Source organism: Anomaloglossus baeobatrachus, chromosome 10 (assembly GCF_048569485.1).
Source record: "Anomaloglossus baeobatrachus isolate aAnoBae1 chromosome 10, aAnoBae1.hap1, whole genome shotgun sequence".
Classification (NCBI taxonomy): domain Eukaryota; kingdom Metazoa; phylum Chordata; class Amphibia; order Anura; family Aromobatidae; genus Anomaloglossus; species Anomaloglossus baeobatrachus.
Genome location: NC_134362.1, coordinates 7,631,907 through 7,776,085, shown reverse-complemented (window position 1 = coordinate 7,776,085; position 144,179 = coordinate 7,631,907). Strand labels below are relative to the sequence as shown.

The window sequence follows — 144,179 nt, the reverse complement described above, 5'->3', positions numbered from 1 at the left end:
AATGTTATAGGGCCCTGTATAGATGTAGCAGAGCTCGGCCTGTCTCCACAATGTTATAGGTCCCTGTACAGATGTAGCAGAGCTCGGCCTGTCTCCACACTCTTATAGGTCCCTGTACAGATGTAGCAGAGCTCGGCCTGTCTCCACATTGTTATAGGTCCCTGTACAGATGTAGCAGAGCTCGGCCTGTCTCCACATTGTTATAGGTCCCTGTACAGATGTAGCAGAGCTTGGCCTGTCTCCACATTGTTATAGGTCCCTGTACAGATGTAGCAGAGCTCGGCCTATCTCCACATTGTTATAGGTCCCTGTACAGATGTAGCAGAGCTTGGCCTGTCTCCACATTGTTATAGATCCCTGTACAGATGTAGCAGAGCTCGGCCTGTCTCCACATTGTTATAGGTCCCTGTACAGATGTAGCAGAGCTTGGCCTGTCCCCACATTGTTATAGGTCCCTGTACAGATGTAGCAGAGCTCGGCTTGTCTCCACATTGTTATAGGGCCCTGTACAGATGTAGCAGAGCTCGGCCTGTCCCCACATTGTTATAGGTCCCTGTACAGATGTAGCAGAGCTCGGCCTGTCTCCACATTGTACTAGGTCCCTGTACAGATGTAGCAGAGCTCGGCCTGTCTCCACATTGTTATAGGTCCCTGTACAGATGTAGCAGAGCTTGGCCTGTCTACACATTGTTATAGGTACCTGTACAGATGTAGCAGAGCTCGGCCTGTCCCCACATTGTTATAGGTCCCTGTACAGATGTAGCAGAGCTCGGCCTGTCTCCACATTGTACTAGGTCCCTGTACAGATGTAGCAGAGCTCGGCTTGTCTCCACATTGTTATAGGTCCCTGTACAGATGTAGCAGAGCTCGGCCTGTCCCCACATTGTTATAGGTCCCTGTATAGATGTAGCAGAGCTCGGCCTGTCTCCACATTGTACTAGGTCCCTGTACAGATGTAGCAGAGCTCGGCCTGTCTCCACATTGTTATAGGTCCCTGTACAGATGTAGCAGAGCTCGGCCTGTCTCCATATTGTTATAGGTCCCTGTACAGATGTAGCAGAGCTCGGCCTGTCTCCACATTGTTATAGGTCCCTGTACAGATGTAGCAGAGCTCAGCCTGTCTCCACATTATTATAGGTCCCTGTACAGATGTAGCAGAGCTCGGCCTGTCTCCACATTGTTATAGGTCCCTGTACAGATGTAGCAGAGCTCAGCCTGTCTTCACACTCTTATAGGTCCCTGTACAGATGTAGCAGAGCTCAGCCTGTCTTCACACTCTTATAGGTCCCTGTACAGATGTAGCAGAGCTCGGTATGGCTCCACACTGTTATAGGGCCCTGTACAGATGTAGCAGAGCTCGGCTTGTCTCCACATTGTTATAGGTCCCTGTACAGATGTAGCAGAGCTCGGCCTGTCTACACATTGTACTAGGTCCCTGTACAGATGTAGCAGAGCTCGGCCTGTCTCCACATTGTTATAGGTCCCTGTACAGATGTAGCAGAGCTCGGCCTGTCTCCACATTGTACTAGGTCCCTGTACAGATGTAGCAGAACTCGGCCTGTCTACACATTGTACTAGGTCCCTGTACAGATGTAGCAGAGCTCGGCCTGTCTCCATATTGTTATAGGTCCCTGTACAGATGTAGCAGAGCTCGGCCTGTCTCCACATTGTACTAGGTCCCTGTACAGATGTAGCAGAGCTCGGCCTGTCTCCACATTGTTATAGGTCCCTGTACAGATGTAGCAGAGCTCGGCTTGTCTCCACATTGTACTAGGTCCCTGTACAGATGTAGCAGAGCTCGGCCTGTCTCCACATTGTTATAGGGCCCTGTACAGATGTAGCAGAGTTCGGCCTGTCTCCACATTGTTATAGGTCCCTGTACAGATGTAGCAGAGCTCGGCTTGTCTCCACATTGTTATAGGTCCCTGTACAGATGTAGCAGAGCTCGGCCTGTCTCCACATTGTTATAGGTCCCTGTACAGATGTAGCAGAGTTCGGCCTGTCTCCACATTGTTATAGGTCCCTGTACAGATGTAGCAGAGCTCGGCCTGTCTCCACATTGTACTAGGTCCCTGTACAGATGTAGCAGAGCTCGGCCTGTCTACACATTGTTATAGGGCCCTGTACAGATGTAGCAGAGCTCGGCCTGTCTACACATTGTTATAGGTCCCTGTACAGATGTTGCAGAGCTCGGCCTGTCTCCACATTGTTATAGGTCCCTGTACAGATGTAGCAGAGCTTGGCCTGTCTACACATTGTTATAGGGCCCTGTACAGATGTAGCAGAGCTCGGCCTGTCTCCACATTGTACTAGGTCCCTGTACAGATGTAGCAGAGCTCGGCCTGTCTACACATTGTTATAGGTCCCTGTACAGATGTAGCAGAGCTCGGCCTGTCTCCACATTGTTATAGGTCCCTGTACAGATGTAGCAGAGCTTGGCCTGTCTACACATTGTTATAGGGCCCTGTACAGATGTAGCAGAGCTCGGCCTGTCTCCACATTGTTATAGGTCCCTGTACAGATGTAGCAGAGCTCGGCCTGTCTCCACATTGTTATAGGTCCCTGTACAGATGTAGCAGAGCTTGGCCTGTCTACACATTGTTATAGGGCCCTGTACAGATGTAGCAGAGCTCGGCCTGTCTCCACATTGTTATAGGTCCCTGTACAGATGTAGCAGAGCTTGGCCTGTCTACACATTGTTATAGGTCCCTGTACAGATGTAGCAGAGCTCGGCCTGTCTCCACATTGTTATAGGTCCCTGTACAGATGTAGCAGAGCTCGGCCTGTCTCCACATTGTTATAGGGCCCTGTACAGATGTAGCAGAGCTCGGCCTGTCCCCACATTGTTATAGGTCCCTGTATAGATGTAGCAGAGCTCGGCCTGTCTCCACATTGTACTAGGTCCCTGTACAGATGTAGCAGAGCTCGGCCTGTCTCCACATTGTTATAGGTCCCTGTACAGATGTAGCAGAGCTCGGCCTGTCTCCATATTGTTATAGGTCCCTGTACAGATGTAGCAGAGCTCGGCCTGTCTCCACATTGTTATAGGTCCCTGTACAGATGTAGCAGAGCTCAGCCTGTCTCCACATTATTATAGGTCCCTGTACAGATGTAGCAGAGCTCGGCCTGTCTCCACATTGTTATAGGTCCCTGTACAGATGTAGCAGAGCTCAGCCTGTCTTCACACTCTTATAGGTCCCTGTACAGATGTAGCAGAGCTCAGCCTGTCTTCACACTCTTATAGGTCCCTGTACAGATGTAGCAGAGCTCGGTATGGCTCCACACTGTTATAGGGCCCTGTACAGATGTAGCAGAGCTCGGCTTGTCTCCACATTGTTATAGGTCCCTGTACAGATGTAGCAGAGCTCGGCCTGTCTACACATTGTACTAGGTCCCTGTACAGATGTAGCAGAGCTCGGCCTGTCTCCACATTGTTATAGGTCCCTGTACAGATGTAGCAGAGCTCGGCCTGTCTCCACATTGCTATAGGTCCCTGTACAGATGTAGCAGAGCTCGGCCTGTCTCCACATTGTACTAGGTCCCTGTACAGATGTAGCAGAGCTCGGCCTGTCTACACATTGTACTAGGTCCCTGTACAGATGTAGCAGAGCTCGGCCTGTCTCCATATTGTTATAGGTCCCTGTACAGATGTAGCAGAGCTCGGCCTGTCTCCACATTGTTATAGGTCCCTGTACAGATGTAGCAGAGTTCGGCCTGTCTCCACATTGTTATAGGTCCCTGTACAGATGTAGCAGAGCTCGGCCTGTCTCCACATTGTACTAGGTCCCTGTACAGATGTAGCAGAGCTCGGCCTGTCTACACATTGTTATAGGGCCCTGTACAGATGTAGCAGAGCTCGGCCTGTCTACACATTGTTATAGGTCCCTGTACAGATGTTGCAGAGCTCGGCCTGTCTCCACATTGTTATAGGTCCCTGTACAGATGTAGCAGAGCTCGGCCTGTCTCCACATTGTTATAGGGCCCTGTACAGATGTAGCAGAGCTTGGCCTGTCTACACATTGTTATAGGGCCCTGTACAGATGTAGCAGAGCTCGGCCTGTCTCCACATTGTACTAGGTCCCTGTACAGATGTAGCAGAGCTCGGCCTGTCTACACATTGTTATAGGTCCCTGTACAGATGTAGCAGAGCTCGGCCTGTCTCCACATTGTTATAGGTCCCTGTACAGATGTAGCAGAGCTTGGCCTGTCTACACATTGTTATAGGGCCCTGTACAGATGTAGCAGAGCTTGGCCTGTCTCCACATTGTTATTGGTCCCTGTACAGATGTAGCAGAGCTCGGCCTGTCTCCACATTGTACTAGGTCCCTGTACAGATGTAGCAGAGCTCGGCTTGTCTCCACATTGTTATAGGTCCCTGTACAGATGTAGCAGAGCTCGGCCTGTCTCCACATTGTTATAGGGCCCTGTACAGATGTAGCAGAGCTCGGCCTGTCCCCACATTGTTATAGGTCCCTGTATAGATGTAGCAGAGCTCGGCCTGTCTCCACATTGTACTAGGTCCCTGTACAGATGTAGCAGAGCTCGGCCTGTCTCCACATTGTTATAGGTCCCTGTACAGATGTAGCAGAGCTCGGCCTGTCTCCATATTGTTATAGGTCCCTGTACAGATGTAGCAGAGCTCGGCCTGTCTCCACATTGTTATAGGTCCCTGTACAGATGTAGCAGAGCTCGGCCTGTCTACACATTGTTATAGGTCCCTGTACAGATGTAGCAGAGCTCGGCCTGTCTCCACATTGTTATAGGTCCCTGTACAGATGTAGCAGAGCTTGGCCTGTCTACACATTGTTATAGGGCCCTGTACAGATGTAGCAGAGCTTGGCCTGTCTCCACATTGTTATAGGTCCCTGTACAGATGTAGCAGAGCTCGGCCTGTCTCCACATTGTACTAGGTCCCTGTACAGATGTAGCAGAGCTCGGCTTGTCTCCACATTGTTATAGGTCCCTGTACAGATGTAGCAGAGCTCGGCCTGTCTCCACATTGTTATAGGGCCCTGTACAGATGTAGCAAAGCTCGGCCTGTCCCCACATTGTTATAGGTCCCTGTATAGATGTAGCAGAGCTCGGCCTGTCCCCACATTGTTTTAGGTCCCTGTATAGATGTAGCAGAGCTCGGCCTGTCTCCACATTGTACTAGGTCCCTGTACAGATGTAGCAGAGCTCGGCCTGTCTCCACATTGTTATAGGTCCCTGTACAGATGTAGCAGAGCTCGGCCTGTCTCCATATTGTTATAGGTCCCTGTACAGATGTAGCAGAGCTCGGCCTGTCTCCACATTGTTATAGGTCCCTGTACAGATGTAGCAGAGCTCAGCCTGTCTCCACATTATTATAGGTCCCTGTACAGATGTAGCAGAGCTCGGCCTGTCTCCACATTGTTATAGGTCCCTGTACAGATGTAGCAGAGCTCAGCCTGTCTTCACACTCTTATAGGTCCCTGTACAGATGTAGCAGAGCTCAGCCTGTCTTCACACTCTTATAGGTCCCTGTACAGATGTAGCAGAGCTCGGTATGGCTCCACACTGTTATAGGGCCCTGTACAGATGTAGCAGAGCTCGGCTTGTCTCCACATTGTTATAGGTCCCTGTACAGATGTAGCAGAGCTCGGCCTGTCTACACATTGTACTAGGTCCCTGTACAGATGTAGCAGAGCTCGGCCTGTCTCCATATTGTTATAGGTCCCTGTACAGATGTAGCAGAGCTCGGCCTGTCTCCACATTGTACTAGGTCCCTGTACAGATGTAGCAGAGCTCGGCCTGTCTCCACATTGTTATAGGTCCCTGTACAGATGTAGCAGAGCTCGGCCTGTCTCCACATTGTTATAGGTCCCTGTACAGATGTAGCAGAGTTCGGCCTGTCTCCACATTGTTATAGGTCCCTGTACAGATGTAGCAGAGCTCGGCCTGTCTCCACATTGTACTAGGTCCCTGTACAGATGTAGCAGAGCTCGGCCTGTCTACACATTGTTATAGGGCCCTGTACAGATGTAGCAGAGCTCGGCATGTCTCCACATTGTTATAGGTCCCTGTACAGATGTAGCAGAGCTCGGCCTGTCTACACATTGTTATAGGTCCCTGTACAGATGTTGCAGAGCTCGGCCTGTCTCCACATTGTTATAGGTCCCTGTACAGATGTAGCAGAGCTTGGCCTGTCTACACATTGTTATAGGGCCCTGTACAGATGTAGCAGAGCTTGGCCTGTCTACACATTGTTATAGGTCCCTGTACAGATGTAGCAGAGCTCGGCCTGTCTACACATTGTTATAGGTCCCTGTACAGATGTAGCAGAGCTCGGCCTGTCTCCACATTGTACTAGGTCCCTGTACAGATGTAGCAGAGCTCGGCCTGTCTACACATTGTTATAGGGCCCTGTACAGATGTAGCAGAGCTCGGCATGTCTCCACATTGTTATAGGTCCCTGTACAGATGTAGCAGAGCTCGGCCTGTCTACACATTGTTATAGGTCCCTGTACAGATGTTGCAGAGCTCGGCCTGTCTCCACATTGTTATAGGTCCCTGTACAGATGTAGCAGAGCTTGGCCTGTCTACACATTGTTATAGGGCCCTGTACAGATGTAGCAGAGCTCGGCCTGTCTCCACATTGTACTAGGTCCCTGTACAGATGTAGCAGAGCTCGGCCTGTCTACACATTGTTATAGGTCCCTGTACAGATGTAGCAGAGCTCGGCCTGTCTCCACATTGTTATAGGTCCCTGTACAGATGTAGCAGAGCTTGGCCTGTCTACACATTGTTATAGGGCCCTGTACAGATGTAGCAGAGCTTGGCCTGTCTCCACATTGTTATAGGTCCCTGTACAGATGTAGCAGAGCTCGGCCTGTCTCCACATTGTACTAGGTCCCTGTACAGATGTAGCAGAGCTCGGCTTGTCTCCACATTGTTATAGGTCCCTGTACAGATGTAGCAGAGCTCGGCCTGTCTCCACATTGTTATAGGGCCCTGTACAGATGTAGCAGAGCTCGGCCTGTCCCCACATTGTTATAGGTCCCTGTATAGATGTAGCAGAGCTCGGCCTGTCTCCACATTGTACTAGGTCCCTGTACAGATGTAGCAGAGCTCGGCCTGTCTCCACATTGTTATAGGTCCCTGTACAGATGTAGCAGAGCTCAGCCTGTCTCCACATTATTATAGGTCCCTGTACAGATGTAGCAGAGCTCGGCCTGTCTCCACATTGTTATAGGTCCCTGTACAGATGTAGCAGAGCTCAGCCTGTCTTCACACTCTTATAGGTCCCTGTACAGATGTAGCAGAGCTCAGCCTGTCTTCACACTCTTATAGGTCCCTGTACAGATGTAGCAGAGCTCGGTATGGCTCCACACTGTTATAGGGCCCTGTACAGATGTAGCAGAGCTCGGCTTGTCTCCACATTGTTATAGGTCCCTGTACAGATGTAGCAGAGCTCGGCCTGTCTACACATTGTACTAGGTCCCTGTACAGATGTAGCAGAGCTCGGCCTGTCTCCACATTGTTATAGGTCCCTGTACAGATGTAGCAGAGCTCGGCCTGTCTCCACATTGTACTAGGTCCCTGTACAGATGTAGCAGAGCTCGGCCTCTCTACACATTGTACTAGGTCCCTGTACAGATGTAGCAGAGCTCGGCCTGTCTCCATATTGTTATAGGTCCCTGTACAGATGTAGCAGAGCTCGGCCTGTCTCCACATTGTACTAGGTCCCTGTACAGATGTAGCAGAGCTCGGCCTGTCTCCACATTGTTATAGGTCCCTGTACAGATGTAGCAGAGCTCGGCTTGTCTCCACATTGTACTAGGTCCCTGTACAGATGTAGCAGAGCTCGGCCTGTCTCCACATTGTTATAGGGCCCTGTACAGATGTAGCAGAGTTCGGCCTGTCTCCACATTGTTATAGGTCCCTGTACAGATGTAGCAGAGCTCGGCCTGTCTCCACATTGTTATAGGTCCCTGTACAGATGTAGCAGAGTTCGGCCTGTCTCCACATTGTTATAGGTCCCTGTACAGATGTAGCAGAGCTCGGCCTGTCTCCACATTGTACTAGGTCCCTGTACAGATGTAGCAGAGCTCGGCCTGTCTACACATTGTTATAGGGCCCTGTACAGATGTAGCAGAGCTCGGCCTGTCTACACATTGTTATAGGTCCCTGTACAGATGTTGCAGAGCTCGGCCTGTCTCCACATTGTTATAGGTCCCTGTACAGATGTAGCAGAGCTTGGCCTGTCTACACATTGTTATAGGGCCCTGTACAGATGTAGCAGAGCTCGGCCTGTCTCCACATTGTACTAGGTCCCTGTACAGATGTAGCAGAGCTCGGCCTGTCTACACATTGTTATAGGTCCCTGTACAGATGTAGCAGAGCTCGGCCTGTCTCCACATTGTTATAGGTCCCTGTACAGATGTAGCAGAGCTTGGCCTGTCTACACATTGTTATAGGGCCCTGTACAGATGTAGCAGAGCTCGGCCTGTCTCCACATTGTTATAGGTCCCTGTACAGATGTAGCAGAGCTCGGCCTGTCTCCACATTGTTATAGGTCCCTGTACAGATGTAGCAGAGCTCGGCCTGTCTCCACATTGTACCAGGTCCCTGTACAGATGTAGCAGAGCTTGGCCTGTCTACACATTGTTATAGGGCCCTGTACAGATGTAGCAGAGCTCGGCCTGTCTCCACATTGTTATAGGTCCCTGTACAGATGTAGCAGAGCTTGGCCTGTCTACACATTGTTATAGGTCCCTGTACAGATGTAGCAGAGCTCGGCCTGTCTCCACATTGTTATAGGTCCCTGTACAGATGTAGCAGAGCTCGGCCTGTCTCCACATTGTTATAGGGCCCTGTACAGATGTAGCAGAGCTCGGCCTGTCCCCACATTGTTATAGGTCCCTGTATAGATGTAGCAGAGCTCGGCCTGTCTCCACATTGTACTAGGTCCCTGTACAGATGTAGCAGAGCTCGGCCTGTCTCCACATTGTTATAGGTCCCTGTACAGATGTAGCAGAGCTCGGCCTGTCTCCATATTGTTATAGGTCCCTGTACAGATGTAGCAGAGCTCGGCCTGTCTCCACATTGTTATAGGTCCCTGTACAGATGTAGCAGAGCTCAGCCTGTCTCCACATTATTATAGGTCCCTGTACAGATGTAGCAGAGCTCGGCCTGTCTCCACATTGTTATAGGTCCCTGTACAGATGTAGCAGAGCTCAGCCTGTCTTCACACTCTTATAGGTCCCTGTACAGATGTAGCAGAGCTCAGCCTGTCTTCACACTCTTATAGGTCCCTGTACAGATGTAGCAGAGCTCGGTATGGCTCCACACTGTTATAGGGCCCTGTACAGATGTAGCAGAGCTCGGCTTGTCTCCACATTGTTATAGGTCCCTGTACAGATGTAGCAGAGCTCGGCCTGTCTACACATTGTACTAGGTCCCTGTACAGATGTAGCAGAGCTCGGCCTGTCTCCACATTGTTATAGGTCCCTGTACAGATGTAGCAGAGCTCGGCCTGTCTCCACATTGTTATAGGTCCCTGTACAGATGTAGCAGAGCTCGGCCTGTCTCCACATTGTACTAGGTCCCTGTACAGATGTAGCAGAGCTCGGCCTGTCTACACATTGTACTAGGTCCCTGTACAGATGTAGCAGAGCTCGGCCTGTCTCCATATTGTTATAGGTCCCTGTACAGATGTAGCAGAGCTCGGCCTGTCTCCACATTGTACTAGGTCCCTGTACAGATGTAGCAGAGCTCGGCCTGTCTCCACATTGTTATAGGTCCCTGTACAGATGTAGCAGAGCTCGGCCTGTCTCCACATTGTTATAGGTCCCTGTACAGATGTAGCAGAGTTCGGCCTGTCTCCACATTGTTATAGGTCCCTGTACAGATGTAGCAGAGCTCGGCCTGTCTCCACATTGTACTAGGTCCCTGTACAGATGTAGCAGAGCTCGGCCTGTCTACACATTGTTATAGGGCCCTGTACAGATGTAGCAGAGCTCGGCCTGTCTACACATTGTTATAGGTCCCTGTACAGATGTTGCAGAGCTCGGCCTGTCTCCACATTGTTATAGGTCCCTGTACAGATGTAGCAGAGCTCGGCCTGTCTCCACATTGTTATAGGGCCCTGTACAGATGTAGCAGAGCTTGGCCTGTCTACACATTGTTATAGGGCCCTGTACAGATGTAGCAGAGCTCGGCCTGTCTCCACATTGTACTAGGTCCCTGTACAGATGTAGCAGAGCTCGGCCTGTCTACACATTGTTATAGGTCCCTGTACAGATGTAGCAGAGCTCGGCCTGTCTCCACATTGTTATAGGTCCCTGTACAGATGTAGCAGAGCTTGGCCTGTCTACACATTGTTATAGGGCCCTGTACAGATGTAGCAGAGCTTGGCCTGTCTCCACATTGTTATAGGTCCCTGTACAGATGTAGCAGAGCTCGGCCTGTCTCCACATTGTACTAGGTCCCTGTACAGATGTAGCAGAGCTCGGCTTGTCTCCACATTGTTATAGGTCCCTGTACAGATGTAGCAGAGCTCGGCCTGTCTCCACATTGTTATAGGGCCCTGTACAGATGTAGCAGAGCTCGGCCTGTCCCCACATTGTTATAGGTCCCTGTATAGATGTAGCAGAGCTCGGCCTGTCTCCACATTGTACTAGGTCCCTGTACAGATGTAGCAGAGCTCGGCCTGTCTCCACATTGTTATAGGTCCCTGTACAGATGTAGCAGAGCTCGGCCTGTCTCCACATTGTTATAGGTCCCTGTACAGATGTAGCAGAGCTCGGCCTGTCTACACATTGTTATAGGTCCCTGTACAGATGTAGCAGAGCTCGGCCTGTCTCCACATTGTTATAGGTCCCTGTACAGATGTAGCAGAGCTTGGCCTGTCTACACATTGTTATAGGGCCCTGTACAGATGTAGCAGAGCTTGGCCTGTCTCCACATTGTTATAGGTCCCTGTACAGATGTAGCAGAGCTCGGCCTGTCTCCACATTGTACTAGGTCCCTGTACAGATGTAGCAGAGCTCGGCTTGTCTCCACATTGTTATAGGTCCCTGTACAGATGTAGCAGAGCTCGGCCTGTCTCCACATTGTTATAGGGCCCTGTACAGATGTAGCAAAGCTCGGCCTGTCCCCACATTGTTATAGGTCCCTGTATAGATGTAGCAGAGCTCGGCCTGTCCCCACATTGTTTTAGGTCCCTGTATAGATGTAGCAGAGCTCGGCCTGTCTCCACATTGTACTAGGTCCCTGTACAGATGTAGCAGAGCTCGGCCTGTCTCCACATTGTTATAGGTCCCTGTACAGATGTAGCAGAGCTCGGCCTGTCTCCATATTGTTATAGGTCCCTGTACAGATGTAGCAGAGCTCGGCCTGTCTCCACATTGTTATAGGTCCCTGTACAGATGTAGCAGAGCTCAGCCTGTCTCCACATTATTATAGGTCCCTGTACAGATGTAGCAGAGCTCGGCCTGTCTCCACATTGTTATAGGTTCCTGTACAGATGTAGCAGAGCTCAGCCTGTCTTCACACTCTTATAGGTCCCTGTACAGATGTAGCAGAGCTCAGCCTGTCTTCACACTCTTATAGGTCCCTGTACAGATGTAGCAGAGCTCGGTATGGCTCCACACTGTTATAGGGCCCTGTACAGATGTAGCAGAGCTCGGCTTGTCTCCACATTGTTATAGGTCCCTGTACAGATGTAGCAGAGCTCGGCCTGTCTACACATTGTACTAGGTCCCTGTACAGATGTAGCAGAGCTCGGCCTGTCTCCATATTGTTATAGGTCCCTGTACAGATGTAGCAGAGCTCGGCCTGTCTCCACATTGTACTAGGTCCCTGTACAGATGTAGCAGAGCTCGGCCTGTCTCCACATTGTTATAGGTCCCTGTACAGATGTAGCAGAGCTCGGCCTGTCTCCACATTGTTATAGGTCCCTGTACAGATGTAGCAGAGTTCGACCTGTCTCCACATTGTTATAGGTCCCTGTACAGATGTAGCAGAGCTCGGCCTGTCTCCACATTGTACTAGGTCCCTGTACAGATGTAGCAGAGCTCGGCCTGTCTACACATTGTTATAGGGCCCTGTACAGATGTAGCAGAGCTCGGCCTGTCTACACATTGTTATAGGTCCCTGTACAGATGTAGCAGAGCTCGGCCTGTCTCCACATTGTTATAGGTCCCTGTACAGATGTAGCAGAGTTCGACCTGTCTCCACATTGTTATAGGTCCCTGTACAGATGTAGCAGAGCTCGGCCTGTCTCCACATTGTACTAGGTCCCTGTACAGATGTAGCAGAGCTCGGCCTGTCTACACATTGTTATAGGTCCCTGTACAGATGTAGCAGAGCTTGGCCTGTCTCCACATTGTTATAGGTCCCTGTACAGATGTAGCAGAGCTCGGCCTGTCTCCACATTGTTATAGGTCCCTGTACAGATGTAGCAGAGCTCGGCCTGTCTACACATTGTTATAGGGCCCTGTACAGATGTAGCAGAGCTCGGCCTGTCTCCACATTGTACTAGGTCCCTGTACAGATGTAGCAGAGCTCGGCCTGTCTCCACATTGTTATAGGTCCCTGTACAGATGTAGCAGAGCTCGGCCTGTCTCCACATTGTTATAGGTCCCTGTACAGATGTAGCAGAGCTTGGCCTGTCTACACATTGTTATAGGGCCCTGTACAGATGTAGCAGAGCTTGGCCTGTCTCCACATTGTTATAGGTCCCTGTACAGATGTAGCAGAGCTCGGCCTGTCTCCACATTGTACTAGGTCCCTGTACAGATGTAGCAGAGCTCGGCTTGTCTCCACATTGTTATAGGTCCCTGTACAGATGTAGCAGAGCTCGGCCTGTCTCCACATTGTTATAGGGCCCTGTACAGATGTAGCAGAGCTCGGCCTGTCCCCACATTGTTATAGGTCCCTGTATAGATGTAGCAGAGCTCGGCCTGTCTCCACATTGTACTAGGTCCCTGTACAGATGTAGCAGAGCTCGGCCTGTCTCCACATTGTTATAGGTCCCTGTACAGATGTAGCAGAGCTCAGCCTGTCTCCACATTATTATAGGTCCCTATACAGATGTAGCAGAGCTCGGCCTGTCTCCACATTGTTATAGGTCCCTGTACAGATGTAGCAGAGCTCAGCCTGTCTTCACACTCTTATAGGTCCCTGTACAGATGTAGCAGAGCTCAGCCTGTCTTCACACTCTTATAGGTCCCTGTACAGATGTAGCAGAGCTCGGTATGGCTCCACACTGTTATAGGGCCCTGTACAGATGTAGCAGAGCTCGGCTTGTCTCCACATTGTTATAGGTCCCTGTACAGATGTAGCAGAGCTCGGCCTGTCTACACATTGTACTAGGTCCCTGTACAGATGTAGCAGAGCTCGGCCTGTCTCCACATTGTACTAGGTCCCTGTACAGATGTAGCAGAGCTCGGCCTGTCTCCACATTGTACTAGATCCCTGTACAGATGTAGCAGAGCTCGGCCTGTCTACACATTGTACTAGGTCCCTGTACAGATGTAGCAGAGCTCGGCCTGTCTCCATATTGTTATAGGTCCCTGTACAGATGTAGCAGAGCTCGGCCTGTCTCCACATTGTACTAGGTCCCTGTACAGATGTAGCAGAGCTCGGCCTGTCTCCACATTGTTATAGGTCCCTGTACAGATGTAGCAGAGCTCGGCTTGTCTCCACATTGTACTAGGTCCCTGTACAGATGTAGCAGAGCTCGGCCTGTCTCCACATTGTTATAGGGCCCTGTACAGATGTAGCAGAGTTCGGCCTGTCTCCACATTGTTATAGGTCCCTGTACAGATGTAGCAGAGCTCGGCTTGTCTCCACATTGTTATAGGTCCCTGTACAGATGTAGCAGAGCTCGGCCTGTCTCCACATTGTTATAGGTCCCTGTACAGATGTAGCAGAGTTCGGCCTGTCTCCACATTGTTATAGGTCCCTGTACAGATGTAGCAGAGCTCGGCCTGTCTCCACATTGTACTAGGTCCCTGTACAGATGTAGCAGAGCTCGGCCTGTCTACACATTGTTATAGGGCCCTGTACAGATGTAGCAGAGCTCGGCCTGTCTACACATTGTTATAGGTCCCTGTACAGATGTTGCAGAGCTCGGCCTGTCTCCACATTGTTATAGGTCCCTGTACAGATGTAGCAGAGCTTGGCCTGTCTACACATTGTTATAGGGCCCTGTACAGATGTAGCAGAGCTCGGCCTGTCTCCACATTGTACTAGGTCCCTGTACAGATGTAGCAGAGCTCGGCCTGTCTACACATTGTTATAGGTCCCTGTACAGATGTAGCAGAGCTCGGCCTGTCTCCACATTGTTATAGGTCCCTGTACAGATGTAGCAGAGCTTGGCCTGTCTACACATTGTTATAGGGCCCTGTACAGATGTAGCAGAGCTCGGCCTGTCTCCACATTGTTATAGGTCCCTGTACAGATGTAGCAGAGCTCGGCCTGTCTCCACATTGTTATAGGTCCCTGTACAGATGTAGCAGAGCTCGGCCTGTCTCCACATTGTACCAGGTCCCTGTACAGATGTAGCAGAGCTTGGCCTGTCTACACATTGTTATAGGGCCCTGTACAGATGTAGCAGAGCTCGGCCTGTCTCCACATTGTTATAGGTCCCTGTACAGATGTAGCAGAGCTTGGCCTGTCTACACATTGTTATAGGTCCCTGTACAGATGTAGCAGAGCTCGGCCTGTCTCCACATTGTTATAGGTCCCTGTACAGATGTAGCAGAGCTCGGCCTGTCTCCACATTGTTATAGGGCCCTGTACAGATGTAGCAGAGCTCGGCCTGTCTCCACATTGTTATAGAGCCCTGTACAGATGTAGCAGAGCTCGGCCTGTCTCCACATTGTTATAGGTCCCTGTACAGATGTAGCAGAGCTCGGCCTGTCTCCACATTGTTATAGGTCCCTGTACAGATGTAGCAGAGCTCAGCCTGTCTCCACATTGTACTAGGTCCCTGTACAGATGTAGCAGAGCTCGGCCTGTCTCCACATTGTTATAGGTCCCTGTACAGATGTAGCAGAGCTTGGCCTGTCTCCACATTGTTATAGGGCCCTGTACAGATGTAGCAGAGCTCGGCCTGTCTCCACATTGTTATAGGGCCCTGTACAGATGTAGCAGAGCTTGGCCTGTCTCCACATTGTTATAGGTCCCTGTACAGATGTAGCAGAGCTCGGCCTGTCTCCACATTGTTATAGGTCCCTGTACAGATGTAGCAGAGTTCGGCCTGTCTCCACATTGTTATAGAGCCCTGTACAGATGTAGCAGGGCTCGGCCTGTCTCCACATTGTTATAGGTCCCTGTACAGATGTAGCAGAGCTTGGCTTGTCTCCACATTGTTATAGGTCCCTGTACAGATGTAGCAGAGCTCGGCCTGTCTCCACATTGTTATAGGTCCCTGTACAGATGTAGCAGAGCTCGGCATGTCTCCACATTGTTATAGGGCCCTGTACAGATGTAGCAGAGCTCAGCCTGTCTCCACATTGTTATAGGTCCCGGTACAGATGTAGCAGAGCTCGGCCTGTCTCCACATTGTTATAGGTCCCGGTACAGATGTAGGAGAGCTTGGCTTGTCTCCACATTGTACTAGGTCCCTGTACAGATGTAGCAGAGCTCGGCCTGTCTCCACATTGTTATAGGGCCCTGTACAGATGTAGCAGAGCTCGGCTTGTCTCCACATTGTTATAGGTCCCTGTACAGATGTAGCAGAGCTCGGCCTGTCTCCACATTGTTATAGGTCCCTGTACAGATGTAGCAGAGCTTGGCCTGTCTCCACATTGTTATAGGTCCCTGTACAGATGTAGCAGAGCTCGGCCTGTCTCCACATTGTACCAGGTCCCTGTACAGATGTAGCAGAGCTTGGCCTGTCTACACATTGTTATAGGGCCCTGTACAGATGTAGCAGAGCTCGGCCTGTCTCCACATTGTTATAGGTCCCTGTACAGATGTAGCAGAGCTTGGCCTGTCTACACATTGTTATAGGTCCCTGTACAGATGTAGCAGAGCTCGGCCTGTCTCCACATTGTTATAGGTCCCTGTACAGATGTAGCAGAGCTCGGCCTGTCTCCACATTGTTATAGGGCCCTGTACAGATGTAGCAGAGCTCGGCTTGTCTCCACATTGTACTAGGTCCCTGTACAGATGTAGCAGAGCTCGGCCTGTCTCCACATTGTTATAGGTCCCTGTACAGATGTAGCAGAGCTTGGCCTGTCTCCACATTGTTATAGGGCCCTGTACAGATGTAGCAGAGCTCGGCCTGTCTCCACATTGTTATAGGGCCCTGTACAGATGTAGCAGAGCTTGGCCTGTCTCCACATTGTTATAGGTCCCTGTACAGATGTAGCAGAGTTCGGCCTGTCTCCACATTGTTATAGGTCCCTGTACAGATGTAGCAGGGCTCGGCCTGTCTCCACATTGTTATAGGTCCCTGTACAGATGTAGCAGAGCTTGGCTTGTCTCCACATTGTTATAGGTCCCTGTACAGATGTAGCAGAGCTCGGCCTGTCTCCACATTGTTATAGGTCCCTGTACAGATGTAGCAGAGCTTGGCCTGTCTCCACATTGTTATAGGGCCCTGTACAGATGTAGCAGAGCTCGGCCTGTCTCCACATTGTTATAGGGCCCTGTACAGATGTAGCAGAGCTTGTCCTGTCTCCACATTGTTATAGGTCCCTGTACAGATGTAGCAGAGCTCGGCCTGTCTCCACATTGTTATAGGTCCCTGTACAGATGTAGCAGAGTTCGGCCTGTCTCCACATTGTTATAGAGCCCTGTACAGATGTAGCAGGGCTCGGCCTGTCTCCACATTGTTATAGGTCCCTGTACAGATGTAGCAGAGCTTGGCTTGTCTCCACATTGTTATAGGTCCCTGTACAGATGTAGCAGAGCTCGGCCTGTCTCCACATTGTTATAGGTCCCTGTACAGATGTAGCAGAGCTCGGCATGTCTCCACATTGTTATAGGGCCCTGTACAGATGTAGCAGAGCTCAGCCTGTCTCCACATTGTTATAGGTCCCGGTACAGATGTAGCAGAGCTCGGCCTGTCTCCACATTGTTATAGGTCCCGGTACAGATGTAGCAGAGCTTGGCTTGTCTCCACATTGTACTAGGTCCCTGTACAGATGTAGCAGAGCTCGGCCTGTCTCCACATTGTTATAGGGCCCTGTACAGATGTAGCAGAGCTCGGCTTGTCTCCACATTGTTATAGGTCCCTGTACAGATGTAGCAGAGCTCGGCCTGTCTCCACATTGTTATAGGTCCCTGTACAGATGTAGCAGAGCTTGGCCTGTCTCCACATTGTTATAGGTCCCTGTACAGATGTAGCAGAGCTTGGCCTGTCTCCACATTGTTATAGGTCCCTGTACAGATGTAGCAGAGCTCGGCCTGTCTCCACAATGTTATAGGGCCCTGTATAGATGTAGCAGAGCTCGGCCTGTCTCCACATTGTTATAGGTCCCTGTACAGATGTAGCAGAGCTCGGCTTGTCTCCACATTGTTATAGGTCCCTGTACAGATGTAGCAGAGCTCGGCCTGTCTCCACATTGTTATAGGGCCCTGTACAGATGTAGCAGAGTTTGGCTTGTCTCCACATTGTTATAGGGCCCTGTACAGATGTAGCAGCGCTCGGCTTGTCTCCACATTGTTATAGGGCCCTGTACAGATGTAGCAGAGTTCGGCTTGTCTCCACATTGTTATAGGTCCCTGTACAGATGTAGCAGAGCTCGGCCTGTCTCCACATTGTACTAGGTCCCTGTACAGATGTAGCAGAGCTCGGCCTGTCTCCACATTGTTATAGGTCCCTGTACAGATGTAGCAGAGCTCGGCCTGTCTCCACATTGTTATAGGTCCCTGTACAGATGTAGCAGAGCTCGGCCTGTCTCCATATTGTTATAGGTCCCTGTACAGATGTAGCAGAGCTCGGCCTGTCTCCACATTGTACTAGGTCCCTGTACAGATGTAGCAGAGCTCGGCTTGTCTCCACATTGTTATAGGTCACTGTACAGATGTAGCAGAGCTCGGCCTGTCTCCACATTGTACTGGGTCCCTGTACAGATGTAGCAGAGCTCAGCCTGTCTCCACATTGTTATAGGTCCCTGTACAGATGTAGCAGAGCTCAGCCTGTCTCCACATTGTACTAGGTCCCTGTACAGATGTAGCAGAGCTCGGCTTGTCTCCACACTCTTATAGGTCCCTGTACAGATGTAGCAGAGCTCGGCCTGTCTCCACATTGTTATAGGTCCCTGTACAGATGTAGCAGAGCTCGGCATGTCTCCACATTGTTATAGGTCCCTGTACACATGTAGCAGAGCTCGGCCTGTCTCCACACTCTTATAGGTACTTGTACAGATGTAGCAGAGCTTGGCCTGTCTCCACACTCTTATAGGTCCCTGTACAGATGTAGCAGAGCTCGGCCTGTCTCCACATTGTTATAGGTCCCTGTACAGATGTAGCAGAGCTCGGCCTGTCTCCACACTCTTATAGGTCCCTGTACAGATGTAGCAGAGCTCGGCTTGTCTCCACATTGTTATAGGTCCCTGTACAGATGTAGCAGAGCTCGGCTTGTCTCCACATTGTTATAGGTCCCTGTACAGATGTAGCAGAGCTCGGCCTGTCTCCACATTGTTATAGGTCCCTGTACAGATGTAGCAGAGCTCGGCATGTCTCCACATTGTTATAGGTCCCTGTACAGATGTAGCAGAGCTCGGCATGTCTTCACACTCTTATAGGTCCCTGTACAGATGTAGCAGAGCTTGGCCTGTCTCCACATTGTTATAGGTCCCTTTACAGATGTAGCAGAGCTCGGCTTGTCTCCACATTGTTATAGGTCCCTGTACAGATGTAGCAGAGCTCGGCCTGTCTCCACATTGTTATAGGTCCCTGTACAGATGTAGCAGAGCTCGGCCTGTCTCCACATTGTTATAGGTCCCTGTACAGATGTAGCAGAGCTCGGCATGTCTCCACATTGTTATAGGTCCCTGTACAGATGTAGCAGAGCTCGGCATGTCTCCACACTCTTATAGGTCCCTGTACAGATGTAGCAGAGCTCGGCTTGTCTCCACATTGTTATAGGTCCCTGTACAGATGTAGCAGAGCTCGGCATGTCTCCACATTGTTATAGGTCCCTGTACAGATGTAGCAGAGCTCGGCATGTCTCCACACTCTTATAGGTCCCTGTACAGATGTAGCAGAGCTCGGCCTGTCTCCACATTGTTATAGGTCCCTGTACAGATGTAGCAGAGCTCGGCTTGTCTCCACATTGTTATAGGTCCCTGTACAGATGTAGCAGAGTTTGGTCTGTCTCCACATTGTTATAGGTCCCTGTACAGATGTAGCAGAGCTCGGCCTGTCTCCACACTCTTATAGGTCCCTGTACAGATGTAGCAGAGCTCGGCCTCTCTCCACACTCTTATAGGCCCCTGTACAGATGTAGCAGAGCTCGGCCTGTCTCCACACTCTTATAGGTCCCTGTACAGATGTAGCAGAGCTCAGCCTGTCTCCACATTGTACTAGGTCCCTGTACAGATGTAGCAGAGCTCGGCCTGTCTCCACATTGTTATAGGTCCCTGTACAGATGTAGCAGAGTTCAGCCTGTCTCCACACTCTTATAGGTCCCTGTACAGATGTAGCAGAGTTCAGCCTGTCTCCACACTCTTATAGGTCCCTGTACAGATGTAGCAGAGCTCGGCCTGTCTCCATATTGTTATAGGTCCCTGTACAGATGTAGCAGAGCTCGGCCTGTCTCCACACTCTTATAGGTCCCTGTACACATGTAGCAGAGCTCGGCCTGTCTCCACACTCTTATAGGTCCCTGTACAGATGTAGCAGAGTTCGGCCTGTCTCCACACTCTTATAGGTCCCTGTACACATGTAGCAGAGCTCGGCCTGTCTCCACATTGTTATAGGTCCCTGTACAGATGTAGCAGAGCTCAGCCTGTCTCCACAATGTTATAGGGCCCTGTATAGATGTAGCAGAGCTCGGCCTGTCTCCACATTGTTATAGGTCCCTGTACAGATGTAGCAGAGCTCGGCCTGTCTCCACATTGTTATAGGTCCCTGTACAGATGTAGCAGAGCTCGGCCTGTCTCCACATTGTTATAGGTCCCTGTACAGATGTAGCAGAGCTCGGCCTGTCTCCACATTGTTATAGGTCCCTGTACAGATGTAGCAGAGCTCGGCCTGTCTCCACATTGTTATAGGTCCCTGTACAGATGTAGCAGAGCTCGGCATGTCTCCACATTGTTATAGGTCCCTGTACAGATGTAGAAGAGCTCGGCATGTCTTCACACTCTTATAGGTCCCTGTACAAATGTAGCAGAGCTTGGCCTGTCTCCACATTGTTATAGGTCCCTGTACAGATGTAGCAGAGCTCGGCTTGTCTCCACATTGTTATAGGTCCCTGTACAGATGTAGCAGAGCTCGGCCTGTCTCCACATTGTTATAGGTCCCTGTACAGATGTAGCAGAGCTCGGCCTGTCTCCACATTGTTATAGGTCCCTGTACAGATGTAGCAGAGCTCGGCCTGTCTCCACATTGTTATAGGTCCCTGTACAGATGTAGCAGAGCTCGGCCTGTCTCCACATTGTTATAGGTCCCTGTACAGATGTAGCAGAGCTCGGCATGTCTCCACATTGTTATAGGTCCCTGTACAGATGTAGCAGAGCTCGGCATGTCTCCACACTCTTATAGGTCCCTGTACAGATGTAGCAGAGCTCGGCTTGTCTCCACATTGTTATAGGGCCCTGTACAGATGTAGCAGAGCTCGGCCTGTCTCCACACTCTTATAGGTCCCTGTACAGATGTAGCAGTGCTCGGCCTGTCTCCACACTCTTATAGGTCCCTGTACAGATGTAGCAGAGCTCGGCATGTCTCCACACTCTTATAGGTCCCTGTACAGATGTAGCAGAGCTCGGCATGTCTCCACATTGTTATAGGTCCCTGTACAGATGTAGCAGAGCTCGGCCTGTCTCCACATTGTTATAGGTCCCTGTACAGATGTAGCAGAGCTCGGCATGTCTCCACACTCTTATAGGTCCCTGTACAGATGTAGCAGAGCTCGGCCTGTCTCCACATTGTTATAGGTCCCTGTACAGATGTAGCAGAGCTCGGCATGTCTCCACATTGTTATAGGTCCCTGTACAGATGTAGCAGAGCTCGGCATGTCTCCACACTCTTATAGCTCCCTGTACAGATGTAGCAGAGCTCGGCTTGTCTCCACATTGTTATAGGGCCCTGTACAGATGTAGCAGAGCTCGGCCTGTCTCCACACTCTTATAGGTCCCTGTACAGATGTAGCAGTGCTCGGCCTGTCTCCACACTCTTATAGGTCCCTGTACAGATGTAGCAGAGCTCGGCCTGTCTCCACACTCTTATAGGTCCCTGTACAGATGTAGCAGAGCTCGGCATGTCTCCACATTGTTATAGGTCCCTGTACAGATGTAGCAGAGCTCGGCATGTCTCCACACTCTTATAGGTCCCTGTACAGATGTAGCAGAGCTCGGCTTGTCTCCACATTGTTATAGGGCCCTGTACAGATGTAGCAGAGCTCGGCCTGTCTCCACATTGTTATAGGTCCCTGTACAGATGTAGCAGAGCTCGGCCTGTCTCCACACTCTTATAGGTCCCTGTACAGATGTAGCAGTGCTCGGCCTGTCTCCACACTCTTATAGGTCCCTGTACAGATGTAGCAGAGCTCGGCCTGTCTCCACACTCTTATAGGTCCCTGTACAGATGTAGCAGAGCTCGGCATGTCTCCACATTGTTATAGGTCCCTGTACAGATGTAGCAGAGCTCGGCATGTCTCCACACTCTTATAGGTCCCTGTACAGATGTAGCAGAGCTCGGCTTGTCTCCACATTGTTATAGGGCCCTGTACAGATGTAGCAGAGCTCGGCCTGTCTCCACATTGTTATAGGTCCCTGTACAGATGTAGCAGAGCTCGGCCTGTCTCCACATTGTTATAGGTCCCTGTACAGATGTAGCAGTGCTCGGCTTGTCTCCACACTCTTATAGGTCCCTGTACAGATGTAGCAGAGCTCGGCCTGTCTCCACACTCTTATAGGTCCCTGTACAGATGTAGCAGTGCTCGGCTTGTCTCCACACTCTTATAGGTCCCTGTACAGATGTAGCAGAGCTCGGCTTGTCTCCACACTCTTATAGGTCCCTGTACAGATGTAGCAGAGCTCGGCCTGTCTCCATATTGTTATAGGTCCCTGTACAGATGTAGCAGAGCTCGGCCTGTCTCCACACTCTTATAGGTCCCTGTACAGATGTAGCAGTGCCCGGCTTGTCTCCACACTCTTATAGGTCCCTGTACAGATGTAGCAGAGCTCGGCATGTCTCCACACTCTTATAGGTCCCTGTACAGATGTAGCAGAGCTCGGCCTGTCTCCACATTGTTATAGGTCCCTGTACAGATGTAGCAGAGCTCGGCATGTCTCCACATTGTTATAGGTCCCTGTACAGATGTAGCAGAGCTCGGCATGTCTCCACACTCTTATAGGTCCCTGTACAGATGTAGCAGAGCTCGGCTTGTCTCCACATTGTTATAGGGCCCTGTACAGATGTAGCAGAGCTCGGCCTGTCTCCACACTCTTATAGGTCCCTGTACAGATGTAGCAGTGCTCGGCCTGTCTCCACACTCTTATAGGTCCCTGTACAGATGTAGCAGAGCTCGGCCTGTCTCCACACTCTTATAGGTCCCTGTACAGATGTAGCAGAGCTCGGCATGTCTCCACATTGTTATAGGTCCCTGTACAGATGTAGCAGAGCTCGGCATGTCTCCACACTCTTATAGGTCCCTGTACAGATGTAGCAGAGCTCGGCTTGTCTCCACATTGTTATAGGGCCCTGTACAGATGTAGCAGAGCTCGGCCTGTCTCCACATTGTTATAGGTCCCTGTACAGATGTAGCAGAGCTCGGCCTGTCTCCACACTCTTATAGGTCCCTGTACAGATGTAGCAGTGCTCGGCCTGTCTCCACACTCTTATAGGTCCCTGTACAGATGTAGCAGAGCTCGGCCTGTCTCCACACTCTTATAGGTCCCTGTACAGATGTAGCAGAGCTCGGCATGTCTCCACATTGTTATAGGTCCCTGTACAGATGTAGCAGAGCTCGGCATGTCTCCACACTCTTATAGGTCCCTGTACAGATGTAGCAGAGCTCGGCTTGTCTCCACATTGTTATAGGTCCCTGTACAGATGTAGCAGAGCTCGGCCTGTCTCCACATTGTTATAGGTCCCTGTACAGATGTAGCAGAGCTCGGCCTGTCTCCACATTGTTATAGGTCCCTGTACAGATGTAGCAGTGCTCGGCTTGTCTCCACACTCTTATAGGTCCCTGTACAGATGTAGCAGAGCTCGGCATGTCTCCACACTCTTATAGGTCCCTGTACAGATGTAGCAGAGCTCGGCTTGTCTCCACACTCTTATAGGTCCCTGTACAGATGTAGCAGAGCTCGGCCTGTCTCCACACTCTTATAGGTCCCTGTACAGATGTAGCAGAGCTCGGCCTGTCTCCACACTCTTATAGGTCCCTGTACAGATGTAGCAGAGCTCGGCCTGTCTCCACACTCTTATAGGTCCCTGTACAGATGTAGCAGAGCTCGGCCTGTCTCCACATTGTTATAGGTCCCTGTACAGATGTAGCAGAGCTCGGCCTGTCTCCACATTGTTATAGGTCCCTGTACAGATGTAGCAGAGCTCGGCCTGTCTCCACATTGTTATAGGTCCCTGTACAGATGTAGCAGAGCTCGGCTTGTCTCCACGCTCTTATAGGTCCCTGTACAGATGTAGCAGAGCTCGGCCTGTCTCCACATTGTTATAGGTCCCTGTACAGATGTAGCAGAGTTCAGCCTGTCTCCACACTCTTATAGGTCCCTGTACAGATGTAGCAGAGCTCGGCCTGTCTCCACACTCTTATAGGTCCCTGTACAGATGTAGCAGTGCTCGGCCTGTCTCCACACTCTTATAGGTCCCTGTACAGATGTAGCAGAGCTCGGCCTGTCTCCACACTCTTATAGGTCTCTGTACAGATGTAGCAGAGTTCGGCTTGTCTCCACACTCTTATAGGTCCCTGTACAGATGTAGCAGAGCTCGGCTTGTCTCCACACTCTTATTGGTCCCTGTACAGATGTAGCAGAGCTCGGCCTGTCTCCACACTCTTATAGGTCCCTGTACAGATGTAGCAGAGCTCGGCCTGTCTCCACATTGTTATAGGTCCCTGTACAGATGTAGCAGAGCTCGGCCTGTCTCCACATTGTTATAGGTCCCTGTACAGATGTAGCAGAGCTCGGCCTGTCTCCACACTCTTATAGGTCCCTGTACAGATGTAGCAGAGCTCGGCCTGTCTCCACACTCTTATAGGTCCCTGTACAGATGTAGCAGAGCTCGGCCTGTCTCCACATTGTTATAGGTCCCTGTATAGATGTAGCAGAGCTCAGCCTGTCTCCACACTCTTATTGGTCCCTGTACAGATGTAGCAGAGCTCAGCCCGTCTCCACATTGTTATAGGTCCCTGTATAGATGTAGCAGAGCTCGGCCTGTCTCCACACTCTTATAGGTCCCTGTACAGATGTAGCAGAGCTCGGCCTGTCTCCATACCCGGGTTATCAGTAGTGTAAACAGAAGTGTCGCGTCCTCTTGGAGGGTCTGTCCTCGCACTTTACTTGCGGTCCCTTGGATTTCGGGTCTGTTGCTTGTATTATAAATAGTGACATAATGTTTCTATTGTTTCTCCATAGATCCTGGATGAGGTGGAGCGGAGGAGGGGGATCTCTGCTGCTCTCGTCTACCCATTTATGAGGAGTCTGATGGAGTCTCCTTTTCCGGCTCCTGGGAAGACAATCCGAGTGAAGACGTTCCTCCCGGGCGCAGGGAATGAGGTACTGGGGACAAGTGACATCTTCGGGGCCTCCCTATGGTCATCTGCACATTCATTCATCTCATTGTCACTTTAGGTCATAGAGCTGCGGAGACCGATGGATTCTCGGCTGGAACATGTGGACTTCGAGTGTCTCTTCAGGTTCCTCAGCGTCAGACAGATTATCCGGATATTTGCCTCGCTGCTGCTGGAGAGAAGAGTGATATTTGTGGCAGAGAAGCTGAGGTAAGGCCTGGACCTGACGACACCGCTCTGTGCGCTCCAGCGAGAGAGGAGTGGCTGTGTTTAGTGTCTGTGGTCTGCAGCGCTCCAGATGCTCTGATCCCCAGTATGGCCACACAGAGGGTGGAGAAGGGTGGTGATGTCACAGAGAGGGCGGAGAAGGGTGGTGATGTCACAGAGAGGGCGGAGAAGGGTGGTGATGTCACAGAGAGGGCGGAGAAGGGTGGTGATGTCACAGAGAGGGCGGAGAAGGGTGGTGATGTCACAGAGAGGGCGGAGAAGGGTGGTGATGTCACAGAGAGGGCGGAGAAGGGTGGTGATGTCACAGAGAGGGCGGAGAAGGGTGGTGATGTCACAGAGAGGGTGGAGAAGGGTGGTGATGTCACTGAGAGGGTGGAGAAGGGTGGTGATGTCACAGAGAGGGCGGAGAAGGGTGGTGATGTCACAGAGAGGGCGGAGAAGGGTGGTGATGTCACAGAGAGGGCGGAGAAGGGTGGTGATGTCACAGAGAGGGCGGAGAAGGGTGGTGATGTCACAGAGAGGGTGGAGAAGGGTGGTGATGTCACAGAGAGGGCGGAGAAGGGTGGTGATGTCACAGAGAGGGCGGAGAAGGGTGGTGATGTCACAGAGAGGGTGGAGAAGGGTGGTGATGTCACAGAGAGGGCGGAGAAGGGTGGTGATGTCACAGAGAGGGCGGAGAAGGGTGGTGATGTCACAGAGAGGGCGGAGAAGGGTGGTGATGTCACAGAGAGGGCGGAGAAGGGTGGTGATGTCACAGAGAGGGTGGAGAAGGGTGGTGATGTCACAGAGAGGGCGGAGAAGGGTGGTGATGTCACAGAGAGGGCGGAGAAGGGTGGTGATGTCACTGAGAGGGTGGAGAAGGGTGGTGATGTCACAGAGAGGGTGGAGAAGGGTGGTGATGTCACTGAGAGGGCGGAGAAGGGTGGTGATGTCACAGAGAGGGTGGAGAAGGGTGGTGATGTCACTGAGAGGGCGGAGAAGGGTGGTGATGTCACAGAGGGCGGAGAAGGGTGGTGATGTCACTGAGAGGGCGGAGAAGGGTGGTGATGTCACAGAGGGCGGAGAAGGGTGGTGATGTCACAGAGGGCGGAGAAGGGTGGTGATGTCACTGAGAGTGCGGAGAAGGGTGGTGATGTCACAGAGGGCGGAGAAGGGTGGTGATGTCACTGAGAGGGTGGAGAAGGGTGGTGATGTCACAGAGAGGGTGGAGAAGGTGGGTGATGTCACTGAGAGGGCGGAGAAGGGTGGTGATGTCACTGAGAGGGTGGAGAAGAGTGGTGATGTCACTGAGAGGGCGGAGAAGGGTGGTGATGTCACAGAGAGGGCAGAGAAGGGTGGTGATGTCCCAGAGAGGGTGGAGAAGGGTGGTGATGTCACAGAGAGGGCGGAGAAGGGTGGTGATGTCACTGAGAGGGTGGAGAAGAGTGGTGATGTCACTGAGAGGGCGGAGAAGGGTGGTGATGTCACAGAGGTCGGAGAAGGGTGGTGATGTCACTGAGAGGGCGGAGAAGGGTGGTGATGTCACAGAGAGGGCGGAGAAGAGTAGTGATGTCACAGAGAGGGCGGAGAAGGTTGGTGATGTCACAGAGAGGGCGGAGAAGAGTAGTGATGTCACAGACAGGGATGGAGTAGGGCGGTGATGTCACAGACAGGGATGGGGTAGGGTGGTGATGTCACTGAGAGGGCGGCGAAGGGTGGTGATGTCACTGAGAGGGCGGAGAAGGGCGGTGATGTCACAGACAGGGATGGAGTAGGGCGGTGATGTCACAGACAGGGATGGGGTAGGGTGGTGATGTCACAGACAGGGATGGAGTAGGGCGGTGATGTCACAGACAGGGATGGAGTAGGGCGGTGATGTCACAGATAGGGATGGGGTAGGGTGGTGATGTCACAGACAGGGATGGAGTAGGGCGGTGATGTCACAGATAGGGATGGGGTAGGGTGGTGATGTCACAGACAGGGATGGGGTAGGGTGGTGATGTCACAGACAGGGATGGGGTAGGGTGGTGATGTCACAATAGTCATGTATAGGGGCAGGGTACAGTGTGTGGCGGTGTACACTCCTGACCACAGTCCGGGGTCTTGTCGCTGTCACTTGCTGTAACTGAGCGCTGTCCTGGCTGTACAGATATTTTTGGTCTGGGATAAATAGATGTGTACATTCAGTCTCGCTCTCCCAGCTCAGCGGGGTCCACATTACCCTGGATATATCCAGACATGGAAGCGTGGGAACTGGACCGGACACATCGAAATGTCACCACCCAGGTCACTTCCCCGCAGTGCCGAGCATCGTGGACTGCGCACGGGGTAGACACTGCTGTGCTGGGCACATGGACTCACTACAGCCAAGCAGCGAGGACTGGCAAGGCCCCGTCACACACAGAGATAAATCTTTGGCAGATCTGTGGTTGCAGTGAAATCATGAATATATTGTTCCATTTGTACACAGCCACAAACCTGGCACTGATTGTCCACAATTTCACTGCAACCACAGATCTGCCGCAGATTTATCTCTGTGTGTGACAGGGCCTGCAGAGCCTGGACGCCGGTCATCTGGAGGTCTGACCACTCGGGGAGAGACATAGGGGGGATGTTCCCCAAAATCATGTCATTTCCAAAGACAGTTCCCAAGTCCATCATGACGTTCCATACAGACACCGGATCTACAGCGCTAAAGCCAGTGTGTACCCCAGAGCACTGCCGCCACCTGCAGGGGGAATTAGGAATAGCACATACAGGAAAGCAAGCCTCTAACCCAAACGTATAATAGCACTGGAGCATTATAAGAGGGGCTGATATCAGTCACATGTGTAATGTCTGGGGTTATATCAGCACTGGAGCGTTATAAGAGGGGCTGATATCAGTCACATGTGTAATGTCTGGGGTTATATCAGCACTGGAGCATTATATGAGGGGCTGATATCAGTCACATATGTAATGTCTGGGGTTATATCAGCACTGGAGCATTATAAGAGGGGCTGATATCAGGCACATATGTAATGTCTGGGGTTATATCAGCACTGGAGCATTATAAGAGGGGCTGATATCAGTCACATGTGTAATGTCTGGGGTTATATCAGCACTGGAGCATTATAAGAGGGGCTGATATCAGTCACATGTGTAATGTCTGGGGTTATATCAGCACTGGAGCGTTATAAGAGGGGCTGATATCAGTCACATGTGTAATGTCTGGGGTTATATCAGCACTGGAGCGTTATAAGAGGGGCTGATATCAATCATATATAGGGATGTCTCAGCGCTGTAGATATGTGATATACGCTAGGGATTGTAGCTCGGTTTCTTTCTTCTCTTTCATCCGTCCTCTTGATGATCACTGTGGTCCGCTTCTCCCCAGCCTGAAATGGTTGATAACAGGGAACAGTAGACTGTAGTGGCACCTCCTATGTTTAGCACAGGGCTTGTCACACTATTTGTACCGCGGTTTCACCATTGCTCGTTGTCGTCTGTACTAACAATAATAATGCCCCGGTTTCCTGTGTTGCCGGCAGTATGAGGTTGTCCCTCAGTATATACAGATGTGTCTGTGCATTGTGTGGCTCGTCAGACGGCCCAGTACCGACCCCGTGTCATCTTCTGTCTCCCCAGCACCCTGTCCAGCTGCTCTCACGCCATCGTTGCTCTTCTCTACCCTTTTTCCTGGCAACACACCTTCATCCCTGTGCTGCCCACCTCCATGATCGACATCGTGTGCTGTCCCACACCCTTCCTGGTTGGATTACTCTCCAACTCACTGCCGAAACTGAAGGAGCTGCCCGTAGAAGAGGTGAGAACGCTGCCGCCCCAGCCGGTATACTGCTGCCCCCAATAATGGGGATGTGTGCCGCCCCAGCCGGTATACTGCTGCCCCCAATAATGGGGATGTGTGCCGCCCCAGCCGGTATACTGCTGCCCCCAATAATGGGGATGTGTGCCGCCCCAGCCGGTATAGTGCTGCCCCCAATAATGGGGATGTGTGCCGCCCCAGCCGGTATACTGCTGCCCCCAATAATGGGGATGTGTGCCGCCCCAGCCGGTATACTGCTGCCCCCAATAATGGGGATGTGTGCCGCCCCAGCCGGTATAGTGCTGCCCCCAATAATGGGGATGTGTGCCGCCCCAGCCGGTATACTGCTGCCCCCAATAATGGGGATGTGTGCCGCCCCAGCCGGTATAGTGCTGCCCCCAATAATGGGGATGTGTGCCGCCCCAGCCGGTATACTGCTGCCCCCAATAATGGGGATGTGTGCCGCCCCAGCCGGTATACTGCTGCCCCCAATTGTTTCACCTAATATCCCGCGCTGATCAGACATGAATTACACCACGATTACACGCGGTGATGACGTCGGCGCTCCTCTGCTCAAAGCTGTTGTTTGTTTTTTATTTTTACAAACTTTCTCCTTTCATGGACGCACGGCCATGATGACCTCTTCCCATCATCTGCCTTAATCTGGCGCTGCCCCCCATGCTGTGCCCCTGTAGGAAATCTTTTACACTTGCTGTAAAGAATATCTGCAGCTTAGTAATTGAAATGATCCCTAATGATGCCAGCATTAGTGAATAGCTCCAGAGTGACCCTGTAGTAACATTGCCCCCTGTAGTAACATTGCCCCCTGTAGTAACATTGCCCCCTGTAGTAACATTGCCCCCTGTAGTAACATTGCCCCCTGTAGTAACATTGCCCCCTGTAGTAACATTGCCCCCTGTAGTAACATTGCTCCCTTTTCATATACAATTTGATATGTAAAAGGGGTCAAAAATTATTTCAAAAAAATATATTAACCCCAAATGTATAAAATTGACCTTTATTATAACAAAGCTAAAAATAACTCACAGACATAAACACATTCAATGTCTCAGCTGGGTTCCAGCAGTTAGGAGGGGGTAAATATGTAACAGTGCACAATTCGCTTTTCCTTTTGTCAATCCAACAAACACAGCACAAATTTTTATCCTCCTCCAATAATCAAGAAGTAAATACTTCAGAAGGACAGGAAAGGAAAAAATACAAATATTATATATATCAAAGGGTTTGTGTACAATTCACACTGATACTCATAGTATAAGCCCCCCAAACCCCTACTATACTCACTGCCGATTGATGGTAAAGGAGCTGACCATAGAGACAAAAAGATATTTCGTCTCTATGTCCAGTTCCAAACCCCTACCCAGTTATTGACCAATAAGATATAACCACTGATGTCCAGATATCACCCCTAGTAACCCCTATTGATGTTCTTAATGACCGCTAATCAAACATCCATATCACAGCATTAACCGGTCAAGAAAACAGGGGAAAAACAGGGATATTTATCAAATTTAGGCGCACCATGGAATACCCAAAGGTTATTCCCAACAGAACCAACACCCAACATGCAGTGTAAACCCATCCACTGAGCTGTTGATTTTATATACCGTGCACACCATGGAGTGCCAAAAAGGGTCACTCCCTACAGGACAGAGACTTGATATCGGCACAAAACCATCATCTGAACTGTTAGTTTAGAAAAAATGTCCGTAGTGAAACAAACAAACACATATATGCCATAGATGGTGTAAAGTAAGGAGCCAATAACTATAACTTGTTCCTTAGTAAGGATTCTTGATAGATGAATTAGTTGTCACATATATCCACTGGAGATTATTCTGAAACAAAGTATTTTATAAATATCCTTCTTCACAAAGGCGCTGATCTCAGAAGTGTGGTCCCAGGTTCCTTTTGGTAATGGTTAGACACTCTGTGCTTGATTCACGATCTTAGGATACAGTTTACACCTTACACCTCGACGCGTTTCCCCTCTTGTATGATAAAACCAAAGGGTTCATCAGGAGGTTTTATTGATCCATGAGTTTAATATCAACATTCAATATGGATCCCAAAATCACCTCAGATAAAGCACAGAATGCTGGACAGGACCACTACAGCAATAGTTTACGGGTCCAGATGTCCTAAAACAGTATGGGCTGGCAAAATGCCATGATAACACCCGTCACGGAGAATCCCGGAAAGAGGATACCAGCGCGCCTCGAGGTGTAAGGTGTAAACTGTATCCTAAGATCGTGAATCAAGCACAGAGTGTCTAACCATCACCAAAAGGAACCTGGGACCACACTTCTGAGATCAGCGCCTTTGTGAAGAAGGATATTTATAAAATACTTTGTTTCAGAATAATCTCCAGTGGATATATGTGACAACTAATTCATCTATCAAGAATCCTTACTAAGGAGCAAGTTATAGTTATTGCCTCCTTACTTTACACCATCTATGGCATATATGTGTTTGTTTGTTTCACTACGGACATTTTTTCTAAACTAACAGTTCAGATGATGGTTTTGTGCCGATATCAAGTCTCTGTCCTGTAGGGAGTGACCCTTTTTGGCACTCCATGGTGTGCACGGTATATAAAATCAACAGCTCAGTGGATGGGTTTACACTACATGTTGGGTGTTGGTTCTGTTGGGAATAACCTTTGGGTATTCCATGGTGCGCCTAAATTTGATAAATATCCCTGTTTTTCCCCTGTTTTCTTGACCGGTTAATGCTGTGATATGGATGTTTGATTAGCGGTCATTAAGAACATCAATAGGGGTTACTAGGGGTGATATCTGGACATCAGTGGTTATATCTTATTGGTCAATAACTGGGTAGGGGTTTGGAAAAATATCTTTTTGTCTCTATAGTCAGCTCCTTTACCATCAATCGGCAGTGAGTATAGTAGGGGTTTGGGGGGCTTATACTATGAGTGTCAGTGTGAATTGTACACAAACCCTTTGATATATATAATATGTGTATTTTTCCTTTCCTGTCCTTCTGAAGTATTTACTTCTTGATTATTGGAGGAGGATAAAAATTTGTGCTGTGTTTGTTGGATTGACAAAAGGAAAAGCGAATTGTGCACTGTTACATATTTACCCCCTCCTAACTGGTGGAACCCAGTTGAGACATTGAATGTGTTTATGTCTGTGAGTTATTTTTAGCTTTGTTATAATAAAGGTCAATTTTATAAATTTGGGGTTAAAATATTTTTTTTAAATAACGTTGCCCCCTGTAGTAACGTTTTCTCCTGTAGTAACGGTGCCCCCTGTAGTAACTGTGCCACCGGTAGTAACGTTTCCCCCGGTAGTAACGTTTCCCCCGGTAGTAACGTTTCCTCTGGTAGTAACGTTGCCTCCGGTAGTAACGTTTCCCCCTGTAGTAACATTTCCCCCTGTAGTAACGTTGCCTCCGGTAGTAACGTTGCCTCCGGTAGTAATGGTGCCCCCGGTAGTAACAGTGCACCCTGTAGTAACGTTTCCCCCTGTATTAATGGTTCCCCCTGTATTAACGTTGCCCCCAGTAGTACCGTTGCCCTCGGTAGTAACGTTGCCCCCGGTAGTAACGTTGCCCCCGGTAGTAACGTTGCCCCCGGTAGTAACTGTGCCCCCTGTAGTAACGGTGCCCGCTGTAGTAACTGTGCCCCCTGTAGTAACGTTTCCCCCTGTAGTAACGTTTCCCCCTGTAGTAACATTTCCCCCTGTAGTAACGTTGCCTCCGGTAGTAACGTTGCCTCCGGTAGTAACGGTGCCCCCGGTAGTACCAGCGCTTCTCCATCCCTTCGTCCTGGTGTTTGTTGGGGTCTCAGTGAGCGATGCCCCTGTACTGAGATTTGCCGCCGGTGCTGACCTGCCATGATTCTCCTCCCTCTCTCCACAGGCGCTGATGGTGGATCTCGGCTCTGATCGATTTATAAGACAGGTGAGATTACACGGCAGCTCTGAAAGAGTTAATAATCCATTAATTACCAGCCAGATCCGACTCGAGAATTCTTCTAATCGGGGGAGCGGCATGAAGCGGCCGCGGTCCGGCTCTGGTGCAGAGACCAATTCGCCATGTGGGATTGCTGCGGATGGTGCAGCTTTCCAACAATTGTTAATAGCGGGTCTTGCTTTCTGTTCCCACCCCTGTCTGTCTGTCTGCGCCGGAATTAACGTCCATGAATGCGACAGGGGAAGGAAGGCCAGGTAGACAGGGGGAGGAAGGCCAGGCAGGCAGACGGGGAGGAAGGCCATGCAGGCAGACAGGGGGAGGAAGGCCAGGCAGACAGGGGGAGGAAGGCCAGGCAGGCAGACAGGGGGAGGAAGGGCATGCAGGCAGACAGGGGGAGGAAGGCCAGGCAGACAGGGGGAGGAAGGCCAGGCAGGCAGACGGGGAGGAAGGCCATGCAGGCAGACAGGGGGAGGAAGGCCATGCAGGCAGACAGGGGGAGGAAGGCCATGCAGGCAGACAGGGGGAGGAAGGCCATGCAGGCAGACAGGGGGAGGAAGGCCATGCAGGCAGACAGGGGGAGGAAGGCCAGGCAGGCAGACAGGGGGAGGAAGGCCAGGCAGGCAGGGGGAGGAAGGCCATGCAGGCAGACAGGGGGAGGAAGGCCATGCAGGCAGACAGGGGGAGGAAGGCCATGCAGGCAGACAGGGGGAGGAAGGCCAGGCAGGCAGACAGGGGGAGGAAGGCCAGGCAGGCAGACGGGGAGGAAGGCCAGGCAGGCAGACAGGGGGAGGAAGGCCAGGCAGGCAAACAGGGGGAGGAAGGCCAGGCAGGCAGACAGGGGGAGGAAGGCCAGGCAGGCAGACAGGGGGAGGAAGGCCAGGCAGGCAGACAGGGGGAGGAAGGCCAGGCAGGCAGACAGGGGGAGGAAGGCCAGGCAGGCAGACAGGGGGAGGAAGGCCAGGCAGGTAGACAGGGGGAGGAAGGCCAGGCAGGCAGACAGGGGGAGGAAGGCCAGGCAGGCAGACAGGGGGAGGGAGGCCAGGCAGGCAGACAGGGGGAGGGAGGCCAGGCAGGCAGACAGGGGGAGGGAGGCCAGGCAGGCAGACAGGGGGAGGGAGGCCAGGCAGACAGGGGGAGGAAGGCCAGGCAGGCAGACAGGGGGAGGAAGGCCAGGCAGGCAGGGTGAGGAAGGCCAGGCAGGTAGACAGGGGAGGAAGGCCAGGCAGGCAGACAGGGGGAGGAAGGCCAGGCAGGCAGACAGGGGGAGGAAGGCCAGGCAGGCAGACAGGGGGAGGAAGGCCAGGCAGGCAGACAGGGGGAGGAAGGCCATGCAGGCAGACAGGGGGAGAAAGGCCAGGCAGGCAGACAGGGGGAGGAAGGCCAGGCAGGCAGACAGGGGGAGGAAGGCCAGGCAGGCAGACAGGGGGAGGAAGGCCAGGCAGGCAGACAGGGGGAGGAAGGCCAGGCAGGCAGACAGGGGGAGGAAGGCCAGGCAGACAGGGGGAGGAAGGCCAGGCAGGCAGGGGGAGGAAGGCCAGGCAGGCAGACAGGGGGAGGGAGGCCAGGCAGGCAGACAGGGGGAGGGAGGCCAGGCAGGCAGACAGGGGGAGGAAGGCCAGGCAGGCAGACGGGGAGGAAGGCCAGGCAGACGGGGAGGAAGGCCAGGCAGGCAGACAGGGGGAGGAAGGCCAGGCAGGCAGACAGGGGGAGGAAGGCCAGGCAGGCAGACAGGGGGAGGAAGGCCAGGCAGGCAGACAGGGGGAGGAAGGCCAGGCAGGCAGACAGGGGGAGGAAGGCCAGGCAGGCAGACAGGGGGAGGAAGGCCAGGTAGGCAGGGTGAGGAAGGCCAGGCAGGCAGACAGGGGGAGGAAGGCCAGGCAGGCAGACAGGGGGAGGAAGGCCAGGCAGGCAGACAGGGGGAGGAAGGCCAGGCAGGCAGACAGGGGGAGGAAGGCCAGGCAGGCAGACAGGGTGAGGAAGGCCAGGTAGGCAGACAGGGGGAGGAAGGCCAGGCAGGCAGACAGGGGGAGGGAGGCCAGGCAGGCAGACAGGGGGAGGGAGGCCAGGCAGGCAGACAGGGGGAGGGAGGCCAGGCAGGCAGACAGGGGGAGGGAGGCCAGGCAGGCAGACAGGTGGAGGGAGGCCAGGCAGGCAGACAGGTGGAGGGAGGCCAGGCAGGCAGACAGGGGGAGGAAGGCCAGGCAGGCAGACAGGGGGAGGAGCGGCCAGGCAGGCAGACAGGGGGAGGAAGGCCAGGCAGGCAGACAGGGGGAGGAAGGCCAGGCAGGCAGACAGGGGGAGGAAGGCCATGCAGGCAGACAGGGGGAGAAAGGCCATGCAGGCAGACAGGGGGAGGAAGGCCAGGCAGGCAGACGGGGAGGAAGGCCAGGCAGGCAGACAGGGGGAGGAAGGTCAGGCAGACAGGGGGAGGAAGGCCAGGCAGACAGGGGGAGGGAGGCCAGGCAGGCAGACAGGGGGAGGAAGGCCAGGCAGGCAGACAGGGGGAGGAAGGCCAGGCAGGCAGACGGGGAGGAAGGCCAGGCAGGCAGACAGGGGGAGGGAGGCCAGGCAGGCAGACAGGGGGAGGAAGGCCAGGCAGGGAGACAGGGGGAGGAAGGCCAGGCAGGAAGGCAGGGGGAGGAAGGCCAGGCAGGAAGGCAGGGGGGAGAAGGCCAGGCAGGGAGGCAGGGGTGGGAATAGATAGCAATTTGTATTGTATCAGTCTGATGGCCATAGCCCTCCTCTTATGGGGTCATTCATTATTATGCGACCCCCCATCCGGGTCAATAGACGATATAGCAGGATTGTACAAGGAGTAAGTTGGAAAGGATCCGATCTGTCGCGGTGGAGTGTAGGGAAGAGGAGAGGTTATCACAGGAACATCCAAATCACAACCGTTCACTTACACCAAGCGGAGTGGAGGATTCAATCTGTAGATCCACTTGCTCCCTTTCCGCAATCTATAATAAGGGCCTCCGCATTGATGGCGGATCACAATTGTACGGAGAGGCGTTTCCTCCGTAGTCGGCTGATGTTGGGTACAATGTGTGTTCTGGGGCCGCTGTCCGCAGCTGGTGGGGATCTGGTATTGGCCGTTATTGGGGGCTCCATATCTGTGCTGTGTACTTACAGATGGATGATGAGGACGCGTTGTTACCCCGGAAGCTGCAGGCGGCTCTGGAGCAGGCGCTGGAGAGGAAGGGCGAGCTGATCGGCCAGGACTCGGACAGCGACACTGATGAAGGTGAGAGCGGCCATCATGGGCGGGATGCTTCACTCTTACCACATAAAGCCGCCAGAAATGTCTGGACAGGTGCAGCTCCCCCCGAACAGCAAAGTCTGATCCTGCCAGCGTGCGGCCCCTCTCCAGATACCCGGAATTATGCTGTAATTGTCCATGGAGACATCGCACCTTATACGTGACGTTCTCCGGATGACTCTGGGGTGGAGGACCCCTCTGCGATGTCCCGATAATCTGTGCACAATGAAACGTTCTGCGACTTTCTAGAAGACTTAACCATACAATTCTTCACCATTATAAAGATCTATGCTTGCTTACAGTGAGTAGAAAATCTCTAGTTTACATACAGAGGCTGAAATTACCTCCTAATGAAACTGACATTGGGCGCAGCACGAGCGCTGACACACTGTAACGAGCTCTGCTCCTCTGTCACATCAGTGCACCATGAACCCCGGGGTCAGAGGCAGAAATAGAATCCACATATACACCATATATAGATTCCCAGGACCGCCAGCGAGGCAGTCAGGTGCCGGACTATCGGATGGACCCTGCTGATCTGGTAGCGGCTGCTGTAAAATATTCGTGACTGCTGTTCTCTCCCAATCATTAACCACGTCTCTTTCTGCATCGCAGAGTGTAACACGCTGAACGGTCTCGTGTCTGAGGTCTTCATCCGCTTCTTCGTGGAGACCATCGGCCATTACTCCTTGTTCCTGGCTCAGAACGAGCGTGGAGAGAGGGTCTTCCAGAGAGAAGCTTTCCGCAAATCTGTGGCCTCCAAGAGCATCCGCCGATTTCTGGAGGTTTTCATGGAATCTCAGATGTTTGCCGGATTCATCCAGGACAGAGAGCTCAGAAAATGTCGAGCCAAAGGTGAGTGATGTACGCCCAGCACCCCACATCTGGCGAGTTCCTGGAGTGCGGGGTCCGCACACGGTCATATATCTGACACGTTATCGCTCTTCTCCGCACAGGTCTGTTTGAGCAACGGGTGGAGCAGTATCTGGAGGAGCTGCCCGACCACGAGCAGAGTGGAGTCAACAAGTTCTGGAGAGGACTCGGTGAGATGTATCTGATCTTACTGTGGGGTTGTCAGAAGACCCTCACCCTGAATGGCCGATAACTGAGACTAATAGACTGTATTCACCTGTCCTACAATCTCCTCCCTGTTATAGTCAGGAGACCACAAAAGATCTTGCAAAAATCCCATAAAAGAATGGTAGAAGATAATACACAAGAGTAGTTGGAAACTTAGCTGCCTGCAATCCACTAACTGCACAAACACAACTAGAAGTAGTGGTGGAGCATTCCTAACAAACCTAGATGCCTCGTCACCGCCGGAGAACTAACTAACCGCAAAGATGGAATGAAGAATCCTGACTTGCCTCAAAGCAGCCCCAAAGGAAAGTCAAAGCCCCAACATATAATGACAGTGATATAAATAAAAACAACACACAGATGGTAGATATAGAATTAAGCAAAGTGAGGCCCTGCTAGCTAGATACAAAAGTATAGGATAGATTACTGGTTGCAGCCAGTAAAAACCCTGAATAATACCAACACCTGATAATCAAAAATTCCCTAAAAGATCACACGACCTTCCTCCCACTATATCAGGAACTCTTGTGCAAATACGTTTAAATAGAAAATGCAAATATAATAGAAAAGATCTTAACTACAAAAACACAGGAGATACAAAAATACAAAAACTCCTGAACAAAACAGGGAGTAAACACTGCCTTTCTTGCTGGGAATAAATAGTCCTCCAAAAATAGTGCAGGAAGAGCTCTTATTCACATGCAAGAAAAAAAAGGGAATATTCTCAAACACTGATCTAGAAAAAGACAAAGATTAAGCAGAAAAGCCCTTCAGTGCAAATTCAGCCTATAACCAGGCTCCAAGGGAGCAAAATACTCATCAGATATAGCTGCAGACTCAGAAGGACATGGAAACAAAACCGATGCAAAGTAACGAAAAATTGCTGTAGAAATCATTCCTGGAATATCCAGAAAGAAGAAAAAAGGCAAAATAAAAACCTAAAAGGAAAGGCAAAAGCCTAAAGGCTGGAGGGCAAATTCAGGACATCTTAACATGGAGCATAAACAATTATCACCAGCAAAGGCTAGACAGAGACTGCCCTCCTATATCCCCCCAGGCTGGACTCCATAGGCTTCCTGAAACAGCAATCATCTCCAACACCTGTCTGAGCGACAGATGCAGAATCAGACTCACCACCAGCACTAGCCACCAGACGGAGCCCAGAAACACTGCCGGGAACAGCAGCATCTCTGATGATATTCACAACACCTCCCCCAGTAATGGCTGATAACGAGGAGAAATAGATTGTAGTGACCTGTCCACAATCTCCTCCCCCAGTAATGGCTGATAACAGGGAGTAATAGATTGTACTCATGTGTCCTACAGTCTCCTCCCCAAGTAATGGCTGATAACAGGGAGTAATAGATCGCAGTCACCCGTCCTATGGTCTCCTCCCACTAGTAATGGCTGATAACAGAGACTGTTATTGTACCTTATCAGGAGGGAGAATATTTTGGAGCCGTGCGCCCCTGTTTCTTCCTTTTCTCGGGGAATCTGTCTCTGACATTTTGTGTCTTTATACAGGAAACAAGATGAAGTTTCTCCATAAGAAGAGCTGAGACCTCGGCAGTGGCGGCAGGGACTGTGCGGCTCCGAGTTACAGATAATATACCAGACACCCCCCACGGACTGATATTCGGGGGCGCAGCAACTGATGATTGGGAATCACCACTTATATATTTGTAAATACTGACTTTTTGTTTTTTTAAACTTGTAATTTTTTATGAGGCAAAATAAACTGTGGTAAATGGCGCAGAAGGCGGCGTCCGGTGTGAAAGACTGTACAGATGGAGCTCGCTCTGCCCGCTCACACATTGGCCAATGTCTTATGGTCAATAGACTTGCACTATGACTGCACCAATAAAGAAGAAACGATCCTAGCGGGCAGAGCGGCTGATGAGCGGGACGTAATAAACGCTGAGATTAAAGCCTCGAGTCATGTGATCATTTACTCCTCGTACCTGCAGTCCTATGTAACACCGCAGATACCACAGTAAGGTCATGATGAGTTGGACAAATGAGAACGTCAGCTTGCTACATATGTAAGAGACAGGACCCAAGTGCACCCTGCTGTACATTACTATGGCATTATCTGCAGCCACCACTAGGGGGAGCTCCTGTATACAGATACATAAGATCCTGTCTGCAGACACCACTAGGGGGAGCTCCCTGCAACAGAGATACATTATAAGATCCTGTCTGCAGCCACCACTAGGGGGAGCTCCCTGTATACAGAGATACATGATAAGCTCTTGTCTGCAGCCACCACTAGGGGGAGCTCCCTGTATACAGAGATACATGATAAGATCCTGTCTGCAGCCACCACTAGGGGGAGCTCCCTGCAACAGAGATACATTATAAGATCCTGTCTGCAGCCACCACTAGGGGGAGCTCCCTCTATACAGAGATACATGATAAGATCCTGTCTGCAGCCACCACTAGAGGGAGCTCCCTGTATACAGAGATACATGATAAGATCCTGTCTGCAGTCACCACTAGGTGGAGCTCCCTGTATACAGAGATACATGATAAGATCCTGTCTGCAGTCACCACTAGGGGGAACTCCCTGTATACAGAGATACATGATAAGATACTGTCTGCAGCCTCCACTAGGGGGAGCTCCCTGTAACAGAGATACATGATAAGATCCTGTCTGCAGCCACCACTAGGGGGAGCTCCCTGTATACAGAGATACATGATAAGATCCTGTCTGCAGTCACCACTAGAGGGAGCTCCCTGTATACAGAGATACATGATAAGATCCTGTCTGCAGTCACCACTAGGGGGAGTTCCCTGTATACAGAGATACATTATAAGATCCTGTCTGTAGCCACCACTAGGGGGAGCTCCCTGTATACAGAGATACATGATAAGATCCTGTCTGCAGCCACCACTAGGGGGAGCTCCCTGTATACAGAAATACATAAGATCCTGTCTGTAGCCACCACTAGGGGGAGCTCCCTGTATACAGAGAAACATGATAAGATCCTGTCTGCAGCCACCACTAGGGGAGCTCCCTGTATAAAGAGATACATGATAAGATCCTGTCTGCAGTCACCACTAGGGGGAGCTCCCTGTATAAAGAGATACATGATAAGATCCTGTCTGCAGTCACCACTAGGGGGAGCTCCCTGTATACAGAGATACATGATAATATCCTGTCTGCAGCCACCACTAGGGGGAGCTCCCTGTATACAGAATACATAAGATCCTGTCTGTAGCCACCACTAGGGGGAGCTCCCTGTATACAGAGATACATGATAAGATCCTGTCTGCAGCCACCACTAGGGGGAGCTCCCTGTATACAGAAATACATAAGATCCTGTCTGTAGCCACCACTAGGGGGAGCTCCCTGTATACAGAGATACATGATAAGATCCTGTCTGCAGCCACCACTAGGGGAGCTCCCTGTATACAGAGATACATGATAAGATCCTGTCTGCAGCCACCACTAGGGGGAGCTCCCTGTATACAGAGATACATGATAAGATCCTGTCTGCAGTCACCACTAGGGGGAGCTCCCTGTATACAGAGATACATGATAATATCCTTTCTTTTTCGCTCCTAATTGGGAGACCCAGACAATTGGGTGTATAGCTACTGCCTCCGGAGGCCGCACAAAGTACTACACTTAAAAGTGTAAGGCCCCTCCCCTTCTGGCTATACACCCCCCCGTGGGAGCACGGGTCCTTCAGTTTTTTGCTTTGTGCGAAGGAGGTCAGACACGCACGCATAGCTCCACTGTTTAGTCAGCAGCAGCTGCTGACTATGTCGGATGGAAGAAAAGAGGGCCCATACAGGGCCCCCAGCATGCTCCCTTCTCACCCCACTTTCTGTCGGTGGTGCTTGTTAAGGTTGAGGTACCCATTGCGGGTACGGAGGCTGGAGCCCACATGCTGATTCCTTCCCCATCCCCATTAGGGCTCTGGGCGAAGTGGGATTTTACCGGTCTCCAGGCACTGAGACCGTGCTCCATCCACAGCCCCTGGAGAAGCCGCTGGATATGGAGCTGAGTATCGTCAGGGACATGGCCCTGCTCCGTCAAGGTACTCTGTGTCCCCGTGCATACGCGCGCACACCGCAGCATTGCTGGGTGTGTTAGTGCGCCGGGGACAACAGCGCTGCTGCGCTTGTGCCATTTCCTCACTTCAGCTTAGCTGAGTGGGTAGACTCAGGGAGAACGGTCGCGCCGGCCGCTGGGACTGCGACGCGGCTGGGACTTGTGGTGCGCCGGGGACTTCCGCGCTGACCGTGCATATATCACGGCCGCGCTTATTACTACAGTCCCCGGCTTTTGCGGCCTAGTTCGTTCGTTCCCGCCTCCGCACCTGCCAGTCAGGAGGAGGGCGGGACGCTGTACAGAGCATCAGCGCTGAGGGCTGGAGTCTTTTTTACATACTCCAGCCCTCACACCAGGCACAGTAGGACGCAGTTTCCCGCACTTTGTTTGTGGCACGCCCACGGTCCGCCCCTCTTCACTGAACGCCGGCAGCCATTCCTGCCTGCACGCTGAGCTGCAGAGGGGAGACGGGGAGACCCAGACACGGGATTCTACGGCCTCATACCCGCTGTTCAGCGGGCGGTAAGCAGCCCTCAAGGGCTCACCCCCACTTGTGCCGTTTGTATACTGAGTATTTTGTGTTTGCAAATACTTTGTACTGTACGGTCGCTGGTGATTCTCGGCTATATACCCTCCTAGATTACAAGGAGGCAACAGCATGTCGTCCGCAAAACGCAAGGGTGCTAAGGCACAGACATTATATGCTGCCTGTACCGCATGTGGGGCTGCTCTACAACAGTCCCAGACAACCTAAGCGGGCTCGTTATGAGGGGCCCTCAACTTCGTCTCACTGGTCAGGATCCCAGCGGGACGAATCTATGGGTGATGAGGCGGATGTAACTGATCAAGATTCTGATCCTGGGACCGCTCTCAATCTGGATACACCGGATGGTGACGCCATAGTGAATGATCTTATAGCGTCCATCAATAGGATGTTAGATATTTCCCCGCCAGCTCCTCCTGCGGAGGAGGCAGCTTCACAGCAGGAGAAATTCCATTTTAGATATCCCAAGCGTAAATTAAGCACTTTTCTGGACCACTCTGACTTTAGAGATGCAATCCAGAAACACCACGCTTATCCTGAGAAGCGGTTTTCTAAACGGCTTAAAGATACACGCTATCCTTTTCCCCCTGACGTGGTCAAGGGCTGGACCCTGTGTCCCAAGGTGGACCCTCCAATCTCCAGGCTTGCAGCTAGATCCTTAGTTGCAGTAGAAGATGGAGCGGCACTTAAAGATGCCACTGACAGGCAGATGGAGCTCTGGCTGAAATCCATCTATGAAGCTATTGGAGTGTCGTTGGCGCCAGCTTTTGCAGCCGTATGGGCACTCCAAGCCATTTCAGCTGGGCTTATACAAGTCGACTCGGTCACACGTACATCTGCCCCGCAGGTGGCACCATTGACCTCTCAAATGTCTGCATTCGCGTCTTACGCGATTAATGCTGTCCTGGACTCTACGAGCCGTACGGCGGTGGCGTCAGCCAACTCCGTGGTTTTGCGCAGAGCCCTGTGGTTGAGAGAATGGAAGGCAGATTCTTCTTCCAAGAAGTGCTTAACCAGTTTGCCATTTTCTCGTGACCAATTGTTTGGGGAGCGTTTGGATGAAATCATTAAACACTCCAAGGGTAAGGACTCATCCTTACCTCAACACAGACAAAACAAGCCCCAACAAAGGAGGGGTCAGTCTGGTTTTCAGTCCTTTCGAGGCTCAGGCAGGTCCCAATTCTCCTCGTCCAAAAGGACTCAAAAGGATCAGAGAGGCTCAGATTCTTGGCGGACTCAGTCACGCCCAAAAAAGACAGCAGGAAGAACCGTTACCAAGACGGCTTCCTCATGACTTTCAGCCTCCTCTCTCCGCATCCTCGGTCGGTGGCAGGCTCTCCCGCTTTGGCGACATTTGGCTGTCACAGGTCAAAGACCGTTGGGTGAAGGACATTCTGTCTCACGGGTACAGGATAGAGTTCAGCTCTCGTCCTCCAACTCGTTTCTTCAGGACTTCCCCACCGCCCGACCGAGCCGATGCTCTGCTGCAGGCGGTGGCCGCTCTAAAGGCGGAAGGAGTGGTGACTTCCGTTCCTCTTCAGGAACAAGGTCACGGTTTTTACTCCAATCTGTTTGTGGTGCCAAAGAAGGACGGGTCCTTTCGGCCCGTCCTGGATCTAAAGTTGCTCATCAAACACGTAAAAACCAGGAGGTTCCGGATGGAATCTCTACGCTCCGTCATCGCCTCAATGTCTCAAGGAGATTTCTTAGCATCAATAGACATCAAAGATGCTTATCTTCACGTGCCGATTGCGCCAGAGCATCAGCGTTTTCTACGCTTCGTTATAGAAAGCGAACACCTGCAGTTCGTAGCGTTACCTTTCGGGCTGGCGACAGCCCCTCGGGTCTTCACCAAGGTCATGGCAGCAGTAGTAGCTGTCCTGCACTCGCAGGGTCACTCCATGATCCCGTATTTGTACGATCTACTTATAAAGGCACCCTCTCAAGAGGCATGCCAACACAGTCTGGACGTGGCACTGAAGACTCTCCAGAGTTTCGGGTGGATTATCAACTTTTCAAAGTCAAATCTAACCCCGACCCAATCACTAACATATCTTGGCATGGAGTTTCATACTCTCTCAGCGATAGTGAAGCTTCCACTGGACAAGCAGTGCTCTCTGCAGACAGGGGTGCAATCTCTCCTGCAGAACCAGTCCCACTCCTTGAGGCGCCTCATGCATTTCCTAGGGAAGATGGTGGCAGCAATGGAAGCAGTCCCTTTCGCGCAGTTTCATCTGCGCCCTCTACAATGGGACATTCTCCGCCAATGGGACGGGAAGTCGACGTCCCTCGACAGGGATGTCTCCCTCTCTCAGGCAGCCAAGGACTCTCTCCGATGGTGGCTTCTTCCCACCTCATTGTCAAAAGGAAAGTCGTTCCTACCCCCATCCTGGGCGGTGGTCACGACAGATGCGAGCCTATCAGGGTGGGGAGCAGTGCTTCTTCACCACAGGGCTCAGGGTACGTGGACTCAGAGAGAGTCCACCCTTCAGATCAATGTTCTGGAAATCAGAGCAGTCTATCTTGCTCTGCGAGCCTTCCAACAGTGGCTGGAGGGCAAGCAGATCCGGATTCAGTCGGACAATTCCACAGCGGTGGCGTACATCAACCACCAAGGGGGAACACGCAGTCGGCAAGCCTTTCAAGAAGTCCGGCGGATTCTGACGTGGGTGGAAAACACAGCATCCACCATATCCGCAGTTCACATCCCAGGCGTGGAAAACTGGGAAGCAGACTTTCTCAGTCGCCAGGGCATGGACGCAGGGGAATGGTCCCTTCACCCGGACGTGTTTCAGGAGATCTGTCGCCGCTGGGGGATGCCGGACGTCGACCTGATGGCGTCACGGCACAACAACAAGGTCCCGGTTTTCATGGCACGGTCTCACGATCACCGAGCTCTGGCGGCAGACGCCTTAGTTCAGGATTGGTCGCAGTTCCGACTACCTTATGTGTTTCCACCTCTGGCATTGTTGCCCAGAGTGCTCCGCAAAATCAGGTCCGACTGCCGTTGCGCCATTCTCGTCGCTCCAGACTGGCCAAGGAGGTCGTGGTACCCGGATCTGTGGCATCTTACGGTAGGACAACCGTGGGCGCTACCAGGCCGTCCAGGTTGCTGTCTCAAGGGCCGTTTTTCCATCTAAATTCTGCGGCCCTGAACCTGACTGTGTGGCCATTGAGTCCTGGATCCTAGGGACCTCAGGTTTATCTCATGATGTTGTTGCCACCATGAGACAGGCTAGGAAACCATCCTCCGCCAAGATCTACCACAGAACGTGGAAGATATTCTTATCTTGGTGCTCTGCTCAGGGAGTTTCTCCCTGGCCATTTGCATTGCCTATTTTTCTTTCCTTCCTGCAGTCTGGGTTGGAAAAAGGTTTGTCGCTTAGCTCCCTTAAAGGACAAGTCTCTGCGCTATCCGTATTCTTTCAGAAGCGCCTGGCGCGACTTCCTAAGGTACGCACGTTCCTGCAAGGGGTTTGTCATATCGTTCCCCCTTACAAGCGGCCATTGGAACCCTGGGATCTGAACAAGGTTCTAATTGCTCTCCAGAAGCCACCTTTCGAGCCTATGAAGGAGATTTCCTTTTCTCGGCTTTCACAGAAAGTGGCTTTTCTGGTGGCGGTCACGTCTCTTCGGAGAGTGTCAGAGCTGGCGGCGTTATCTTGCAAATCTCCCTTCCTGGTGTTTCACCAAGACAAGGTAGTACTGCGTCCAATTCCAGAGTTTCTTCCCAAGGTGGTATCTTCCTTTCATCTCAATCAGGATATCACTTTACCATCTTTGTGTCCGCATCCAGTTCACCAATTTGAAAAGGGTTTGCATCTGTTGGACCTGGTGAGAGCACTCAGGATCTACATTTCCCGCACGGCGCCTCTGCGCCGTTCGGATGCACTCTTTATCCTGGTCGCTGGTCAGCATAAAGGGTCGCAAGCTTCCAAATCCACCCTTGCGCGGTGGATCAAGGAACCAATTCTTCACGCCTACCGTTCTGCTGGGCTTCCGACTCCTTCTGGACTGAAGGCCCATTCTACCAGAGCCGTGGATGCGTCCTGGGCATTACGGCATCAGGCTACGGCTCAGCAGGTGTGCCAGGCGGCTACCTGGTCGAGTCTGCACACTTTTACCAAGCATTATCAGGTGCATACCTACGCTTCGGCGGATGCCAGCCTAGGTAGACAAGTCCTGCAGGCGGCGGTGGCCCACCTGTAAGAAAGGGCTGCCTGACAGCCCGATCACGAGGTATTCTTTTACCCACCCAGGGACTGCTTTTGGACGTCCCAATTGTCTGGGTCTCCCAATTAGGAGCGAAAAAGAAGGGAATTTTGTTTACTTACCGTAAATTCCTTTTCTTCTAGCTCCAATTGGGAGACCCAGCACCCGCCCTGTTTTTTCTTAGGGTATTTGTTTTTCGGGTGCACATGTTGTTCATGTTAATAACTTACGTTCTCCGATATTGTTATCGGATTGAATTTGTTTTTGAAACAGTTATTGGCTTTCCTCCTTCTTGCTTTTGCACTAAAACTGAGGGACCCGTACTCCCACGGGGGGGTGTATAGCCAGAAGGGGAGGGGCCTTACACTTTTAAGTGTAGTACTTTGTGCGGCCTCCGGAGGCAGTAGCTATACACCCAATTGTCTGGGTCTCCCAATTGGAGCTAGAAGAAAAGGAATTTACGGTAAGTAAACAAAATTCCCTTCGTCTGCAGTCACCACTAGGGGGAGCTCCCTGTATACAGAGATACATGATAAGATCCTGTCTGCAGTCACCACTAGGGGGAGCTCCCTGTATACAGAGATACATGATAATATCCTGTCTGCAGTCACCACTAGGGGGAGCTCCCTGTATACAGAGATACATGATAAGGTCCTGTCTGCAGTCACCACTAGGGAGAGCTCCCTGTATACAGAGATACATGATAAGATCCCGTCTGCAGCCACCACTAGGGGGAGCTCCCTGTATACAGAGATACATGATAAGATCCTGTCTGCAGCCTCCACTAGGGGGAGCTCCCTGTATACAGAGATACATGATAAGATCCTGTCTGCAGCCACCACTAGGGGGAGCTCCCTGTATACAGAGATACATGATAAGATCCTGTCTGCAGCCACCACTAGGGGGAGCTCCCTGTATACAGAGATACATGATAAGATCCTGTCTGCAGCCAGCCACCACTAGGGGGAGCTCCCTGTATACAGAGATACATGATAAGATCCTGTCTGCAGTCACCACTAGGGGGAGCTCCCTGTATACAGAGATACATGATAAGATCCTGTCTGCAGCCACCACTAGGGGGAGCTCCCTGTATACAGAGATACATGATAAGATCCTGTCTGCAGCCACCACTAGGGGGAGCTCCCTGTATACAGAGATACATGATAAGATCCTGTCTGCAGCCACCACTAGGGGGAGCTCCCTGTATACAGAGATACATGATAAGATCCTGTCTGCAGCCACCACTAGGGGGAGCTCCCTGTATACAGAGATACATGATAAGATCCTGTCTGCAGTCACCACTAGGGGGAGCTCCCTGTATACAGAGATACATGATAAGATCCTGTCTGTAGCCACCACTAGGGGGAGCTCCCTGTATACAGAGATACATGATAAGCTCCTGTCTGTAGCCACCACTAGGGGGAGCTCCCTGTATACAGAGATACATGATAAGATCCTGTCTGCAGCCACCACTAGGGGGAGCTCCCTGTATACAGAGATACATGATAAGATCCTGTCTGCAGCCACCACTAGGGGGAGCTCCCTGTATACAGAGATACATGATAAGATCCTGTCTGCAGCCACCACTAGGGGGAGCTCCCTGTATACAGAGATACATGATAAGATCCTGTCTGCAGCCACCACTAGGGGGAGCTCCCTGTATACAGAGATACATGATAAGATCCTGTCTGTAGCCACCACTAGGGGGAGCTCCCTGTATACAGAGATACATGATAAGCTCCTGTCTGTAGCCACCACTAGGGGGAGCTCCCTGTTTTGTTTTTTTTTTCTTTTCCTACTTTCAGGTTTTGAAAAACGCCAGGTAGAAAAAAAAGGAATACGCAAAAACCTTTAGATAAGAAGATCAAAGTAGATTCACCCTGAAATGAACATGTGACGGGGTATGCGACAGAGCACTAAGGGACACCAGACCGATGAACAATCCAAGAAGATTTAATGAGGCAGGGAGCATAAAACATCCAATATCCAAATGGTTCTTTAGAGTCCACACAAAGGAAACAGATCCGGGGCGTCACACAGAAATCCAATGCCAAGGAAAATGCAACAACAGTCCTTAGATGAGTTCCTTAAATCCGGTAGTGTGACTGGGACAACACAATCCCAAATAGCAGCTGCTCTTCAATGTCCAATCGTCCATACCCGGGCGGCAGGATCTGCCCTCAGCACAGATCCTCGTCCTTCAGCCAGCAAAGCATCAACTAAACTAAAAAACATGTGGCTGAATCTCCCACCTCTCCTTAGATCCACCCCCTTCAAAACAAAACAATCACTGATCTCGGGGAGACCAGCCAGAGAAAACACTGCCGGCAGCCAGCGAGGGCGCTCAAGACAGTGAAATCCTAGGTACATTGCCCCCTGGGAAATATGCAAATCAAAAAGGTCCGTGGAGCCTCTGTTAGGAGTCTCAACACAGAAACCAGCCAGATATTCCTCCGGGAATGGCCCAGCCAAGGGGTGACTCTTTTTAGGAGACCACCATAACCACCATATTAAGTGGCCCTTTTAGTCAATATCCAACTTTGCCTAGGATTGCACCTAGGATTTCACTGTGTTGAGCGCCCTCGCTGGCTGCCGGCAGTGTTTTCTCTGGCTGGTCTCCCCGAGATCAGTGATTGTTTTGTCTTGTTGGTCTACTAGGCATTGCTCCCACCCAGCCAGAATCCTACTCCACACTGATGAGGGGCAATACCCCGAAACAGCTGTCTGTGGATGGATACCTGGCCTTGGTATTTCCCTTGTCATATCTTTAAACTTGTCAAAAAGTTGGATATTGACTAAAAGGGCCACTTAATATGGTGGTTATGGTGGTCTCCTAAATAGAGTCACCCCTTGGCTGGGTCCTTCCCGGAGGGATATCTGGCTGGTTTCTGTGTTGAGACTCCTAACAGAGGCTTCACGGACCTTTTTGATTTGCATAGATCCACCCCCTTAACATTTCTACTTGTAGCTACTAGTTAGAAAGAAGTTCCTAGACACAGTCTCCAGAGATTGTGTACTAGGGAAGCCCCCTGCAGAGGAGAACAATATGTATGCAACCCCCACCTAATCAAGGACAATAGCTACTGCTGAAGCCTGATTGCAATATGATACAGGCTGGGGGGATATAATGTTACAACCCCTTCCCCCTCAATTTGTGCACGGACTAGTGACCTCAACAGGTCGCTTGTCAAGTGCACGTAAACATGGCGGACCTGACTCAGGGCTCTTCTTGTCTGGACAATCCGCTTGCATTTTGGTGTTGGCTCCATCTTCTTTAGTGTATGGTGGAAGTGTAGAGTTGAATGATCGGCTCCAGTTTGTACCCTCCTTGACTTAAACTCTGCTTCCTGCACCCACAAATTGGCATTGTAGATCTCCCACATCATTGCCTAGGAGAATATCCGCAGGCAGGCCGCTCATCACCCCAATCACACATTGCTTGACCCCAAAGTCCAGTTCTACAATTGCTTTTGGGATATTTCTCCTTTGTCCTCCAGCCAATTCAATGGTAAACCCTGGCACTGGCTGTATCGCCTCTGGCCGAACCACTCGGGATCAGCTATTGTGAGAAATCCCCCAGAGTCATAAAACCCAAGAACTCTCTGTCCATCCAGTACAACCTCCTGTAAGTGCTTTCTTGGATGATAAGGAGAACTCGGGGCTGTGGCTCGCACCCCATAAACTCCTAGTGGTCGAACATGAGTGTCTGAGTCATTAGGCAAGTCCACTTGAAGGAGTGACACCTCTTCCCTCATTGTATTTGTTCGCTATCGGTCTCGCGCCAGTATTTAGCCTTAGATGGAGTTTACCACCCGCTTTGGGCTGCATTCACAAACAACCTGACTCCGGGGAGACTGGGTCCCACTGCGCCGGGGGCCGCTACCGGCCTACCACCGTCCGCGGGCTGGGGCCACTATTAGAAGGCTTGAACTCTCTCTTCAAAGTTCTTTTCAACTTTCCCTCACGGTACTTGTCCTCCATTTCTTCTGCTCTGATCCCGCCGCTGCCACCAGTTTGTGACGGGGTATGCAACAGAGCAGTAAAAGACACCAGACCGATGAACAATCCAAGAAGATTTAATGAGGCAGGGAGCAAAAAACATCCAATATCCAAATGGTTCTTTAGAGTTCACACAAAGGAAACAGATCCGGGGCGTCACACAGCAATCCAATGCCAAGGAAAATGCAACAACAGTCCTTAGATGTGTTCCTTAAATCCGGTAGTGTGACTGGGACAACACAATCCCAAATAGCAGCTGCTCTTCAATGTCCCATAGTCCATACCCGGGCACAAGGACCTGCCTCAGCACAGATCCTCGTCCTTCAGCCAGCAGAGCATCAACTAAACTAAAAAACATGTGGCTGAATCTCCCACCTCTCCTTGGATCCACCCCCTTAACATTTCTACTTGTAGCTTCTAGTTAGAAAGAAGTTCCTAGACACAGCCTCCAGAGATTGTGTACTTGTGGCGCCCCTGACCTGGTCAGGCACCACTGAGTACTGCACCCATGCTGGGGACAGTACAATACAGGTAATCCAGAAGGCTGACAGGGGTGTGGAACACAGGCGCATAGTGATCAGGTCTCACACATGTACCCATGAGAGGACCCCTGGGGATCCCAGGAGGGGGAAAAGCCTTGACCTTTACTGGAATAGTGGAGGGGGCCAAAAGCCTCCATCTCCTCTCAAGGGGTGTGGTGGAGAGTCTGGTTGCTAGGTGGCGTAGGCAAGAACAGGAGAGGAGGGGCAGTGAGTCAGTTAGAGCAGAACTCCATAGGGCTCAGTGAGGAGCAGACCTGTGGGGCTGTTGCTGTCTAACAGCGCCCGCGCAGTGGCTACTGACGGGGGAGAACGGTCAACTAGGAGTGCTACCCGAAATCCATCTTCAGCTAGAGAGAGAGCAACGGAGTGGGAAGTAAGGAGACTGCTAGAGAGTACCAGGCCCAAACGGGCGGCAGATCCCGAAGCGGAGATAGATCCAGCTTTCTTTTGCTAAACCTGCCGGTGTGGGGCTCTCAAAGCCCACGCCACAACACCACAAAAGCCGCAGCCACGTAGCCACAGTTAGGGCCCATAGCTCACAGGAGGCAAGAAGCTGGAGTGATCTGGCCCAGGCAACAAGCACACGGCAAACGAAGGGGAGTGAGGCTTCAGCAACTTCCCTGGGTGACCCCCATAGGGACTAAAAGTCGGGGTCACCCCAAACCAAAAAGGGCTAAGGAAGGCGAGTTAGTAGTCACCCTCACAAGTCAGCCTGAAGGACACCTGGTTCCCGCCTGGTTCATCCCAGCTACGCCCGGGTTACTCACCCTGCCACCTGAAGTGAGTAAAAACCCTGAAAGACATTCTGCCTGTGTGGAGTTATTCTGCGCCTTGTGGTACTACGCACCTACATCGGGCCCTGGGGCTTGCCTCACTCTCAGGAGGCTATTCCAACTAACTGCACATACCATCAGCCCCAGGCGACCCTCAACCTGCAGTGGCGGTCCCTACTGGCCGCAATACTGAGAGTGGCGTCACGACAATCCTAAAGAAGGTTCCCTACCTGTGACCAGACAGATCCAGCTGAGTGGAGTCCCTGAAGGTAATGCACCGACACTACACCTGTGGGGCTTCACATCTGGCGTCACGAACAGGATAAGGACTAGACCTGTTCAGACAGGTGACCATGTGCCTGGGCGGTCCGCTTGAAAAATTGGAAGCGCCGCCATATTGCCACCATGAAAAGCGCGCTGAAAAACAACAGCAGCCCGCGCTGGGAGAAGTTACCGCCCACGAAGAGGTGTGGCTACCCAGAGATCCCCTGCAGAGTTCTGACCTCGCTTGTGAAGAGAGCGGAAGCGTCCAGAGACGTCGGGACAGAAAGGGAGCCAGAAGCCTGCTGCTGGGAGAGGAGCTGCTGAAAGAGGCAGAGCGGAAACTGAACAGCTTGCTACTAGAGGCAACGGCGAGTCCACAGCTGGAGAGTCGTGCAGAAGACGACACGGAAGAAATGGCGTCTGACCGCAGAAACCCAGAACCGGGCTCCGCTGCCTGGTGGTATCGGGAGCTGGCCCAGTTCTGCGACCGACTGGAGACCCGGGTCGTGGAGCAGATCCGAGAAGAACGCATGGAACTTCTGGAGATGGCTGCCGCGGTTCAGGCCTATGAGAGGGGAACCGCACGACGAGTGCCAGACCGGACGGCGACGACTCAGACCCCGATGCTGCCACCGATGGGTGAGTCCAGTATTACCCCTGCCGGCCCGGATGCCCCGACCCCTGCTGCCACGCCCGCGGTCCCTGAAGAGGCGCCCGGCGCGGCGACGCTGACCCAGGCCGCAGCCACGCCAGGTGCGGCCCGCCAAGCCCAGGCCGCCGCAGCGATGCCCTGCTCGGCCCGCCAAGCCCCGGCCGCCGCAGCGATGCCCTGCTCGGCCCGCCAAGCCCCGGCCGCCGCAGCGATGCCCTGCTCGGCCCGCCAAGACCCGGCCGCCGCAGCGATGCCCTGCTCGGCCCGCCAAGCCCCGGCCGCCGCAGCGATGCCCTGCTCGGCCCGCCAAGCCCCGGCCGCCGCAGCGATGCCCTGCTCGGCCCACCAAGACCCGGTCCCTGCAGCGACGCCCAGCCCAGCCTGCACAGATCCCATCGCAGCTGCGACGCCGATCCAGGCCGCCGCCAAACAGGGCGCGGCCCGCCAAGACCAGGCCGCCGCCATGCCGGGCGCGGCCCGCCAAGACCAGGCCGCCGCCAAACAGGGCGCGGCCCGCCAAGAGATTGCATCACCGTTTACCCCGGCCTGCAAGGCCAGAGCAGACACCGCTCCCCAGTCCAAAGAGGTCCCTGCTGGAAAGCCCACGCTGGGGGAGGACCCCGAATACTGGCGGCTGAAGGCTGACATGGAGGCCAAGTTTCCACAATGGTTGGTGGACCGGTACATGCTCCCTCCGCATACCCCCAAGAGGATTCCAGCAACCCCTGCAGCAACCACGCCAAAGAGTCCCCTGCCTGAGCCTGCTGAAGAAAGCCCATCCCCAGCACTGCCACCAAAGGAGTGCCAAGAAGAACTAAGGGGGAGAGGAGGCCAGGAAGCTGAGGAGCTGACTCTGGAGCCACCAGCAGTGGATCTATACTCAGAGCCGGAGATGTTGCCCTATTCCCGTTGGGATGAGGAAGACCTGACACCGTCCGCTGACGAAGATCTGCCTAAAAGTCTCACCTGGGAGCTTGCAAGCTGTACCACGCAGAGTTCAGGCCGCAAGACAAGGCGTCGCAACAGAACAACGCTGTCCCCTGCACCGCCATCCCCAGAGCAGAGAGAAGTCACGGCCAGAGATCTACAGGAGAAAAGGTTCCTGAGAAGAGCCAAAGCCCACTTGCCCAGAGGACACCCTGGCAGAAACTTAAAAATGGGAGACACAGTGCAGTTCACCATGCACCAAGGAGAAAGAGGCTGGTATGCCTTAGATGTAGCACCATGTCCCAAAGAAGAAAGAAAAGACAGAGATAAAGAAACAGATGCAGCAAAGGAAACAGATGAAGATCAAGAAAGAAAAGACAAGGAACCTACAGATGAGACTACCTCAGACGACGACAAAGAGCAAGAAAGCAGCAGGTGCCGCAGCCCAACAGGCCCAAGCCCTGGTATGGAGGAGTAAAGGAAAGTAAGAAGTTCAGCAGTTAGAAAGTTAAAGTTTTTGAAAAGTTTGTTTTGCAACGTTTACGTTTAAGCATGTGCCCACAAAAACTATTGTGAGAAAACCATAAACCTTAAGGCTATGAACTGGCTATAGCCACAAACTCTCGCAGTGTAAATAGTTACACCAGAGGGCACCACCGCCACCAGAGTCAGCCTGTTTAGGGGCTTGGCTCGTCTGCAACCAGGAGGAGCCCGTCCGTATATAGGGCCTTGGCTCACCTGCGACCAGAGAGCATGCCTGTTTATGGGGCCTGGCTCTCCACCACCAAGCCAGGTATACCCTGAGACCACCAGCCCATGAAAGCCGCCTCTACATCCTGCCAGAAGTGGCTGAAGGCGCGGCCAACGGGAGAGGCAGATTGGAGGAAAGGTCTGGGGAAACGGATGGCCCAGACCTGGTTACCAAAAGGACCGGTGACCTGCCTCCTGAGAGGGTTTTGGGTGGGTTAACGGACTTGTGGGTGGAGGGTGGTGATGTATGGTACCTGGTGCTTTTAAAAATGTTTTACATGTTTTAATGTTTTATGCATTTTAAAATGTTGTCTTGCAGCCCGAGGACGTGCTGGTGATAACTAAGGGGGAATGTGGCGCCCCTGACCTGGTCAGGCACCACTGAGTACTGCACCCATGCTGGGGACAGTACAATACAGGTAATCCAGAAGGCTGACAGGGGTGTGGTACACAGGCGCATAGTAATCAGCTCTCACACATGTACCCATGAGAGGACCCCTGGGGATCCCAGGAGGGGGAAAAGCCTTGACCTTTACTGGAATAGTGGAGGGGGCCAAAAGCCTCCATCTCCTCTCAAGGGGTGTGGTAAGAGAATCTGGTTGCTAGGTGGCGTAGGCAAGAACAGGAGAGGAGGGGCAGTGAGTCAGTTAGAGCAGAACTCCATAGGGCTCAGTGAGGAGCAGACCTGTGGGGCTGTTGCTGTCTAACAGCGCCCGCGCAGTGGCTACTGACGGGGGAGAACGGTCAACTAGGAGTGCTACCCGAAATCCATCTTCAGCTAGAGAGAGAGCAACGGAGTGGGAAGTAAGGAGACTGCTAGAGAGTACCAGGCCCAAACGGGCGGCAGATCCCGAAGCGGAGATAGATCCAGCTTTCTTTTGCTAAACCTGCCGGTGTGGGGCTCTCAAAGCCCACGCCACAACACCACAAAAGCCGCAGCCACGTAGCCACAGTTAGGGCCCATAGCTCACAGGAGGCAAGAAGCTGGAGTGATCTGGCCCAGGCAACAAGCACACGGCAAACGAAGGGGAGTGAGGCTTCAGCAACTTCCCTGGGTGACCCCCATAGGGACTAAAAGTCGGGGTCACCCCAAACCAAAAAGGGCTAAGGAAGGCGAGTTAGTAGTCACCCTCACAAGTCAGCCTGAAGGACACCTGGTTCCCGCCTGGTTCATCCCAGCTACGCCCGGGTTACTCACCCTGCCACCTGAAGTGAGTAAAAACCCTGAAAGACATTCTGCCTGTGTGGAGTTATTCTGCGCCTTGTGGTACTACGCACCTACATCGGGCCCTGGGGCTTGCCTCACTCTCAGGAGGCTATTCCAACTAACTGCACATACCATCAGCCCCAGGCGACCCTCAACCTGCAGTGGCGGTCCCTACTGGCCGCAATACTGAGAGTGGCGTCACGACAATCCTAAAGAAGGTTCCCTACCTGTGACCAGACAGATCCAGCTGAGTGGAGTCCCTGAAGGTAATGCACCGACACAACACCTGTGGGGCTTCACATACTAGGCAAGCCCCCTGCAGAGGAGAACAATGTATATGCAACCCCACCAAATCAAGGACAATAGCTACTGCTGAAGCCTGATTGCAATATGATACAGGCTGGGGGGATATAATGTTACAGAACAGCAGGAGTCTTTCAGGCGCTTTGGAAGCCGATGCTTTCTGTATCCAGAATTAGGTGAGTGTATGACTCGGACAAGTGCGATGAGAGAAAATCTTGCGTTGCATTCGGACCAATGTTATTCAATGAGGGAGAGCAAATAAACAGCTTTTTTCTAATCCAGATTCTGGATGAGCGTAAAGTCGAAGCATGCTGCGATTGTCAGCGAGAGATGTGTCACTCCCACCCTTACAAAAGAAACATCGGGCTGTACTCGGATGACATCCAAGTGCAGTGCAATAATCGCATCAGCTGACAATGGAGGAAATGGGGAGACTAACCCCTCCCTCTCCTCCGCAGCTGTGATCCGATCACAGGATCAGATCACAGTTGCATGACACTTGGCTCACACTCGCAGCAGAGTGAGAGCTAGGGGTGATTAGCATAACGCATCCAATGCCATACGATCATGTGAATCCAGCCTTAGGCCGGTTTCAGACATCCGTGTGTCAGGTACGTGTGACATCCGTTTTTAACACGGATGTCACACGTACCCATGTTACCCTATTGTGTACTCAGACGGCCGTGTTTTCAGATGGACAGTGTGGCCCCGCTATTTCACACGGAGACGTGCCCGTTTTTTCTCCGGCAGCACGGGTGTCACACGGACCGCACACTCATGTGATCCATGGGACATCAGTGTGACACGGACCGGAGAAAACACGGGTTTTTAAATAAAAAGATTTTCTATATTTACCTGTATCCAGCGATGCAGTCGTCTGCTCTGCTGCCTCCCGCTCCTGACCCCCGCTCATTATTGTCATTGATTCACTGCAGTGAGCAGCTGAGAGAAGGGGCATCGCAGGGAAAAGCTGGGGACAGCACCGCCGAGGACAGCATCACTAGTGACAGGTGAGTATCCTGCCAGCATTGTGTGTGCAGGGACGTCCAGGAGGTCATCGGATTTCCCAATGAACTCTGATGACCTCCTGATGACATCCCTGAGACAACTGTGCTACAGCGAGTGTCACGATGGTGACTTCCAGGGGTTCATGAGAGTTCATTGGGAACTCCGATGACCCCCTGGATGTCACTGCACAAACTGCTGTATACTCACCTGTCACCGGCGGTGCTGTCCTCGGCGGTGCTGTCCTCGGCGGTGCTGTCCGGCGCTGTGCTGTCCGGCGCTGTCCCTGCGATGCTCCGGCTTCCAAATCTTCGAGCAGTGAATAATCAATGAAAATAATGAGCGGGGATCAGGAGCGGGAGGCAGCAGAGCCGGAGACAGCATCGCTGGATACAGGTAAACATAGAACATCTTTTCATGGCAGAGGCACGTGTTTTACCCGGTACGTGTCACATGTATGCAAACACGGATGTCACACGCGTGACACATGTGTGACCATAACCATACGTGTGACTGGTACCTGATTAAACACGGACGTCTAAAACCAGCCTTAGGCCTGCGCCACACATCCGTGCCTCCGGCACGTGTTTGTCATTTTTTACACGTACCGGCGGCACGGAGACACTTTAACCAATGCTACCCTATTGTAGCAGGCACACACACGTAAAACCACACGGAACGTGTGTCCGTGTGCGTTTGTACGTGTGTGCGTTTTTGAAAGCGCTGACATGTCCGTTTTTTCACCGGCAGCACGGGTGTCACACGGCCCGCACCCGCACCACACGGGTGTAGTGTGGATGCGGTCCCGTGTGACACGCGCCGGAGAAAACACACATGTCAGTGAAAAAAAAACAAAACATTTACTCACCTTCTCCAGCCCTCCTGTCTCTGCCGCTGCTGCCTCTTGCTGCCGACCGCCGCTCATTATTCTCATTGAATATTCACTTCACTGGCTGGCAGCAGCAGCAGCGGGGAGACGGGAGGGCTGGAGACCGAGGATCAGCACCACGGACAGCAGCGCAGACATCGGGAAGGACCAGGTGAGTATGTTAATTACCGGTTCTACGTGTGCTATCGCGGATAGCACACGTAGAACACACGTGTCACGCACGTACCAGAGACACGTACTTACCTGCACGCAACACGCAGGGAAAATACGTGTCTCTCGGCACGTGCGTGAATTTCACGTGAGTGTGGCAGAGGCCTTAGCGTGAGCCTGCAGTAACGTGATGCGTGAGTTGCGGAGGCAGCAGATGGCGCCAGCGTCCTGATTACTGCTCTGGAGGGATTATTCTCTTTCCTGCTGCTACAGTAATATGAATGAAAGTTCTGTAATAGACGACCGCCCGAGTCATCATTTACGGAGTTTTCAGTGACTTCTTTTTTTATATCTTGTGACCTTCATTAAATTCACACACACTGTGCCTTTACCACATGGTGGACAGTCCAGCTCCGGCGCTCTCCGACTTTCTGACACCTGCTGCCTCGGGGTGATCGGGCTGCTGACTGGTATCTCCAAGGTCACAGTCCCCTGGGTGACATGTGGGTGGTACCATAGTTGGGTGTTCGGTTGATGACATGTGAGTGGTCCCATGTCCGGTTGGTGATATGGGGTGGTCCCACAGTCCGGTGTCCAGTTGGTGACACGTGAGTGGTCCCATATTCCCATGTCTGGTTTGTGATATGTAAGTAGTCCCATAGTCCGATGTCCAGTTGGTGGCATGGATTGTCATATGGTCCTGTGTCCGGTTGGTGACAGGTGCCAGGTCCTTTGATCACGATAACTTTCTTGATCCCCTTCTGCTGAAGTGTGACTGGATGCTGACGCTTTGTTTTATCAGGGCGGTCACCTGCGCTCATTACCCCCTGAACCATCAGTTCAGTGCTCTCTGCACCATGCGCCCCATACACTGTACCATACAGCGCTCTGCAGCATCATATGGTGCGCCATACTGTGTGACATACGGTGCGCCATACTGTGTGACATACGGTGCGCCATACTGTGTGACATACGGTGCGCCATACTGTGTGACATACGGTGCGCCATACTGTGTGACATACGATGCACCATACTGTGTGACATACGGTGCGCCATACTGTGTGACATACGGTGCGCCATACTGTGTGACATACGATGCACCATACTGTGTGACATACAGTGCGCCATACTGTGTGACATACGGTGCGCCATACTGTGTGACATACGATGCACCATACTGTGTGACATACGGTGCGCCATACTGTGTGACATACGGTGCGCCATACTGTGTGACATACAGTGCGCCATAGTGTGTGACATACAGTGCGCCATACTGTGTGGCATATGATGCACCATAGTGTGTGACATACGGTACGCCATAGTGTGTGACATACAGTGCGCCATACTGTGTGACATACGGTGCGCCATACTGTGTGACATACGGTGCGCCATACTGTGTGACATACGGTGCGCCATACTGTGTGACATACGGTGCGCCATACTGTGTGACATACGGTGCGCCATACTGTGTGACATACGGTGCGCCATACTGTGTGACATACGATGCACCATACTGTGTGACATACGGTGCGCCATACTGTGTGACATACGATGCACCATACTGTGTGACATACGGTGCGCCATACTGTGTGACATACGGTGCGCCATACTGTGTGACATACGGTGCGCCATACTGTGTGACATACGGTGCGCCATACTGTGTGACATACGGTGCGCCATACTGTGTGACATACGGTGCGCCATACTGTGTGACATACGGTGCGCCATACTGTGTGACATACGATGCACCATACTGTGTGACATACGGTGCGCCATACTGTGTGACATACGATGCACCATACTGTGTGACATACGGTGCACCATACTGTGTGACATACGATGCACCATACTGTGTGAAATACGGTGCGCCATACTGTGTGACATACGGTGCACCATAGTGTGTGACATACGGTGCGCCATAGTGTGTGACTCACGATGCACCATACTGTGTGGCATATCGTGCGCCATACTGTGTGACATACGGTGCGCCATACTGTGTGACATACGGTGCACCATAGTGTGTGACATACGGTGCGCCATAGTGTGTGACATACGGTACACCATAGTGTGTGACATACGGTGTGCCATACTGTGTGACATACAATGTACCATACTGTGTGACATACGGTGCGCCATACTGTGTGACATACGGTGCACCATAGTGTGTGACATACGGTGCGCCATACTGTGTGACATACGATGCACCATACTGTGTGACATACGGTGCGCCATACTGTGTGACATACGGTGCGCCATACTGTGTGGCATACGGTACACCATAGTGTGTGACATACAGTGCGCCATAGTGTGTGGCATATGATGCACCATACTGTGTGACATACGATGCACCATACTGTGTGACATACGGTGCGCCATAGTGTGTGACATACGGTGCGCCATACTGTGTGGCATACGGTACACCATACTGTGTGACATACAGTGCGCCATACTGTGTGACATACGATGCACCATAGTGTGTGACATACAGTGCGCCATACTGTGTGACATACGATGCACCATAGTGTGTGACATACAGTGCGCCATACTGTGTGGCATATGATGCACCATAGTGTGTGACATACGGTACGCCATAGTGTGTGACATACAGTGCGCCATACTGTGTGACATACGGTGCGCCATACTGTGTGACATACGGTGCGCCATAGTGTGTGACATACGGTGCGCCATACTGTGTGGCATACGGTACACCATACTGTGTGACATACAGTGCGCCATACTGTGTGACATACGATGCACCATAGTGTGTGACATACAGTGCGCCATACTGTGTGACATACGATGCACCATAGTGTGTGACATACGGTACGCCATAGTGTGTGACATACAGTGCGCCATACTGTGTGACATACGGTGCGCCATACTGTGTGACATACGATGCACCATAGTGTATGACATACAATGCACCATTTAGTGCAATACATTGTGCCATACTGTGTCCCATCGCTGCGTCGTGCAATGCCGCTCTCATCATCTGACACTACAAGCAATGATGAAATAAGGAATGTGGATGGATCCACCGCAGCAAGTTTCAGGCGTGTGTGGGGTCAGGGCTGCGCCCCTCAGTGGTGACATATGAAGACTGCACCGGTTGCATGTTCGTGCGTTCGTCACAGACCGTGTGGAGAGGGCTGGGACAAGTAGCTGCAGAGGATGAGGAGATCACAGGGCAGGAGCCAATTCCAGAGCACAGGTGCAGCACGAAAGAAGTCTCAGAGATGGGAGGCAGCGATGGACGACTGCAGCCCAATCAGCAGCTGCTGGGAGAACATGCGAGACATGTAGAAAGATGCAGCATGGTGGAGACGTGTGAAGAGGACTAGAGATTACATTCGGCAGCTCGTCCTGCAGATTTTGATTTTTCTTTTTGGGTGTGGGTGCATTTTTGCATACCCCTCCCCCACTAGGTATTGGTACCAGTTGACACAAACACTTGTAATACAGTTACAACAAAACAAAAGGCCACAATGTCCGCCGCTTGTCTGTGAGTTTAGCTTTACCCCAGCGCAGCAGTGGCGCCCCCATGATGGGTCAGGGAGAAGGCGGAACAGCAGCAGCAACAACCACTCTCCGGTCACAGAGGATGAGGGTGATTGTCCCAGTGCTCCACAGCCCAGATACTAAATATATCACAGGTGAGTAATAGCTATTACTCCCTGTTATCAGCCATTACTGGGAGGAGGTGAATGTAGGACAGGCGAGTTTAATCTATTTCTCCCTGTTATCAGCCATTACTGGGAGGTGAATGTAGGACAGGCGAGTTTAATCTATTACTCCCTGTTATCAGCCATTACTGTGGCACGTCACCTGCATCCCCTGATCCTCAGACTTTACGGGTTGTGGAGCTCAGGTCGCTGCTGATCACGTGGGACAATAATCATGAAAAGTCTCGGATCTCTGCTTGCTGTCAGTGAATGGAGATCTTGTTCTTTACATCTGGAGCCTGAAATCTGTGATATTCGCAGAGATCTGGCGATTTCTCTTGTCAGCGGGGGAATCCTCCGGTGAGATCTGCGCTCGGTGACTCCAGATGGATCATTAGAGGACGAGGTGACGGAGATAATGAGGCAGAACAGACAAATTACCAGTGTCGCTCGTCTCATTATCGCCTCCTCAGTAATCATGGGGTTAATAATGATGTAATTCCCCGGAGTAACCGGACAAAACATCCCCCATCAGTAGCATTGGGGGATTATACACTAGAATTACTTCATTTTTCCACATTTTATTGGGGACTCGGCTTTGTCTGGTGAGAAGATAAGAGACAGATCTCAGGACTCGAAACACAAAGACGTCATAATAAATAATGTTTTTATTATCGGCCAATTATGGATTGTTTCTGGGTGACCTGATCGGTGATAACATGATCTGTAGGACAGCGCCACCTGCTGTCAGGTCAGTGTGATCTCTATGGGACAGCGCCACCTGCTGTCAGGTCAGTGTGATCTCTGTAGGACAGCGCCACCTGCTGTCAGGTCAGTGTGAGCTCTGCAGGACAGCGCCACCTGCTGTCAGGTCAGTGTGATCTCTATGGGACAGCGCCACCTGCTGTCAGGCCAGTGTGATCTCTATGGGACAGCGCCACCTGCTGTCAGGTCAGTGTGATCTCTATGGGACAGCGCCACCTGCTGTCAGGTCAGTGTGATCTCTATGGGACAGCGCCACCTGCTGTCAGGTCAGTGTGATCTCTATGGGACAGCGCCACCTGCTGTCAGGTCAGTGTTATCTCTGGGACAGCGCCACCTGCTGTCAGGTCAGTGTGATCTCTGCAGGACAGCGCCACCTGCTGTCAGGTCAGTGTGAGCTCTGCAGGACAGCGCCACCTGCTGTCAGGTCAGTGTGATCTCTATGGGACAGCGCCACCTGCTGTCAGGTCAGTGTGATCTCTATGGGACAGCGCCACCTGCTGTCAGGTCAGTGTGATCTCTATGGGACAGCGCCACCTGCTGTCAGGTCAGTGTGATCTCTGCAGGACAGCGCCACCTGCTGTCAGGTCAGTGTGATCTCTATGGGACAGCGCCACCTGCTGTCAGGTCAGTGTGAGCTCTGGGACAGCGCCACCTGCTGTCAGGTCAGTGTGAGCTCTGCAGGACAGCGCCACCTGCTGTCAGGTCAGTGTGATCTCTGGGACAGCGCCACCTGCTGTCAGGTCAGTGTGATATCTATGGGACAGCGCCACCTGCTGTCAGGTCAGTGTGATCTCTGGGACAGCGCCACCTGCTGTCAGGTCAGTGTGAGCTCTGGGACAGCGCCACCTGCTGTCAGGTCAGTGTGATCTCTGTAGGACAGCGCCACCTGCTGTCAGGTCAGTGTGATCTCTATGGGACAGCGCCACCTGCTGTCAGGTCAGTGTAATCTCTGCAGGACAGCGCCACCTGCTGTCAGGTCAGTGTGATCTCTATGGGACAGCGCCACCTGCTGTCAGGTCAGTGTTATCTCTGGGACAGCGCCACCTGCTGTCAGGTCAGTGTGATCTCTGCAGGACAGCGCCACCTGCTGTCAGGTCAGTGTGATCTCTGTAGGACAGCGCCACCTGCTGTCAGGTCAGTGTGATCTCTATGGGACAGCGCCACCTGCTGTCAGGTCAGTGTAATCTCTGCAGGACAGCGCCACCTGCTGTCAGGTCAGTGTGAGCTCTGCAGGACAGCGCCACCTGCTGTCAGGTCAGTGTGATCTCTATGGGACAGCGCCACCTGCTGTCAGGTCAGTGTGATCTCTATGGGACAGCGCCACCTGCTGTCAGGTCAGTGTGATCTCTATGGGACAGCGCCACCTGCTGTCAGGTCAGTGTGATCTCTGCAGGACAGCGCCACCTGCTGTCAGGTCAGTGTGATCTCTGGGATAGCGCCACCTGCTGTCAGGTCAGTGTGATCTCTGGGACAGCGCCACCTGCTGTCAGGTCAGTGTGATCTATGGGACAGCGCCACCTGCTGTCAGGTCAGTGTGATCTCTGTAGGACAGCGCCACCTGCTGTCAGGTCAGTGTAATCTCTGCAGGACAGCGCCACCTGCTGTCAGGTCAGTGTGATCTCTGCAGGACAGCGCCACCTGCTGTCAGGTCAGTGTGATCTCTATGGGACAGCGCCACCTGCTGTCAGGTCAGTGTGATCTCTATGGGACAGCGCCACCTGCTGTCAGGTCAGTGTGATCTCTGTAGGACAGCGCCACCTGCTGTCAGGTCAGTGTAATCTCTGCAGGACAGCGCCACCTGCTGTCAGGTCAGTGTGATCTCTGCAGGACAGCGCCACCTGCTGTCAGGTCAGTGTGATCTCTATGGGACAGCGCCACCTGCTGTCAGGTCAGTGTGAGCTCTATGGGACAGTGCCACCTGCTGTCAGGTCAGTGTGATATCTGTAGGACAGCGCCACCTGCTGTCAGGTCAGTGTGATCTCTGGGATAGCGCCACCTGCTGTCAGGTCAGTGTGATCTCTGGGACAGCGCCACCTGCTGTCAGGTCAGTGTGATCTCTATGGGACAGCGCCACCTGCTGTCAGGTCAGTGTAATCTCTGCAGGACAGCGCCACCTGCTGTCAGGTCAGTGTGATCTCTATGGGACAGCGCCACCTGCTGTCAGGTCAGTGTGATATCTGTAGGACAGCGCCACCTGCTGTCAGGTCAGTGTGAGCTCTGCAGGACAGCGCCACCTGCTGTCAGGTCAGTGTAATCTCTGCAGGACAGCGCCACCTGCTGTCAGGTCAGTGTGATCTCTATGGGACAGCGCCACCTGCTGTCAGGTCAGTGTGATCTCTATGGGACAACGCCACCTGCTGTCAGGTCAGTGTGATCTCTGGGACAGCGCCACCTGCTGTCAGGTCAGTGTGATATCTGCAGGACAGCGCCACCTGCTGTCAGGTCAGTGTGATCTCTATGGGACAGCGCCACCTGCTGTCAGGTCAGTGTGATCTCTGGGACAGCGCCACCTGCTGTCAGGTCAGTGTGATCTCTGGGATAGCGCCACCTGCTGTCGGGTCAGTGTAAGCTCTGCAGGACAGCGCCACCTGCTGTCAGGTCAGTGTGATCTCTATGGGACAGCGCCACCTGCTGTCAGGTCAGTGTGATCTCTGGGACAGCGCCACCTGCTGTCAGGTCAGTGTGATCTCTGGGATAGCGCCACCTGCTGTCAGGTCAGTGTGAGCTCTGCAGGACAGCGCCACCTGCTGTCAGGTCAGTGTGATCTCTATGGGACAGCGCCACCTGCTGTCAGGTCAGTGTGATCTCTATGGGACAGCGCCACCTGCTGTCAGGTCAGTGTGATCTCTGCAGGACAGCGCCACCTGCTGTCAGGTCAGTGTGATCTCTATGGGACAGCGCCACCTGCTGTCAGGTCAGTGTGATCTCTGCAGGTCAGCGCCACCTGCTGTCAGGTCAGTGTGATATCTGTAGGACAGCGCCACCTGCTGTCAGGTCAGTGTGATCTCTGGGACAGCGCCATCTGCTGTCAGGTCAGTGTGATCTCTATGAGACAGCGCCACCTGCTGTCAGGTCAGTGAGATATCTGTGGGACAGCGCCACCTGCTGTCAGGTCAGTGTGATCTCTATGAGACAGCGCCACCTGCTGTCAGGTCAGTGTGATATCTCTGGGACAGCGCCACCTGCTGTCAGGTCAGTGTGATCTCTGGGACAGCGCCACCTGCTGTCAGGTCAGTGTGATATCTGGGACAGCGCCACCTGCTGTCAGGTCAGTGTGATCTCTGGGACAGCGCCACCTGCTGTCAGGTCAGTGTGAGCTCTGCAGGACAGCGCCACCTGCTGTCAGGTCAGTGTGATATCTGCAGGACAGCGCCACCTGCTGTCAGGTCAGTGTGATCTCTGCAGGACAGCGCCACCTGCTGTCAGGTCAGTGTGAGCTCTGCAGGACAGCGCCACCTGCTGTCAGGTCAGTGTAAGCTCTATGGGACAGTGCCACCTGCTGTCAGGTCAGTGTGATCTCTATGGGACAGCGCCACCTGCTGTCAGGTCAGTGTGATCTCTGCAGGACAGCGCCACCTGCTGTCAGGTCAGTGTGATCTCTATGGGACAGCGCCACCTGCTGTCAGATCAGTGTAAGCTCTGCAGGACAGCGCCACCTGCTGTCAGGTCAGTGTGAGCTCTGCAGGACAGCGCCACCTGCTGTCAGGTCAGTGTGATCTCTATGGGACAGCGCCACCTGCTATCAGGTCAATGTGAGCTCTGCAGGACAGCACCACCTGCTGTCAGGTCAGTGTGAGCTCTGCAGGACAGCGCCACCTGCTGTCAGGTCAGTGTGATCTCTATGGGACAGCGCCACCTGCTATCAGGTCAATGTGAGCTCTGCAGGACAGCGCCACCTGCTGTCAGGTCAGTGTGAGCTCTGCAGGACAGCGCCACCTGCTGTCAGGTCAGTGTGATCTCTATGGGACAGCGCCACCTGCTGTCAGGTCAGTGTGATCTCTATGGGACAGCGCCACCTGCTGTCAGGTCAGTGTAAGCTCTGCAGGACAGCGCCACCTGCTGTCAGGTCAGTGTGATCTCTGGGACAGCGCCACCTGCTGTCAGGTCAGTGTGATCTCTATGGGACAGCGCCACCTGCTGTCAGGTCAGTGTGATCTCTGGGACAGCGCCACCTGCTGTCAGGTCAGTGTGATCTCTGGGACAGCGCCACCTGCTGTCAGGTCAGTGTGATCTCTGGGACAGCGCCACCTGCTGTCAGGTCAGTGTGATCTCTGGGACAGCACCACCTGCTGTCAGGTCAGTGTGATCTCTATGGGACAGCGCCACCTGCTGTCAGGTCAGTGTGAGCTCTGCAGGACAGCGCCACCTGCTGTCAGGTCAGTGTGATCTCTATGGGACAGCGCCACCTGCTGTCAGGTCAATGTGAGCTCTACAGGACAGCGCCACCTGCTGTCAGGTCAGTGTGAGCTCTGCAGGACAGCGCCACCTGCTGTCAGGTCAGTGTGATATCTCTGGGACAGCGCCACCTGCTGTCAGGTCAATGTGAGCTCTGCAGGACAGCGCCACCTGCTGTCAGGTCAGTGTGAGCTCTGCAGGACAGCGCCACCTGCTGTCAGGTCAGTGTGATCTCTATGGGACAGCGCCACCTGCTGTCAGATCAGTGTAAGCTCTGCAGGACAGCGCCACCTGCTGTCAGGTCAGTGTGATCTCTGCAGGACAGCGCCACCTGCTGTCAGGTCAGTGTGATCTCTGGGACAGCGCCACCTGCTGTCAGGTCAGTGTGATCTCTGCAGGACAGCGCCACCTGCTGTCAGGTCAGTGTGAGCTCTGCATGACAGCGCCACCTGCTGTCAGGTCAGTGTGAGCTCTGCAGGACAGCGCCACCTGCTGTCAGGTCAGTGTGAGCTCTGCAGGACAGCGCCACCTGCTGTCAGGTCAGTGTGATCTCTGGGACAGCGCCACCTGCTGTCAGGTCAGTGTGATCTCTGCAGGACAGCGCCACCTGCTGTCAGGTCAGTGTGAGCTCTGCAGGACAGCGCCACCTGCTGTCAGGTCAGTGTAAGCTCTATGGGACAGCGCCACCTGCTGTCAGGTCAGTGTGAGCTCTGCAGGACAGCGCCACCTGCTGTCAGGTCAGTGTGAGCTCTGCAGGACAGCGCCACCTGCTGTCAGGTCAGTGTGATCTCTGGGACAGCGCCACCTGCTGTCAGGTCAGTGTGATCTCTGCAGGACAGCGCCACCTGCTGTCAGGTCAGTGTGAGCTCTGCAGGACAGCGCCACCTGCTGTCAGGTCAGTGTAAGCTCTATGGGACAGCGCCACCTGCTGTCAGGTCAGTGTGATCTCTATGGGACAGCGCCACCTGCTGTCAGGTCAGTGTGATCTCTGCAGGACAGCGCCACCTGCTGTCAGGTCAGTGTGATCTCTATGGGACAGCGCCACCTGCTATCAGGTCAGTGTGATCTCTATGGGACAGCGCCACCTGCTGTCAGATCAGTGTAAGCTCTGCAGGACAGCGCCACCTGCTGTCAGGTCAGTGTGAGCTCTGCAGGACAGCGCCACCTGCTGTCAGGTCAGTGTGATCTCTATGGGACAGCGCCACCTGCTGTCAGATCAGTGTAAGCTCTGCAGGACAGCGCCACCTGCTGTCAGGTCAGTGTGAGCTCTGCAGGACAGCGCCACCTGCTGTCAGGTCAGTGTGATCTCTATGGGACAGCGCCACCTGCTATCAGGTCAATGTGAGCTCTGCAGGACAGCGCCACCTGCTGTCAGGTCAGTGTGATCTCTATGGGACAGCGCCACCTGCTATCAGGTCAATGTGAGCTCTGCAGGACAGCGCCACCTGCTGTCAGGTCAGTGTGAGCTCTGCAGGACAGCGCCACCTGCTGTCAGGTCAGTGTGATCTCTATGGGACAGCGCACCTGCTGTCAGGTCAGTGTGATCTCTATGGGACAGCGCCACCTGCTGTCAGGTCAGTGTAAGCTCTGCAGGACAGCGCCACCTGCTGTCAGGTCAGTGTGATCTCTGGGACAGCGCCACCTGCTGTCAGGTCAGTGTGATCTCTATGGGACAGCGCCACCTGCTGTCAGGTCAGTGTGATCTCTGGGACAGCGCCACCTGCTGTCAGGTCAGTGTGATCTCTGGGACAGCGCCACCTGCTGTCAGGTCAGTGTGATCTCTGGGACAGCGCCACCTGCTGTCAGGTCAGTGTGATCTCTGGGACAGCGCCACCTGCTGTCAGGTCAGTGTGATCTCTATGGGACAGCGCCACCTGCTGTCAGGTCAGTGTGATCTCTATGGGACAGCGCCACCTGCTGTCAGGTCAATGTGAGCTCTGCAGGACAGCGCCACCTGCTGTCAGGTCAGTGTGAGCTCTGCAGGACAGCGCCACCTGCTGTCAGGTCAGTGTGATATCTCTGGGACAGCGCCACCTGCTGTCAGGTCAATGTGAGCTCTGCAGGACAGCGCCACCTGCTGTCAGGTCAGTGTGAGCTCTGCAGGACAGCGCCACCTGCTGTCAGGTCAGTGTGATCTCTATGGGACAGCGCCACCTGCTGTCAGATCAGTGTAAGCTCTGCAGGACAGCGCCACCTGCTGTCAGGTCAGTGTGATCTCTGCAGGACAGCGCCACCTGCTGTCAGGTCAGTGTGAGCTCTGCATGACAGCGCCACCTGCTGTCAGGTCAGTGTGAGCTCTGCAGGACAGCGCCACCTGCTGTCAGGTCAGTGTGAGCTCTGCAGGACAGCGCCACCTGCTGTCAGGTCAGTGTGATCTCTGGGACAGCGCCACCTGCTGTCAGGTCAGTGTGATCTCTATGGGACAGCGCCACCTGCTGTCAGGTCAGTGTGATCTCTATGGGACAGCGCCACCTGCTGTCAGGTCAGTGTGAGCTCTGCAGGACAGCGCCACCTGCTGTCAGGTCAGTGTGATCTCTGCAGGACAGCGCCACCTGCTATCAGGTCAGTGTGATCTCTGGGACAGCGCCACCTGCTGTCAGGTCAGTGTGATCTCTATGGGACAGCGCCACCTGCTGTCAGGTCAGTGTGATCTCTGTAGGACAGCGCCACCTGCTGTCAGGTCAGTGTGATCTCTGCAGGACAGCGCCACCTGCTGTCAGGTCAGTGTGATCTCTGGGACAGCGCCACCTGCTGTCAGGTCAGTGTAATCTCTATGGGACAGCGCCACCTGCTGTCAGGTCAGTGTGATCTCTATGGGACAGTGCCACCTGCTGTCAGGTCAGTGTGATCTCTGCAGGACAGCGCCACCTGCTGTCAGGTCAGTGTGATCTCTGGGACAGCGCCACCTGCTGTCAGGTCAGTGTGATCTCTGCAGGACAGCGCCACCTGCTGTCAGGTCAGTGTGATCTCTATGGGACAGCGCCACCTGCTCTCAGGTCAGTGTGAGCTCTGCAGGACAGCGCCACCTGCTGTCAGGTCAGTGTGAGCTCTGCAGGACAGCGCCACCTGCTGTCAGGTCAGTGTGATATCTCTGGGACAGCGCCACCTGCTGTCAGGTCAATGTGAGCTCTGCAGGACAGCGCCACCTGCTGTCAGGTCAGTGTGATCTCTATGGGACAGCGCCACCTGCTGTCAGGTCAGTGTGATCTCTATGGGACAGCGCCACCTGCTGTCAGGTCAGTGTGATCTATGGGACAGCGCCACCTGCTGTCAGGTCAGTGTGATCTCTGGGACAGCGCCACCTGCTGTCAGGCCAGTGTGATCTATGGGACAGCGCCACCTGCTGTCAGGTCAGTGTGATCTATGGGACAGCGCCACCTGCTGTCAGGTCAGTGTGATCTATGGGACAGCGCCACCTGCTGTCAGGTCAGTGTGATCTCTATGGGACAGCGCCACCTGCTGTCAGGTCAGTGTGATCTATGGGACAGCGCCACCTGCTGTCAGGTCAGTGTGATCTCTGGGACAGCGCCACCTGCTGTCAGGCCAGTGTGATCTATGGGACAGCGCCACCTGCTGTCAGGTCAGTGTGATCTCTGTAGGACAGCGCCACCTGCTGTCAGGTCAGTGTGATCTCTGCAGGACAGCGCCACCTGCTGTCAGGTCAGTGTGATCTCTGTAGGACAGCGCCACCTGCTGTCAGGTCAGTGTGATCTCTGTAGGACAGCGCCACCTGCTGTCAGGTCAGTGTGATCTCTGCAGGACAGCGCCACCTGCTGTCAGGTCAGTGTGATCTCTGTAGGACAGCGCCACCTGCTGTCAGGTCAGTGTGATCTCTATGGGACAGCGCCACCTGCTGTCAGGTCAGTGTGATCTCTGCAGGACAGTGCCACCTGCTGTCAGGTCAGTGTGATCTCTGGGACAGCGCCACCTGCTGTCAGGTCAGTGTGATCTCTATGGGACAGCGCCACCTGCTGTCAGGTCAGTGTGATCTCTATGGGACAGCGCCACCTGCTGTCAGGTCAGTGTGATCTCTATGGGACAGCGCCACCTGCTGTCAGGTCAATGTGAGCTCTGCAGGACAGCGCCACCTGCTGTCAGGTCAGTGTGATCTCTATGGGACAGCGCCACCTGCTGTCAGGTCAGTGTGATCTCTGGGACAGCGCCACCTGCTGTCAGGTCAGTGTGAGCTCTGCAGGACAGCGCCACCTGCTGTCAGGTCAGTGTGATCTCTATGGGACAGCGCCACCTGCTGTCAGGTCAGTGTGATCTCTATGGGACAGCGCCACCTGCTGTCAGGTCAGTGTGATCTCTATGGGACAGCGCCACCTGCTGTCAGGTCAGTGTGATCTCTATGGGACAGCGCCACCTGCTGTCAGGTCAGTGTGATATCTGTAGGACAGCGCCACCTGCTGTCAGGTCAGTGTGATATCTCTGGGACAGCGCCACCTGCTGTCAGGTCAGTGTGATCTCTATGGGACAGCGCCACCTGCTGTCAGGTCAGTGTGATATCTGCAGGACAGCGCCACCTGCTGTCAGGTCAGTGTGAGCTCTGCAGGACAGCGCCACCTGCTGTCAGGTCAGTGTGATCTCTATGGGACAGCGCCACCTGCTGTCAGGTCAGTGTGATCTCTGCAGGACAGCGCCACCTGCTGTCAGGTCAGTGTGATCTCTATGGGACAGCGCCACCTGCTGTCAGGTCAGTGTGAGCTCTGCAGGACAGCGCCACCTGCTGTCAGGTCAGTGTGATCTCTATGGGACAGCGCCACCTGCTGTCAGGTCAGTGTGAGCTCTGCATGACAGCGCCACCTGCTGTCAGGTCAGTGTGATCTCTATGGGACAGCGCCACCTGCTGTCAGGTCAGTGTGATCTCTATGGGACAGCGCCACCTGCTGTCAGGTCAGTGTGAGCTCTGCATGACAGCGCCACCTGCTGTCAGGTCAGTGTGATCTCTGGGACAGCGCCACCTGCTGTCAGGTCAGTGTGATCTCTATGGGACAGCGCCACCTGCTGTCAGGTCAGTGTGATCTCTATGGGACAGCGCCACCTGCTGTCAGGTCAGTGTGAGCTCTGCAGGACAGCGCCACCTGCTGTCAGGTCAGTGTGATCTCTGGGACAGCGCCACCTGCTGTCAGGTCAGTGTGAGCTCTGCAGGACATCGCCACCTGCTGTCAGGTCAGTGTGATCTCTATGGGACAGCGCCACCTGCTGTCAGGTCAGTGTGATCTATGGGACAGCGCCACCTGCTGTCAGGTCAGTGTGATCTATGGGACAGCGCCACCTGCTGTCAGGTCAGTGTGATCTCTGGGACAGCGCCACCTGCTGTCAGGCCAGTGTGATCTATGGGACAGCGCCACCTGCTGTCAGGTCAGTGTGATCTATGGGACAGCGCCACCTGCTGTCAGGTCAGTGTGATCTCTATGGGACAGTGCCACCTGCTGTCAGGTCAGTGTGATCTATGGGACAGCGCCACCTGCTGTCAGGTCAGTGTGATCTCTGGGACAGCGCCACCTGCTGTCAGGCCAGTGTGATCTATGGGACAGCGCCACCTGCTGTCAGGTCAGTGTGATCTATGGGACAGCGCCACCTGCTGTCAGGTCAGTGTGATCTCTGTAGGACAGCGCCACCTGCTGTCAGGTCAGTGTGATCTCTGCAGGACAGCGCCACCTGCTGTCAGGTCAGTGTGATCTCTGCAGGACAGCGCCACCTGCTGTCAGGTCAGTGTGATCTCTGCAGGACAGCGCCACCTGCTGTCAGGTCAGTGTGATATCTGTAGGACAGCACCACCTGCTGTCAGGTCAGTGTGATCTCTGCAGGACAGTGCCACCTGCTGTCAGGTCAGTGTGATCTCTATGGGACAGCGCCACCTGCTGTCAGGTCAGTGTGATCTCTATGGGACAGCGCCACCTGCTGTCAGGTCAGTGTGATATCTGCAGGACAGCGCCACCTGCTGTCAGGTCAGTGTGATCTCTATGGGACAGCGCCACCTGCTGTCAGGTCAGTGTGATCTCTGGGACAGCGCCACCTGCTGTCAGGTCAGTGTGAGCTCTGCAGGACAGTGCCACCTGCTGTCAGGTCAGTGTGATCTCTATGGGACAGCGCCACCTGCTGTCAGGTCAGTGTGATCTCTATGGGACAGCGCCACCTGCTGTCAGGTCAGTGTGATCTCTATGGGACAGCGCCACCTGCTGTCAGGTCAGTGTGATCTCTATGGGACAGCACCACCTGCTGTCAGGTCAGTGTGATATCTGTAGGACAGCGCCACCTGCTGTCAGGTCAGTGTGATATCTCTGGGACAGCGCCACCTGCTGTCAGGTCAGTGTGATCTCTATGGGACAGCGCCACCTGCTGTCAGGTCAGTGTGATATCTGCAGGACAGCGCCACCTGCTGTCAGGTCAGTGTGAGCTCTGCAGGACAGCGCCACCTGCTGTCAGGTCAGTGTGATCTCTATGGGACAGCGCCACCTGCTGTCAGGTCAGTGTGATCTCTGCAGGTCAGCGCCACCTGCTGTCAGGTCAGTGTGATCTCTATGGGACAGCGCCACCTGCTGTCAGGTCAGTGTGAGCTCTGCAGGACAGCGCCACCTGCTGTCAGGTCAGTGTGATCTCTATGGGACAGCGCCACCTGCTGTCAGGTCAGTGTGAGCTCTGCATGACAGCGCCACCTGCTGTCAGGTCAGTGTGATCTCTATGGGACAGCGCCACCTGCTGTCAGGTCAGTGTGATCTCTATGGGACAGCGCCACCTGCTGTCAGGTCAGTGTGATCTCTATGGGACAGCGCCACCTGCTGTCAGGTCAGTGTGAGCTCTGCATGACAGCGCCACCTGCTGTCAGGTCAGTGTGATCTCTGCAGGACAGCGCCACCTGCTGTCAGGTCAGTGTGATCTCTATGGGACAGCGCCACCTGCTGTCAGGTCAGTGTGATCTCTGCAGGACAGCGCCACCTGCTGTCAGGTCAGTGTGATCTCTGGGACAGCGCCACCTGCTGTCAGGTCAGTGTGATCTCTATGGGACAGCGCCACCTGCTGTCAGGTCAGTGTGATCTCTATGGGACAGCGCCACCTGCTGTCAGGTCAGTGTGAGCTCTGCAGGACAGCGCCACCTGCTGTCAGGTCAGTGTGATCTCTGGGACAGCGCCACCTGCTGTCAGGTCAGTGTGAGCTCTGCAGGACATCGCCACCTGCTGTCAGGTCAGTGTGATCTCTATGGGACAGCGCCACCTGCTGTCAGGTCAGTGTGATCTCTATGGGACAGCGCCACCTGCTGTCAGGTCAGTGTGATCTCTGGGACAGCGCCACCTGCTGTCAGGCCAGTGTGATCTATGGGACAGCGCCACCTGCTGTCAGGTCAGTGTGATCTATGGGACAGCGCCACCTGCTGTCAGGTCAGTGTGATCTCTATGGGACAGCGCCACCTGCTGTCAGGTCAGTGTGATCTCTGGGACAGCGCCACCTGCTGTCAGTCCAGTGTGATCTATGGGACAGCACCACCTGCTGTCAGGTCAGTGTGATCTATGGGACAGCGCCACCTGCTGTCAGGTCAGTGTGATCTCTGTAGGACAGCGCCACCTGCTGTCAGGTCAGTGTGATCTCTGCAGGACAGCGCCACCTGCTGTCAGGTCAGTGTGATCTCTGTAGGACAGCACCACCTGCTGTCAGGTCAGTGTGATCTCTGCAGGACAGTGCCACCTGCTGTCAGGTCAGTGTGATCTCTGGGACAGCGCCACCTGCTGTCAGGTCAGTGTGATCTCTATGGGACAGCGCCACCTGCTGTCAGGTCAGTGTGATATCTGCAGGACAGCGCCACCTGCTGTCAGGTCAGTGTGATCTCTATGGGACAGCGCCACCTGCTGTCAGGTCAGTGTGATCTCTGGGACAGCGCCACCTGCTGTCAGGTCAGTGTGAGCTCTGCAGGACAGCGCCACCTGCTGTCAGGTCAGTGTGATCTCTATGGGACAGCGCCACCTGCTGTCAGGTCAGTGTGATCTATGGGACAGCGCCACCTGCTGTCAGGTCAGTGTGATCTATGGGACAGCGCCACCTGCTGTCAGGCCAGTGTGATCTATGGGACAGCGCCACCTGCTGTCAGGTCAGTGTGATCTATGGGACAGCGCCACCTGCTGTCAGGTCAGTGTGATCTATGGGACAGCGCCACCTGCTGTCAGGTCAGTGTGATCTATGGGACAGCGCCACCTGCTGTCAGGTCAGTGTGATCTATGGGACAGCGCCACCTGCTGTCAGGCCAGTGTGATCTATGGGACAGCGCCACCTGCTGTCAGGTCAGTGTGATCTATGGGACAGCGCCACCTGCTGTCAGGCCAGTGTGATCTATGGGACAGCGCCACCTGCTGTCAGGTCAGTGTGATCTATGGGACAGCGCCACCTGCTGTCAGGTCAGTGTGATCTATGGGACAGCGCCACCTGCTGTCAGGTCAGTGTGATCTATGGGACAGCGCCACCTGCTGTCAGGTCAGTGTAATCTCTATGGGACAGCGCCACCTGCTGTCAGGTCAGTGTGATCTCTATGAGACAGCGCCACCTGCTGTCAGGTCAGTGTGATCTCTGCAGGACAGCGCCACCTGCTGTCAGGTCAGTGTGATCTCTATGGGACAGCGCCACCTGCTGTCAGGTCAGTGTGAGCTCTGCAGGACAGCGCCACCTGCTGTCAGGTCAGTGTGAGCTCTGCAGGACAGCGCCACCTGCTGTCAGGTCAGTGTGATCTCTATGGGACAGCGCCACCTGCTGTCAGGTCAGTGTAAGCTCTGCAGGACAGCGCCACCTGCTGTCAGGTCAGTGTGATCTCTATGGGACAGCGCCACCTGCTGTCAGGTCAGTGTGATCTCTGCAGGACAGCGCCACCTGCTGTCAGGCCAGTGTGATCTCTATGGGACAGCGCCACCTGCTGTCAGGCCAGTGTGAGCATTATACTACTTTGCACCTGCCGGGCTAATCCTAAATCCTGCATGTTGTTATCACTTTTCCTGAATTATCTGGTTCTTCCTGAGCCTCCTGGTTCATGAACAGAATTCCAGAGCAGCAGTGAAGACTGACACAGAGAGCTGCAGGAGAGGAGCTGCTCATGTGTCCTGGAGGAGGCCGGATCCGCTGATCGCAAAGGGTTAATGCTCCTGGAGTGTCAGCTCTGCAGCCCCTCCCCCTCCCGGCAGCGCCTGGGCCCCCGGGGGCCGCTATTTACAGCCAGGGCTTGCATCATTCAGCTCCTCATATAAACAGCATCCGCCGCCTGGGACCGGCAGAGAGCGGAGCTGCGGGCACGGGAACTACAGGTACCAGCATGTGCGGGGCCGGGGAGGAGGAGGGATGATCTGCAGGGTCCGGGGAAACAGGAGAGATACGCTGCAGAGTCTGGGGTGGAGGAGGAATGCGCTGCAGGGTCCGGGGGAGAAGGGGGGATGCGCTGCAGGGTCCGGGGGAGCAGGGGGGATGCTCTGCAGGGTCCGGGGGAGAGATGTGCTGCAGATCACTGATGTGCTGGTTTGCTATACTGTATGGAGAGCTGAGAAGCAATACTCTGCAGCGCTCTGTAGGTAACAGAAGGGGAGATGTTCTGCAGAACAGGGAGATGGATGTGTAGCTGAGGGCTGGATGCTGGTGAGATGTTCTGCAGCTGAGGGCTGGATGCTAGTGAGATGTTCTGCAGCTGAGGGCTGGATGCTGGGGAGATGTTCTGCAGCTGAGGGCTGGATGCTGGGGAGATGTTCTGCAGCTGAGGGCTGGATGCTGGGGAGATGTTCTGCAGATGAGGGCTGGATGCTGGGGAGATGTTCTGCAGATGAGGGCTGGATGCTGGGGAGATGTTCTGCAGATGAGGGCTGGATGCTGGGGAGATGTTCTGCAGCTGAGGGCTGGATGCTGGGGAGATGTTCTGCAGCTGAGGGCTGGATGCTGGGGAGATGTTCTGCAGCTGAGGGCTGGATGCTGGGGAGATGTTCTGAAGCTGAGGGCTGGATGCTGGGGAGATGTTCTGCAGCTGAGGGCTGGATGCTGGGGAGATGTTCTGCAGCTGAGGGCTGGATGCTGGGGAGATGTTCTGCAGCTGAGGGCTGGATGCTGGGGAGATGCTCTGCAGCTGAGGGCTGGATGCTGGGGAGATGCTCTGCAGCTGAGGGCTGGATGCTGGGGAGATGTTCTGAAGCTGAGGGCTGGATGCTGGGGAGATGTTCTGCAGCTGAGGGCTGGATGCTGGGGAGATGCTCTGCAGCTGAGGGCTGGATGCTGGGGAGATGCTCTGCAGCTGAGGGCTGGATGCTGGGGAGATGCTCTGCAGCTGAGGGCTGGATGCTGGGGAGATGCTCTGCAGCTGAGGGCTGGATGCTGGGGAGATGCTCTGCAGCTGAGGGCTGGATGCTGGGGAGATGCTCTGCAGCTGAGGGCTGGATGCTGGGGAGATGCTCTGCAGCTGAGGGCTGGATGCTGGGGAGATGCTCTGCAGCTGAGGGCTGGATGCTGGGGAGATGCTCTGCAGCTGAGGGCTGGATGCTGGGGAGATGCTCTGCAGCTGAGGGCTGGATGCTGGGGAGATGTTCTGCAGATGAGGGCTGGATGCTGGGGAGATGTTCTGCAGATGAGGGCTGGATGCTGGGGAGATGTTCTGCAGCTGAGGGCTGGATGCTGGGGAGATGTTCTGCAGCTGAGGGCTGGATGCTGGGGAGATGTTCTGCAGCTGAGGGCTGGATGCTGGGGAGATGTTCTGCAGCTGAGGGCTGGATGCTGGGGAGATGTTCTGCAGCTGAGGGCTGGATGCTGGGGAGATGTTCTGAAGCTGAGGGCTGGATGCTGGGGAGATGTTCTGCAGCTGAGGGCTGGATGCTGGGGAGATGTTCTGAAGCTGAGGGCTGGATGCTGGGGAGATGTTCTGCAGCTGAGGGCTGGATGCTGGGGAGATGTTCTGCAGCGTCGCCCGTTAGATCTATTGGGGAAAAAGTTCTGCAAATAGTATACAACTTTCTGTTGATCTGATTTGTGCCGGATCCGTTTTCTTAGGCGGCTTTCACACCTCCGGTTTTTGCTGTGCGGCACAATACGGCTCTTTGCAGAAAAAACGCAAACTATTTTTTTTTGCCTCCGGTTGCGTTTTTCCGCATAGACTTGCATTAGCGCCGTATTGTGCTGCATGGCCTTGCGTTGCGTCCGTTTTTTGCCGGATGCGGCATATTTAGCCCATGCGGCGGCCGGATGGAACGTGGCCTGGCACGTTTTTTTGTGCGGTGAAAAAAAACGCATCACGCACGATTTACAATGCAAGCCTATGGATACCGGATGTGTTTTTTTGCACTGCGCATGCTCAGTATCAAGCTGCACCCGTCAAAAAACGGACGGGCCGCATGGAAAAACTTATGCAACGGATCTGTTTTTTTCGCCGCTTCCGTTGCATAGGTTTTTGGGCCGGATTGAGCCGCACTGCAAAAACCGGATGTGTGAAAGCTGCTTACACTGGAGTCTATGGAGGACGGATCCGGTGCCTGGCACTACATGTCCAGTATAGAGCACGGTGTCTGGGACAGAGGGGTGCGGCGTCATCTGTACATATCTGGCTGTTGTGCAGGATTAGCGCCCCCCCGGCGGTATGTGGCGCACCTCGGCTGTGTGTGACGCCCCCCGGCGGTGTGTGGCGCCCCCCGGCGGTGTGTGGCGCCCCCCGGCTGTGTGTGACGCCCCCCGGCGGTGTGTGGCGCCCCCTGGCGGTGTGTGGCTTCCTTCTGGATCATCTGGTCACGGCCTCTGGTCTCCAGGGGGAGCAGGACCTTGTGTAACCGGGGCAGAGCAAGTGGGTGCTTCACGATCTCCTTAGGGTGGACGTAAAGGTTTCCGCCATCTCCTTGGTGCGGACATGAGGGGCTCCACCATTTGCTTGGTGTGGACATGGGGGGGGGGGGTCTCCGCCATCTCCTCAGGGGAAAAGGGGGGGCTACGCCATCTCCTTGGCGAGGGGGCTCCGTCATCTCCTTGGTGCTGTTGCGGGCGGCTCCGCCATCTCCTTGGTGCGGACATGGGGAGCTCCGTTATCCCTTTGGTGTGGGCATGGGGGCCTCCACCATCTCCTTGGTGGGGTGGGCTTCCCCATCTCCTCGGCGTGGATGCAGGGGGCTCCACCATCACCTTGGTGCAGATGCGGGGGGCTCTGCCATCTCCTCAATGAAGACACGGCGGGGGGGCCCCGCCATCTCCTCGGTGGGGTCGTGGGGGACTGCGCCTTCTCCTTGGTGCGGATGCGGGGGGCTCTGCCATCTCTCTGGTGCGGATGTGGAGGGCTCCGCTGCCATGTAGGATTTTCCTCACATCTACAGGGGACACGGCCCGCACAGTGAGGGGTCGGTGGCCACGTTTTTTCTTCTTGGCGCCATATATTTGGCCATTGGGATGAATGTCAGATTTTGCAGCGTTCGGCTTTTCCACGCTCTTTGTTTTCCGCACATTGAACTTTGATGTGGTCGTTGCTGAGAGGAGCTCAGAAAAGACAGAAACTCGTATCTATCACACGAAGGCAACGGGGGAGACTTTTTTTCAATAAAACCCAATTCCAAGAAAAAAAAATGTCCTCAAAAGGTGCAGAATCCAGCGAGTGCCAGAAAGCGAGGCCCAGGGATGTCACAGGGGCGGGGGGCGCTTTTTTTCGGTTGCATTATAACAGCGATATCACAAAATCATTAAATTAAAGAAACATATTTTTATGTGAGAAAAAAATCATTTTTGGTGATAGCGTCAAAGAGGTCGAATACTGGGGGCGGAGGAAGGAGCCGGACCCCGCACACCACCGAGCAGCCTGTGGGGAAGGAGCCGGACCCCGCACACAACCAAGCAGCCTGTGGGGAAGGAGCCGGACCCCGCACACAACCGAGCAGCCTGTGGGGAAGGAGCCGGACCCCCGCACACCACCGAGCAGCCTGTGGGGAAGGAGCCGGACCCCCGCACACCACCGAGCAGCCTGTGGGGAAGGAGCCGGACCCCGCACACAACCGAGCAGCCTGTGGGGAAGGAGCCGGACCCCGCACACAACCGAGCAGCCTGTGGGGAAGGAGCCGGACCCCGCACACAACCGAGCAGCCTGTGGGGAAGGAGCCGGACCCCGCAAACCACCGAGCAGCCTGTGGGGAAGGAGCCGGACCCCGCAAACCACCGAGCAGCCTGTGGGGAAGGAGCCGGACCCCGCACACCACCGAGCAGCCTGTGGGGAAGGAGCCGGACCCCGCACACCACCGAGCAGCCTGTGGGGAAGGAGCCGGACCTCGCACACCACCGAGCAGCCTGTGGGGAAGGAGCCGGACCTCGCACACCACCGAGCAGCCTGTGGGGAAGGAGCCGGACCCCGCACACCACCGAGCAGCCTGTGGGGAAGGAGCCGGACCCCGCACACCACCGAGCAGCCTGTAGGGAAGGAGCCGGACCCCGCACACCACCGAGCAGCCTGTGGGGAAGGAGCCGGACCCCCGCACACCACCGAGCAGCTTCTGGGAACGTGCATCTGATGGGACGGATTCAGGAATACTCCTAATGACCTCACAGATCAGTGTATCATGTGGTGAGCGCTGGCTCCTCGTGCCGCTGGTGTCGAGCCTTCGGGTTTTCAGCGTGTCTGCAGGCTGGCATGGCGGTTTGCCGACAGTATGATGTCGTCATGCCTGTGTGTTGGTGGCATTGTGCCGGCGGCGGTGTGCCAGTGGTGTGGCGTCATCGTGCCCACTGAGTGACGTCATAGTGCTCGCGGGGTGTCCTTGTTGTGCCTGCTGGTTGGCGTCTTCGTGCGGGCTGGTTGGCATTGTGCCAGCGGTGTGGGGTTGTCATGCCTGTGGCGTGGTGTCATTTTGCCTGCTGGTTGGCATCATGCCGGCGGTGTGGCGTCATCATGCCTGCGAGTTGGCATCATTGTGCATGTGGGCTAGCATCGTACCGGTGGCATAGCATTGTGCCGGTGACATAGCATTGTGCCGGTGACATAGCATTGTGCCGGTGACATAGCATTGTGCCGGTGACATAGCATTGTGCCGGTGACATAGCATCGTGCCGGTGGCATAGCATTGTGCCGGTGACATGGTATCGTGCCGGTGACATAGCATTGTGCCGGTGGCATAGCATTGTGCTGGTGGCATAGCATCGTGCCGGTGGCATAGCATTGTGCCGGTGACATAGCATTGTGTCGGTGACATAGCATCGTGCCGGTGGCATAGCATCGCCGTGTTCCAGTCCAGGGTTACAGTCGCACTTTACTTTTGGCCCCAGGGAGGGCGTTAGGCAGGGGATCGGCAGGCACCACATCTGGAGGGGCCTTGGCATGGAGTGTCGTCAGATTGCCTCATCCTCCGGCCCCCAGATATCAGAACAGTGACGCAAGAGACCCTCATGGCTGGTGATTACCCAGGCACCAGCTGTGGCGATGATTCCCCGAGCAGCAGCCAGAACCGCTGTGTACAACCTGTGCCGACCTGAGAGCGATCCTGTCACTGTGATGGGATCTGCCAGATCCGGTCAGAAGATCTGACAATGGAGCAGAGATGAAAGGGCTCTATAGGGGAGAAAGGAGGAGCCCTTTGGCCCAGTGCAGATGTCTGAGCGGAGGACACATGACGCTCCACAAGGCCGGACATTATTATACCTCCTTCTCCAAACCACCCTGATGAGCATGAAAAAGACGGATGATTGTGCCCTACACTCCTTGGATAATACCGTCATGTAGCTCACACATAATGTCGTCATGATTTGATGCCACGTCTGTGTCCCAGGATAGTTCTGCTATACAGGATCCACATAACGGGGCAGATCTGCCTCCATCACACAGAAACAACAATAGTACAATCCTTACAGCCGCCACTGATAAATAACCACGCTATACCGTACCCATACAACAGTGCTATACCATACCCATACAACAGTGCTATACCGTAATCCATACAACAGTGCTATACCATACCCATACAACAGTGCTATACTGTACCCATACAACAGTGCTATACCATACCCATACAACAGTGCTATACCGTAATCCATACAACAGTGCTATACCGTAATCCATACAACAGTGCTATACCGTAATCCATACAACAGTGCTATACCGTACCCATACAACAGTGCTATACCGTACCCATACAACAGTGCTATACCATACCCATACAACAGTGCTATACCGTAATCCATACAACAGTGCTATACCATACCCATACAACAGTGCTATACCGTACCCATACAACAGTGCTATACCGTATCCATACAACAGTGCTATACCGTATCCATACAACAGTGCTATACCGTATCCATACAACAGTGCTATACCGTAATCCATACAACAGTGCTATACCGTAATCATACAACAGTGCTATACCGTAATCCATACAACAGTGCTATACCGTAATCCATACAACAGTGCTATACCGTAATCCATACAACAGTGCTATACCGTAATCCATACAACAGTGCTATACCGTAATCCATACAACAGTCCTATACCGTACCCATACAACAGTGCTATACCGTAATCCATACAACAGTGCTATACCGTAATCCATACAACGGTGCTATACCGTAATCCATACAACAGTGCTATACCGTACCCACACAACAGTGCTATACTGTACCCACACAACAGTGCTATACTGTACCCACACAACAGTGCTATACTGTACCCACACAACAGTGCTATACCGTACCCACACAACAGTGCTATACCGTACCCACACAACAGTGCTATACCGCACCCACACAACAGTGCAATACCGTACCCACACAACAGTGCAATACCGTACCCACACAACAGTGCAATACCGTACCCACACAACCGTGCTATACCGTACCCATAAAACCGTGCTATACCGACCCATATAAAAGTGCTATATCGTACACATATAACCGTGCTATACCATACCCACGCACCATGCCATCCTGTACACACACACACCGTGCCATCCCGTAAACACACACCCTGCCATGCAGCAGTGCCGTCCAGTGCCCATTAATGCCGCCATTTAGTGCCTTAATGTTATTTCATTATAATGTGATGTAAGCGCAGACACGATAGTAGGGGTTACACTTGTGGTGGCTGCTGGGCACACGGATTGGCCGCTGTATACCGTTTCCCTGTCATATATTCTCTGTTTGCATATGTCTTGGCACCCCTGCAATCTTTGGGGGTCCTGTATTTTGTGGGCGTCCTGTGACTCAGGTGATGCTTTGTGTTTCAGGTGTCGCGGTGCAGTGAATCCATCCTCTGGAGCCGCAAAGTGATCTCACTATGGCCAAGGTGGGTGCATTACCTCTATCCGTATTATACGACAGAGCCTGGACCCGGAGCCGAATCCTGTGCACAGAGGACGGCGGATAATTATAGAGCCGCACCGCAGCCTGGACCCGGAGCCGAATCCTGTGCACAGAGGACGGCGGATAATTATAGAGCCGCACCGCAGCCTGGACCCGGAGCCGAATCCTGTGCACAGAGGACGGTGGATAATTATAGAGCCGCACCGCAGCCTGGACCCGGAGCCGAATCCTGTGCACAGAGGGATGGTGGATAATTATAGAGCCGCACCGCAGCCTGGACCCAGAGCCGAATCCTGTGCACAGAGGGACGGTGGATAATTATAGAGCCGCACCGCAGCCTGGACCTGGAGCCGAATCCTGTGCACAGAGGATGGCGGATAATTACGGAGCCGCACCGCAGCCTGGACCCGGAGCCGAATCCTGTGCACAGAGGGATGGCGGATAATTATGGAGCCGCACTGCAGCCTGGACCTTGAGCCGAATCCTGTGCACAGAGGGATGGCAGATAATTATGGAGCCGCACCGCAGCCTGGACCTGGAGCCGAATCCTGTGCACAGAGGACGGCGGATAATTACGGAGCCGCACCGCAGCCTGGACCTGGAGCCGAATCCTGTGCACAGAGGGATGGCGGATAATTATGGAGCCGCACTGCAGCCTGGACCTTGAGCCGAATCCTGTGCACAGAGGGATGGCAGATAATTATGGAGCCGCACCGCAGCCTGGACCTGGAGCCGAATCCTGTGCACAGAGGACGGCGGATAATTACGGAGCCGCACCGCGGCCTGGACCTGAATCCTGTGCACAGAGGACGCCGGATAATTACGGAGCCGCACCGCAGCCTGGACCTGGAGTCGAATCCTGTGCACAGAGGACGGCGGATAATTACAGAGCCGCACCGCAGCCTGGACCTGGAGCTGAATCCTGTGCACAGAGGAGGGCGGATAATTACGGAGCCGCACCGCAGCCTGGACCTGGAGCCGAATCCTGTGCACAGAGGGATGGCGGATAATTACGGAGCCGCACCGCAGCCTGGACCTGGAGCCGAATCCTGTGCACAGAGGGATGGCGGATAATTACGGAGCCGCACCGCAGCCTGGATGGGTCTATAAATAGCCACTTTCCATGAGTGGCAGGAAAACAAGATAATTAGTGCCTGAACACAGGTGCCGTCCCCTCCAGCGTCACCTGCAGCTTCCAGAGCCGTCACTTCTCACAGCTGAGGGCTCGCTGCAATGTATACACGGGTTTAGCTCACACTGATACAGCGTCACCTGCAGAGATGGTGGAAAGGTCAGAGTCTGGGACTTGTAGTTCTCCAAACCACTGATGATGTCTTCTCTTTTACAGACGTGTTATGACTGTACAGAGAAGAACCCTGCACACAGCCTCTGCACCCGCTGTAATAAGTGGCTGTGCAGTACCTGCGCCGAGCAGCACCGGCACGGAAAGGCGGCGGCCGCAGAGCACTACCTGGCTCCAGCGCAGAGAGGTAACGGAGGGGTCCTGATGGGGGGAACCCAGCCCAAAATGGGGAATAAATCAGCGCAGTTAACAGCTTCCTTGTCAGTTTGTGTCGACTGTGAGTTTACATGGGGCTGCACCAGGTGGGGGCTCAGCTCTGCTGCATTGTACGGCCGCACGTGACGCTCTGCTTTATCCCCGCAGGAGGCGACGGAGCCACAAGCGCCCTGCTCTGTCCGATCCACAACCAAGAAGCGCTGAAGTTATTCTGTGAATCCTGCGACGTCCTGATGTGTCGCCACTGCCTGGTCCTGGAGCACAAGGATCACAGGTAGCAGCGCCCGCGCCGCGCTGCGCATGTGCACAGCGTGACAGAGCATACTGCAGAGCATCACTCTACCGACCTGCAGAGCATCACTCTACCGACCTGCAGAGCATCGCACCACTGACCTGCAGAGCATCGCTCCTCCTGACACATACAGGGATATATCTGCAGAGCATTGCACTACTGACCTGCAGAGCATTGCACTACTGACCTGCAGAGCATTGCACTACTGACCTGCAGAGCATTGCACTACTGACCTGCAGAGCATTGCACTACCGACCTGCAGAGCATCGCACTACCGACCTGCAGAGCATCACTCCTCCTGACACATACAGGGATATATCTGCAGAGCATCGCACCACCGACCTGCAGAGCATCGCACCACCGACCTGCAGAGCATCGCACCACCGACCTGCAGAGCATCGCACCACCGACCTGCAGAGCATCGCACCACCGACCTGCAGAGCATGACACCACCGACATGCAGAGCATCATACTACCGACCTGCAGAGCATCACACCACCGACCTGCAGAGCATCATACTACCGACCTGCAGAGCATCACACCACCGAGCTGCAGAGCATCGCTCCTCCCGGCACATACAGGGATATATCTGCAGAGCATCGCTCCCCTGACCTGCAGAGCATCACAATACCGACCGGCAGAGCATCACACTACCGACCGGCAGAGCATCGCACAACTGGCCTGCAGAGCATCGCGCCTCCTGACCTGCAGAGCATCTCTCTTACTGACACTTACACAGGGATATATCCTGCAGAGCATTATACCACTGACCTGCAGAGCATCGCTCCTCCTGACCTGCAGAGCATCGCTCCTCCTGACCTGCAGAGCATCGCTCCTCCTGACCTGCAGGGCATCGCTCCTCCTGACACATACACAGGGATATATCCTGCAGAGCATCGCACTACTGACCTGCAGAGCATCACACTACCGACCTGCAGAGCATCACACTACCGACCTGCAGAGCATCACACTACCAACCTGCAGAGCATCGCTCCTCCTGACCTGCAGAGCATCGCTCCTCCCGGCACATAGTGATGTTTTTATCTTTGGCGCAGATTTCGCAGACTGGATGAAGCTCTGCAGAACCAGCGAGTTTTGTTAGAAAATGTTATAACTCAAGTGGAGGAAAAGAAAATAGTCGTCCAGGCGGCCGGAAAACAGATGGAGGAGAGGTGAGAGCGGGTCCCGGGGTCTCGCACCGGAGGGTCTGTCGCGGCTTCATATCCTGATGTCACATTGTAGATATAGAGTCCGATCACGGCTGGTAAACAGATCATTTAAAGGGACAGTGTCCCCAGAAGCGGTGCCAGTGTTGGCGATCTCGTTGGTGGAATCTGATATCGTAGGTCGGAGCTCAATGACACGTTTGGCACCACTGACGGATCTCGGGCGCGGCGGTCTCATCAGTGGAGCTTTCCAATAATGGTCGGCAGGACCCCACCAACGAGGGCAGCCGGATGCGGATCAGTCCAGTTCTGATCTTGTGACTTCAGGATCCGTAAGCAGCACTGTTGCCTGACTTGGTTTGGCGGGAGACCCCCCCCATGTTATCCACAGAGGCTGATGGGAGACCCCCATGTTATCCGCAGAGGCTGACTTCTGCTTGTCCGTCTTCTGCAGGTTGTATGAGATTAAGCACATGCACAGAAAGGTGGAGAACCAGATAAAGATGACCAAGATGGTGATCATTAACGAGCTGAACAAGAGGATGAACACTCTGCTGGAGCAGCTGGAGGTGAGAGCGGCGGGGCCCGAATGAAGTGGTGCTGGAGGTGAGGGCGTGGGGCCCCGAACGGAGCAGTGCTGGAGGTGAGGGCGGGGGGCCCCGAATGGAGTGGTGCTGGAGGTGAGGGCGGGGGGCCCCGAATGGAGTGGTGCTGGAGGTGAGGGCGGGGGGCCCCGAATGGAGTGGTGCTGGAGGTGAGGGCGGGGGGCCCCGAATGGAGTGGTGCTGGAGGTGAGGGTGGCGCGGGACTTAGAGGGGTTGTCTGGAGGCGCGTTAATCCATATTGGAAGGCGAGTGGGGCCCATAAGCTGTCTGCTCATATCTTCCGGGACTCGTGCCCGATACCCGTCGACGAGAAAGTGAGCAGCACAGGACAAGCCTTCACTAAGAAGAGATACTGCACTATGATGTGGGGGAGGGGATAAAGTGACAACCGCTGCCGTACGAGCGGAGAGTTGTCGGCTCCCCTCCCCCGCGTCTTGTATCTCCGCTCTGATCTGTTTGTGTCTATTGCAGAAAATGACGAGTGAGAAGCAGCAGAAGTGCGAGCAGCAGCTGCAGACAGTGCTTCTTCTGAACCGTCAGCTGGAGCACGTGCAGAACTTTGTGAACTGGGCCATGTACAGCAAGAACAGCGCCCCCTTCCTGTTCAGCAAGGAGCTGGTATGTGCGGGTCATAATGTCACAGAATTACTCAGGACCTGGTCCGCCGGCTCCTCTCCCACAGTTCCTCTCCCGCTTCTCCTCTCTCACTACTTCTCTCCCGCGGTTCCTCTCCCATGTCTCCTTTCCCGTGGCTCCTCTCTCGCGGCTCCCCTCTCGCTGCTCCTCTCCTGCAGCTCCTCTCCCACTTCTTCTCTCCCGCTTCTCCTCTCTCGCTTCTCTTCTCCTGCAGCTCCTCTCCCACTTCTTCTCTCCCGCTTCTCCTCTCCTGCAGCTCCTCTCCTGCTTCTTCTGTCTTGCGGCTCCTCTCTCGCTTCTCCTCTCTCGCTTCTCCTCTCCCGCTTCTCCTCTCCTGCTTCTCCTCTCTCGCGGCTCCCCTCTTGCAGCTCCCCTCTTGCGGCTCCTCTCCCGCTTCTCCTCTCTCGCGGCTCCCCTCTCGTGGCTCCCCTCCCGCGGCTCCCCTCCCGCAGCTCCTCTCCCACAGCTCCTCTCCTGCGGCTCCCCTCTCGCGGCTCCTCACCTGCGGCTCCTCTCCCGCAGCTCCCCTCTCGCGGCTCCTCTCCCACGGCTCCCCTCTCGCGACTCCCCTCTCGCGGCTCTTCTCCCGCGGCTCCTCTCCCACGGCTCCCCTCTCGTGGCTCCCCTCTTGCGGCTCTCCTCCCGCAGCTCCTCTCCCACAGCTCCTCTCCTGCGGCTCCCCTCTCGCGGCTCCTCTCCTGCGGCTCCTCTCCCGCGGCTCCCCTCTCGCGGCTCCTCTCCCGCAGCTCCCCTCTTGCAGCTCCTCTCCTGCTTCTTCTGTCTTGCGGCTCCTCTCTCGCTTCTCCTCTCTCGCTTCTCCTCTCCCGCTTCTCCTCTCCTGCTTCTCCTCTCTTGCGGCTCCCCTCTTGCGGCTCCTCTCCCGCTTCTCCTCTCTCGCGGCTCCCCTCTCATGGCTCCCCTCCTGCTGCTCCTCTCTCGCGGCTCCCCTCCCGCAGCTCCTCTCCCACAGCTCCTCTCCTGCGGCTCCCCTCCCGCGGCTCCTCCCCTACGGCTCCTCTCCCACGGCTCCCCTCTTGTGGCTCCCCTCTCGCGACTCCCCTCTCGCGGCTCCTCTCCCACGGCTCCTTTCCCACGGCTCCCCTCTCGTGGCTCCCCTCTTGCGGCTCCTCTCTTGCGGCTCCTCTCCCACAGCTCCCCTCTCGCGGCTCCCCTCTCGCGGCTCCTCTCCTGCGGCTCCTCTCCTGCGGCTCCTCTCCCGCGGCTCCTCTCCCACAGCTCCCCTCTCGCGACTCCTCTCTCGCGGCTCCTCTCCCGCGGCTCCTCTCCCACGGCTCCCCTCTCGTCGCTCCCCTCTTGCGGCTCCCCTCTTGCGGCTCCTCTCCCACAGCTCCTCTCTCGCGGCTCCTCTCCTGCGGCTCCTCTCCCGCGGCTCCTCTCCCACAGCTCCCCTCTCGCGACTCCTCTCTCGCGGCTCCTCTCCCGCGGCTCCTCTCCCACGGCTCCTTTCCCACGGCTCCCCTCTCGTGGCTCCCCTCTCGTGGCTCCCCTCTCGCGGCTCCCCTCTCGCGGCTCCCCTCTCGCGGCTCCCCTCTCGCGGCTCCCCTCTCGAGGCTCCCCTCTCGCGGCTCCTCTCCTGCAGCTCCTCTCCTGCGGCTCCTCTCCCGCGACTCCTCTCCCACAGTTCCCCTCTCGCGGCTCCCCTCTCGCGACTCCTCTCCCGCGGCTCCTCTCCTGCCGCTCGGCTTTGCAATGACTTATTGATCAGCAGGTTGATAAAGTAGACAAAGTGGCAGCAATAAAAGGCGGAACTGCTGCGTCTTGTGGAGAAATTGGTCACAATTTCAAGATCTCTGCTTGCTGTCAGTAGGTAGCAATCCTAAACTATCAGTATTTCTCACTGCTGAGGCTTTGTTACAGTTGCATTCAGTCTGACAGTCTCGAGGCCTCCGGGACTTCAGAGGATTTAGGAAATGATCGCTGAGACCATATCCTGCAGAAGTCTCGGCGGTGCCATTACTTTTGCCCTTTTTCTGGATTGTTTTCTGATGCACCAAAATGTGATCTGTAGCACATACATCAGGTAGTGTTTCCAGGAGGGGAATATTCATGACCCCCGATCATTAGGGGCCCAAAAGCCCACGAGACAGAGTAACCCCGGCCAGTAAAGTCTGCTCTCCTCCTCAGTCTCTGCCTCCCGCCTGCCGGGGGCGGTGCGCTCTGGATGATTGACAGTTCAGACAGCGGCTTTGCTCTGCAGCATCAGAGGAGCGCAGGGGACGGAGCTGCCTGGATCCAGCGATCCTCCAGCTTCAGAGCAGCGTTCACAAGCTCTATAGTAAAAGGATTGTAAGTGCTGTGCACCATGCCTAGAACACAAGCCACTGCTGATATTCTGCAGTGGTAGCCGGTAACCTAGATAACGAACTGATATAATTTAAATATCCTGCTGATCATGAGGAAGGGGAGGAGTCATGCTGAGAGGTTAACTGTAAAGGTGCTGGTTTGAGGAAACCCCTTTATCCATTAGTTAACACTTCATGTTGCTGCAGATTGTTTTCCAGATGCAGCGGCTCCTGGAGACGAGCTGCGGAGGTGACTTTGGACGTCCCCTGAAGATGAAATTCAGCTGGGAACCCTCTTTTTGGACCAAGCAAATCTCCAACCTTGGTACGTCATTACTGGAGAGGGTGACAGTAGGGGATATTTCTCACCCGTGGTGCCGGACCCCTGGACAGTGCCGGATGCCTTGTGATTGCAGTGTTAGAGGGTGATAGTAGGGGACATTTCTCACCCATGGTGCCGGACCCCTGGACAGTGCCGGATGCCTTGTGATTGCAGTGTTAGAGGGTGATAGTAGGGGACATTTCTCACCCATGGTGCCGGACCCCTGGACAGTGCCGGATGCCTTGTGATTGCAGTGTTAGAGGGTGATAGTAGGGGACATTTCTCACCCATGGTGCCGGACCCCTGGACAGTGCGGGATGCCTTGTGATTGCAGTGTTAGAGGGTGATAGTAGGGGACCTTTCTCACCCGTGGTGCCAGACCCCTGGACAGTGCCGGATGCCTTGTGATTGCAGTGTTAGAGGGTGATAGTAGGGGACCTTTCTCACCCGTGGTGCCGGACCCCTGGACAGTGCGGGATGCCTTGTGATTGCAGTGTTAGAGGGTGATAGTAGGGGACATTTCTCACCCGTGGTGCCGGACCCCTGGACAGTGCGGGATTCCTTGTGATTGCACTGTTAGAGGGTGATAGTAGGAGACATTTCTCACCCATGGTGCCGGACCCCTGGACAGTGCCGGATGCCTTGTGATTGCAGTGTTAGAGGGTGATAGTAGGGGACATTTCTCACCCGTGGTGCCGGACCCCTGGACAGTGCGGGATGCCTTGTGATTGCAGTGTTAGAGGGTGATAGTAGGGGACATTTCTCACCCGTGGTGCCGGACCCCTGGACAGTGCGGGATGCCTTGTGATTGCAGTGTTAGAGGGTGATAGTAGGGGACATTTCTCACCCATGGTGCCGGACCCCTGGACAGTGCGGGATGCCTTGTGATTGCAGTGTTAGAGGGTGATAGTAGGGGACATTTCTCACCCGTGGTGCCGGACCCCTGGACAGTGCCGGATGCCTTGTGATTGCAGTGTTAGAGGGTGATAGTAGGGGACATTTCTCACCCATGGTGCCGGACCCCTGGACAGTGCGGGATGCCTTGTGATTGCAGTGTTAGAGGGTGATAGTAGGAGACATTTCTCACCCGTGGTGCCGGACCCCTGGACAGTGCGGGATGCCTTGTGATTGCACTGTTAGAGGGTGATAGTAGGAGACATTTCTCACCCATGGTGCCGGACCCCTGGACAGTGCCGGATGCCTTGTGATTGCAGTGTTGCCATATTCCTGCACTGATTGTCGCTCTTTTCGCAGGTTGCATACTGACGGACGCTGCGCACTTACCTCCCGCTGACGTCCCCACTTATGGACCTATAGATGACGTGCAGTCACCGTATTACCCGGCTCATCATCCTGCCCCCAATACTCACCTGGCCACCATCAATAGCTCCCAGAGCTACGCACCCACCGTGCAGTGCCCCACCCCAGTGTGCTGTGCTCACTGCCACACGCTGCCCTCCATCACTAAGAGCCAGCCCACCGTAAGCCACCACATGAACTTCACCCACTCCACCACCATCAAGCAGCAGGTGGTGCAGCCCATACAGTACAGCGCCAGTAAGGAGCAGAAGTGCCTGTCCCGACCACTGAGAGTCATTCAGCCATGGCTGCCGCAACAGCCACCCGCAGACCATGAGAACTCCCCTTACTGGTCGGATAGTCAGCCGCAGAGAGCCGCCATCCAGCCCCCCGTGCAGAACGTCGCCCCCATATGTTCTGGGACATCGCAGGACTATAGCCAGGTGCACACCGCCATACCGCTGAGCACCACGACGCCATTACCGGCCCCCTCTGTGCAGCTGCAGCTGGGCCCAGTGCACAGTGTCCAACAGCAGAGACACCCGAGCCAAAGCCAGACCACGGTGTGCCCGGCCGACACCACCCACGAGCAGGTGATGCACCACAGTCTGGACCTCATCAACCAGCAGTTTGAGCTGGAGCAAATGCAGAAAGGACTGGAGCTTCTCCTGCAGAGCCAACCGCCAAATGTGCAGAGCAAGCAGCCGCAGCACGTCCAGCAGACCATCGTGGGCCAGATCAACTACATTGTGCGCCAGCCCGCACCCCTGCCGCTGCAGAGCCAAGAAGACGTACCTCCGGTCAGTGCGCCACGCGGGTCCTAATTACCAGTATATGTAAAGCTGGCCATAAATGTATAGGGAAAGAAGGATCATGCATGTGGATTCAGCATGCCCGATCCCTCGGGAGATTGTCTGGAAGCCGCTCATGTCTCCTTCTTGCTTATCATGGTATTGGTGGGTCGGAGTGTAAAGGTGTCGGGTCAGAAGACGTTTATCTGTGTCCTGCGATGTAGATCTGCCATCACTTTATGACCTCTGGGCCCCAATTCTGGGCAGAAGCCGCTGTAGTAAAGTGCCACACGGCAGCTTTCTACCCAGACAGGCAGGGGGCGCTGTGGAGGTATATAGCAGTATGCCATCACTGTATAACGGGGGAGAAGCTAATAAGTGCACGGTATGTGCCCATATGGATACGGACAAAGGTTAGAGGGAACCGGTCATGTAATAAACACTATTACCTGCCGATATGGGGCTAATCTGCAGGTCAATAGCCCCACTGCCAGAAATTAGCTTTATTCCTCCCAGCAGCCTGGGGCTTTCAGTCACAGAGGTGCATCCGGCGCAGGTTCAGTCTCCGCTCAGTGTATAGTGAGCAGCTGCTGTAACTGTCCCCCCTCCCCCACAATGACTGACAGCCAGTGCTAATGATGAGCTCTAATGCTGCGCTGTCAGTCAGTGACGGGGAGCGGTTACAGCTGCCGCAGCACAGTGTATGTAATGTACAGCCCGCAGCACAGTGTGTATATAATGTAATGTAGAGCCCGCAGCACAGTGTGTATATAATATAACTAGCTGTACTACCCGGCTTCGCCCGGGTTAATAACTGTTGTTAACAAAATAGAATGTATTAACATTCCCGGGATAGAATGTATAAATAGAATGTATTAACGCCCGGGATAGTAACTGCCTCTCTGTTTCTCTCCCAGTCTCTGTCTGTCCTCTGTATATATCTCTGTCTCTCTCTTTATCTCTTTGTCTGTCTGTCTCTTTCCCTGTCTGTCTCTGACTGTCTCTGTCTCTTTCTCCGTCTGTCTCAATCTCTTTCCCTGTCTGTCTGTCTATCTATCACTTTCCCTGTCTGTCTCTTTCCCTCTGTCTCTGTCCCTGTGTCTGTCTCTTTGTCTGTCTCTTTCCCTGTCTGTCTCTTTTCCTCTCTTTCCCTGTCAGTCTGTCTCTTTGTCTGTGTCTGTCTCTTTGTGTCTGCCTCTTTCCCTGTCTGTGTCTGTCTCTTTCCCTGGCTACATTGTGACACGCCAACATTCCATATAAGGGCGTGGCTGTGCATTCTTCTGAAGTTCTGGCTGCACTGTGGCTCCCAGCTCCATTCGCTTTAACGGAGGCAGTTTTTTTGGTGAATAACTGTAAAGCGTGGGGTTAAACTTTCCCCTCAAAACATAGCCTATGACGCTCTCAGGGTCCAGAAGTGTGAGTGTGCAAACTTTTGTGGCTGTAGCTGCGACGGTGCAGATGCCAATCCCGGACATACATACATACATACATACATACATACACACATTCAGCTTTATATATTAGGCTAGGCGGGCAGGGAAGCCAGGGATGTAAAACCACGGCTAAGGGAAGCAGCCATGAGCAAAAAGTAAAGGAAATTTGATGCTGCAATAAGAAGGTCGTAAAAATTCCCACGCGTTCCGCTGCTTGGCAGCTTCGTCAGGGGTGACTATGAATGGAATGCATGGACATACTGTATATATCTAATATATAAAGCTGAATGTGTGTGTGTATGTGTGTGTATGTATGTCCGGGATTGGCATCTGCACCGTCGCAGCTACAGCCACAAAATTTTGTACACTCACAATTCTGGACCCCGAGAGCGTCATAAGCTATGTTTTGAGGGGAAATTGTAACACCGTTCTTTATAGTTATTCACCAAAAAACCTGCCTCCATTAAAGCGAATGGAGCTGGGAGCCACAGTGCAGCCAGAACTTCAGAAGAATGCGCAGCCACGCCCTTATATGGAATGTTGGCGTGTCACAATGCAGCCAGGGAAAAAGACAGACACAGACAGGGTAAGAAACAGACACAAGAGACAGACAGACAAAGAGACAGACTGACAGGGAAAGAGAGAGACAGGTTAAGAGACAGACACAGACAGGTAAAGAGACAGACAAAGAGACAGACACAAGGAAAGAGAGGGAAAGAGACAGACAGGGAAAGAGAGGGAAAGAGACAGAGAGAGAGAGAGAGACAGATATATATATATATATATATACAGAGGGGGAGACAGACAGAGAATGGGAGAGAAACAGAGAGACAGTTACTATCCCGGGCAGCGCCGGGTGCTATGTTGTGTGGCAAAATTTTAACCCCGCGCCTTCCAATTTACCAATCAATTTTGCCCCTAGCTACATAATGGGGAAAAAGTTAAACAAAAAGTGTTGGGGGCAAATTGACAGCTGCCAGATGTGAACAAGGGGGACTTAAAGAATGAGAGCGATGGCGCCATAAAGTATTTACAGTACAGTTGCTAAGGTGGGGCCCGACATGGGATACTCACCACACTCGGGGATATGAACACACACAAAATGCGCCACACACTACCACGTACATGAACACATATACCACCCTCAGCACACATTTCACCAAGTGAAACAATTTAATAATTACATTTCTATCTATTTGTTCTGTGGTGTTTGTGTGCAGAATACATTTTTGTTAATACATTCTATTTTGTTAACAGCAGTTATTAACCCAGGTGAAGCCGGGTAGTACAGCTAGTATATATATATATATACCTGACTGGCTTTTGTCAGTCTTTTTGAATTTATCTTTGTGGTTTGCCTGCTTTGATATATATATATATATATATATATATATCTCTATCAATCTATATATCTATATCTATAATATATAAAGCTGAATGTGTGTGTGTGTGTGTGTCTGTGTGTGTGTGTGTGTGTATGTATGTCCGGGATTGGCATCTGCACCGTCGCAGCTACAGCCACAAAATTTTGCACACTCACACTTCTGGACCCCAAGAGCGTCATGGGCTATGTTTTGAGGGGAAATTGTAACACCGCGCTTTACAGTTATTCACCAAAAAACCTGCCTCCATTAAAGCGAATGGAGCTGGGAGCCACAGTGCAGCCAGAACTTCAGAAGAATGCGCAGCTGTACTACCCGGCTTCGCCCGGGTTAATAACTGCTGCCCAGGATAGTAACTGTCTCTCTGTTTCTCTCCCATTCTCTGTCTCTCTCCCCCTCTGTATATCTCTCTCTGTCTCTCTCTCTCGCTCTATCTCTCTCTCTCTCTGTATCTCTGTCTGTCTCTTTCTCCGTCTGTCTCAATCTCTTTCCCTGTCTGTCTCTCTGTCACTTTTCCTGTTTGTCTCTTTCCCTGTCTGTCTCTTTCCCTCTCAGTCTGTATCTTTGTCTGTCTCTTACCCTGTCTGTCTGTTTCTTACCCTGTCTGTGTCTGCCTCTTTCCCTGTCTGTGTCTGCCTCTTTCCCTGGCTGCATTGTGACACGCCAACATTCCATATAAAGGCGTGGCTGCGCATTCTTCTGAAGTTCTGGCTGCACTGTGGCTCCCAGCTCCATTCGCTTTAATGGAGGCAGGTTTTTTGGCGAATAACTGTAAAGCGCGGGGTTAAAATTTCCCCTCAAAACATAGCCTATGACGCTTTTGGGGTCCAGAAGTGTGAGTGTGCAAAATTTTGTGGCTGTAGCTGCGACGGTGCAGATGCCAATCCCGGACATACATACACACATGCACACATTCAGCTTTATATATTAGATGTAGAGCCCGCAGTGTGGTGTGTATATAATGTAATGTAAAGCCCGCAGCACAGTGTGTATATAATATAATGTAGAGCCCGCAGTGTGGTGTGTATATAATGTAATGTAGAGCCCGCAGCACAGTGTGTATATAATATAATGTAGAGCCCGCAGTGTGGTGTGTGTATATAATGTAATGTAGAGCCCGCAGCACAGTGTGTATATAATATAATGTAGAGCGCGCAGTGTGGTGTGTATATAATGTAATGTAGAGCCCGCAGCACAGTGTGTATATAATATAATGTAGAGTGCGCAGTGCAGTGTGTATATAATATAATGTAGAGCCCGCAGCACAGTGTGTATATAATATAATGTAGAGCGCGCAGTGCAGTGTGTATATAATATAATGTAGAGCCCGCAGCACAGTGTGTATATAATATAATGTAGAGCCCGCAGCACAGTGTGTATATAATGTAATGTAGAGTGTGCAGTGTGGTGTGTATATACTATAATGTAGAGCGCGCAGTGTGGTGTGTGTATATAATGTAATGTAGAGCACGCAGTGTGGTGTGTATATAATATAATGTAGAGCCCGCAGCAGTGTGTATATAATATAATGTAGAGCGCGCAGTGTGGTGTGTATATAATATAATGTAGAGCCCGCAGCACAGTGTGTATATACTATAATGTAGAGCGCGCAGTGTGGTGTGTATATAATGTAATGTAGAGCGCGCAGTGTGGTGTGTATATAATTTAATGTAGAGCGCGCAGTGTGGTGTGTGTATATAATATAATTTAGAGCCCGCAGCACAGTGTGTATATAATATAATGTAGAGCGCGCAGTGTGGTGTGTATATAATGTAATGTAGAGCGCGAAGTGTGGTGTGTATATAATGTAATGTAGAGCGCGCAGTGTGGTGTGTATATAATATAATGTAGAGCGCGCAGTGCAGTGTGTATATAATGTAATGTAGAGCCCGCAGCACAGTGTGTATATAATATAATGTAGAGCGCGCAGTGTGGTGTGTATAGAATATAATTTAGAGCCCGCAGTGCAGTGTGTATATAATGTAATGTAGAGCCCGCAGCACAGTGTGTATATAATATAATGTAGAGCGCGCAGTGTGGCGTGTATATAATGTAATGTAGAGTGCGCAGTGTGGTGTGTATATAATGTAATGTAGAGCGCGCAGTGTGGTGTGTATATAATATAATGTAGAGTGCGCAGTGTGGTGTGTATATAATGTAATGTAGAGCGCGCAGTGTGGTGTGTATATAATCTAATGTAGAGTGTGCAGTATGGTGTGTGTATAATATAATTTAGAGCCCGCAGTGCAGTGTGTACATAATGTAATGTAGAGCCCGCAGCACAGTGTGTATATAATATAATGTAGAGCGTGCAGTGTGGTGTGTATATAATGTAATGTAGAGCGCGCAGTGTGGTGTGTATATAATATAATGTAGAGCCCGCAGCAGTGTGTATATAATATAATGTAGAGCGCGCAGTGTGGTGTGTATATAATATAATGTAGAGCCCGCAGCACAGTGTGTATATACTATAATGTAGAGCACGCAGTGTGGTGTGTATATAATGTAATGTAGAGCGCGCAGTGTGGTGTGTATATAATTTAATGTAGAGCGCGCAGTGTGGTGTGTGTATATAATATAATTTAGAGCCCGCAGCACAGTGTGTATATAATATAATGTAGAGCGCGCAGTGTGGTGTGTATATAATGTAATGTAGAGCGCGCAGTGCAGTGTGTATATAATGTAATGTAGAGCCCGCAGCACAGTGTGTATATAATATAATGTAGAGCCCGCAGCACAGTGTGTATATAATATAATGTAGAGTGTGCAGTATGGTGTGTGTATAATATAATTTAGAGCCCGCAGTGCAGTGTGTACATAATGTAATGTAGAGCCCGCAGCACAGTGTGTATATAATGTAATGTAGAGCGTGCAGTGTGGTGTGTATATAATGTAATGTAGAGCGCGCAGTGTGGTGTGTATATAATATAATGTAGAGTGCGCAGTGTGGTGTGTATATAATGTAATGTAGAGCGCGCAGTGTGGTGTGTATATAATATAATGTAGAGTGTGCAGTATGGTGTGTATATAATATAATTTAGAGCCCGCAGTGCAGTGTGTATATAATGTAATGTAGAGCGTGCAGTGTGGTGTGTATATAATGTAATGTAGCGTGCGCAGTGTGGTGTGTGTATAATATAATGTAGAGCGCGCAGTGTGGTGTGTATATAATGTAATGTAGAGCGCGCAGTGTGGTGTGTATATAATGTAATGTAGAGCGCGCAGTGTGGTGTGTATATAATGTAATGTAGAGCGCGCAGTGTGGTGTGTATATAATGTAATGTAGAGCGCGCAGTGTGGTGTGTGTATATAATATAATGTAGAGCCCGCAGTGCAGTGTGTATATAATGTAATGTAGCGTGCGCAGTGTGGTGTGGTGTGTATAATATAATGTAGAGCCCGCAGTGCAGTGTGTGTATATAATGTAATGTAGCGTGCGCAGTGCAGTGTGTATATAATGTAATGTAGCGTGCGCAGTGCAGTGTGTATATAATGTAATGTAGAGTGCGCAGTGCAGTGTGTATATAATGTAATGTAGAGCGCGCAGTGCAGTGTGTATATAATGTAATGTAGCGTGCGCAGTGCAGTGTGTATATAATGTAATGTAGAGTGCGCAGTGCAGTGTGTGTATATAATGTAATGTAGCGTGCGCAGTGCAGTGTGTATATAATGTAATGTAGAAAGTGCAGGTGAAATAAATATTGAACACGTCACCAATTTTCTAAGTTAATCAATTTCTGAAGCTGCTCTAGACATGAATTTCTCACCAGATGTCGGTAACAACCTGTCCAATCCACACAGGCAAAGAAATCACCATAGATGTCCATAAATTATGTGTAATAATGAGAAATTACACAGGGAAAACGTATTGCACACGTATCTGAAATGTATTTAATACTTAGTACATTCTCCTTTGTTGGTGCTGAAGCTCCAGACGCCTCCTGTATGGAGACACTAGTCACCTGCATTGCTCAGGTGGATTTTGGTCCATTCTTCCGCACACACTCCTCACATCCTGTATGGAGACACTAGTCACCTGCATTGCTCAGGTGGATTTGTCCCTTTCTTCCGCACACACTCCTCACATCCTGTATGGAGACACTAGTCGCCTGCATTGCTCAGGTGGATTTGTCCCTTTCTTCCGCACACACTCCTCACATCCTGTATGGAGACACTAGTCACCTGCATTGCTCAGGTGGATTTTGGCCCATTCTTCCGCACACACTCCTCACATCCTGTATGGAGACACTAGTCGCCTGCATTGCTCAGGTGGATTTTGGTCCATTATTCTGCACACACTCCTCACATCCTGTATGGAGACACTAGTCACCTGCATTGCTCAGGTGGATTTTGGCCCATTCTTCCGCACACACTCCTCACATCCTGTATGGAGACACTAGTCGCCTGCATTGCTCAGGTGGATTTGGCCCATTCTTCCGCACACACTCCTCACATCCTGTATGGAGACACTAGTCACCTGCATTGCTCAGGTGGATTTTGGTCCATTCTTCCGCACACACTCCTCACATCCTGTATGGAGACACTAGTCTCCTGCATTGCTCAGGTGGATTTTGGCCCATTCTTCTGCACACACTCCTCACATCCTGTATGGAGACACTAGTCACCTGCATTGCTCAGGTGGATTTTGGTCCATTCTTCCGCACACACTCCTCACATCCTGTATGGAGACACTAGTCACCTGCATTGCTCAGGTGGATTTTGGCCCATTCTTCCGCACACACTCCTCACATCCTGTATGGAGACACTAGTCGCCTGCATTGCTCAGGTGGATTTGTCCCTTTCTTCCGCACACACTCCTCACATCCTGTATGGAGACACTAGTCACCTGCATTGCTCAGGTGGATTTTGGCCCATTCTTCCGCACACACTCCTCACATCCTGTATGGAGACACTAGTCGCCTGCATTGCTCAGGTGGATTTGTCCCTTTCTTCCGCACACACTCCTCACATCCTGTATGGAGACACTAGTCACCTGCATTGCTCAGGTGGATTTTGGCCCATTCTTCCGCACACACTCCTCACATCCTGTATGGAGACACTAGTCACCTGCATTGCTCAGGTGGATTTTGGTCCATTATTCTGCACACACTCCTCACATCCTGTATGGAGACACTAGTCACCTGCATTGCTCAGGTGGATTTTGGCCCATTCTTCCGCACACACTCCTCACATCCTGTATGGAGACACTAGTCGCCTGCATTGCTCAGGTGGATTTGGCCCATTCTTCCGCACACACTCCTCACATCCTGTATGGAGACACTAGTCACCTGCATTGCTCAGGTGGATTTTGGTCCATTCTTCCGCACACACTCCTCACATCCTGTATGGAGACACTAGTCTCCTGCATTGCTCAGGTGGATTTTGGCCCATTCTTCTGCACACACTCCTCACATCCTGTATGGAGACACTAGTCACCTGCATTGCTCAGGTGGATTTTGGCCCATTCTTCCGCACACACTCCTCACATCCTGTATGGAGACACTAGTCACCTGCATTGCTCAGGTGGATTTTGGTCCATTATTCTGCACACACTCCTCACATCCTGTATGGAGACACTAGTCACCTGCATTGCTCAGGTGGATTTTGGCCCATTCTTCCGCACACACTCCTCACATCCTGTATGGAGACACTAGTCGCCTGCATTGCTCAGGTGGATTTGGCCCATTCTTCCGCACACACTCCTCACATCCTGTATGGAGACACTAGTCACCTGCATTGCTCAGGTGGATTTTGGTCCATTCTTCCGCACACACTCCTCACATCCTGTATGGAGACACTAGTCTCCTGCATTGCTCAGGTGGATTTTGGCCCATTCTTCTGCACACACTCCTCACATCCTGTATGGAGACACTAGTCTCCTGCATTGCTCAGGTGGATTTTGGTCCATTCTTCCGCACACACTCCTCACATCCTGTATGGAGACACTAGTCGCCTGCATTGCTCAGGTGGATTTGGCCCATTCTTCTGCACACACTCCTCACATCCTGTATGGAGACACTAGTCGCCTGCATTGCTCAGGTGGATTTTGGCCTATTCTTCCGCACACACTCCTCACATCCTGTATGGTGACACTAGTCGCCTGCATTGCTCAGGTGGATTTGGCCCATTCTTCCGCACACACTCCTCACATCCTGTATGGAGACACTAGTCGCCTGCATTGCTCAGGTGGATTTTGGCCCATTCTTCCGCACACACTACTCACATCCTGTATGGAGACAATAGTCGCCTGCATTGCTCAGGTGGATTTTGGCCATTCTTCCGCACACACACTCCTCACATCCTGTATGGTGACACTAGTCGCCTGCATTGCTCAGGTGGATTTGGCCCATTCTTCCGCACACACTCCTCACATCTTGTATGGAGACACTAGTCACCTGCATTGCTCAGGTGGATTTTGGCCCATTCTTCCGCACACACTCCTCACATCCTGTATGGAGACACTAGTCACCTGCATTGCTCAGGTGGATTTTGGTCCATTCTTCCACACACACTCCTCACATCCTGTATGGAGACACTAGTCACCTGCATTGCTCAGGTGGATTTTGGCCCATTCTTCCGCACACACTCCTCACATCCTGTATGGAGACACTAGTCACCTGCATTGCTCAGGTGGATTTTGGCCCATTCTTCTGCACACACTCTTCACATCCTGTATGGAGACACTAGTCACCTGCATTGCTCAGGTGGATTTTGGCCCATTCTTCCACACACACTCCTCACATCCTGTATGGAGACACTAGACGCCTGCATTGCTCAGGTAGATTTTGGCCCATTCTTCTGCACACACTCCTCACATCCTGTATGGAGACACTAGTCGCCTGCATTGCTCAGGTGGATTTTGGCCCATTCTTCTGCACACACTCCTCACATCCTGTATGGAGACACTAGTCACCTGCATTGCTCAGGTGGATTTTGGCCCATTCTTCCGCACACACTCCTCACATCCTGTATGGAGACACTAGTCGCCTGCATTGCTCAGGTGGATTTGGCTCATTCTTCCGCACACTCCTCACATCCTGTATGGAGACACTAGTCGCCTGCATTGCTCAGGTGGATTTGGTCCATTCTTCCGCACACACTCCTCACATCCTGTATGGAGACACTAGTCACCTGCATTGCTCAGGTGGATTTTGGCCCATTCTTCCGCACACACTCCTCACATCCTGTATGGAGACACTAGTCACCTGCATTGCTCAGGTGGATTTTGGCCCATTCTTCCACACACACACTCCTCACATCCTGTATGGAGACACTGGTCGCTTGCATTGCTCAGGTGGATTTGGGCCCATTCTTCCGCACACACTCCTCACATCCTGTATGGAGACACTAGTCACCTGCATTGCTCAGGTGGATTTTGGCCCATTCCTCCGCACACACTCCTCACATCCCGCAGGTCCCAGCTCCTTCTATGATCTCTGAGCTTTAATTCCTTCCATAAATTTTCTATTGGATTCAGCTCCGGTGATCGGCCCTTTTAGCAGATTTATTTTCTTTCTCTGAATCCAGTTTCGAGTTTATTTTGCTGAGTGTTTAGGATCATTGTGTTGCTGAAATGTCCGCCCTCGTTTCATCGTCATCATCCTGGTAGATAGTAGCAGGTTTTTATCAGGAATGTCTCAGTACATTAGTACATTCATCCTTCCTTCACTTATATGAGGTTTGCCAGTGCCGTCTGCTGAAGAACAGCCGCACACCATGATGTTCCCCCCTCTACACTTCACTGTTGCTGGTGTGATTTGCCAAACATGGTGTGTATTTTGGCCTCCAAAGAGTTCAGCTTTAGTCTCATCTGGCCAGACTATATTCTCTAGTATTTCACAGACTTGTCTAAATGCTGTTGAGGAAACTTTAAATGCCCTTTTGAACCTTTTTGTTCAGCAATGGAGTCCTGCGGGGTGAGCGTGCATACAGGAGCGTGCATACAGACCATGGAAGGGGAGTGCATTACTTATTCCTTTCTATGAATTATTCCTGCTGATTCCAGATCTTCTTGTAGCTTCCACTTGGCTCTTGGACAACTCTTCTGATAATTATTTTCACTCCGCTGTGTGAAATCTTGCAGGGAGCACCTGGTCATGGTTGGTTTATAGTGAAATTGTTCTTTCCACTTCTGGATTATGGCCCACCAGTCACTGAAACCTCCAGTAGTTTAGAAATTCTTCTGTAACCAATGCTATCAGGATGTTTTGCAACAATAAGGTTGTGAAGGTCTTGAGATAGCTCCCTAGTCTTACCAATCATGAGGTGTTTTTTGTGTGGCTCCTTGGTAATGAGACACCTTTTTATTGGCCATCAGTTGAACCAGTAGATGTTATTTTTCACTACGTGTCAAGAATGCTTCTAATTACTGGTAGATTTCTGCTGGTGTCAGGACCTTCCAGGGCTTTTTGCTCCCCTATTTCTTCATGTGTTCAATACTTTTTTTCCCTGTGTCATTTCTCATTATTACACATCACTTAATTTGTGGACATTTATGATTTGATTTCTTTGCCTGTGTGGATTGAATGGGTTGTTACTGACATGTGGTGAGAAATTCATGTCAATAGCAGCTTTAGAAATAGATTTATCCTAGAAAATTGGGGATGTGTTCAATACTTATTTGACCCTTTATACTGTAATGTAGGGCGCATGGCGCGAAGTGGGGATAATGTGTATGGGCATCTGTTTGCTTATTTTCTGATATTATTTTACAATATTATGATCCTTAAAAGGAATCAATCACTAGGTTTTTGCCCCCTAATCTGAGAGTATCATAATGAGGGGCAGAGACCCTGATTCCAGGGTCGTTTTTTCAGTTGGAGAATATCCCTAGAGGACTAAATTCATGCTGCCGTACACTCCTGCATATTCATGAGATCAGTATAACCGTGCCCCAACCACTGATTGGCAGCTTTCTGGCTATGCACAGTATATACAAATCTGTCATTCAGTGGAGAGCGAGGGGTTATACAGATCTCAGCGTATAAACAGCAAGCAGCCCAATAAGTGACACATTGTTGGAATCAGGGTCTCTGCCCTGGCGTCACGCTGCTCTCAGTTGGGGGAGCTAATCCTGGTGACAGGTTCCCTTTAATAAGAGCGCATTGATGTTGTTGACAGCACTGATTGGGGCGTTAATGATCTATGTGCCATTAATATCTGGTAATATTTCAGGTCTGTGATGAGCCCATATCACCCGGGGGTCACACTGTGGATTTATCCCCAGTAGCGGCTCATTCTCCGGGGAATCCTCAGTCACAGTCTATAGCTGATGAGATTATTGCGGCAGTGGAGAGTGACGCGTGCCGGAGGAACCAGCTCTCTGCAAATCCATCAAGGAAGGTACGTGCCATCGGCAAAGTGGAAGCGTCTAATGCACCAAGGCCGGATTGTGGCCAAAACTCAACACGACCCGCACCGTATTATGTGTAATAGACACCTGGTATTTCCAATAAGGGGCACTGCCTACGGAAGGGGCACTGCCCACGGTGTGCCACCAAACACCAACAAATGTGCACATTTTGATGCAGATTTCTGGCACAGAGTAACAGGTGGTGACAGGAGCGTGGGAGACACATTCATCGTCCGTCCCTCCGGTGTCCTCAGAGCCGGCACTGCCGGAATATCTCAGGGCTGCCAGACACATAGACCCTCCAATACTGACCGTGTAAACCGAAGCCCCCCATATGCATTAGAATGAATAGTCTTGGTCAATCTGTGCCAACGCATTTCAGTTCATATCCAGCTCAACATCTCTGCTTGTTGTCAGTGACCTCATTCTGTTCCACCTGTGTCCTTGAGGGGCGTCTCCAGGCCCACGGTGCAGTCCATGTACCGCCATATGGCGCTGTGCAGGCAGCATTGGGGTGTGCAGGAGCTGCATAGTCACAATGAGCTCAGTGCACAAGACACAGAAATTAAATCCTTCACTTCCAGCAAGAAAACATCTGGAAAAAAAAGATTGTTTTCCAGGATTAAAGCACACCAATAACCAGGATTTTCCTATACAGTATACTAAAGCCAGTGCTATACTGGCACTATCAGGCTGATTCTATACATACAGTGCTATACTGGCACTATCAGGCTGATTCTATACATACAGTGCTATACTGGCACTATCAGGCTGATTCTATACATACAGTGCTATACTGGCGCTATCAGGCTGAGTCTATACATACAGTGCTATACTGGCACTATCAGGCTGAGTCTATACATACAGTGCTATACTGGCACTATCAGGCTGATTCTATACATACAGTGCTATACTGGCGCTATCAGGCTGATTCTATACATACAGTGCTATACTGGTGCTATCAGGCTGAGTCTATACATACAGTGCTATACTGGCACTATCAGGCTGAGTCTATACATACAGTGCTATACTGGCACTATCAGGCTGATTCTATACATACAGTGCTATACTGGCGCTATCAGGCTGATTCTATACATACAGTGCTATACTGGTGCTATCAGGCTGATTCTATACATACAGTGCTATACTGGCACTATCAGCCTGAGTCTATACATACAGTGCTATACTGGCACTATCAGGCTGATTCTATACATACAGTGCTATACTGGCACTATCAGGCTGATTCTATACATACAGTGCTATACTGGCGCTATCAGCCTGAGTCTATACATACAGTACTATACTGGCACTATCAGGCTGATTCTATACATACAGTGCTACACTGGCACTATCAGCCTGAGTCTATACATACAGTACTATACTGGCACTATCAGGCTGATTCTATACATACAGTGCTATACTGGCGCTATCAGCCTGAGTCTATACATACAGTGCTATACTGGCGCTATCAGCCTGAGTCTATACATACAGTACTATACTGGCACTATCAGGCTGAGTCTATACATACAGTGCTATACTGGCACTATCAGCCTGAGTCTATACATACAGTGCTATACTGGCACTATCAGGCTGATTCTATACATACAGTGCTATACTGGCGCTATCAGGCTGATTCTATACATACAGTACTATACTGGCGCTATCAGGCTGACTCTATACATACTGTGCTATACTGGCACTATCAGCCTGAGTCTATACATACAGTACTATACTGGCACTATCAGGCTGATTCTATACATACAGTGCTATACTGGCACTATCAGCCTGAGTCTATACATACAGTACTATACTGGCACTATCAGGCTGATTCTATACATACAGTGCTATACTGGCGCTATCAGGCTGATTCTATACATACAGTACTATACTGGCGCTATCAGGCTGAGTCTATACATACAGTGCTATACTGGCACTATCAGGCTGAGTCTATACATACAGTGCTAGCCTGATAGTGCCAGTATAGCACTGTATGTATAGAATCAGCCTGATAGTGCCAGTATAGCACTGTATGTATAGACTCAGCCTGATAGTGCCAGTATAGCACTGTATGTATAGACTCAGCCTGATAGTGCCAGTATAGCACTGTATGTATAGACTCAGCCTGATAGTGCCAGTATAGCACTGTATGTATAGAATCAGCCTGATAGTGCCAGTATAGCACTGTATGTATAGAGTCATCCTGATAGTGCCAGTATAGCACTGTATGTATAGAGTCATCCTGATAGTGCCAGTATAGCACTGTATGTATAGAATCAGCCTGATAGTGCCAGTATAGCACTGTATGTATAGAATCAGCCTGATAGTGCCAGTATAGCACTGTATGTATAGAATCAGCCTGATAGTGCCAGTATAGCACTGTATGTATAGAATCAGCCTGATAGTGCCAGTATAGCACTGTATGTATAGAATCAGCCTGATAGTGCCAGTATAGCACTGTATGTATAGAATCAGCCTGATAGTGCCAGTATAGCACTGTATGTATAGAATCAGCCTGATAGTGCCAGTATAGCACTGTATGTATAGAATCAGCCTGATAGTGCCAGTATAGCACTGTATGTATAGAGTCATCCTGATAGTGCCAGTATAGCACTGTATGTATAGAGTCATCCTGATAGTGCCAGTATAGCACTGTATGTATAGAATCAGCCTGATAGTGCCAGTATAGCACTGTATGTATAGAATCAGCCTGATAGCGCCAGTATAGCACTGTATGTATAGAATCAGCCTGATAGTGCCAGTATAGCACTGTATGTATAGACTGCACTGGCTTTAGGTTATATAGGAAAATCGTGATGTTTTGAGGCTACTAATATTTTGCTACTCTGTTGTTATTTACTGAGTGATATCTGTCCTTGTCCTGTCTGCACAGCAGAAGGTTTGTTACAATGCATCGGTGCAGGTTGTGAGCCATCAGGACATGAGAGGAGCATCTTGCTGCTGTGATTAGGATTCCCTTCTGTATACTGATACATTGTAACAAGTCCTGCAGCTTTCTCCGTCATTCGGTAGTGCGGTTCTGCGGCTTCGTGTCCGCACACGTGCCGTCATTCCTCCGCAGTGGACGTCGGCACCACCGTGACTCCATGTAGGACTGACGGACTCATTTTTGTTTCTCTTGCAGCGTTCAGCCTCGGAAAGTTTCTCAAATTCCCCAGATCTAGAATTATCGTCTCCCAGACTTTCTCGTTCTGTGGACCCCCAAATGCAAGGCGTGCCCTGCCAGTTCTTCAGTCATCCCCCAGAGAAGTGCTATGGTGCTGAAGGGGAGACGGAGAGAATCGCTGCTTATGGTGCAGTGGAAGCAGCTGTGGCGGAGGAGATGCATATAGAACCCAGCCATCACCTGGCAACAGGGGGCGCTCTCCTGGGAAATGCAATATGTAAGGTATGGTTTACTGCTCCCCAGAGAGCGGCAGCACAAACAATGGAGAGCTCTGAGACCGCACAGCGCGTAGATGAGGGACCGTGTGCAGCCGCAGGGCTCCAGGCTCCGGCACACCGGCTCCAAGGCGTAAACCATACAGAACGCAAATGTAACAGCTTCTTATTAACAAGTATCATCACACACGAGCCCCCAAAATAGGAAATGTCAGTGTCCTCATCCTGTGCCCAAGATCTCAGGGTGTCCTCATCCTGTGCCCAAGATCTCAGGGTGTCCTCATCCTGTGCCCAAGATCTCAGGGAGTCCTCATCCTGTGCCCAAAATCTCAGGGTGTCCTCATCCTGTGCCCAAGATCTCAGGGTGTCCTCATCCTGTGCCCAAGATCTCAGGGAGTCCTCATCCTGTGCCCAAGATCTCAGGGTGTCCTCATCCTGTGCCCAAGATCTCAGGGTGTCCTCATCCTGTGCCCAAGATCTCAGGGAGTCCTCATCCTGTGCCCAAAATCTCAGGGTCTCCTCATCCTGTGCCCAAGATCTCAGGGTGTCCTCATCCTGTGCCCAAGATCTCAGGGTGTCCTCAGCCTGTGCCCAAGATCTCAGGGTGTCCTCAGCCTGTGCCCAAGATCTCAGGGTGTCCTCAGCCTGTGCCCAAAATCTCAGGGTGTCCTCATCCTGTGCCCAAGATCTCAGGGAGTCCTCAGCCTGTGCCCAAGATCTCAGGGTGTCCTCAGCCTGTGCCCAAGATCTCAGGGTGTCCTCAGCCTGTGCCCAAGATCTCAGGGAGTCCTCATCCTGTGGCCAAGATCTCAGGGAGTCCTCATCCTGTGGCCAAGATCTCAGGGAGTCCTCATCCTGTGGCCAAGATCTCAGGGAGTCCTCATCCTGTGGCCAAGATCTCAGGGAGTCCTCATCCTGTGCCCAAGATCTCAGGGAGTCCTCATCCTGTGCCCAAGATCTCAGGGAGTCCTCATCCTGTGCCAAAAATGGCACGCCGTCTTCATCCCGTAGCCCCAGTGTCGGCGTCCTCATCCCGTAGCCCCAGTGTCGGCGTCCTCATCCCGTAGCCCCAGTGTCGGCGTCCTCATCCCGTACCCACAGTGTCAGCGTCCTCATTCCATACCCCCAGAGTTGGCGTCCTCACCACATTCACCTAGTGTTGGCGTCCTCACCCCATACCCCCAGTGTCGGCGTCCTCACCCCATACCCCCAGTGTCGGCGTCCTCATCCCGTAGCCCCAGTGTCGGCGTCCTCACCCCATACCCCCAGTGTCGGCGTCCTCATCCCGTAGCCCCAGTGTCGGCGTCCTCATCCCATACCCCCAGTGTCGGCGTCCTCATCCCATACCCCCAGTGTCAGCGTCCTCATTCCATACCCCCAGAGTTGGCGTCCTCACCACATTCACCTAGTGTTGGCGTCTTCACCCCATACCCCCAGTGTTGGCGTCTTCATCCCGTACCCCCAGTGTTGGCGTCTTCATCCCATACCCCCGGTGTTGGCGTCCTCGTCCCGTACCCCCGGTGTTGGCGTCCTTGTCCCGTACCCCCGGTGTCGGCGTCCTTGTCCCGTACCCCCAGTGTTGGCGTCCTTGTCCCATACCCCCAGTGTTGGCGTCCTTATCCCGTACCCCCAGTGTTGGCGTCCTTATCCCGTACCCCCAGTGTTGGCGTCCTTACCCCGTACCACCAGCGTTGGCTTCCTCATCCCGTACCCCCAGTGTCAGCGTTCTCACCCCGTACCACCAGCGTTGGCTTCCTCACCCCGTACCCCCAGCGTCGGCTTCCTCATCCCGTACCCGCAGTGTTGGCGTCGTACCCCCAGCATCCTCATCCTGTGTCGTACAGTCTGCACAGATGTGAGCCGGTGGAGGTTTCCCCCGCTTTAGTATACAGGCTCCTGTGTATTGGCAGCTGTCAGAGCCGCTGGTGTCGGGACTGATGTAAATATCGACTTCTGAATTGTCCGTATATTATGTTGTTCTCCGTGAATACAATTACAACTCTTCTCACCATGTTTCTTCAGATAGAAAATGAGAACTTCAGCTGCAGCGGACCACCACCGCCACCACCACCTCCACCACCACCGCCTCCACCACCACCGCCATCAGCACCAACATCAGCACCGCCGCCTGACAGCACTCTGGCACCGGACAGCAGCACCGCACTGAATAACATTGTGCTGCCGATGGAGAACATGTTTGAGGAGCCAATAAATCTCTCCCTTAAAAAATGTTTCCCCACTGGATCGTCCTCCGCTCCCCGAAGAGACCCGACACCCCCACGACCAGTGATGAAGGAGATCAAGAATGAAGCAGGTACCTACCCCCTGAGACCCCTCAGAGCCCTGCTCATAGGCACCCGGATATACCGGATCCTATACAATCATGTCTGCCCAATCTCTCCTAGACACAGACCGTCGCTTCCAGCAGCGTTATCCCGAGGAGCTGAAGAGACAAGAAAGCACAAGCAGGTAATGGGGGGGCGGCTGACGGACCCTCCTACGTCTGCCGGCTTCATAAGAGCTCAGCTAGTAGAGGGCCATTGCCCAAAATCTCCCATCTATTTCCAAACCGCAGAACTGTGAGTGCAGCTCTGGAGTATAAGGCTGAGTATTTGGCATGGCTTCGATACCGTAGATTTACGGCATTATTTAGCTTATTGCGGTTGTGGCACCACTTGGCAGGAACTGAAATGCGCAGCTTCTTTTTGCCCACGATTGATCATAATTTAGTAATCGTGGCAGAGGGCGACGTGCGGAAAGTCTGCAGCCATCTGCCACAAATGGGGTTCTGTTGCAGCCGATTTTCCACGTCACGTGGCTGGGCAGAGCTGGAATAAGAGGCGGCAGAGCTGCGGACGATCGGTGACCATTACTGCGTGCAGCTGCTGCATCCCAAGGTCAGGACTCCATGATAACGCTCAGATTAAGAGGTGCCGGAGCCAGGGGGGAACGGAGGTCACCGTATCGGGAGCAGCACACACCTCCACACCAGTCCTCCCTAACCTGAGCCGTGCTCACGACGCACAGGTGGCCACTTTCCCCGAGGCGCCAATCACTGATAGCGGGGTCCGTCCTCACCCTCCACTATAACCAGTGCCATTAATAATCCGCCCCTTCTCATTAGTGGAGGTAGTGACCCTACCAAAGCCAAAAAGCTCCAGGGCCACCTCCAACACGGACTATGGCCAGCATTAACCCTTTCACAGATCATTTAGAAACTTTGTACCTATTTAGCTGTTTGGTTGAATTCAGCCTGCGGTGTAAAGAATAGAGGTTATTCTGTTTTCCATGGCTGGCAGTATATATATATATATATATATATATATATATATATATATATATATATATATATATATATACTAGCTGTACTCCCCGGCTTTGCCCGGGTTAATAACTGTTGTTAACAAAATAGAATGTATTAACAAAATGTATTCTGCACAAAAACCACAAAACAAATAAATAGAAATGTAATTATTAAAAGGCAAAAACCAAGCTAATAGAAGCATTTCACAACATATATTTCACCACCACAGATATTCCACACAGATTTAACTAAATTGGCCAAGTAATGTGCTCCGTCTGTCTCTTTCCCTGTCTGTCTCTTTCCCCGTCTGCCTGTCTCTGTCTGTCTCTTTCTTTGACTGTCTCTATCTCTCTGTTTCTTTCCCCATCTGTCTCTTTCCCCGTCTGTCTCCCAGTCTCTTTGTCTGTCTTTCCCTGTCTGCCTGTCTTTGTCTGTCTCTATTTCTCTGTCTCTTTCCCTGTCTGCCTGTCTCTGTCTGTCTCTTTTCTTGTCTGTCTCTATTTCTCTGTCTCTTTCCCCGTCTGTCTTTATCAAGGTCTGTCTTTCCCCATCTATCTTTGTCTGTCTCTCTGGCTGTCTCCTCCTTCTCTGTCTGCCTATCTCTGTTCCTGTCTGCATGTCTGTCTGTCTCTTTCCCCAGCTGTCTCTCTCCAGGTCTGTCTCTCTCCAGGTCGGTATCTTTCACAGTCTGTCTCTGTCTGTCTCTTTCCCTGTCTGTCTCTCTGTCTGTCTGTCTGTCTCTGTGTGTGTCTCTCTCCCTGTCTCTCTGTCTGTCTCTCTCTATCCGTCTCCCCACCGACATCTTATTACCTCACATATAAGCTTCTTAGGCTGGACTCACACGGCATCCAATGCGAGAGCATCGGATGCGATATGCTAATGTCCCCCGGCTCAGGCTCTGCTGCGAGCGTGAGCCGGGTGTCATGCGACTGTAACCCGATCTTGTGATCGGGTCACAGCTGTGAGGCTGAGTGCAGGCGCTGCGGAGGAGAGGGAGGGGTTAATCCCCCCATCTCCTCCACTGTCAGCCTGTGCGTAGATCACACTGCACTGGGATAACATCCGAGTGCAGTCCGATGTATCTCTCGCATCTATTCACTTGAATGGGTGCGAGAGATACGGTGGTAGCAGCAAAACGCAGCATGCTGCCGCTTTTCTCGCATCCAGAATCTGACCAACAGCTCAACCTCATTGCCTAACATTGGTCAGAGTGCAATGCGAGAATTTCTCGCATTGCACTCGTCCGATTTTCACGCTCGTGTGAGCGTACCCTAATACTATGAATGTCTTTTGTTCCTATAGCAACCACTCACAGCTCCTACTAAGAACCTGTAGTTCCAGGTTCCATTTACTTTAATGGAGCCATGTTTTTTGGAGAGTAACTGTAAGCGCGGGGTTACATTTTCCTGTCAAAACATAGTCTACGACGTTCCCTGGGTCACATGAGGTGTCTGTGCAAAATTTCGTGATTGTAAACGCGACGGTGCGGATACACTTTTCGTTTCACTTTTTCCCCATTATGTAGATGGGGGCAAAATTGATTAGTACATTGGAACGCGCAGGGTTAAAACACACACACACACACTATATATATATATATATATATATATATATATAATATATATACGGTATATATGCACACACACACATGCACACACACGTGCACACACACATACATACATACAAACACACACACTCATACACACCCTAATACACACACATATACACATTATATATATGCATACACACACGCACACACACACACACACACACACACACACATTCAGCTTTATATATTAGATAGTATGCAGTGGACCAGTAAATAACCATAAAGCGTCCTCCCCATTAATGAAGCCTTCACTCTTCTCACCGCAGGCGGCATCTAGAGGACTGGCTGCCATCTGGTATAATGTGAACATCACCTTATATTTCAGGGCAGAACCAAAAGAAACTAAGATCCCCTATGTGCGTCTGGAGCGTCTGAAGATCTGTCCGCCTCCGTCCGGAGAGCTGCCCGTCTTCAAGGTGCAGCCACAGAAGAGGGACGAGGACGGCTCTCTGCGATTACTTATTAAATATGGCGCCCGATACAAGAGTATGTCCATAAAGGTGAGCCGGGCAGAGAGCGAGGAGCACAGGACCAGTGCATTATACTCCACTCACACCCAGAGCTGAACTCCCTACACCATGTACTGATGGCAGACAGCTGATGGAAACATATACATATAACCTCACATGAGCAACACAACTGAGAGACCACGATCCAGCAGAAAGTGACCGCAGCTCTGGAGGTGACTGGAGGATAACACACGATGTAAAAGCAGAATAGTGAGTGCAGCTCTGGTGGTGACTGGAGGATAACACACGATGTAACAGCAGAATAGTGAGTGCAGCTCTGGTGGTGACTGGAGGATAACACACGATGTAACAGCAGAATAGTGAGTGCAGCTCTGGAGGTGACTGGAGGATAAGACACAATGTAATAGCAGTATAGTGAGTGCAGCTCTGGAGGTGACTGGAGCATAAGACGTGATGTAACAGCAGTATAGTGAGTGCAGCTCTGGAGGTGACTGGAGGATAAGACACGATGTAACAGCAGTATTGTGAGTGCAGCTCTGGAGGTGACTGGAGCATAAGACGTGATGTAACAGCAGAAAGTGACCACAGCTCTGGAGGTGACTGGAGGATAAGACACGATGTAACAGCAGAATAGTGAGTGCAGCTCTGGAGGTGACTGGAGCATAAGACGTGATGTAACAGCAGTATAGTGTCTGAGCTGACCTGTTGGTTTCTGCTTGCTGCAGGTGAATGCGGACAGCTCGCACTCATCATCGCCTTCCAGGGAGATTTCACCGCAGTCCTCGGCACAGTCTCCATATGAACCGGATGTTATAGCACAGGCCGCAGCACACACTGTGCAGACGCCAGCAGTGAGGCCGCATCCCTTTCCTCGGATACAGTCGTACACCGGAGGATCTCAGGAGATCACACACATAGTGGATCCTGATCACCCCCAGGAATGCAGGATCATCACTGCACCGTCCAAAAAATCCGATGACCGCAATCACATTGAAAATGAGGATTTTTGCGCCGTGTGTCTGAACGGCGGCGAGATGCTGTGCTGCGACACCTGCCCAAAGGTTTACCACCTGTCCTGCCACGTGCCGACCCTGCTCAGCTTCCCGGGGTACGAGCTCAGATCTGTGGGTGTCTAGAGTGCCATTATTGTGGGCGCTGCGATGATGGGGCGCTGTGTGCTGTGATGGGGTGCTCTGTGCTGTGATGGGGCGCTCTGTGCTCTGTGCTGTGATGGGGCGCTCTATGCTCTGTGCTGTGATGGGGCGCTCTGTGCTGTGATGGGGCGCTCTGTGCTGTGATGGGGCGCTCTGTGCTGTGATGGGGCGCTCTGTGCTGTGATGGGGCGCTCTATGCTCTGTGCTGTGATGGGGCGCTCTGTACTGTGATGGGGCGCTCTGTACTGTGATGGGGCGCTCTGTACTGTGATGGGGCGCTCTGTACTGTGATGGGGTGCTCTGTGCTGTGATGGGGTGCTCTGTGCTGTGATGGGGCGCTCTATGCTCTGTGCTGTGATGGGGCGCTCTATGCTCTGTGCTGTGATGGGACGCTCTATGCTCTGTGCTGTGATGGGGTACTCTATGCTGTGATGGGGCGCTCTGTGCTGTGATGGGGCGCTCTGTGCTCTGCGCTGTGATGGGGCGCTCTGCGCTGTGATGGGCTGCTCTGCGCTGTGATGGGGCGCTCTATGCTGTGATGGGGCGCTCTGTGCTGTGATGGGGCGCTCTATGCTCTGTGCTGTGATGGGGTGCTGTGTGCTGTGATGGGGCGCTCTGTGCTGTGATGAAGCGCTCTATGCTCTGTGGTGTGATGGGGCGCTCTGTGCTGTGATGGGGCGCTCTGTGCTGTGATGGGGCGCTCTGTGCTGTGATGGGGCGCTCTATGCTCTGTGCTGTGATGGGGCGCTCTGTACTGTGATGGGGCGCTCTGTACTGTGATGGGGTGCTCTGTGCTGTGATGGGGTGCTCTGTGCTGTGATGGGGCGCTCTATGCTCTGTGCTGTGATGGGACGCTCTATGCTCTGTGCTGTGATGGGGCGCTCTGTGCTGTGATGGGGCGCTCTGTGCTGTGATGGGGCGCTCTGTGCTGTGATGGGGTGCTCTGTGCTGTGATGGGGCGCTCTATGCTCTGTGCTGTGATGGGGCGCTCTGTGCTGTGATGGGCGCTCTATGCTCTGTGCTGTGATGGGGCGCTCTGTGCTGTGATGGGGCGCTCTATGCTCTGTGCTGTGATGGGGTGCTCTGTGCTGTGATGGGACGCTCTATGCTCTGTGCTGTGATGGGGTGCTCTGTGCTGTGATGGGACGCTCTATGCTCTGTGCTGTGATGGGGTGCTCTGTGCTGTGATGGGGCGCTCTGTGCTGTGATGGGGTGCTCTATGCTGTGATGGGGCGCGCTGTGCTGTGATGGGGCGCTCTGTGCTCTGCGCTGTGATGGGGCGCTCTGCGCTGTGATGGGGTGCTCTGCGCTGTGATGGGGCGCTCTATGCTGTGATGGGGCGCTCTGTGCTGTGATGGGGCGCTCTATGCTCTGTGCTGTGATGGGGTGCTGTGTGCTGTGATGGGGCGCTCTGTGCTGTGATGGGGCGCTCTATGCTCTGTGCTGTGATGGGGCGCTCTGTGCTGTGATGGGGCGCTCTATGCTCTGTGCTGTGATGGGGCGCTGTGTGCTGTGATGGGGCGCTCTGTGCTGTGATGGGATGCTCTGTGCTGTGATGGGGTGCTCTGTGCTGTGATGGGGCGCTCTGTACTGTGATGGGGTGCTCTGTGCTGTGATGGGGTGCTGTGATGGGGCGCTCTATGCTCTGTGCTGTGATGGGGCGCTCTGTGCTGTGATGGGGCGCTCTATGCTCTGTGCTGTGATGGGGCGCTCTGTACTGTGATGGGGTGCTCTGTGCTGTGATGGGGTGCTCTGTGCTGTGATGGGGCGCTCTGTGCTGTGATGGGGCGCTCTGTGCTGTGATGGGGCACTCTGTGCTGTGATGGGGCGCTCTGTGCTGTGATGGGGCACTCTGTGCTGTGATGGGGCGCTCTATGCTCTGTGCTGTGATGGGGCGCTCTATGCTCTGTGCTGTGATGGGGTGCTCTGTGCTGTGATGGGGCGCTCTGTGCTGTGATGGGGAGCTCTATGCTCTGTGCTGTGATGGGGTGCTCTGTGCTGTGATGGGACGCTCTATGCTCTGTGCTGTGATGGGGTGCTCTATGCTGTGATGGAGTGCTCTATGCTGTGATGGGGCGCTCTGTGCTGTGATGGGGAGCTCTATGCTCTGTGCTGTGATGGGGTGCTCTGTGCTGTGATGGGACGCTCTATGCTCTGTGCTGTGATGGGGTGCTCTATGCTGTGATGGAGTGCTCTATGCTGTGATGGGGCGCTCTGTGCTGTGATGGGGCGCTCTGTGCTCTGCGCTGTGATGGGGCGCTCTGCGCTGTGATGGGGTGCTCTGCGCTGTGATGGGGTGCTCTGCGCTGTGATGGGGCGCTCTATGCTGTGATGGGGCGCTCTGTGCTGTGATGGGGCGCTCTGTGCTGTGATGGGGCGCTCTGTGCTGTGATGGGGCGCTCTATGCTCTGTGCTGTGATGGGGTGCTCTGTGCTGTGATGGGGCGCTCTATGCTCTGTGCTGTGATGGGACGCTCTATGCTCTGTGCTGTGATGGGGTGCTCTATGCTGTGATGGGGCGCTCTGTGCTGTGATGGGGCGCTCTGTGCTGTGATGGGGCGCTCTGTGCTCTGCGCTGTGATGGGGCGCTCTGCGCTGTGATGGGGTGCTCTGCGCTGTGATGGGGCGCTCTATGCTGTGATGGGGCGCTCTGTGCTGTGATGGGGCGCTCTATGCTCTGTGCTGTGATGGGGCGCTCTGTGCTGTGATGGGGCGCTCTGTGCTGTGATGGGGCGCTCTGTGCTGTGATGGGGCGCTCTGTACTGTGATGGGGTGCTCTGTGCTGTGATGGGGTGCTCTATGCTGTGATGGGGCGCTCTGTGCTGTGATGGGGCGCTCTGTGTTGTGATGGGGCGCTCTATGCTCTGCGCTGTGATGGGGTGCTCTGTGCTGTGATGGGGCGCTCTGTGTTGTGATGGGGCGCTCTATGCTCTGCGCTGTGATGGGGTGCTCTGCGCTGTGATGGGGCGCTCTGTGCTGTGATGGGGCGCTCTATGCTCTGTGCTGTGATGGGGCGCTCTGTGCTGTGATGGGGCGCTCTATGCTCTGTGCTGTGATGGGGTGCTGTGTGCTGTGATGGGGCGCTCTATGCTCTGTGCTGTGATGGGGCGCTCTGTGCTGTGATGGGGCGCTCTGTGCTGTGATGGGGCGCTTGGTGCTGTGATGGGGCGCTCTGTGCTGTGATGGGGCGCTCTGTGCTGTGATGGGGCGCTCTGTGCTGTGATGGGGCGCTCTATGCTCTGTGCTGTGATGGGGCGCTCTGTGCTGTGATGGGGCGCTCTGTGCTCTGTGCTGTGATGGGACGCTCTATGCTCTGTGCTGTGATGGGGCGCTCTGTGCTGTGATGGGGCGCTCTGTGCTGTGATGGGGCGCTCTATGCTCTGTGCTGTGATGGGGCGCTCTGTGCTGTGATGGGGTGCTCTGTGCTGTGATGGGGCGCTCTATGCTCTGTGCTGTGATGGGGCGCTCTGTGCTGTGATGGGGCGCTCTGTGCTGTGATGGGGCGCTCTATGCTCTGTGCTGTGATGGGGCGCTCTGTGCTGTGATGGGGCGCTCTGTGCTGTGATGGGGCGCTCTTTGCTGTGATGGGGCGCTCTGTGCTGTGATGGGGCGCTCTGTGCTGTGATGGGGCGCTCTGTGCTGTGATGGGGCGCTCTGTGCTGTGATGGGGCGCTCTGTGCTGTGATGGGGCGCTCTGTGCTGTGATGGGGCGCTCTGTGCTGTGATGGGGCGCTCTGTGCTCTGATTGGGCGCTCTGTGCTCTGATGGGGCGCTCTGTGCTGTGATGGGGCGCTCTGTGCTGTGATGGGGCGCTCTGTGCTGTGATGGGGCGCTCTATGCTGTGATGGGGAGCTCTGTGCTGTGATGGGGAGCTCTATGCTCTGTGCTGTGATGGGGCGCTCTGTGCTGTGATGGGGCGCTCTGTGATGGGGCGCTCTGTACTGTGATGGGGCGCTCTATGCTCTGTGGTGTGATGGGGCGCTCTGTGCTGTGATGGGGTGCTCTGTGCTGTGATGGGGCGCTCTGTGCTGTGATGGGGCGCTCTGTGCTGTGATGGGGCGCTCTATGCTCTGCGCTGTGATGGGGCGCTCTGTGTTGTGATGGGGCACTCTGTGCTCTGTGCTGTGATGGTGCGCTCTATGCTGTGATGGGGCGCTCTGTGTTGTGATGGGGCGCTCTGTGCTCTGTGCTGTGATGGGGCGCTCTGTGCTGTGATGGGGCGCTCTGTGCTGTGATGGGGTGCTCTGTGCTGTGATGGGGCGCTCTATGCTCTGTGCCGTGATGGGGCGCTCTGTGCTGTGATGGGGCGCTTTATGCTCTGTGGTGTGATGGGGCGCTCTGTGCTGTGATGGGGCGCTCTATGCTCTGTGGTGTGATGGGGCGCTCTGTGCTCTGTGCTGTGATGGGGCGCTCTATGCTCTGTGGTGTGATGGGGCGCTCTGTGCTGTGATGGGGCGCTCTGTGCTGTGATGGGGCGCTCTGTGGTGTGATGGGGCGCTCTGTGGTGTGATGGGGCGCTCTGTGGTGTGATGGGGCGCTCTGTGCTGTGATGGGGTGCTCTGTGCTGTGATGGGGCGCTCTGTGCTGTGATGGGGCGCTCTATGCTGTGATGGGGCGCTCTATGCTCTGTGGTGTGATGGGGCGCTCTGTGCTGTGATGGGGCGCTCTGTGCTGTGATGGGGCGCTCTGTGCTGTGATGGGGCGCTCTATGCTCTGTGCTGTGATGGGGCGCTCTATGCTCTGTGGTGTGATGGGGCGCTCTATGCTCTGTGCTGTGATGGGGCGCTCTATGCTCTGTGCTGTGATGGGGCGCTCTATGCTCTGTGGTGTGATGGGGCGCTCTGTGCTGTGATGGGGCGCTCTATGCTCTGTGCTGTGATGGGGCGCTCTGTGCTGTGATGGGGCGCTCTATGCTCTGTGGTGTGATGGGGCGCTCTATGCTCTGTGCTGTGATGGGGCGCTCTATGCTCTGTGCTGTGATGGGGCGCTCTATGCTCTGTGCTGTGATGGGGCGCTCTGTGCTGTGATGGGGCGCTCTATGCTCTGTGCTGTGATGGGGCGCTCTGTGCTGTGATGGGGCGCTCTATGCTCTGTGGTGTGATGGGGCGCTCTGTGCTGTGATGGGGCGCTCTGTGCTGTGATGGGGGGCTCTGTGGTGTGATGGGGCGCTCTGTGCTGTGATGGGGTGCTCTATGCTGTGATGGGGCGCTCTGTGCTGTGATGGGGCGCTCTGTGCTGTGATGGGGCGCTCTGTGCTCTGCGCTGTGATGGGGCGCTCTGCGCTGTGATGGGGTGCTCTGCGCTGTGATGGGGCGCTCTATGCTGTGATGGGGCGCTCTGTGCTGTGATGGGGCGCTCTATGCTCTGTGCTGTGATGGGGCGCTCTGTGCTGTGATGGGGCGCTCTGTGCTGTGATGGGGCGCTCTGTGCTGTGATGGGGCGCTCTGTGCTGTGATGGGGCGCTCTGTACTGTGATGGGGTGCTCTGTGCTGTGATGGGGTGCTCTATGCTGTGATGGGGCGCTCTGTGCTGTGATGGGGCGCTCTGTGTTGTGATGGGGCGCTCTATGCTCTGCGCTGTGATGGGGTGCTCTGTGCTGTGATGGGGCGCTCTGTGTTGTGATGGGGCGCTCTATGCTCTGCGCTGTGATGGGGTGCTCTGCGCTGTGATGGGGCGCTCTGTGCTGTGATGGGGCGCTCTATGCTCTGTGCTGTGATGGGGCGCTCTGTGCTGTGATGGGGCGCTCTATGCTCTGTGCTGTGATGGGGTGCTGTGTGCTGTGATGGGGCGCTCTATGCTCTGTGCTGTGATGGGGCGCTCTGTGCTGTGATGGGGCGCTCTGTGCTGTGATGGGGCGCTCTGTGCTGTGATGGGGCGCTTGGTGCTGTGATGGGGCGCTCTGTGCTGTGATGGGGCGCTCTGTGCTGTGATGGGGCGCTCTGTGCTGTGATGGGGCGCTCTATGCTCTGTGCTGTGATGGGGCGCTCTGTGCTGTGATGGGGCGCTCTGTGCTCTGTGCTGTGATGGGACGCTCTATGCTCTGTGCTGTGATGGGGCGCTCTGTGCTGTGATGGGGCGCTCTGTGCTGTGATGGGGCGCTCTATGCTCTGTGCTGTGATGGGGCGCTCTGTGCTGTGATGGGGTGCTCTGTGCTGTGATGGGGCGCTCTATGCTCTGTGCTGTGATGGGGCGCTCTGTGCTGTGATGGGGCGCTCTGTGCTGTGATGGGGCGCTCTATGCTCTGTGCTGTGATGGGGCGCTCTGTGCTGTGATGGGGCGCTCTGTGCTGTGATGGGGCGCTCTTTGCTGTGATGGGGCGCTCTGTGCTGTGATGGGGCGCTCTGTGCTGTGATGGGGCTCTCTGTGCTGTGATGGGGCGCTCTGTGCTGTGATGGGGCGCTCTGTGCTCTGATGGGGCGCTCTGTGCTGTGATGGGGCGCTCTGTGCTGTGATGGGGCGCTCTGTGCTGTGATGGGGCGCTCTATGCTGTGATGGGGAGCTCTGTGCTGTGATGGGGAGCTCTATGCTCTGTGCTGTGATGGGGCGCTCTGTGCTGTGATGGGGCGCTCTGTGATGGGGCGCTCTGTACTGTGATGGGGCGCTCTATGCTCTGTGGTGTGATGGGGCGCTCTGTGCTGTGATGGGGTGCTCTGTGCTGTGATGGGGCGCTCTGTGCTGTGATGGGGCGCTCTGTGCTGTGATGGGGCGCTCTATGCTCTGCGCTGTGATGGGGCGCTCTGTGTTGTCATGGGGCACTCTGTGCTCTGTGCTGTGATGGTGCGCTCTATGCTGTGATGGGGCGCTCTGTGTTGTGATGGGGCGCTCTGTGCTCTGTGCTGTGATGGGGTGCTCTGTGCTGTGATGGGGCGCTCTGTGCTGTGATGGGGCGCTCTGTGCTGTGATGGGGCGCTCTGTGCTGTGATGGGGCGCTCTGTGCTGTGATGGGGTGCTCTGTGCTGTGATGGGGCGCTCTATGCTCTGTGCCGTGATGGGGCGCTCTGTGCTGTGATGGGGCGCTTTATGCTCTGTGGTGTGATGGGGCGCTCTGTGCTGTGATGGGGCGCTCTATGCTCTGTGGTGTGATGGGGCGCTCTGTGCTCTGTGCTGTGATGGGGCGCTCTATGCTCTGTGGTGTGATGGGGCGCTCTGTGCTGTGATGGGGCGCTCTGTGCTGTGATGGGGCGCTCTGTGGTGTGATGGGGCGCTCTGTGGTGTGATGGGGCGCTCTGTGGTGTGATGGGGCGCTCTGTGCTGTGATGGGGTGCTCTGTGCTGTGATGGGGCGCTCTGTGCTGTGATGGGGCGCTCTATGCTGTGATGGGGCGCTCTATGCTCTGTGGTGTGATGGGGCGCTCTGTGCTGTGATGGGGCGCTCTGTGCTGTGATGGGGCGCTCTGTGCTGTGATGGGGCGCTCTATGCTCTGTGCTGTGATGGGGCGCTCTATGCTCTGTGGTGTGATGGGGCGCTCTATGCTCTGTGCTGTGATGGGGCGCTCTATGCTCTGTGCTGTGATGGGGCGCTCTATGCTCTGTGGTGTGATGGGGCGCTCTGTGCTGTGATGGGGCGCTCTATGCTCTGTGCTGTGATGGGGCGCTCTGTGCTGTGATGGGGCGCTCTATGCTCTGTGGTGTGATGGGGCGCTCTATGCTCTGTGCTGTGATGGGGCGCTCTATGCTCTGTGCTGTGATGGGGCGCTCTATGCTCTGTGCTGTGATGGGGCGCTCTGTGCTGTGATGGGGCGCTCTATGCTCTGTGCTGTGATGGGGCGCTCTGTGCTGTGATGGGGCGCTCTATGCTCTGTGGTGTGATGGGGCGCTCTGTGCTGTGATGGGGCGCTCTGTGCTGTGATGGGGGGCTCTGTGGTGTGATGGGGCGCTCTGTGCTGTGATGGGGCGCTCTGTGCTGTGATGGGGCGCTCTGTGCTGTGATGGGGCGCTCTGTGCTGTGATGGGGCGCTCTGTGCTGTGATGGGGCGCTCTGTGCTCTGTGCTGTGATGGGGCGCTCTGTGCTCTGTGCTGTGATGGGGCGCTCTGTGCTGTGATGGGGCGCTCTGTGCTGTGATGGGGCGCTCTGTGCTGTGATGGGGCGCTCTGTGCTGTGATGGGGCGCTCTGTGCTGTGATGGGGCGCTCTGTGCTCTGTGCTGTGATGGGGCGCTCTGTGCTGTGATGGGGCGCTCTGTGCTCTGTGCTGTGATGGGGCGCTCTGTGCTGTGATGGGGTGCTCTGTGCTGTGATGGGGCGCTCTGTGCTGTGATGGGGTGCTCTGTGCTTTGATGGGGCGCTCTGTGCTGTGATGGGGCGCTCTGTGCTCTGTGCTGTGATGGGGCGCTCTATGCTGTGATGGGGCGCTCTATGCTCTATGCTGTGATGGGGTGAAACGTACAAGTGCCACATGCAGAGCTGGAGACAGAAATCGCACACAGCACAGTCAGTGACCTCTGCAATCTGTTATTCTCTCACAAAAACAAAACCTGAGTAATTATGGATTATTGTGTTAGTGCATCAGAGGCAATAACTTATAATGGAGGGCAGAGGGGCAGGGGATGGGCAAAGAAAGGGGGATCTTGGTAGATGGGGCCGGCGGGCCGAGGGCCGGGCAGTGGATAAGACAGGGGGTGGAAAGGGGTGGGGGGACGGGCACAGGCTGGGGAAGGGTACAGGCCGGGGACGGGCAGGGTAGTGAGGGACGGGCACAGGCCGGGAATGGGCAGGATAGTGAGGCACAGGCCGGGGACGGGCAGGGTAGTGAGGGACGGGCACAGGCCGGGGACGGGCAGGGTAGTGAGGGACAGGCACAGGCCGGGAATGGGCAGGGTAGTGAGGCACAGGCCGGGGACGGGCAGGGTAGTGAGGGACGGGCACAGGCCGGGAATAGGCAGGGTAGTGAGGGACGGGCACAGGCCGGGGACGGGCAGGGTAGTGAGGGACGGGCACAGGCCGGGGACGGGCAGGGTAGTGAGGGATGGGCACAGGCCGGGGACGGGCAGGGTAGTGAGGGACGGGCACAGGCCGGGGACGGGCAGGGTAGTGAGGCACGGGACGGGCAGGGTAATGAGGGACGGGCACAGGCCGGGAATGGGCAGGGTAGTGAGGGACGGGCACAGGCCGGGGACGGGCAGGGTAATGAGGGACGGGCACAGGCCGGGAATGGGCAGCGTAGTGAGGGATGGGCACAGGCCGGGGACGGGCAGCGTAGTGAGGGACAGGCACTGGCCGGGGACGGGCAGGGTAGTGAGGGACGGGCACAGGCCGGGGATGGGCAGGGTAATGAGGGACGGGCACAGGCTGGGGACAGGCAGGGTAGTGAGGGACGGGCACAGGCCGGGAATGGGCAGGGTAGTGAGGGACGGGCACAGGCCGGGGACAGGCAGGGTAATGAGGGACGGGCACAGGCTGGGGACGGGCAGGGTAGTGAGGGACTGGCACAGGCTGGGGACAGGCAGGGTAGTGAGGGACGGGCACAGGCCGGGAATGGGCAGGGTAGTGAGGGACGGGCACAGGCCGGGGACAGGCAGGGTAATGAGGGACGGGCACAGGCCGGGAATGGGCAGGGTAGTGAGGGACGGGCACAGGCCGGGGACGGGCAGGGTAGTGAGGGACGGGCACAGGCCGGGGACGGGCAGGGTAGTGAGGGACGGGCACAGGCCGGGGACGGGCTCGTGCATTACTAGGACCCAGCAGAGGGAAACACTTGTCAGAATAGCTATTAACATGCAGAACAGATCTCTGCTGCCCCCTGCTGGGCACACACCGCTCCCACAATGCTGCATTTCTGACCTAGGGGGCGCTATGTTCAGCATTTGTTGATAACCCGATGTTCTCGTTCCAGCGGTGAGTGGGTCTGTACACTGTGCCGGAATCTGAGCAAGCCAGAAATGGAGTACGACTGCGATAACGCGCGCTACAGCCGGGAAAATAAGATCGAGGAGGGGATGTTACCGCACCTAGACCCCGAGGACGAGAGGGTGAGGCATCATCATAACCCGCAGAAGTGGCCACAGCATCTAAGCTAATCATCTGCAAAACTGTCTGCTGAGCCGCATATCTAATCCTATCCTGTGTGATACTGTCTGCTGAGCCGTGTATCTAATCCTATCCTGTGTGATAGTCTGCTGAGCGGTGTATCTAATCCTATCCTGTGTGATACTGTCTGCTGAGCTGTGTATCTAATCCTATCCTGTGTGATACTGTCTGCTGAGCTGTGTATCTAATCCTCTCCTGTGTGATACTGTCTGCTGAGCGATGTATCTAATCCTCTCCTGTTTGATACTGTCTGCTGAGCCGTGTATCTAATCCTGTCCTATGTGATACTGTCTGCTGAGCTGTGCATCTAATCCTCTCCTGTGTGATACGGTCTGCTGAGTTGTGTATCTAATCCTCACGTGTGATACAATCTGCAGAGCCGTGTATCTAATCCTATCCTGTGTGATACTGTCTGCACAACTTTGTATCTAATCCTGTATGATTGTATGATACACAGCTCAGCAGAGCGTATCATCCAGGATAGGATTAGATACACGGCTCAGCAGAGCGTATCATCCAGGATAGGATTAGATACACAGCTCAGCAGAGCGTATCACCCAGGATAGGATTAGATACACGGCTCAGCAGACAGTATCACACAGGGCAGGATTAGATACACGGCTCAGCAGACAGTATCACACAGGGCAGGATTAGATGCACAGCTCAGCAGACAGTATCACACAGAAGAGGATTAGATACAAAGCTCAGCAGACAGTATCACACAGGAGAGGATTAGATACACTGCTCAGCAGCCAGTATCACACAGGACAGGATTAGATACACAGCTCAGCAGACAGTATCACACAGGAGAGGATTAGATAAACAGCTCAGCAGACAGTATCACACAGGATAGGATTAGATACACGGCTCAGCAGACTGTATCACACAGGAGAGGATTAGATACACAGCTCAGCAGACAGTATCACACAGGAGAGGATTAGATACACAGCTCAGCAGACAGTATCACACAGGAGAGGATTAGATACACAGCTCAGCAGACAGTATCACACAGGAGAGGATTAGATAAACAGCTCAGCAGACAGTATCACACAGGAGAGGATTAGATACACGGCTCAGCAGACAGTATCACACAGGAGAGGATTAGATAAACAGCTCAGCAGACTGTATCACACAGGACAGGATTAGATACACAGCTCAGCAGACAGTATCACACAGGACAGGATTAGATACACGGCTCAGCAGACAGTATCACACAGGAGAGGATTAGATACACAGCTCAGCAGACAGTATCACACAGGAGAGGATTAGATAAACAGCTCAGCAGACAGTATCACACAGGAGAGGATCAGATACACAGCTCAGCAGACAGTATCACACAGGATAGGATTAGATACACGGCTCAGCAGACTGTATCACACAGGAGAGGATTAGATACACAGCTCAGCAGACAGTATCACACAGGAGAGGATTAGATACACAGCTCAGCAGACAGTATCACACAGGAGAGGATTAGATACACAGCTCAGCAGACAGTATAACACAGGAGAGGATTAGATAAACAGCTCAGCAGACAGTATCACACAGGAGAGGATTAGATACACAGCTCAGCACACAGTATCACACAGGAGAGGATCAGATACACGGCTCAGCAGACAGTATCACACAGGACAGGATTAGATACACAGCTCAGCAGACAGTATCACACAGGAGAGGATCAGATACACGGCTCAGCAGACAGTATCACACAGGACAGGATTAGATACACGGCTCAGCAGACAGTATCGCAGCTGATGAGCTCAGATACTTTGTCTGTACCTTGTCTCCGTATAACCCGTGTGTTTCCTCCGCAGAGGTGTGAGAGGCTGGTGCTGTCTCTGTACTGTAACAGTCTGAGTGTCCCCTTCCAGGAGCCGGTCAGCCCGGTGGTAAGTGTCATTCCCGCACAATCCTGCAGGAGGCGCTCTGCTAAGAAACTATGAGGGAGAGCGACATAGAAGAGCCCCGCACGTCACATTCTCTCCATACTGTACCCGCCGTCTGCTGCAGACTATCACTCCTAATACACATAACTGCCCTCGCACGTCACATTCTCTCCATACTGTAGCTGCCGTCTGCTGCAGACTATCACTCCTACTACACATAACTGCCCCCGCACGTCACATTATCTCCATACTGTACCCGCCGTCTGCTGCAGACTATCACTCCTACTACACATAACTGCCCCCGCACGTCACATTCTCTCCATACTGTACTACAGCCATCTGCTGCAGACTATCACTCCTACTACACATAACTGCCCCCGCACGTCACATTATCTCCATACTGTACTACAGCCGTCTGCTGCAGACTATCACCCCTACTACACATAACTGCCCCCGCACGTCACATTCTCTCCATACTGTACCCGCCGTCTGCTGCAGACTATCACTCCTACTACACATAACTGCCCCCGCACGTCACATTCTCTCCATACTGTGCCCGCCGTCTGCTGCAGACTATCACTCCTACTGCACATAACTGCCCCCGCACGTCACATTATCTCCATACTGTACCCACTGTCTGCTGCAGACTATCACTCCTACTACACATAACTGCCCCCGCACGTCACATTATCTCCATACTGTACCCGCTGTCTGCTGCAGACTATCACTCCTAATACACAGAGAGGCAAGTCTACAGTCTTACTCCCCGATCTTGGGTGATAACTGAGACGCAGCTGCCCAGTGTATAGCATGGCCGGAGGCAGCGGCATTAGACACGGCAGTATCGTAGGGATTCTTATATCGCTAATTGGACTAATTGCTGTGTTATATGCACGTCTTTTAATGAAGGCACGTCACTATTACCAGATTATAAAGAGGCCGATGGACCTGTCAATCATTCGAAAGAAGCTCCAGAAGCGACATATCCCTCATTACTCCGCCCCCGAGGAGCTGGTGGCCGACATCCGCCTCATGTTCTGGAACTGCGCCAAGTTTAATTACGTAAGTGACGCTGCGAAGGACGAGGCGCCGCGGTGTCCGGGGAGGACTCGGCACCAGATCCGACATTACCACAGGGGCGTCCATTTCATCAAGAGCACAATGTAAACGAGCGGAAAATGACAAATATAGAGCAATGAGTGCTGACACCGCTACTCCGGACTACACACTGTGCCCCCTGCTAGACCCCCGAGTACCTCACCGCTGCAGCCCTCACATACTGTCCACTGACGAAGCCAGACAGAATATGAAGGCTGCAGCCGATCAGTAAAGTGACTGGCTGCAGCAGTTGATGAGGCCCCCACCAAAAGAAGTGGCCAGGTGTCCAACAGGGAAAGGGCGCAGTATGGAGGAGCCGCGCCGATTCAGTAGATCCGTGCATGATAGGATTTTTTTATTTTTTTTTTTTTTTGGGGGGGGAGAAGATTTACAAAGTTTTGCGCAATGATTCAACTCACATTGGAAACATTTGTTTTTTTTTGTTTTATGCCAATCACCCTAGATTTAAAAAAAAAGTGTGGGGGGGGGGCAGGACCGCCTAACTAGGAGGGGGCAGGACCGCCTAACTAGGAGGGGGCAGGACCGCCTAACTAGGAGGGGGCAGGACCGCCTAACTAGGAGGGGGGCAGGGCTAAATAACTTAGAGGGGGGGGCAGGGCTGCCTAACTAGGAGCGGGTATAGACAAAAAGACTGACTGCACTCACCAAACTGAGGTGTGAACAGGCGCATAACTGAGCATGACTTAAAATACAAAAAGACAGTTTGCACTCTGATAATGCTAAAGTATGGAAACCATGAACGTGTGAACATGGACCTGCATTACCGCTAAGGAATATCTACCAAAAATGAGATATTTAGCATATATAAATGTTCACACATTCATGGTTTCTATACTTTAGTATTATCAGAGTGCAAACTGTCTTTTTTTGTATCTAGGAGGGGGGGCAGGGCCACCTAACTATAACGGGGACAGGGCCGCCTAACTAGGAGGGGGACAGGGCCAGCTAACTAGGAGGGGGACAGGGCCAGCTAACTAGGAGGGGGACAGGGCCGCCTAACTAGGAGAGGGGCAGGGCGGTCTAACTAGGAGAGGGGCCAGAGCGGTCTAACTAGGAGGGGGACAGGGCGGTCTAACTAGGAGGGGGACAGGGCGGTCTAACTAGGAGGGGGACAGGGCGGTCTAACTAGGAGGGGGACAGGGCGGTCTAACTAGGAGGGGGACAGGGCGGTCTAACTAGGAGGGGGACAGGGCGGTCTAACTAGGAGGGGGACAGGGCCTTCTCACTAGAAGGGGGATAGGGCCGCCTAACTAGGATGGGGGCAGAGCCTTCTAACTAGAGGGGGGACATGGGCCACCTAAGTAGAGGCGTGGCCATCAGGAGCTCTACATTTACTGTGAGTTATCCCTAACATTGTCACTAGGTCTTTGCTCCTTGATATTTTAGTGTATGTCACAGACCGCACACTGTGCTCCCATTTGTTATGTGCATCTTGAAGAATTTGCCACATCTTAATCTAGGAGGGATTTTATGACTGTAAGAGCAGAGTTGGCAGATTCCCTCATTATCTGTTATTAAGGAGAGAGTGTCGGAGAACACGCTGGTGAAGGTTCGTTTACAATAAGTCGCCTTTCAGGAGCCATTTTCTTGGAGTCCTTGTGTAGTGGCGGGTATAAAGCTGACATAATATCTGCTGGGTGAGCGGAGCGCGGACAGTTCTGTGCGTGGAATATGGGCGCAGAGGAGCCGCCACTACCAGTCTGCACCCGCCTGAGCCGGGGACGTATTTGCTCAAACTGTATAAATATTAGTTCAGGCTTCCATCATTAGCGCGGCCTTCGCCAGTTTAAATAATATGAAGCAATTAATGTAATTTCCGCAGTAACGCGATATCTTGGTCCGGCGCCAGCTCATTTCACTTTGTGATACAAATCTGGCATGGCCGGCTGGTGGGGTATATGATACCAGGGAGTGAAACAGAAGGAGCGGCGATGAACGGAGCGCTGCGTGCTGGAATAATGGCCCCGGTCACCGGGGTAAATATCACACATCGCTGTGTCCAGAGCCTCAGCAGAGGGTGGAGATCTGAGGCTCACCCTGGGGTTGCAGATTTGCTCCCTGAACTCTCACGGATCGGCACCAGGAGTCGTCCCAAAGGGTTTATTTTTTTTTACTCAGAATCAACTTAAAATAAGTAGCACACTCCAAAAAGCCAAGGAGGAAAAATGTTCTATTGTGTGCGACTGAAGATGGTGAAAATCCCATTGGATGTAGATGACATTTGCTGCACTGATTCTGTGCCACATCCTACATCACGTCTGTACAGTGTGGACCTGTGCGAGCAGACGGCTCAGCCGGACGCCGTGTACTCAGGAGATCAGTAGATGAAGCTGATGGGACTTAGCCGTCACCCATCGCCAGCTCTGCCCCATCGGTTGCTCCAGCTCTGCCCCATCGGGTGCGCCAGCTCTGCCCCATCGGCTGCTCCAGCTCTGCCCCATCGGCTGCTCCAGCTCTGCCCCATCGGGTGCGCCAGCTCTGCCCCATCGGGTGCGCCAGCTCTGCCCCATCGGCTGCTCCAGCTCTGCCCCATCGGCTGCTCCAGCTCTGCCCCATCGGCTGCGCCAGCTCTGCCCCATCGGGTGCGCCAGCTCTGCCCCATCGGCTGCTCCAGCTCTGCCCCATCAGCTGCTCCAGCTCTGCCCCATCGGCTGCTCCAGCTCTGCCCCATCGGGTGCGCCAGCTCTGCCCCATCGGGTGCGCCAGCTCTGCCCCATTGGCTGCGCCAGCTCTGCCCCATTGGCTGCGCCAGCTCTGCCCCATCGGCTGCGCCAGCTCTGCCCCATCGGCTGCGCCAGCTCTGCACGATCGGATTATATCATGAACGCTACCTGGGAATTGTTTTATACATCAGATATTGATTGTAAAATGACAACCAATATGGAGAAAGATGGTAAAGGTATTTCCCCGTAGAGGAGTTGGTGAATGTCTGGGCATAACAGGCAGATCTGGATGGCAGTGGGGATCTGTCGGACGCTCGTGTAAACCTATAATGGCGGCTATTAATGGGGTCTATTACACATGTAGAAGATCATTCAGAGCCACAGGGGCTACATCTCCCATACTGTAATAGAAAGCTGCTCCAGCCCACACGGCCAAGGATATGCCCTCAGGACACGGTTGGCGTCTGTTGGGTGCAGTTGGTGCATAAATGCTGGAACCAGAGCCTTAAAGGATATGTCCAGGAATATAACAATAAAAAATGTCTAAGAGCATTAAACTAATTGATCCTCACCTCTCCTGCAGCGATGACATTGCATCCATCATTCACATGACCGCTGCAGCCAATCTCTGACCTCATATGGGTGGTAACTGCAGCTTTCACATATAATGTCATCACTGCGGGGCCAGTGTTTGTTTTTTTTCTAAACTCTAGCAACCCCTAATATTCAGGTCATTTTTTATGGGATCAGTGTAAGGGACGGATCATTTATTATTTCTTTTATTTTCACAGGAAGACTCGGAGGTTGCGGAGGCGGGAAGGAACCTGGAGCTGTGTTTTGAGGACATGTTAAAAGAAACGTATCCGGGCCGAGCGTTCCCCTTTCCACAGGACGAGGACTCGGACACAGAGGAAATTGGGGCGGAGAACTGCCCCCTGAATCTGAAAAGCTTCCACTGGCCCAACTATGGACAAGAATGTGGACAGCCCAAGAGAAGGAGACGTCACACCATGATCCAGAAGGCCAGAGACTTCAGCCTGTGCTAGACCAGCCCGCCGCAGTCAGCAGCTGCCAGCCGCCCAACGTGTCAGCGGACACCGACAGCCACAGTGGCTGCTCCACACGAGCCCGCGGCCACCAGACGTGGCTACGTGTTATATGTCTCCATTGTTCACACAGGAAGAAATAGAGGAAAGATGCAAAGTTTCTAATAACTGTTGTATTTTTATGTCTATGCAAAATCTGCTGCCAGGAGGCGTTCTCTACATTCTGCAAGAGAATTACACACGAAGCGCCTAAAAGGGACCCCTGAGTTCTAGTTTAGGGAAAAGCATCAGGGAGTCCGGTTTTTAATGGAGCACAATCCTGGATAGACCGTGCCTTGCATATGAGACCATAACACACCGCTCTGTGCTCCCTCAATTTACTGTGCAGGTAACTATGGTCTCTGCCACAATCTCTACACCAATGTCCAGTGCTGAGCTCCTCCTGTATGTGCCCGGTGTCAGCCGCTCCTCCTATATGTGCCCGGCGTCAGCCGCTCCTCCTATATGTGCCCGGCGTCGGCCGCTCCTCCTGTATGTGCCCGGCGTCAGCCGCTCCTCCTATATGTGCCCGGCGTCGGCCGCTCCTCCTATATGTGCCCGGCGTCGGCCGCTCCTCCTATATGTGCCCGGCGTCGGCCGCTCCTCCTGTATGTGCCCGGCGTCGGCCGCTCCTCCTGTATGTGCCCGGCGTCGGCCGCCCCTCCTGTATGTGCCCGGCGTCGGCCGCCCCTCCTTTGTGTGCCCGGCGTCGGCCGCTCCTCCTGTGTGTGCCCGGCGTCGGCCGCTCCTCCTGTGTGTGCCCGGCGTCGGCCGCTCCTCCTGTGTGTGCCCGGCGTCGGCCGCTCCTCCTGTGTGTGCCCGGCGTCGGCCGCTCCTCCTGTGTGTGCCCGGCGTCGGCCGCTCCTCCTGTGTGTGCCCGGCGTCGGCCGCTCCTCCTGTATGTGCCCGGCGGCGGCTGGCCCCTCCTGTATGTGCCCGGCGGCGGCCGTCCCTCCTGTATGTGCCCGGCGTCGGCCGTCCCTCCTGTATGTGCCCGGCGTCGGCCGTCCCTCCTGTATGTGCCCGGCGTCGGCCGTCCCTCCTGTATGTGCCCGGCGTCGGCCGTCCCTCCTGTATGTGCCCGGCGGCGGCCGTCCCTCCTGTATGTGCCCTGCGTCGGCCGTCCCTCCTGTATGTGCCCGGCGTCGGCCGTCCCTCCTGTATGTGCCCGGCGTCGGCCGTCCCTCCTGTATGTGCCCGGCGTCAGCCGTCCCTCCTGTATGTGCCCGGCGTCAGCCGCCCCTCCTATAACTCTCCGGCACTGTAATAAGATGGGATTGAGCACAACGCTGTAGAACGTGTACATATGTAGACTTTAGGGTTAGTGACTTCAAATTCTTAAAAGGGTTGTCCAGTACTTTATATTGATGGCCTGGGTCAGTGGGGTTGTGCCACCGCTGATCAGTTCTCAGTGGCGGTCGGAAGTGATCGGTTGTGGAGCAAAATTATACAACTTTATCAACTGTACAGTGTCCGCAGTGAGGCAGCGCAGTCCACCGACTAGATAGTGATAGCCTGAAGATTGGCCAGGACGTGCCCCAGCGCCCCCTGTAGCCTCATGTCTGTAATGCACCAGTCAGGGTCGCACTCTTAGAAGCTCACATTTCTTAGCCGACATCAGATATTGATTGTAAAATAAAACTGCAACAATTTATTAATAAAAAATGGCAACTCCTGAAATCCACTAACATTCAATATATACTGTGCATGGACAATACACACATACCGTACACCATATACATATATAATACACACATACCGTACACCATATACATATATAATACACACATACCGTACACCATATACATATATAATACACACTTACCGTACACCATATACATATATAATACACACTTACCGTACACCATATACATATATAATACACATACCGTACACCATATACATATATAATACACACATACTGTACACCATATACATATATAGTACACACATACTGTACACCATATACATATATAATACACACATGCCGTACACCATATACATATATAATACACACTTGCCGTACACCATATACATATATAATACACACATGCCGTACACCATATACATATATAATACACACTTACCGTACACCATATACATATATAATACACATACCGTACACCATATACATATATAATACACACATACTGTACACCATATACATATATAGTACACACATACTGTACACCATATACATATATAATACACACATGCCGTACACCATATACATATATAATACACACATACCGTACACCATATACATATATAATACACACATACCGTACACCATATACATATATAATACACACATACCGTACACCATATACATATATAATACACACTTACCGTACACCATATACATATATAATACACATACCGTACACCATATACATATATAATACACACATACTGTACACCATATACATATATAGTACACACATACTGTACACCATATACATATATAATACACACATGCCGTACACCATATACATATATAATACACACTTGCCGTACACCATATACATATATAATACACACATGCCGTACACCATATACATATATAATACACACTTGCCGTACACCATATACATATATAATACACACATGCCGTACACCATATACATATATAGTACACACATGCCGTACACCATATACATATATAGTACACACATACCGTACACCATATACATATATAATACACACATGCCGTACACCATATACATATATAGTACACACATACCGTACACCATATACATATATAATACACACATGCCGTACACCATATACATATATAATACACACATGCCGTACACCATATACATATATAATACACACATGCCGTTCACCATATACATATATAGTACACACATACCGTACACCATATACATATATAATACACACATGCCGTACACCATATACATATATAATACACACATGCCGTACACCATATACATATATAGTACACACATACCGTACACCATATACATATATAGTACACACATGCCGTACACCATATACATATATAATACACACTTGCCGTACACCATATACATATATAGTACACACTTGCCGTACACCATATACATATATAATACACACTTGCCGTACACCATATACATATATAATACACACTTGCCGTACACCATATACATATATAATACACACTTGCCGTACACCATATACATATATAATACACACATGCCGTACACCATATACATATATAGTACACACGTGCCGTACACCATATACATATATAATACACACTTGCCGTACACCATATACATATATAATACACACATGCCGTACACCATATACATATATAATACACACTTTCCGTACACCATATACATATATAATACACACATGCCGTACACCATATACATATATAATACACACATGCCGTACACCATATACATATATAATACACACTTTCCGTACACCATATACATATATAATACACACATGCCGTACACCATATACATATATAATACACACATACCATACACCTTGTGCATACAGTACAGACTAAAAGTTTGGACACACCTTCTCATTCAAAGAGTTTTCTTTATTTTCATGACTCTTAAAATTGTAGATTCACATTGAAGGCATGAAAACTATGAATAACACATGTGGAATGAAATACTTAACAAAAAAGTGTGGAACAACTGACAATCTCTTATATTCTAGGTTCTTCACAGGAGCCACCTTTTGCTTTGATTACTGCTTTGCACACTCTTGGCATTCTCTTGATGAGCTTCAAGAGGTAGTCACCGGAAGTGGTCTTCACTTCACAGGTGCGCCCTGTCAGGGTTAATAAGTGGGATTTCTTGCCTTATAAATGGGGTTGGGACCATCAGTTGTGTTGTGCAGACGTCTGGTGGATACAGCTGATAGTCCTACTGAATACACTGTTAGCTGCTTTTTTCTTGCCATAATACAAATTCTAAGTAAAGAAAAACGAGTGGCCATCATTACTTTAAGAAATGAATGTCAGTCAGTCCGAAAAATTGGGAAAACTTTGAAAGTGTCCCCAGGTGCAGTGGCAAAAACCATCAAACGCTACAAAGAAGCTGGCTCACATGAGGACCGCCCCAGGAAAGGAAGACCAAGAGTCACCTCTGCTGCGGAGGATAAGTTTATCCGAGTCACCAGCCTCAGAAATCGCAGGTTAACAGCAGCTCAGATTAGAGACCAGGTCAATGCCACACAGAGGTCTAGCAGCAGACACATCTCTAGAACAACTGTTAAGAGGAGCCTTTGTGCAGCAGCCTTCATGGTAAAATAGCTGCTAGGAAACCACTGCTAAGGACAGGCAACAAGCAGAAGAGAACACAAGGAATGGACATTAGACCAGTGGAAATCTGTGCTTTGGTCTGAGGAGTCCAAATTTGAGATCTTTGGATCCAACCACCGTGTCTTTGTAGAAAAGGGGAACGGATGGACTCTACATGGCTGGTTCCCACCGTGAAGCATGGAGGAGGAGGTGTGATGGTGTGGGGGTGCTTTGCTGGTGACACTGTTGGGGATTTATTCAGAATTGAAGGCATACAGAACCAGCATGGCTACCACAGCATCTTGCAGCGGCGTGCTATTCCATCCGGTTTGCACCATCATTTATTTTTCTACAGGACAATGACCCCAAACGCACCTCCAGGCTGTGTAAGGGCTATTTGACTAAGAAGGAGAGTGATGGGGTGCTACGCCAGATGACCTGGCCTCCACAATCACCAGACCTGAACCCAATTGAGATTGTTTGGGGTGAGCTGGACCGCAGAGTGAAGGCAAAAGGGCCAACAAGTGCTAAGCATCTCTGGGAACTCCTTCAAGACTGTTGAAAAACCATTTCCGGTGACTGCCTCTTGAAGCTCATCAAGAGAATGCCAAGAGTGTGCAAAACAGTAATCAAAGCAAAAGGTGGCGACTGTGAAGAACCTAGAATATAAGACAGATTTTCAGTTTTTTCACACTTTTTTGTTTTCACTTTTTCGGAGTCATGAAAATAAAGAAAACTCTTTAAATGAGAATGTGTGTCCAAACTTTTGGTCTGTACTGTAAATAATACACACATACCATACACCAAGTACATATATAATACACACTTCCTGCAGTGGATGTGGGGGCTTCTCTTCCACGGAGGGGGTCACTCACAATGTGTGGGGGCTTCTCATCCATGGAGGGGGTCACTCACAATGTGTGGAGGCTTCTCATCCATGGAGGGGGTCACTCACAATGTGTGGGGGCTTCTCATCCATGGAGGGGGTCACTCACAATGTGTGGAGGCTTCTCATCCATGGAGGGGGGTCACTCACAATGTGTAGGGGCTTCTCATCCATGGAGGGGGTCACTCACAATGTGTGGAGGCTTCTCATCCATGGAGAGGGTCACTCACAATGTGTGGGGGCTTCTCATCCATGGAGGGGGTCACTCACAATTTCATCTAAGATTACGGTCATGAACAGGATCTAACATCCTCCAGGAACAACTTCTCCCATCCTCTAGGACAATGTGAGGATGATGCTTTGATGGACCACGGGTCACAAGTGAGCACTAAGTGTCTCAGGGGATAAAACATTCACATTTTGGCTCCGCGGCCGGAAACTCCCAGATCTCAGTCATTGAGAAGCTGCAGTCGATCCTCAAAAAGCGACAAAAACCAGATCTTGTGGCCTCCGAGCTCTGATGACAAGAACGGGTCAGTCCGGATCAGAAGCCGATATCCGGCCGCCGGGGGAAGGGCAGACGTCTGGAGAAATCGGGGGCAGACGACTGGAGAAATCGGGGGCAGACGTCTGGAAAAATCGGGGGCAGACGTCTGGAGAAATCGGGGGCAGACGTCTGGATGAAATCGGGGGCAGACGACTGGAGAAATAGGGGGCAGACGACTGGAGAAATCGGGGGCAGCGCCGGGAATATTCACTGCACAGAAACTTCAAGGATTTGTCAATAAAATGTAACAACTTGTGGAATGTTTATAACTCCGTCAGTAAGCACTTGTGCCTGACCGGGCCGGCGTCCGGGGGGGGCTCTGCCCACACATGTTCAGGTACGGTATGTTGTATCTTAAATTTCTGCACCTAAAGACCCAATGAAGCTGGACGGCTGTGTATACTGTGGTGCTTGTGCACAATTTTGTATTATTAATATAAAATCGGCCTGCAGTGTAAAGAATGGAGGTTTTATTATACAGGTAAATGATTTATCTCCTATAATGTAATGTGAAATCACTAATGTAAAGATGAGGAAGATATTTAAACTTCAATTGTAGAAAAGCAGAAATAAAAAGATACAATTAGGCTATGTGCGCACTAGGCGTTTTTTTCACGCTGCGTTTTTATGTGCGTTTTTGTCTAAAAAACGCACCCGCGGCTAAAAAAACGCGGCAAAAACGCATGCGTTTTTGCCGCAATTTGGTGCGTTTTTTGCTGCGTTTTTGCTCACTGCGTTTTTAATCAGTGCACAATGCCATTAAAGATTGTTGATGAAAAAAAAAAAAAAAAAAAAAAGGTCTGATGTCATTTCCTTCTTCAAAATGTTCATTGTATGCAGGAGAGCAGACAGCAGCTGCAGAACTACAAGTCTCAGCATCCTCCATTCACTAGTGTATGCAGGAGAGCAGACAGCAGCTGCAGAACTACAAGTCTCAGCATCCTCCATTCACTAGTGTATGCAGGAGAGCAGACAGCAGCTGCAGAACTACAAGTCTCAGCATCCTCCATTCACTAGTGTATGCAGGAGAGCAGGCAGCAGCTGCAGAACTACAAGGCTCAGCAGCCTCCATCCAGGACTGTATGCAGTTTTTTGCCCAAAAAGAAAAAAAAATGACATGGGCTTCGCCATATTTTTGTATGCTAGCCGGGTACAGCAGGCAGATACGGGCTGCCCCCAACCCCCAGCTGCCTATTTGTACCCGGCTGGGAACCAAAAATATAGAGAAGCCCTTTTTTTTTAATTATTTCATGAAATAATTAAAAAAAAAAAATGACGTGGGCTTCGCCTAATTTTTGAGTCCAGCCGGGTACAACTAGGCAGCTGGGGATTGGAATCCACAGTGCAGGGTGCCCATGCTTTCTGGGCACCCCCACTGCGAATTGCAGTCCGCAGCCACCCCAGAAAATGGCGCTTTCATAGAAGCGCCATCTTCTGGCGCTGTATCCAACTCTTCTAGCTGCCCTGATGCCGGGTGGCTAGCCAGGTAATAATGGAGTTAGGGCTAGCTGTATATTATCAGCTAGCCCTAAGCCCGAAATTCATGGTGTCACGCCAATATTAGGCATGGCCACCATGAATTTCTAGTAATGATAAAAAAAAAACACAACACACAGAAAAATATTTTTATTAGAAATAAAACACAACACAATTAGTGACTCCATCTTTATTGAAATAAACCCCCCTCCGCAGTAATCCTGGGTCAGGGTCCCGCGCCGTCCAATCAGGATCCAATATCATCTGATCGGTTTGCTGGAAGGCAAAGCGATCAGATGATGTGTCAGGATCAAGTGCCTGAATCCCATCACACATCAGCTGATTGTATAAACGCCGATTATACAATCAGCAGATGCATCGGTAGAAAAAAAAAAATAAATAATACTCACTTATGTGCTGTGGTGATTACCGGCAGCTCCTGGAGCGATCGATTGGACAGGAGTCTGATCCTATACGATCGCTGCCGGAGCTGCCGGTAATCAGCTGATGAAGTCCCCTGACGGCAGGATCAGCTGATAGCCGGCCGGGCAAGAAAAAGCCGGCGACACCGCGATCAGCTGATGCGTCAGGTGACTGCATCAGGTGATCAGCGCCAGGTCCTGCAAGCAAGGTCCTGCCCCGGGGAGACTGCACACAGCCAGAGCGGCGGGACCGGGAGGAGATGGGAGCGGGCATGGCACCGGGACCCTGCGGACAGGTGAGTATATGACATTTTTTTTTTCTACTGTTCACTTTTGTTTTTGCCGCTGCCTCCACCTCCCGCCCAGACACGGCGCCGCACGGAGCTGACATGCACAGGACGGGAGGTGGACGCAGCGGTGACGGTACCGGGAGGATTCCTGCTTCTGTGTTTACCAACAGAAGGAATCCTCTTCCTGTACACGTCACTGTAGTGCCCACCCCTTGCGTGTATAGCTGCGTTTTTAGTCATAGAAACGCGGCTATATGCGTTATTCATTGCGTTTTTAACATCTCATTGAATTCAATGAGTGAAAAACGCAGTGGAAAACGCAGAAATAATTGACATGCTGCGTTTTTGTGGTCACCACAAAAACGCAGCTAAAAAAAAACGCTGTGTGAGGACAGCACTTCTGAAAACCCATTGACATTGCTGGGGAAGCAATGTCACTGCGTTTTCAGCACAAAAACGCGGTAAAAAACGCCGCTAAAAACGCGGCAAAAACGCCTAGTGCGCACATAGCCTTATAATGCCGATGTATGCAGCCATAATAACTAGTATATAAACCTCCGTTCTTTACACTGCAGGCTGTATTCACCACATTGGAGTTGGTGCAAATACAACCAGGTTTATATTGCACACTACGGCTGAGTTCACACCAGGGAATAAACCGTTGTCTGATTCTTCCCCGTCCACAGTCCAGATGTCATTGTGTTTTTTACATCAGCAGTTAATAAATGTTACAGTCATCGGTGAGAATAGTTAGGCTCCTGTGAGGACGGGCCGTGCCGGCGCTGATAGTGCTGTGTAGGTCTCATCTCACCGGTGGACGCCGGCGCTGATAGTGCTGTATAGGTCTCATCTCACCGGTGGAGGCCGGCGCTGATAGTGCTGTATAGGTCTCATCTCACCGGTGGAGGCCGGCGCTGATAGTGCTGTATAGGTCTCATCTCACCGATGGAGGCCGGCGCTGCTAGTGCTGTATAGGTCTCATCTCTCCGGTGGAGGCCGGCGCTGATAGTGCTGTATTGGTCTAATCTTACCGGTGGAGACCAGTGCTGATAGTGCTGTATAGGTCTCATCTCTCCGGTGGAGGCCGGCGCTGATAGTGCTGTATAGGTCTCATCTCACCGGTGGAGGCCGGCGCTGCTAGTGCTGTATAGGTCTCATCTCTCCGGTGGAGGCCGGCGCTGATAGTGCTGTATTGGTCTAATCTTACCGGTGGAGACCGGCGCTGATAGTGCTGTATAGGTCTCATCTCACCGGTGGAGGCCGGTCGCTGATAGTGCTGTATTGGTCTAATCTTACCGGTGGAGACCAGTGCTGATAGTGCTGTATAGGTTTCATCTCTCCGGTGGAGGCCGGCGCTGATAGTGCTGTATAGGTCTCCTCTCACCGGTGGAGGCCGGCACTGATAGTGCTGTATAGGTTTCATCTCTCCGGTGGAGGCCGGCACTGCTAGTGCTGTATAGGGGTCTCATCTCTCCGGTGGAGGCCGGCACTGCTAGTGCTGTATAGGGGTCTCATCTCTCCGGTGGAGGCCGGCGCTGATAGTGCTGTATAGGTCTCCTCTCACCGGTGGAGGCCGGCACTGATAGTGCTGTATAGGTTTCATCTCTCCGGTGGAGGCCGGCACTGCTAGTGCTGTATAGGTCTCATCTCTCCGGTGGAGGCCGGCGCTGATAGTGCTGTATAGGTCTCATCTCACCGGTGGAGACCGGCGCTGATAGTGCTGTATAGGTCTCATCTCACCGGTGGAGGCCAGTCGCTGATAGTGCTGTATTGGTCTAATCTTACCGGTGGAGACCAGTGCTGATAGTTCTGTATAGGTCTCATCTCTCCGGTGGAGGCCGGCGCTGATAGTGCTGTATAGGTCTCATCTCTCCGGTGGAGGCCGGCACTGATAGTGCTGTATAGGTTTCATCTCTCCGGTGGAGGCCGGTGCTGATAGTGCTGTATAGGGGTCTCATCTCACCGGTGGAGGCCGGCGCGAGCTGCAGATGTTTCCGCAGAGATAAAATACTGTCATGTGTGCGGCCCCATAGAATAACATTGGTCCGAGTGCGATCTGATGTTTGACGGATCACACTTGGACCGCAAACACGGTCGTCTGCACCGAGCCTAAAAGTGAGTTTGAATGAGCCCTATTCTTACAATGTATAATGGCAGCATCTGGTCACTAGAGGGCGGCAGCGTCCTGTACTCCGGGCTGCGGATGGGCTGCGGATGGGGGCAGCTCTTACCCAACACTTTGCTAAATGTGAAATCAGCAGTGAAAATCCACAGTATTAGGCCCCTTTCACACATCAGTTTTTTGCCATCAGTTGCAATCTGTCGTTTTGTGAAAAAAACAGATCCAGCACTGGATCCGTTTTTTTTCTCACTTGACTTGTATTAGTGACGTATTGCCTCACGTTTCATCCATGAAATTACGGATTATGGCGACGGATTCGTTTTTTTCAACCTAGCATACTCCGATGAGGTGTAAAATCATTTCTGGTCACAAAAATCTCTCTCTCTCTCCCACTATCCTTTTTACAGCAGCAAACACTGACCTGCGGTGCGTGTTTCCAGACCGCAGCATGTCAATTGTTTGCTGCGGAATTGCATGCTTCCTTCTGTAGGGAGAACAGAAGAGAGAGACCGCAGCGCACTGAGCCCTGATCGTGGACACAAGCAGCTGTGGTCTCCTGCGGAGGAGACTCACGGACCCGCAGGTCAGGACCCGCTGTGTACTGAACGCAGCGAGTCCTGATCGTGGGCACATACCCTTAGGTTATGTCCGCACGCTGCATCTTGAGTGCATCCTGCATCTGAGTGCATCTTCAGTGCTGTGGTCACAGAAATCTTAGACTCAAAATCGCATGAAACAACACATGCAATTTGCCACGTTTTTGTTTATGCATTTTTTAAAGGAGAAACAAAATATGATAGGATAATTGATAGATAGCTAGAATAGATAGAAAAAATAGATAGAAAGGATAGAAAGAAAGAACATACAGAATAGAAAGAAATAACAGAATAGCTCGATAGATAGAGGGATAGCCAGCTGTTTTTTTTACTTACTTTTTGGCAAAAAAATGACGTGGGGTCCCCCCCATTTTTCTGTATCCAGCACAGGAACAGCAGCAGCTGCAGGCTGCAACCCTCAGCCGTCTGGTGTAACTTGGCTGGTTATGAAAAAAAGAGGGGATCCCACGATTTTTAAATAAAATTATTTGATTTATTTAAACAAAAAAAAAATGACGTGGGTTCCCACGATTTTTGTAAAACTAGCCAAGGTACAGCAGACAACTGGGGGCTGATACTATTAGGGTGGGAAGGACCATGGTTAATTGGCCTTTTCCAGCCTATCAGTAGCAGCCCACAGCTGCTCCAGAAGTGGCGCATCCATTAGATCCACCCATTCTGGCGTTGAACCCAGCTCCTCCCATTGTCCTGGTGCGGTGGCAATCAGGGTAATAAGGAGTTAATGGCAACCCACAGCTGCTACTAAGCCCTAAATTAGTAATGGCAGGTGTCTATGAGCCCCCCATCATTAATCTGTAAGTGAAAGTAAAAAACCACAAACAACAAAAAAAATTCTTTATTTGAAATAAAAGACAAAAAAGCCCCCTCTCATCCATTTATTAACCCGAAAAACACCCCTTCAGGTCCGGCGTAATCTACACAAGGTCCCACGACGATTCACCTCATCTACATCCGAAGCTCACAGCGAGTGTCATAGAACATGACCGCCCGCTGTGAGGTTCAGTCAGCGACTGAAGTGAGCTGCGCGATCAGCGGTGATGTCACTCAGGTCTGAGTGACGTCACCGCTGATCGTGCGGCTCACTTCAGTCACTGCCTGAACCTCACAGTGGACAGTCATGCTCTATGGCCGCTCGGTGTGAATTCAGATATAGCAGTGCCAGAAGCATCTTGGGACCTCATGTGGATTAGATCTGACCTGCAGGGGTGTTTTGGGGGTTAATAAAATGGTAAAAGAGGGTGCTTTATTGTCTTTTATATCAAATAAAGGATGTTTTGGGTGTTTGTTTTTATTTACTTTCACTTACAGATTAGTAATGGGGGGTCTCATAGATGCCTCCCATTACTAATCCAGGGCTTAGTGGCAGCTGTGGGCTGCCATTAACTCCTTATTTTCCCGATTGCCCTGCTGCAATGGGTAAAGTGGGTAAGGTGCCGGGACGGTCACATGTAACGGATGCAGCAATTCTAGGCGGCTGCAGGCTGCTATTTTTAAGTTTTGGGGCCCCAATAACAATAGGTCTCCCCTGTCTGAGAATACCAGCCCCCAGCTATTGGGCTTTATCTTCATGGGTATCAAAACTGGGGGTGGGGTGACTACACGCCATTTTTAAAACTATTTAAATAATTTTTTAAAAAAACGCATGCGGTTCTCTTATTTTGATACACAGCAAAGATAAACACACGGCTGGGGGCTGCAGCCTGTAACCGTGGCTTTATCTGTGTTGGGTATCCCAATATGGGGGACCCTACGACAATTTTTTTTATTTATGCATTTATTTTACTGTATTATATAGACCCGCCCACTGGCCTCTGTGATTGGAAGCATCACTGTCACTCAGCGTGGGGGCGTATCTGACTGCAGCAGTCACAGACGCCGGTGGGCGGGGGAAGCAGTGCATATTCAATGAAGGTAATGAGTGGCCGCGGTAGCAGTGTGACAGCTGCGCTGGTAAGTATGGAGCGCCCTTTGTGCCGGATTCTGGTCCCAATAGACTTTATATGGGGACTGGCATCTGGCCAGATAACAGGGATTGATCTGCCAGCCCTCCCATCACTAGTGAGAAACGCAGGGACAAAACGCAAAAAGAATCGACATGCTGCATCTTGGCTGCATCTTCAAAAATGCAGCCAAAAAAAGATGCACTGTGCAAACAGCAAAGAAGGGAATTTTGTTACTTACCGTAAATTCCTTTTCTTCTAGCTCCTATTGGGAGACCCAGACGATTGGGTGTATAGCTACTGCCTCCGGAGGCCACACAAAGCATTACACTAAAAAGTGTAAGGCCCCTCCCCTTCTGGCTATACACCCCCAGTGGGATCACTGGCTCACCAGTTTTAGTGCAAAAGCAAGAAGGAGGAAAGCCAATAACTTGGTTAAACAAATTCACTCCGAGTAACATCGGAGAACTGAAAAACCGTTCAACATGAACAACATGTGTACCCGCAAAAACCCAAAAATCCCGAAGGACAACAGGGCGGGTGCTGGGTCTCCCAATAGGAGCTAGAAGAAAAGGAATTTACGGTAAGTAACAAAATTCCCTTCTTCTTCGTCGCTCCATTGGGAGACCCAGACGATTGGGACGTCCAAAAGCTGTCCCTGGGTGGGTAAAGAAATACCTTATGTTAGAGCTGCGAAGACAGCCCTCCCCTACGGGGAGGCAACTGCCGCCTGCAGGACTCTTCTACCTAGGCTGGCGTCCGCCGAAGCATAGGTATGCACCTGATAATGTTTGGTGAAAGTGTGCAGACTCGACCAGGTAGCTGCCTGGCACACCTGTTGAGCCGTAGCCTGGTGTCGTAGTGCCCAGGACGCACCCACGGCTCTGGTAGAATGGGCCTTCAGCCCTGATGGAACCGGAAGCCCAGCAGAACGGTAGGCTTCAAGAATTGGTTCTTTGATCCATCGAGCCAGGGTGGCTTTGGAAGCCTGCGACCCTTTGCGCTTACCAGCGACAAGGACAAAGAGTGCATCGGAGCGGCGCAGGGGCGCTGTGCGGGAAATGTAGATTCTGAGTGCTCTCACCAGATCTAACAAATGTAAATTCTTCTCATACCGATGAACTGCATGAGGACAAAAAGAAGACAAAGAGATATCCTGATTAAGCTGAAAAGAGGATACCACCTTCGGGAGAAACTCCTGAATGGGGCGCAGCACTACCTTGTC

At 52.8% G+C, this 144,179-nt stretch overlaps 2 protein-coding genes across 5 annotated transcripts in view; both read left to right on the top strand.

The window, feature by feature from the left end:
• The window catches only part of DENND2B (DENN domain containing 2B), a 386,185-nt gene extending 347,051 nt beyond the window's left edge, over positions 1 to 39,134 (top strand). For all 3 annotated transcript variants that reach the window (XM_075326680.1, XM_075326681.1, XM_075326679.1), the window contains 8 exons: positions 24,741 to 24,881; positions 24,957 to 25,105; positions 28,730 to 28,907; positions 32,814 to 32,855; positions 36,000 to 36,111; positions 36,742 to 36,981; positions 37,083 to 37,169; positions 38,731 to 39,134. In XM_075326680.1, coding sequence (XP_075182795.1) covers positions 24,741 to 24,881; positions 24,957 to 25,105; positions 28,730 to 28,907; positions 32,814 to 32,855; positions 36,000 to 36,111; positions 36,742 to 36,981; positions 37,083 to 37,169; positions 38,731 to 38,765 — 984 coding nt within the window. In that variant the 3' untranslated portion in view covers positions 38,766 to 39,134. The remainder of the gene's footprint in view (positions 1 to 24,740; positions 24,882 to 24,956; positions 25,106 to 28,729; positions 28,908 to 32,813; positions 32,856 to 35,999; positions 36,112 to 36,741; positions 36,982 to 37,082; positions 37,170 to 38,730) is intronic.
• A 44,714-nt stretch (positions 39,135 to 83,848) lies between these two features.
• On the top strand, positions 83,849 to 132,629 carry TRIM66 (tripartite motif containing 66). 2 transcript variants are annotated; one of them, XM_075325482.1, is made up of 17 exons: positions 83,849 to 84,058; positions 84,235 to 84,361; positions 85,435 to 85,551; positions 86,000 to 86,114; positions 86,622 to 86,768; positions 89,297 to 89,414; positions 90,666 to 91,510; positions 103,491 to 103,658; positions 106,811 to 107,074; positions 109,090 to 109,381; positions 109,473 to 109,536; positions 112,306 to 112,480; positions 113,176 to 113,558; positions 123,435 to 123,570; positions 125,440 to 125,514; positions 126,439 to 126,573; positions 130,085 to 132,629. In XM_075325482.1, the coding sequence occupies exons 1-17, from the start codon at positions 83,896 to 83,898 to the stop codon at positions 130,337 to 130,339; spliced, it is 3,579 nt and encodes a 1,192-aa protein (XP_075181597.1). In that variant the 5' UTR covers positions 83,849 to 83,895; the 3' UTR covers positions 130,340 to 132,629. The 2 variants fall into 2 exon arrangements, with proteins under 2 accessions (XP_075181597.1, XP_075181596.1); XM_075325481.1 differs by having other exon boundaries at positions 126,421 to 126,573.
• Positions 132,630 to 144,179: the final 11,550 nt, after the last annotated feature.

Bases quoted from the DNA above. Each gene is read 5' to 3' on its own strand.
- TRIM66 (XM_075325481.1), top strand. From the start codon at position 83,896: ATGATGTCTTCTCTTTTACAGACGTGTTATGACTGTACAGAGAAGAAC. The intron at 84,362-85,434 runs GTAGCAGCGCCC...TCTTTGGCGCAG, and splicing joins CTGGAGCACAAGGATCACAG to ATTTCGCAGACTGGATGAAG. The intron at 89,415-90,665 runs GTACGTCATTAC...CTCTTTTCGCAG, and splicing joins CAAGCAAATCTCCAACCTTG to GTTGCATACTGACGGACGCT.